At 36.8% G+C, this 144,179-nt stretch overlaps 1 protein-coding gene across 16 annotated transcripts; it reads right to left on the bottom strand.

Moving 5' to 3' along the window:
• Positions 1–62,968: 62,968 nt before the first annotated feature.
• On the bottom strand, positions 62,969–142,716 carry RBM26 (RNA binding motif protein 26). Of its 16 annotated transcripts, none has more exons than XM_043477377.1 (24): positions 142,165–142,665; positions 116,079–116,197; positions 115,321–115,457; positions 111,111–111,199; positions 110,224–110,441; positions 108,259–108,519; positions 107,249–107,488; positions 106,458–106,628; positions 105,978–106,133; positions 102,537–102,648; positions 101,267–101,426; positions 98,942–99,106; positions 98,122–98,253; positions 96,775–96,846; positions 90,436–90,561; positions 90,012–90,086; positions 88,909–89,076; positions 87,128–87,232; positions 82,859–83,059; positions 79,649–79,735; positions 71,232–71,345; positions 68,428–69,587; positions 67,737–67,795; positions 62,969–63,997 (listed from the first exon to the last, which is right to left on the bottom strand). In XM_043477377.1, the coding sequence occupies exons 1-22, from the start codon at positions 142,233–142,235 to the stop codon at positions 69,498–69,500; spliced, it is 3,069 nt and encodes a 1,022-aa protein (XP_043333312.1). In that variant the 5' UTR covers positions 142,236–142,665; the 3' UTR covers positions 62,969–63,997; positions 67,737–67,795; positions 68,428–69,497. The 16 variants fall into 16 exon arrangements, with proteins under 16 accessions (XP_043333312.1, XP_043333315.1, XP_043333314.1 ...); XM_043477380.1 differs by having other exon boundaries at positions 62,969–63,994; XM_043477379.1 differs by having other exon boundaries at positions 67,737–67,792.
• Positions 142,717–144,179: the final 1,463 nt, after the last annotated feature.

Genomic DNA, 144,179 nt, shown 5'->3' with positions numbered 1-144,179 from the left:
ATAACAACATGCTTCAGTGTTCTTGCCTGGAAAATTCCATGAACAGATGAGCCTGGAGGGCTACAGTCCATAGAGTCACAAAGAATCAGACATGACTGAGCATTTACACACACACACACACACATGCACACACACAAACCCCTACCCCTTGTACCAAGAAGTCCCATGGCATAGATGTTAGGATTATCTGAAAGTGTATGAACAAAAGGCTCACTTTGCACAGTATTGCTAAATCTGTGACCAGACTCAGGAGAGATCATAAGAATTACATGGAAAGAAAGTGAAAGTGAAAGTCACTCAGTCGTGTCCAACTCTTTGCGACCCCGAATTCTCCAGGCCAGCATACTGGAGTGGGTAAGCTTTCCCAACCCAGGGATCAAACCCTGGTCTCCCCCATTGCAGGCTGATTCTTTACCAGCTGAGCCATAAGGGACGCCCAACATGGGAAGGTACTGCCTAAACCAAATGTTTTCATTGAGAATGCTAGTGCCCACTAGGGGAGAATTTAGAAATTGGGGAGGAGGTTAGTTGTTCCAGTGACTGGTGCGCTCCTGGCATTTAGTTAGCAGGAGGTGGGGGATACTGTGGCTTACAATGCACGAGACTTTCTAGGATGGTAACTGCAGAGAAAATAAAAGAAAAATCATGGTTTGTTATGATCAGAGTTAATCAAGGGTTTTGAACATTTTTACTGCTTACTATTTGAGTCTGCAGTAGGATAGTTGTAACAGTCTGTATTCATGGCTATGGAATTCATGATGATTCTATATATATAGGTGAACATCTTTTTAAAACAAATTACTTTCCTCTAATTTTTTTCCTTATAATACAGTTAAGTCATTATTTTAATACTTATAGTCAAGAAGATATTTATTTGTTATATAAAAAGGATGTATTGGATATGACAGTGTTGAGCCTAGATCAGTGATGTGGGGCAAAGATAATCCGTACAGTAAGAAAAAATATTAAGGGTAGTTTTTAACAAACATGAATAAGAAGAATCACACTTTCTGGGGATAGGCAAAATTTGGTCTGCTTTCTGGGAACAAAACTTTGAAGAGAGAAAGTGGGAGGAGAAGCATGGATTGACTCCTGAAGACCTAGTGAATATATCCCAGAGAGATGGAAAAGTTCAGCTAAAGGCAGGGGCCTCTGGACCTATGTTTCCTTTGGAACCCTGGGGAGATACCACTTTGTACTCTGCCCTTAACCAAGACCCTGATTCTGGGAAAGATTGCAGGCAGGAGGAGAATGGGGTGACAGAGGATGAGACGTTTGGATGGCATCATCAACTCAATGGACATGAGTTTGAGCAAACTCCAGGAGGTAGTGAAGGACAGGGAAACCTGGCGTCCTGCAGTCCATGGGGGTCACAAAGAGTCGGACACTGAGCTACTGAACAACAACAACTGAACGTGATAATCACAGAAGAATAGAAGTGAATCGAAATGACAGGGGACACATAGGCCAGGAAGAGTAGCCCTGAGATCCCGGTCGCTCCATGCGGAGGGTATAGAAGGGATGCAGGTATTCACAGATGCTTTCAGTGAGGGAACTGTATCACAGCCTGGAACAGCGAGTGAGAAGGTGAACCACAGGTTCCCCTACCCCGGGTACAGTGACCCTGAAGCAGAGGCTGTGGGTCAGATGGCTGAAGCCAGGGCCAGAGGGAGGCTATGGCTGACATCAGCGGATTGCAGCACCTGAGAGCTGGGGGCAGGGGGCGACTCTGCACCAAGGGGATCCATCACAGCAGCAGAGTCGTCAAGACCAAGCCGCCAGGTGGACAGGGAAAGCAGTCAGCGTGCAGTCCTGAGACCCAACCCTGTTACCATAGGCCAATGTTCCCTGATGCCCAGAAGCTTCTCCGCATAGGGGAACAAGGAATGGAGAGAGTCTGACAGCCTGGCCACCACCCAGAAGTGGCAGAGTTAACCTACAAGAAACTGTTGCACTGCAGCGATGTGACTAGTTTGGCTGGCCAAGTTTCAGTCTTCCCTTCACCAAAAACTCCTCGCATCACCAGACCTGACACCACTCAGCAACGTGAAAAATAAAGAAGCTACAAGTTTTTGGACACATCTCAATTTTCCAAGCACCACGGTTTTATTCATCTCTTGTGTGTGTTCCTCTCCTTCCCGTGTGCATCAGAAATTGTTCATCCTGAGCATGGACTGTAGAACCAGAACCGAATTAAGTCCAGCCCAGAGCATTACATTTATCTTGAAGCTAAGCCTATTAAAATAAAAACAAGAATAAGAATGCCATCTACTGGCATGGAAAGTAGCAAGGACTCTAAATCTGCATGTGGTTTAAATGGGAAAAAAACTTACAGAAGGAAAACAAGTGGTTTTTTTTTTATTATTATTTTGCTATGAGACACTGATAACAGTCAGAGAAGGGAGAGTTATATAAATAGTATTGAGAGAATTCATCACAAATAAAATTTTTCTCAACTGATAAATCTCTCACCTTCATTTCTCACTTTTGTATTTGCTACTACAGGCTCCACCTGTACACAAAAGAGGTAAACATAGTGACGCAAAAAGTTTACTGATCCAGCAAGCAATTTTCAAAACAAACTCATCTTGCCTTTTATCCAACCTTTTAAAACTTTTAATAAACAACCAGCTTATTTAATGATAAATTGGTTTGCTTATGTAGACAGAATGATAGAGAACATGACTCTATTTGGCTGTTTTAATTTTCTGTATGTTGGAATTGTATTGAAAGTTTATCCATATTTTTATAGAAGGCAAACAAGAGGCTGATGAATTGTATTTGTCAATATTGATTACAGTTTATATGATCATTTATATGAATTTTCTTCAGTTGACTGGTGAGAATTCAAATTTTTAAACATTTTAAATTAAACCATTTATTTCTAATCATTATTTTTTATCTGAAAAATCTTATTCAATCCATGACATTTTATTAGCTTCTCTATAATGATTCATTAATATATTCATCAGGTCAAGGTTCATTTCACTGTATACAAGTATCCAATTGTTCCAGCATCATTTGTTGAAAACATTATCTTTTCCCCCATCGAATCACCTTAGCACATTTGTTGAAAATCAACTGACCATGTGTGTGAGGGTTTAATTTCTGTACTCTGTATTCTGTTCCATTAATGTATTTGCTCATCTATATATCAATTGCCCATTTTCTTGATTACTTACAGTAGCTTTACAATATGTCTTGATATAAGGTAGTATAAGTCATTCAAATTTGTTCTTTTTTAAGTTGTTTTGGCTACATTAGGTCCTTTCCATCTAGATTTTGAAATCAGCTTATTGATTTTTACCAAAAAAAAAAAAAAAGGCTGCTGGGATACTTTTTGGGATCTATTGGAGAAGAATTGATACTTTAATAATATTAAGTCTTCTGATCCATTTATTTAAGTTTTTTTTTTTAATTTTCTAAGCAATGATTTGCAGTACAAAACTTAATTCAAAATGAATCATAGACCTAAATGTAATGGTTAAAATTACAAAAATTCTAGAAAACATAGAAAAAATTTTAGTGATCCTAGTTAAATAAGACACAAAGAAATCACAAACTATGAGATAAAATGATAAATTGAATATGATCAAAATGAAAATATTGTTCTTCAAAAGACATTATTATAAAAAATGAAAGGTAAACCTCAGACTGGGAGTAAATTTTGCAAGTGTATATATGAAAAAAAAAATGAATCTAGGTTATTTGAAGAATTCTTGCAATTCAATCAGAAGACAACTCACTTTTTTAAATGGGTAAAAAGTTTGAACAGGTATATGATCAAAAGAGATATACAGATGACAAATAAGCACATCAAAAGATGACCAACATTAGCCATTAGTGAAATACACACTAAAACCCCAATGAAGTCTCACTGCATTGCTTTAAAATGGCTAAAAAAGACTCTTCATACCAAGTGTTGGTGAGGATGAGCAGCTACTGGAACTTCTGTTTACTCTTGGAGTGGATATAAAATTGTACAATCAATTTGGAAAATAGTTTGACGTTTTAAAAGTTAAACATAACCTACCATACAACCCAGCAATTCTGTTCTTAGGCATTTACCTAAGAGAAATGAAATCCTATATCTACATAATAACTGATAAAAAAGTATTCGTGGCAACTTTATCTGTATTAGCCAAAACTGGAAACAACCCAAATGTCCATTCAACTGAAGAATGGATAAATAAGTTGCATTATATCCATACAAGAGATTACTACTCAGCAATAAAAAGAAATGAATTTTCTCAAAAGTGAGAAAGAAAAAGCTATTGCTACATAGAACAATATGGATGAACTCAAAATATTTATGCTGAAAGAAGCCAGACCAAAAAAGAGTACACATCACATTATTCCATTTACATAATATCCTATAACACACAAATGAAACTATAGTACCACAAAGCAGGCCAAGAATTTCCCAGGGATCGGAAAGAGGTTGGAGAAGAGAGAAGGGAATGACTACAAAAAGACACAAGGAAACTTATAGGGCTGTAGATACATTCATTTATCTTGACTATGGTGATTGCTTCGTGGGTGTACACATATATCAAAATTCATTAAAGTCTACATTTTAAAGACATGCAGTTTATTATATATCAAGTATAGCTCAATAAAGCCATGAAAATAATGTCACTCAGTTGTGGAAAAAAGTCAGTTAGATAAAAATATTAATTTTTAAATGTTTTATTGTTCTTTACTTTGAGGAATTTAGTTTTGCTTTGGTGCTTCTGGTGTTATAATTGTCAATGACATTATTAGCATAGCAGTATTACAACAGTAATATAATACTAATATAATACTGTAAAATAGTATTATATTTGCCATTCACTTCTCCCGGGATCTTCCCGACCCAGGGATTGAACCTGGGTCTCCCGCACTGGAGGCAGATTCTTTACCATCTGAGCCACCAGGGAAGCCCAAAATAAATAAAAAAACTTTTTTTAAAAAAGAGAGTATAAAAGTGTCATGGAAAAACATGGCAAAGACACTGTGCTGGTTAGATACCTTACAAGGCATGAACACTCATCTGGACCATTTCCCTTCAGCCCAACAAGAAAGTTCTGCAGTTTCAAAAGATTGTGATAATTTTAAAATGTCTTCAGATCTTCAGAAGAGATACCCTTTATCTGTTGCAGAGGTACCATTTTCAGCCAGGGCTCCCATGACTGAAGTTCCAGCCAGCTCCAAGGAAAATGCTTTAAGGATCAATGACCTTATTGTTTTTGGTTTTCTCTCAGTTTTCCCTTGTGTCAGAGTCCATTGCCAGCACTTTCTAAGTCCTACCCAAGGACGCTTTGCTGCGTCTTCACAGTCTGGCTGCCATGAGTGACTCTTCTTGGGAAGTCCCAGGGAGCAGCTAGATGAGCATGGTTTTGAGGGGCTCCAAAAAGTCCCACCCTCCCTGCTCACCCAGGGCCTGAGTTGGATAAATTTCTGCCAAATAAATGCATCAGTAGATCTCAGGCATAAACAAACTGCACTGAAAATCTTCCAGTTAGAATCCAAAATGGATTAGACCCAAGAGATGAGAATATTGTCTCCAGAATCAGAGAATATCTGTACCAAGGGTCATTGTGAAAATTAAAGGAGATTTCTGTGGGTAATACCTCTAATATTAGAATAATATTATCAGGTAATTATCAGATAATAATTATCAGGTGATATCAGAAGGGAAGAACCTTAGAGAATATCAGTTAATCACAGAAGTTTGGAGCAACTTGTGAAAGTCACTTAGCTCATGATGAGAAGAAGCAGGTTGGAATTCACATACCCCAGCTCCCATGTCAGCACTGGGCACTTGACAATGTTGCAGTAGATCTCCAGGAATCCCATGGAAGGGTAAATCAAAGACCTTCCTTGTAAGGAGATACAAAATCAACAAATTTCAATGGTGTGTGTGAGGAAAAGAAAGCAGGAAAGAGCAAGAGTTACTGTGTACAAGCTTTTCATGTTATCTGCTCTCTCACTGTTATCTCAGTCCCCGTAGTACCCCTGATGGTCTTCTGACTCCAAGTTCAGAAGTGTTGTTTCTGTTCCACAGCAATACCAGGCCTTGGATGGTAGCAAGCAATGAGCACCATGAGTATTTTAGGCTGGAAGAGAGCACATAGGGTAACTGGGCCTGGGAAAGACAAAAAAAGGTCCTTGGGAAAGGACAAAAAGAAAAATTCACCTGCTGTACTGTGAGGGCTTGCCAGGTGGTGTTAGTGGTAGAGAATCCTCTTGCTAATGCAGGAGGCACAAGAGACGTGGGGTTCCATTCCTGGATCGGGAAGATCCCCTGGAGGAGGGCATGGCAACACACTCCAGTATTCTTGCCTGTAGAATCCCATGAACAGGGGAGTCTGGTGGGCTACAGTCCATGGCCAAAGTGATTTAGCATGCACACACGCATGCTCTGCAGTGGTAAGGGCCCATCTGAGGTTAAGGCATGGAATCCTGCAGCCTGGCAGTTGTCCGGTCTAGGTAACTAAGTCTGACTATTCACTCAGGCCAGAACACGTGGCTTCACTTTTGATTCCCCTCTTTCTCACTCCCTACAGCCAATCTGCTACTTATCTCTCATCTCTTTGCCTTCAAACTGTATCAAGACTCCAAACCTTGTTTTCACTCCCAGTGCCACCAATTTCTCTCCAAGCCACCACCTTTGCCCCTGGTGATTGTTACTGTTCAGCCACTAAGTCATGTCCAACTCTTTGTGACCCATGGACTGCAGCACACCAGGCCTCCCTGTCCTTCACCATCTCCTGGAGCTTGCTCAAACTCATGTCCATGGAGCCAGTGATGCCATCCAACCATCTCATCCTCTGCTGCCCCATTCTCCTTTTGCCTTCAATCTTGCCCAGCATCAAGGTCTTTTCCAAAGGGTCGGCTCTTCTAATCAGGTGGCCAGAATATTGGAGCTTCAGCTTCAACATCAGTCCTTCCAATGAATATTCAGGGTTGACTTCCTCTAGGATTCATTGGTTTGATCCCCTTGCAAGTCCAAGGGACTCTTAAGAGTCTTTTCCTGCATCACAATTCAAAAAGATCAATTCTTCAGCGCTCAGCCTTCTTTATGGTCCAACTGTCACATCTGTACATGACTACTGGAAAAACCATATTTTGACCATGTGGAGCTCTGTTGGAAAAATGATGTCTCTGAGGAGCCTCCAACTGGTCCCCTTCTCTGCCTTTGACACCTTCAGTCTCTTCTCAGACCATCAACCAGAGTGAATATTTTCTCCTCAACATTTTATTACAGAAAATTTCAAACATACAGCAAGAAAAAAAAATTTACAGTGAACACTTACATTCACAACCTCAGTTCACTGTTAATATTTGATTATATTTGCTTTACCACCTTATCCATCCTTTTTGAGAGATTCGTTTTAAATACAAGCCAGATTATGTGCTCTTTTCCATGAGAACTTCTCAACACTTCCAGTCTCCTTCAGAGTAAAAGCCAACCCTTGGAAGGATCAATAAGGACCCAAATGATCTCATTTGATTTGCACAATGGTTCTCTGAAATATATTTCTATCCTCCTTTAATATTAAAAAAGCAGACTCCAAGAGGCTGAGTAACTTGCCAAGACTGCCAGTATATGCTGGAGCAAGAATTACAACTCAGGTCTGTCCAGTGGATGCAAGGTCCATTGTTTTTCACCAACTGACACCAACTCTTTATGGTGGGTGGGCAGAGCCCCCAGGCAAGCATCCCAGACTTCTATCATGAACATTCACTCTTCATTTTGTACATAAATAATTGTTTCTGCAATATGTCCCTATTAAAATTCTTCTTTGGGGGTGCATTAGATGACAAAAAGAGAGCCTGTGCATGGGCATGATATTTTGGGTAGGAGCCTGGAATGTGTAGAATAGAAAATCAAGGATCCAGAAGCACCCAGGGCACTGAGGGGCATAAATACATATTTCACAAACTTCATTTTTCCCAGAGACAAATTAAAGCTAATTCAAGGAAAACCATACACACAACACTGCTTCATTCCTCAATTACAGAATTTATCACATGACATCGTAATATATCTACTAATACACTGTGGTCATTTTTCACTAGACCATGGACCTCTTGACTCTGGGAAATGGTGGGGGGGTGATAAAAAAAAAAAAAAAAACCTTTTATCTTTTCTCCTCAAACACAGACAGTAGTACCTTAAATAAGCACAGGGGTTTTAAAATGATTACTGCATATCACAATAACTAATGTTCCTATCTGGCTTCCCTGGTGGCTCAGATGGTAGAGAATCTGTCTTCAGTGCAGGAGACCCAGGTTCACTACCTGGATCAGGAAGATCCCCTGGAGAAGGGAATGGCAATCCACTCCAGTATTCTTGTCTGGAAAAGTCCATGGGCAGAGGAGCCTGGCAGGCCACAGTTCATGGAGTCAAAAAGTCAGACACAACTGAGCATCTAACACTTCTTTTCAATGTTCCAATTTAGAGCTGATTGGGTGGGTGACTGATTCAAACCATGGTGAATTTTGAGAAAGTGCCTGAAATCCAGTAGCTTATTAAGTCAAATATTGGTTTAATTTAAATCTGAATCTTAGTCCATGTACGACATTTTCCCTCACCCTTGCAACCCTTTCCTGGTGCTCTTTCTTGTATATCACTGTATCTGTGTCCTTTATTGTACCATAAATTCTTCAAACCAAGGACCCTGGCTTATTCCTACCACCAAAGGAGCAGTGCTTTGAAGATAGCACTTGTAGCATTTGTAAACACTAACAGCTAGATTTACAGCCTTCCTATCCTCACCTAATGAAAGTGAGTGAGAATAGGCTTTGACTATAAGTCAATGATGACTACTAGTTCAAGCACATATCAGCGTGGGAAAAAAATAGGCTACCAGTAAAATAGCTTCATAAATATCACATCACACATACCATATACAATCTAATGGGCCTTGTATAAGAAGACAATTATCATGATTAATTATAGTAATAATGATATTAATTAATAATAATCAACATTTATTGACCATTTACTGTCAGAACTGATGCTAATATATTTATATACATCAGCTCAATGAGCTCCCCTTCCAAAACACTAAATTCATCATGTAAAATTATTATGCCCCATTGACTGAATGGGCAAATTAAGGTGTGGAGACAAATCTCATGGGGTTGCCCTTGAGTGTTGAAGCAGGGAATGAACAGGTTTGTATGGGCTCAGGGGTTCTGCAGATCTATTATTTCAGTATTATTTGCTTCCCTTTATTGGGAGTTTGATTTTTGTTTGTGTCTCCTTTCCACTTGATCCGTTTATTTCTTATTCATCAGGTTGTTCTTTAGACGTTCGTAGATTGTCTTCAAGTCCAGGAGTTGAGAGAGTTGATTTCTTGATTGCCCTGCACTGTTCCATCACTTACAGTAATAATTACAGAAGTAAAAGTGTAATAAAATGGGAGGTTTTAATCCATATTTTATGAGTCACAAATGGGCTCTAAAAAGCTGCTATTTTATTATTTCCTTTAGAGATACTTAATAGGTAATGTCCATAGTAAAGTTTAGTGCCCAACTAGCACTTAATATATTCCTTGCCTCCAGAATGATCAACCGTCCTTAAAGGAAGAAAAATCAAGAGAGGTCTGTAACATGTACACTTGTTCATCCAATTTCATCTCACCTAGATTAATAACTCAAATGCAAAGAAGTAGGAATTAAAGAACTGCCAACAGCCATATAGATTGGGCAACAAGAAAAGGTAGGAAAAGAACCAAAATGAGGATATTATCCAGAAAATTAAAATTGTATGTGACTGTACATGTAGCATATACCACCTGGAAGAAATGGCCTTAAACTGTAGACACAGCATGAAACAGCCATTGCAGAGTTGGTTAGTTTCACATTAACTCATATAATCTGACCTCCTCTGACATAGTTCAACACCAAAAAATTTTTCATTCCTCTCTAATAAACTAAACATCTTTCCACCTTGGTTCAGCTAGATTTCCTGTGACTATGCTCACTAGAAGCTGCTGACGAGCTGAAGTGTTTCTAGCTCTTGCCTAGCTGCTGGTTTCTTTGCATCTTCTGCAAAGTAAGTGTGTTTCTATCAAGACATCATTGGAGGTAGTTTGTCACCTCATAACTCAGCTTGCAACAAAGCCTATTCATCCTCCTTTCTGACACACCTTCCCAAGGTTGTTGACCTGCCTGTGGACTTGGCAATCTTTCCACGTGGAGTTAACCTACACAGTTATTGCCACTCCAGCATTCACCAGAAAACTCCAGAACTTCTGAGGATCTGGGGAATATGGGTTATAGGTCAGTATATATTATACTAATTTTTAAAAATTTGTTGAAACTCACTTTTTAATCCAGTTCATGATCACATTTTATAAACGTTCTATGTGTGCTTAACAAGAATGTGGATACCTGAAGAGTTTGATGCAGAGTTCTGTTACACTAAATTTGTTTACTGTGTTGTGCAAATTTCTGTGTTTTCATTAAATATTTTTATCTTAGATATGACAATGAGACAGGTGTCATAAGTTTTTCACCATTACTGGTGGACTTACCTTTCTCTGGTTCTTCAATACCTTTCTCTGGTTCTATCAATTTTTCTCTTATATGTTTAAAATATGTTATTACAGGCATACAAGTTGAGAATTGCTATATCTTTCTGGTAATTTCAGTATTTTATCATTATTTAGTGACCCTCTACACTTCTAATAATGCTTTCTGTCTTCAAGTTTCTTTTGCCTGATAATTTATCCGTGCTTCACTTGACATTTTCTTGGTATGTTGTCCTTCTATCCTTTAACCCATTCTAAGTCTTTATATTTTAGATGGAAACTAAAATATTTTAACCTAACCTGATCATCCCTATCTTTAACTAGTCTGTTTAACCTATTTTTCTTTATTATATTATTGGTGTAGTTGGACTTACTGCTACAATCTTTTTATTTCTATTTGTTCCATTTTTAATGCTTCTTTTTTGGATATTTAATTCACTTACTTTTGTTTGATTATCAGTCACTTTGTCTGCTTTGAACCTAGCTTATATTTAACTTCAGAGTCTCCTGCCCTTCCTGTCTCTTATTTCAGCTACTGCTGCAGTGACCATCCCATGGTGCTCCCCAACAAGCTTCACAAGAAAATACCTCACAGCACCTCGCCTCAGCCCCACAGTTTCTGCTCCTTCTCATGTCCTGCCCTGCAGCTCCTGGGGATGTCCCACAGGCAGACATAATCTGGTCATTTTAGGAAGAATAGGGAAGAGTCACCAATAGAAAAATTCTTTCGTGTTGTGCTATGTTGTATTAAAGGATAGTCATGAAATGCATTTATACAGCCTCTCAACTATATCCCTAATGTGGGACTAAGCAACCTGTAACAGTGGGAATTTCATGGCTACAGTCACCATCTGCAGTAATTTTGGAGCCACCCCCCCAAAATTAATTTCACTAGACCATTCAGGTATGACCTAAATCAAACCCCTTATGATTATACAGTGGAAGTGACAAATAGATTCAACGGATTAGATCTGATAGACAGTGCCTGAAGAACTATGGATGGAGGTTCATGACATTATACAAGAGATAGTGATCAAGACCATCCCCAAGAAAAAGAAATGCAAACAGGCAAAATGGCTGTCTGAGGAGGCCTTACAAATAGCTGAGAAAAGAAAAGATAAGAAAGGCAAAGGAGAGAAGGAAAGGTACACCCATTTGAATGCAGAGTTCCAAAGAATAGCAAGGAGAGACAAGAAAGCCTTCCTCAGTGATCGATGCAAAGAAATAGAGGAAAACAATAGAATGGGAAAGACTAGAGATCTCTTCAAGAAAATTAGAGCTACCAAGGGAACATTTCATGCAAAGATGGGCACAACAAAGGACAAAAATTGTATGGACCTAACAGAAGCAGAAGGTATTAAGAATAGGTGGCAAAAATACACAGAAGAACTATACAAAACAGATGTTCATACCTTAGATAACCAAGATGGTGTGATCATTCACATAGAGCCAGACATCCCGGAATGCGAAGTCCAGTAGGCCTTAGGAAGCATCACTACGAACAAAGCTAGTGGAGGTGATGGAATTCCAGTTGAGCTATTTCAAATCCTAAAAGATGATGCTGTGAAAGTGCTGCACTCAATATGCCAGCAAATTTGGAAAATTCAGCAGAGGCCACAGGACTGGAAAAGGTCCGTTTTCATTCCAATCCCAAAGAAAGGCAATGCCAAAGAATGTTCAAACTACTGCACAATTGCTCTCATCTCACATGCTAGCAAAGTAATGCTCAAAATTCTCCAAGCCAGGCTTCAACAGTACATGAACCGTGAACTTCCAGATGTTCAAGCCAGATTTAGAAAAGGCAGAAGAACCAGAGATCAAATTGCCAACATCTGCTGGATCATCAAAAAAGCAAGAGAGTTCCAGAAAAACTTCTGCTTTTTTGACTATGCCAAAGCCTTTTACTGTGTGGATCACAACAAACTGTGGAAAATTCTTAAAGAGATGGGAATACCAGACCACCTGACCTGCCTCCTGAGCAACCTGTATGCAGGTCAGGAAGAAACAGTTAGAACTGGACATGGAACAACAGACTGGTTCCAAATCAGTAATTTAAAGATGCTTGTTCCTTGGAAGAAAATCTATGATCAACTTAGACAGCATATTAAAAAGCAGAGATATTACTTTGCCAATAAAGGTCCATCTAATCAAAGTTATGGTTTTTCTAGTAGTCATATATGGATGTAAGAGTTGGACTATAAAGAAAGCTGAGTGCCAAAGAATTGATGCTTTTGAACTGTGGTGTTGGAGAAGACTCTTGAGAGTCCCTTGGACTGCAAGGAGATCCAACCAGGCCACCCCAAAGGAGATCAGCCCTGGGTGTTCATTGGAAGGACTGATGTTGAAGCTGAAACTCCAATACTTTGGCCACCTGATGTGAAGAGCTGACTCATTTGAAAAGACCCTGATTCTAGGAAAGATTGAAGGTGGGAGAAGGGGACAACAGAGGATGAAATGGTTGGTCAGCATCACCAACTCGATGGACATGAGTTTGAGGAAGCTCTGGGAGCTGGTGATGGACAGGGAGGCCAGGCATGCTGCAGTCCATGCGGTCGCAAAGAGCCAGACACGACTGAGTGACTGGACTGAACAGTGGGAAACAGGGAGACAAAAAGGAGAGGAGGAGGAAGAGGAGGTTTAAATGAAAAGACCCTGACTTCGTGGGGAATGATGGGGGGATGGGATAGTTAGAGGGTTTGAGATTGACATGCATACACTGCTACATTTAAAATGGATAAGAAACAAGGTCCTACTTGTATAGGACATGGAACCCTGCTCAGTGTTATGTGGCAGACTGGATGGGAGGGGAGTTTGGGGGAGGATGGATTCTTGTAAATATATGTTTGAGTCCCTTTGCTGTCCACCTTAAATTATTACATTGTTAATTAATATTGTTAATTGGCTATACTCCAATATAAAATAAAAAGTTTTTTAAAAAATAAAATTTAAAGAAAAAGGCCTTGACTTCTAATAGGTCAAAAAACCCATTGGTAGTGGACAGATGTTGGCAAGTCAGGAGCCTCCATCACTTTATAAAATAGAAACAACAATGTTTACTTACCTCACATGATTCTTGTAAGAAGTAAATATGTGATATAGATAAACTTTCTCTATTTGTAAAGTGTCTTTCTAATTTTAAAGTGCTGGCTTATTATGAATGAGTGTGATTTATTATCAGCAATATGCTTGGTGATAATAAATGATTCCATAAGTTCTGAAGATGCTTCTAATACTTAGCAAAAGCAAAATGTTACTTATATGCTACCAATAGTGGACTTGAAATTATCCCACTTACTTATTAATGTATTTCACAAATACTTATTGAGCATGATGTTGACATGAATGCTTCCATTTGGGAACAACTTAATTCCTGGCTCCACACTATAGTATGCAACAATGATAAATTACCCGGTGTCTCTTAGTTTTCTTTTCTCCTCTTCCAAATGGTAACAACAACATTACCTTGTATAATAACTGGGGAGATGAAAACTAGCTGTTTGACTCTACTGAAGCAAGAGATGCTCCTGTGCTTCCTTAAAGTAGGTTCTGGAAGACAGTTTTAGAAAACATCATAACCAGGAAGGACTTTTGGTTTGAGTTGGCCTGTCCCTACCTCTTCTGCCTTATATTGGCAAAAAGGCTTTAAACAAGAGTAAAGGCTGCTGGAAGAAATTCACCCCTCGAATGCAACATAAAGAATCTCCTGGCAATGAGGTGCAGACTGTGAATTCCCCACAGTTGGGCTGTGAGGGATGGAAGACATGTGAGTAATTGCCAAGACCTAAATACTGAGCCGGTCCCGGAGAACATTATTTATAATGAGTGCCCATAGGACTAGACACCTACCTGTCGGCTCCAAAGGCATGAAATGCCCACGATTTACCTCCCACCCCAGCATTTCATCAAGAAAGAGCTACAGACACCTCTGTGCTTGAAAAGCTCAGCAGAATGACTCCCTGTTGAGATCTCTGTTCAAGTTTTGAGTTGATACAAAATTTCCATTTTCCTGGTTTTATCTTTTTTTTTTATGGCTGGGATATGTTATCTAGATCTTTGTACTGCTCATATTAATGTAGTCTCTAAACTCAAGTCAAAATTCATTCTCTGATCCCCAAAGAGCCTGTAACTACTTTAAAGAATTTCTCTCCACCAATTCTTTTTTCAAGGGAATCCAACTGACAGGCTTGAGTTATTTCAGATGGTTTAGATACAAAATTCTATGCACACATTTGTTTTTATATATACTCCTAGGTGTTCACACACATCTTTCACCTCCTTCAAAATTTAGAGGGAATAAAAACACGAGCCTTGAGTAAATCATACAAGATTTACTGTCTGTCTGGCACGTCCTTTGTTCAGAACTGTCTCCTTTCTGAGTAGCCTTTCTGGCCTCGTCTATTTTATTCCATTTGAAGAGGCCAATGTAAGTCTCTTCCGTTTTCGCTCACTAAGGACCTTGTACTCTTGTATAACCTGGGAAAATTATCTGAAAACCAGCTCTTTCTCTCTCTCTCAGGACCTCAGGAGCACCAAACTATAATCAACTCCGCAGAGGGAAGCAACCAGAATGGGGGAACTGACCCATATTTCACTCCCATTCCTGTGAGGAAGGAAGCGAAGGAAACTTGTTTACACACAAGTCAATACAACCAGAACATTCTTTATGCTTTCTGGGTAAGCTTAATATGGGATTATAAGATGAAAGAGAGCATTGCGGCAGTCGAAAGATTTACCAATAAAACAACACTCAGCCTGAGAGAAGGTATGATTCCAGCAGCGTTGCCTAGTCTCTTTGGCAACTACATTCTGTGGCATCAATCACACTCCTTTATAACTTTAATTTTAAATGGGGCAATAAATTCACCCGGTATAAAAATATCACCATGTTTAACATTTCCTGTTTGTACTGACATTTTTATTATTCCAAACATAAAGCAGTTTGTATGTAAATTGCCATATGCTCTTAAGTTAAACTGATAGACTCCTGTCTGTGGAGGACTCATCATTGTGTTATAAATATGTGGAAAAAAAAAAACTCACTGCACAAACACTTCCAAGAAAATGAGGAAAAAGCATCACACAGGAGTAGCAAGCACACTTTGTGCCTAAGTCAACTGGGTTATGAATAATATTTTGTGTTTGCCTATGATAATGTTCTAGCAATCATCCTGTTCTCTGTTTTAAATGAAGGGCATTAGGTAGCCGAGCATTTTTCTTTATCAGAAAATTTTCAGAAAATTTAGATTAAGCACATGCTATGTGGGTCAGGAAAAGATGGTGCCTTCCCCTGGGTAACTGCCCCAGCTTCTCAAACACATGTACACACACACACACTCACACTCACACACATGCACACACAGCGCAAGGCACAGAAAGGTACCTAAATCTTTACCACAGCTCACGTTCAAAGAAAGTTTCCTCTAAAATGAAATAACTCGAATTTATTCCTCCCTAAAAATGCTACGACAGAGTTCTGTTCATAAAAGAAGGTTATTTTCTAGAAAAATCTACCATAGCTCTATTGTAAGTAATTTAGTCATCTATTTCTTATATACTTTTCCATTATCCAGCATTCTAAACTATATTTGTATAAATTGAATAGGGAAATAGAACAAATTGCTTAACATTAAATTTTTATATATTAGAGATCCATGGGAGAGTGGTTATTTAGGATAAGACAGGAGGATGAAGTAAGCAATAGTACTGGAAAAAACAGTTACAGGATCCCAGAAGTGGGCTGCTTTCAAGATCACTCACTGATTCATTCACTTATTAAATATTTCCTAGCACCTTCTAAGTACCAGGCCCTCCTCTCAACACTGGTGATATGGCTATAGACTGATTACTACAGACTGAATGTTTATGCCCCTCCAACCTCCTCATCCCTAGTGCGGTGGTGTAAGGAGGTGGGGTTGGTAATTAAGTCATGGAAGTGGAGCTCTCATGAATGGGATTAGTGTTCTGACAAAAGAAATCCAACCAAGTTCCCTCACCCCTTCCACTATGTGAGGGCACAATGAGAAGACAGCCATCTATAAACCAGGAAGTGAGGTGTCTCACCAGACCCCAAATCTGCCTGCACCTTGACCCTGGATTTCCCAGCCTCCAGAACAGTGAGAACTCAATTTTCTGTTATTTAAGCCACCAAGTCTAGGGTATGTTTATTTCAGCAGTCTGAACAGTAGAGGCGAACAAGAGCAACAATATCCCTGGCCTCATGGAGCTTACCTTCTGGGTGCAAAGGAAGAAAATAATCAAAGTAGCAAATATTAGTAGTTATACAATGTCCCCTTGCGGTGAGATGGTGATTGCTGTGAAGAAAATAGAATATAGCAACACAATGCTTTTAAGCAAAGTACAGCATTATCTCATTTACATTCTTAAAGTATCATTCTGTCTACTGTATAAAGCTGTGTGTAAAAGAGATAGCTAGTGGAAACCTGCTGTGTAGCAGAGGTAGCTCAGCTCTTGGGGACCTAGACGGGTAGGGGTGGGAAGCCCAAGAGGGAGGGGATATAGGTATACTTACAGCCGAATCACTTCGTTGTAATGCAGACACCAACATAACTTTGTAAAGCAACTACTCCAATAAAAAAAAAAAAAGGAAGAAAGGAAGAATAAACTACACTAAGGTGACTGTGAAAGCAGGAGGACTCATTAGAATGCTATTGCCTTGGAGGAGGCAAGAGAAAAGAACAATGTGAATTAGAGTGTTCATGATGAAAGAGATGAGAGGGGATGCCATTTTGATCATCTGTGGAAGTCGTTTTAAAGAAAGAGGCAACAGGATTTGAAAATGGATTGGTTGTGGAGTGTAAGAAAAAGAGAGGTGCCAAGGATGACTTCAAGGTTTGGAGATGGAAAAATATTGTATGTAAGAGGAACCATACAGCATTTTGATGGCATCACCGACTCGATGGACATGAGTTTGAGCAAGCTCCAGGACATAGTGAAGGACAGGGAAGTCTGGTGTGCTGCAGTCCATGGGGGTCACAGAGTCAGACATGACTGAGCAAAAAGAGGAATCATTTATAGAAATCAGAGACACTTGAGGAAGAATGAATGTGAAAGGGAAAAATCAAGAATTCTCCTGGTAGGGGTGACATGCCTGGTGATCAGTGGTTAGGAGTCCACCCTGCAATGCAGGTTATGTGAGTTCCATCCCTGGTCAGGAAACTAAGATCCCACATGCTGCAGGGCAACAAACAGACATGCCACGACTAAGACCCAACACAGCCAAATAAATAATTATTTTTTTAAAAAAGAGTTCTCCTGGGCACATTAAATTTCAGAAGCCTGTTAAACAGTTGAATGAAAACATGGAGCAGATACTTGAATATGCAAGTCCGAGTTTCAGTGGAGAACAAATATTGGCATCATCAGAGTACAGATGTATTAAAGCCTCAGAAATGGCTGTATCATCTAAGAAATAAGATTTCAAAAAAGAAGTCCAAGGGCTGAGTTCTGGAACATTCCAGTATGACGAGGCCAGGAAGACAAGAAAGATCTGGAAAAGGAGTCTATAAAGGAGAGCCTTCTTTCTTTGTAGTTCAGCTGGTAAAGAATCCTCCTGCAATGCAGGACACCTGGGTTCAATCCCTGGGTTGGGAAGATCCCCTGGAGAAGGGAAAGGCTACCCACTCCAGTATTCTGGCCTGAAGAATTCCATGAGCTGCATAGCCCATGGGGCCACAAAGAGTCAGACATGACTGAGCGACTATCACTTTTTTCATTTTATGAAAGCAGAAAAAATCCAGCAGGAATCAGTGTTTCTAGAAGAAGGAAGAAACCCTAAGCATGAAATTCCACTGAGAAACTGAGGAAATGAGCACCGAACTTGCCCAGCGGTCTAGATGAACTCACCCAGCAGTCCTCGAAGGTCTTGATGAAGTTAGTTTCAATGGAGTGCTAAGTGCAAAAGCCTGATTTGACAAAATTCAAGAGATCATGTGAGGAGAAAAGTGAAGAAAGCAAAGAGACACCAGTCAAACAACTTTTCTCTGAAAGCGGTGAGAGAAGTGGAAGGGTAGCTGGATGAGGGCTCCAGAAAAGCAGTTAAAAACATCAGAGAATTGTTGGGCCCTATGGATGTACTAAGGGCTTCCCTGGTAGCTCAGATGGTAAAGCGTCTGCCTACAATGCAGGAGACCCGGGTTCAATCCCTGGGTCGGGAAGATCCCCAGAGAAGGAAATGGCAACCCACTCCACTATTCTTGCCTGGAAAATCCTATGAACTGAGGATCCTGATAGGCTACAGTCCATGGGGTCGCAAAGAGTCGGACATGACTGAGCAACTTCACTTCACTTCACATGGATGTACTTGGAGAAGGAACTGGCAACCCACTCCAGTATTCTTGCCTGGAAAATCTCATAGACAGAGGAGCCTGGAGGGCTATGATCCATGGGGTCACGAAGAGCTGGACACAGCCTAGTGACTGAGCACACACAGATGTGCTAAAATGAAGGCTTAATGTTTGTTTTACATGAAAAAAGTGGCACTACGGCACCACAGAAAATGACGACGTTCAAACACAATCTGAGCAACTTAGCCATAATATGACTTTCAACCTATTACTTATTTCTTCTGAACTTCAGATTCCTCGTTTACAAAGTAAAAACGTCATATCTCCTTTTGGAGATTGTTGCAGTGATACGGAAGATACCTATAAATTGTCTTACAGAATACAAGTGGGGCCCCTAGTTAAGTTAAATAAGCTAAATGTTTGAAATTCTCTTTAAACATGTCAGTTTAAACACATGTAACATGTTTTTACTCTCTTAGAAAATCACAAAACCAACAATAGAGAATAAAAAGAAAATCATAAACCCACAGGGACAAAGAGAACAGAAAATAAAACACTTTTGAAGGTGTTCTATCTGACTCATAGGAATTGTAACCTGCATATCTTCCAACAGTTTCCAGTCACAGAGCCCCAGAAAGTCTCACTAATTGTTGATATTAAGTACATATCAAGTGAAGGTTAGACATGGGGCTGAAAAAAGGTGCAATGGATGAAATGTCCAGATAACCCATCTCTACTACATGGCACAAAGTAAACATTCCTCTCTAACCCTTTAAACCAGTTTATTAAAGCATTTGAGATCTGGATAAATTGAATCAGAGAAGCTACAGTCACCAGGATACATAGAGGTGAGACATCAGATTGAAAATGAAAATGGAAAGATCCCAGCCATTTGACAAACGCTCAACCCTTTGGTCTCTAGATCGGCGATATAATTAAGTTTCTACTCTACAAATAGGTGTTTGGTGAATTTTGTGCTTATATGACATTATTGCTTTTATTAAAGTTCCACTTTTTAAAACTGAATGTTTTATTAATAATGTCATACAAACCTAGTTTTAGAATTGAAATTATTATTCTATTTCAGATCCTGACCATGTGGAAAACTTACTTGGCACATAGAGACTTTCTTGTCTACCAAATTTCATCTTTTGAAAATAAAGATGAATTTAAAGAGTCTCATATGTGACATAAATCTAGGAAGGGCTGCTGCTGGTGCTGCTAAGTCGCTTCAGTCGTGTCCGACTCTGTGTGACCCCATAGATGGCAGTCCACCAGGCTCCCCGTCCCTGGGAGTCTCCAGGCAAGAAGACTGGAGTAGGTTGCCATTGCCTTCTCCATGTTGCATGCTACTCAGTAGCTAACATGATAATTGCCTTCCTGTCCTGTGTTTTTCAATAAAAAGGAATTTATGGGTATTTAGAATTTAAGGAAAGGAGAGAAGAAAGTAGAATAGTTGGAAAATAAAATTAATTTCTTTTTTTTATCAAAATAATACACATAAATTGAAATATCAAAGTTTTTGATGAAAACCACAGCCCTGTACCTGATTCTTCCCAACCGCTGTGCTACTCCCCAGAGACAACTGCCTTCAAGCCATTGTGTTGTTCCTTATGAGCCTTACCTCTGTATTTCTAGATAATGCGCTCAAGTTGCTATTTTCTTACACTGGCTTAACCAACTTTAAATTGATTCGTCACTTTCAGAAACATCTCCTGACCTACTACTGCAGTAAATGAGGTTGTAGTTTTCTTCGCTCTCCTCTTTCCACCTGCTCCCATCAGTGTAGTTATATCATCTTCCTTCAGTATAGTCATCTCATAATTTTTTATTAAAAACTTTAGTGCTTACATTATTCTGACAATGTAAATTTTTTTTTACTACTGAGCAACATGCTGCGCTGTGGTCAGTCACATCCAGTTCGTTGAGACTGCTTAGACTGGAGCCCACCTGGCTCCTCTGTCCATAAAATTTCCCAGGCAAGAACACTGGAGTGGATTGCCATTTCCTTCTCCGGGGGATCTTCCCAATCCAGGGACTGAACCCTTGTCTCTTGTGTCTCCTGCATTGACAGGCAGATTTTTACCACTGTACCGCCAGTGTACTCCAATTAGATTTCTTTTCCAATAAAAGTCATTTTCCTGTTATTAATGATACTTGTTTTTTCTCTTGCTAATTTTTCTTATTTTCATTCACTCTTACAAATCCTACCAATATCCTCTCAATACAATTTTTAAAGTGATCAAATACATCTGATCATCTAACAAATTCTTCTTCTTGCCTTACCCCCATCATCTCTCCTGAAGCCCTACATTCACCTACTCCAATATAGGAATCTGTCTAGCTCAATTAATGCTATTGCCCTATCACATCTGAGATTTTTAGATTCATACGCTTGTTTTCAAAATAGGGAGTTTGGTAATCATTAAAGTTTCTATGTTCTGAGTAAGTTTTTCATATGATCAGGATCTTAAATAGAATAACAACTTCAATTATAAAACCAGGTCTGTATGACATTAAATCACTCAGTTAAAAAAATACCTAAACATTTTGAAAAAAGCACAAAACTCACCAAAATCTTATTTACAGTATTCCATAGGAGGTTATTTTTATATATCAGTACAGCCTAAAAGAGAGGCCTTGGTTTTCTCTATGCAGGGAATCTCACCAATACCATGAAATAAAGTAGAGAATGAAACAATAGGTTCATTTTCTGGAATATCATGTCCTTAAATCTGAAAACATAAAATGCCTTTTGTGTCTAGAATTAGGCTAAGTAACTTATATTTATATGATGGAAACTACCTAACACTTCTTCCCACAAAAATTAAACTCCATCTTTATCCTTCATCCTCCCTAGATTTTTTTTAATTAATTTTTATTGGAGTGTAGTTGATTTACAATGACATGTTAGTTTCTTCTGTACAACAAAGGGAACCAGTTACACATGTACATATCAGTTCAATCTCTCAGTCATGTCTGACTCTTTGTGACCCCATGACTGCAGCACGCCAGACTTTCCTGTCCATCACCAACTCCCAGAGCTTGCTCAAACTCATGTCCATCGAGTCCGTGATGCCGTCCAACCATCTCATCCTCTGTCATCCCTTTCTCCTCCTGCCTTCAATCTTTCCTAGCATCAGGGTCTTTTCCAAGGAGTCAGTTCTTCGCATCAGGTTTCAGCTTTAGCGTGAGTCCTTCCAAAGAATATTCAGGTCTTTTTTAGATTCTATTCCTATATAGGTCATTAATGAGTACCAAGTGGAGCTCCCTGTGCTATATAGCAGGTTCTTACTTATCAAACAAACAAACAAAAAACTGCCATAAGATCTAGGGAGTGTGTATATTGACATATTGGTTTGTTTTTTGTTGTTGTTGTTCAGGATGCTAAACAGCACTGAAAATTGATAACAAATCAAGTCAGCCTAATTTTCAGTCTCAACGTTAACTGACACTACATTAAACAGATGATCAACCATCAAAATTACTACAGCAGTGTTTATTTTCTAGATCATATTTTGTAGTCTTTGAAATGTCAAATATGCACTCCCAGTGAGAGGCAAATGTGGATATACATATGCGAGGATGTCATCAGCGGAAAGAAGATTGAAAGGAAACTCCCAAGAATTCATTACAGAACTAATCCTTTCAAAAACTCTGATTAAACATGGAACTGATAGGTTGCTGGATGGGGGCAGATTTGAGTTATTGATTACTGACATAGGAATTGGAGCTCCTTATGGTCTGATCAAATGGAACTTCAGATTTGAAAGTTTGTGGCCTCGAGATAAAGGACTTTCATTTGAGGTGTGCTTTATTCAAACTAACATTCACAGTCTCTGCCTTCCTATAACAGATGGAGAGCTATGACCTGAAGAGCTGTAATTTTTTAATCATATTAAAGAGCAAAAGGCCACAAAGATGCTCATTAATGAATCTGAAAGTCCCTTACAAACACATAAATCTTTTAGAGCAATGATGGGAAACATTATCCCAGACCTCTGTGCCCATCAGTCAACCTAAGCACTTAAATTTGCCTTCACTTTCTGGCTTAGCCAACCCTCCACCTCCCCAACCTACCCCCAAAACATACACTTTAAAAAGTGTCTGTATACGTTTTTAACCATGACACACAAGTGACTGACTTCTCCCAGCCACCACCTTCCCCTATCCATCTTGTCACAAAACCCAAGGACTAATTGGGAACATGGCCCTCCTCCAGGCTCCTTGTGCCTTTGTTCTTACACTATGCTGGGGATAAGTGTTCCTCTCTTTAAAGGGCTCATGGTTTATGTGCGGAAACAACAGCCAGACAATTTCCAGATAACGGCAGAGGACCAGAAGACACAGCATGAGGGGGGAGCTGAGGGAAAGATGGTGCTCATTCAGGCTTCAGTAGAGACAGCGTTTGACAGCAGCCTTGAAGGCTGGGGCAGACAAGGGTGCCAGCAGAGGCCGAGAGCAACATTCCAGTCTGGGCAACCGCATCTGAGCAGTGTTCTCAGGAACCTGAGAACTGAGGCCAGAATGCACTGATGGAAAAAGGAAGAGATGAGGCTGCAAAGTTGTAGGAGGAAATGACAAAGGGTCTCATACTCAGAGCTAAGGAACTTGGATTTCTGTCTGGTAGGCCATAGGGAACCACTCAGAATTTTTAAGTACGAGAATATAGTTCTAGAAGTTTCAAGATCAGTCTTCTTCTTTGTGTTTTACCACAAATTCACCTAAGGAAACTCTGGAAAGGCTCTTCTGTCTATTGTAGAGTTAATCAGAGGATTCACTCACCAACACAAATTCCCCTCGTGACCTTAGATCCAGGACTCATAAACAGAGAGAATGAATCTCTTCTATGAGTTTTTCACTCAAATAGGGAGAGAAAGGCCATATAGCTGATACAGTGAGATATTTAGAGACATCTTGTGTGCTTAGTCATTCAGTCGTGTCCAACTCTTTGGGACCCTTTGGGCCATAGCCCACCAGGCTCCACTGTCCATGGGATTTCCCAGGCAAGAATACTGCAGTGGGTTGCCATTTCCTTCTCCAGCGAATCTTCCTGGACCTGGGATCAAATCATGTCTTCTGTGTCTCCTGCATTGCAGGCGGAGTCTTTACCCCATGAGCCATTAGGGAAGCCCTTCCCCTCCTCTAATTCCACTTACTCCTAAGTAAGGGCACCTGAGTCCAGATTCAATCTATCCCCAGAACTTCCTAAAGTATACCTCAGCTTCAGGCTTCTACAAATAACTTTCACCAAAGAAAACTTTCAGGAGCCTCTCATCTTCAGGTCACATACTGCTGCCTCTTCCAGGAATGATGTCTCCCAATAAAAAATTTCAACACATTCAGATTCTTTCCTCTTTCAACAACACAACTTCTGGTGCTGTGTGGTGACAATGCCGCCATCCCTTCACACTCCACCTCAGGGGCAAATGTTTGACTCTGGGTCCCCTACTAAACACAGTTGAAAGTCATTTACTTCCATCCCTGAGAGAAGAGATCTTTTCTTAAAAAACATATCAGTGGGTTTTGTCATACATTGATATGAATCAGCCATAGATTTACACTTATTCCCCATCCCGATCCCCCCTCCCACCTCCCGATGAATATTCATAAATTGAGCATTTTGTATAACCATTAAAAAAAAAAAAAAAACATAGTAGGTGCTCAACAATGCTAACTGCTGGACTTGTGAGCACGTCCTCCTTCTATCTCAGCAGATTAGAGGAGCAGCAGATCACGGGCAAGGCCAAGTTCTCAGGGCGGGTCTCACCAGAGCACTCAAGATTCATCAGCGCTGAAATGAGCCTTAGCCGAGCACCGCTTAAAGACAGTTCTTTGAAGAGCTGAGCCGCATAGTGCCAGGTGAACAGATGTGGCTTATTCAGAAATCTCTCCAGAGAGCTCTGGGCTAAAAATGGCTGCTGGGGCTCAGGAGAGGTCAGTCCAGGCCTGGAGGCCACTGGCCTGAGGCCAGTGCCTCTCACAGTTACAGCGTGGGCTTCTCCTGTTGTAGAGACGTGGAGGGAGCAGACACCCGGCTCCTACCCCACGTCGGAATCCCCTCTGTGCGGCCCTTCTGGGTCAGCCAGAACCTGTGAGCCCTGCCCTCTGCATCCTGTTATTGGAGGTGTTCTCTGAGGAACATGTGAACACCTAGGGACATGGCCACACAGATACCTGCATTGATTTTTTTTTTAATTCCCCCTTATAGTTGTTGACATCTTAAAAGTTATTTTTCAGCCTAATTAAAGATGGCTAGGGAATTAAACTACTTTTTAAAGCACTGCCAGATATTTGATTTATATAACATAGTCTTTGTGATAAATACTGTCCACATTCTAGAGATGAGGAAAGTGAGACTCTGAAAAGGTTGGCATCTTGCCCATCACACAAGAAGGTAGGGGTCTTGCCCATCACACAGCCTTTGTTTTTCCTTTTAATGTAATTTTTCCTTTTCTTTTCTTTAATTTTAGCTTTTGTATTGGGATATAGCCAGTTACTAAACTGCATCATGATAGTTTCAGGTGAACGGAGAAGGGACTCAGCCATACGTGTACATGTATCCATTCTCCCCCAGACTCCCCTCCCATCCAGGCTGGCACATAACATACAGTAGATCCTTGTTGGCTACCTATATATATATATATATATCTAAATATAGCAGAGTGTACATGTCCATCCCAAACTCCTGAGCTATCCCTTCCTTCCCCCTGGGAAACACAAGCTGGTTCTCTAAGTCTGAATCACACAGCTCTCAGGCAGTAGAACCAGAGCCATCTCTCAGACTGTCCTGTTTCCATGGCCAGAGCACTTTTGTCTGTATCCACCACCTCTTGGGACTTACTGAGACAAGTGGACTCAATGAGGAACTCAGGGACAACTGAGGAGTCCCTCCTGGAGTCCACTCTCAGGTATGTGATGATGCGCAGACAGACAGGAAGGGTGGAGGGAGAGGGAGAGACAGAGACGGGGATGGGGAGGGGGTGAACGGAAGAGGAAGGCAGGGGAATTCACTTGCTGATTTTCCCCCTTCCAAGGAGATCCTGTGATATGTTGACACGGAATGTAGAACATGGTTCTGAAATGGAAATAAGGCCTAGCTTCAGTCAAAGGAACATGTGTTGAGCATGCACTTCAGGATTTTAGGGTGATTTTTGTCAAGTTGTTTGGGGTACTGATTTCCCTTCCTCTCTGCCTTTGGTCATTGTTACTGTTACTGATCTGATGGCCAATAGCCATGCAGAGACAGGAAGTTCCTGGGACATTAAGAACCTCCATGCTGGGGGCTCCTGTTTGGGAGAAGTCAGTTTGAGGCCTTGAGTCGGAGAGGAAGGGGAGCAGTTCAAGACAACAAAAAGAGGCATTGCATTTATTTTCTGCGGCAGATACTCTATTTTGCTTTTCCCAAACACTTGGCTGTGAAAAAGCCTACCATTCTTTAGGCTTTCCTCAGAACCCACATCTCTGTCCCATGTTGTGTCCAGAAAACAATTTTTAGGGACAATTGACTGGGGAAATATTTTGTGAAAAAACAATGAGATAGACAATCCTTAATTGGTCCTTACAAAACAGAACTTCTGGACACCAATCTTAGAAACCTCAAATTATAAATTGTAGACCTTTTGATTACTGAAGTACAATAATTAAATTACAGAGAAATTTCCTTAACTGTAAGGTTGAAAGGAACAAAATAACTGGTAATTGGTCTCAACTGGAGTAGTAAATAATGTCCCTCCTTTTATTTACATTTGGTTTTCCTATAAACTGCCTACTGGGTTGTGTGGAACTTAGAGGCTAGCAAAAAACTGAATCCCCATCCATCAGTATTAATCTCACACTTTACTGTGGCTCCATCCATTTATCTTTCCGACACAAATTAGAAATTCAAGAGTTTTAACAAATGAGCCTGCAAATGTAAACTTATTAGGCCATATATTTTTACTACACACTGTGCAGTGCCCTCCACAAAGCTGTCCCTTCAGAGAGCATTTTCCTATTTTGTGTTATTGATGGCAGCTAACTAATCACATTTTTAATGTTGTCTTTGGGGAGGGCTGTTTGAGTGAATGTGCAAGCTAAACTACCCAGAATAAATCTACCTTATTAAATGCTTGAAATTATGTGTCTTTTACGATAAAGAAACTCCCGAGCATTGTTACATTTGCTAACCTTCTTTCTGCAGGAATCAAAAGACTGGGATTAATTAAAATAATACATCAAAACTGGGGTGTTGTACAGAATGTGTCTATGTGTATGGAAAGGCCAAGAAAAATTGGTTAATTGGTCTCTTCATCCCTATTCACTTCCCTCCATCTAAATAGCTTTAAGTGTTGCTTTCTGAACAGAAACTACAATAACAGGAGGAGGAATATGCACTCTGCCTGCTGGTAGACAATGGCTGGTCCCCACTCCCAGGAAATATGTTCTTATTTACACAGTGCCTCTCTGATTAACAAAGAACTCCAAAAAATGTGATCTCCAGAACGAGGTGCTCTAAAACATAGGGAAAGTAACAATACATTAACAGCCCAGCATTATATTTCATCTAAACAAAAATGCACAGATTATGTCTCTGAAATATGTCATATTTCAAAAGTGTCAAAAGGAAACATTTAGAGGTCAATACCTCTTCCCTGGAAGCCTAGGTTCTCCTTTCCTGTAGCAATGATGAGCAATCTGATGGTGGGCCTCCCTCTACAAAACGTACAATCATTTCATTATTCTGAAGTGGTTTAATTACCAGCAGGCCCTTTATTACTGAGCTCAAGTGCTAATCTGAGCCCTGAGTACATCTCTCTGCTTTGTAAGTTTGGTGCTCTCTGAAGCAAATGCATACATGGCCACAATTCTGGCTTGTCACATAAATTTCAAGGATAACGAATGATGCTTAAGCTTGAATAGAGGGAATGGAGATCACCTGGGATCAGAGCTCTCAACAGCACAAGTGGTATAAATTTGGAAGCTGAAGTTGCACCAATACATAACACTTTAGGACATAAAGAGATGTAACAGAAATTTTTAAACAGGGTTGGGGGCGGAAATAATTGCAAAGTGGGAGGTAATAAAGGAAGAACTCAATTTGGGGGCAAGTTATTTTCTAATTACTTGACTGTCCCACTTGAGATGTATGGGTTTTGTGAAACTGACATTTAAACACAGTAAGCATATGCTCTTCATAGAAATTAAAGTCACAAGCATTTAAAGACTGTGTAATAGATGGTTTTAGTGTTCCCTTGCAATCAGACTTCTTCTCTATTACTTATCTTGGAGGGGACACATAAACTTGATTAGTACTTAACTGGAATATAATGGCTGATAAATTGGCCTTAATGTTTCAAAACTAGACAATGCTAAGGTTGCCTGGAATTTATTTCTTGACTACATGGATACGTTCATTTTTCTCACTTAGTCACAGGAATCAACAATTTAAGAATGCCTTGGATCGCTTGAAGTTTATTTCTTATTTATCTTGGATTATTTAGAGGAAAGATTTAGCTGTTATCTCTAGCAAACCTGCAAACGAAAGAGAGGTAAGGAGTGATGAATTAAAAAGAAAGCCATGGTCGGTAGAGGGGAAATTGACTGGAAAAGCCTTCTGCTTTAGGATTTGGGTTGAAAAATTCAAGTTATTTATTTAGTCACTCAGCAAATATTTATTGAGTAACTACTAAGAGCCAGGGACTGTGTCAGCTGTTGGAAAGACATTAACTAACATTTGTCCTCAGTGACGGCTTGTAAGCACATGACTCTACAGGATAAAGGCTATTATAGAAACATTAAGAGATGGTTTGGGAGCTCAAATAATCACTAAAGTTCCTGCCTCTCAAAACTACATTTGTTACAATGCCTTGATTCTAAATTATACTTGCTTTAATTGCATTCACATGGGGGGAAAAAAACTCCATTCTGCTGTCAATGTTAATAGAAACAATATTTACATATTTTAAATATTATCCATTGTTACCTTCACTGTGAAAAGGGTAAAACTCCACATCACAGAAGAGCTACTAAAAAGCTAGGTTTGCCTAGAATTAAATACTCACTTCAAATAGCCCATCTAAGGAATATTTACTCTTAAAGAGCACTCTGCAATTAATCCTTTATTAAGCAAAGAATGCTTTTGCAGTTTGAGCAATCCCCATATTTATTTGCAGTATAAGCCTAGATTTTCATATATTAGGTTTGAATCACAAAAATCTCAGTGATGGGTCCCCAGGAAACATACTGTATTATCATCTTGTGCCACGACACTGCCTGTGCTTGCAGTGCGTAGAAAAGGCTTTAAAAGCACTAACCCCTCTTGCCCTCAGGACAAAGTCCAAACTCTTTAACCTTTCATGGATGGGTCCTTGCTTAATCCTCCAGACTCCCATTATGACATAACCTGGCGGACCTCTAGGTCCCTGGGTGACTACATTGGATATCCAATGTGAACCGTAAAGAAATAAGCTATTTTTCTCCCACTCTTGAATCCAGGAGTTGTTCGTTACAGCAGCATAGCCTCACCTGACTCTCTGTCCTCCTGCAGCCATATCACAGACTGACCTACAGCAAGGCTTTTAACACTGAAACACTCAAGTGCTTCACAATTTCACAACCTTTTACATGCCTAAATAGCATTTTTCATTTAAATCAATTTAATTTTATTTGCCTAAGAATATTTACTTTAAAACAAAATTATATATTCTTATTGTTAGTAAGTAGGACAGAGAAGGCAATGGCACCCCACTCCAGTACTCTTGCCTGGAGAATCCCAAGGACGGAGGAGCCTGGTAGCTGCAGTCCATGGGGTCGCGTCGGACGTGACTGAGAGACTTCACTTTCACTTTTCACTTTTATGCATTGGAGAAGGAAATGGCAACCCAATCCAGTGTTCTTGCCTGGAGAATCCCAAGGATGGGGTCGCACAGAGTTGGACACGACTGAAATGACTTAGCAGTTAGCAGTAAGTAGGAAATAGCTGTAAAACCTCAACTCTTCAAATAAAGTGTTTATGTATCACATAACAATATCTGATGCATCACCAGTGTAGATCAAACTTGCATGAGTGTGTGTGTGCTCAGTCCAACTCTTTGTGACCCCAGGCTACATGGACTGTAGCCCACCAGGCTTTCCTGTCCATGGAATTTTCCAGGCAAGAACACTGGAGTGGGTTCCCATTTCCTACTCCAGAGGATCTTCTCGACCCAGGGATCGAACCCGTATCTCCTGTGTCTCCTCCATTGTCTCCTGCATTGGCAGGTGGGTTCTTCACCACTGCCACACCTTTAGAAATACTAGAAAAGAAATGCATAGACCTTGATGTCCGACAAAATTCCATGTGAATCCCAGCTTTACCACCTACTGTGTGTCCTCAGACAAGTTATCTGACCTCACTGAGCTACAGACATTTTATAATGTGGGCAACTATTAAAAAAGATTAACTTGAAGATTAAAAGGCTTCCTTGTGGCTTAGTGGTAAAGAATCTGCCTGCCAATGAGGTTCAATCCCTGGGTCAGGAAGAATCCCTGAAGAAGGAAATGGCAATCTCCTCCAGTATTCTTGCCTGGGAAATTTCAGGGACAGAGGAGCCTGGCAGGCTACAGTCCATGGGGTCTCAAAAGAGTCAGACAGGACTTAGTGACTAAACACATACAATTTGAAGATTAAATAAGAAATGTATGTGAAATGCTTAGTACATATTTTTAGGTGCAGATTCAGTGGGTTTTGGCATATGGGCACATTTTTTAACACTCAGAGATATTATGTTGCTATTGTTATTATTATTGATGTCACATAATCCCTAGTTATGAGCTCCCTGAGCTGTGTTTATGCATCTCTGAATCTTCCTCACACTTAGTACTGTCTTTTGCACATCAGAGGTACTAAATAAATGAAGTGATCTGCAGATCAAAGACTTCTCATCTTATCTGCAGTGTTTGTTTTTCATACCTGTATGTGTAGAATCAACTAATCAGTTAAATTATTCTCAAGGTTTCAGGTAAAACATTTTGACTAAGCTTTGCCTGATTTCCATTCATAGATTAATCAGGGGTTCTCATTTTGTCTGCTATAATTCTTCAAAATAATCTGTATCGTGTCTTTTAGTCCAAAGATTAAGTTACTAAGTAGTAGCAGAAAGGATTTCAAGGTTGAAATTCTGATGCATGTAATCACAGTAGAGGAAAAGACTGGGCTTTACATTCGAAAAACACAGGATCCAGGACATTCAAACATCAAAGTATCAGTTGTGCTGTGCTGTGCTTAGTCATTCAGTTGCATCCAACTCTTTGTGACCCCATGGACTGTGGCCCACCAGGCTCCTCTGACCAAGAATACTGACCCCTTCTCAAGGGGTCTCCTGCATTGCAGGCAGGTTCTTTACCAGCTGAGCCACTGTGCACCTTTCACAGAGTCATCAGGAGGCACTCAGAACCTGAGATCAGCAATACATGGGTCTGAACATTGAATTCCTCATGGACAAATTCCCAGAAATCTCTGCCATTAGTTCTATGACTGTTTGAAATATGGCCCTATTAATAAATGTCTCTTCTTAGGGTTCTCATGTGGGTTTCGTTTTTGGCTGCATTTGATCATTGTGGCACCCAGGCTTTCTCTAGTTGTGACACATGGGCTTAGTTGTTCCAAGGCATGTGGGATCTAAGTTCCCTGACCAGGGATCGAACCCTGTGTTGGGAGGCAGATTCTTAACCACTGGACCACCAGGGAAGTCCCTATCATGAGGGTTAAGTGAGAGAATATACAGAGCTTAAACAGATTTAGAACAAGTCTTGGCATACAGAAAGAGCTTATTAAACCTTAGCTGTTATTACTACCCTGTTTATATCTAATTATTGTTATAAAATTTTACATTCTAAGAATTTATATTGATACTCTGAACCACTATAAAATATTTCAGGTAAGTGAAGAGAGATCTATAGGCCTCCTATGACTTGCCTTTTTTTATATTTAAGTTTTCAATCTAGTCATTTTATTTGCCAGAATAAACTATATTAAGTTGGGTTTAAAAAAAAAAAGTCCAACAAAAGTTTCTCTCTCACTCTCCCAGACAACAGACAGTACTCTGGGCAGCTCATCTCCTCATATTGGCTTCATTATCACTTGCTGGAGTCTCACAGCATCTTCACATCAACATGCATGTCTATGATCACTCATGATGGGAAGGACCAGCAGGAGAGTTGAATAGTGACTAACACACAGTACATCCACTCGTGTGTCCTGGCCAAAGCAAACTGCATGCATACCTAGCTTCAGGACAGTAAGCAGGGAAAAATTCCCCAACCATCTGCCTGCCCAAAGGTGAAGGAGAACCAGACATTGAAGAGGAGTGGTAATGTTTGCTGTGGTTGTGAGTGATCTCAATAATCACTCACTGGGTGGTTATGGCAGAGGTTGGGTCTTGGCCATTATAATTATTCAAAACTTTTAATAAAAAACTATTATGTTACAAATCCAGTAGAACTTTTAACAAAGTTCCAAATAAGGCATCAAAAGTCATTAAAAAAGAATCCTACTAAAAAATTAACACATAATTCCAGAAATCTATAGTAGCTTCCCAATCTGAACTCTGATCTTGCCTCATGCTTCCCAGGTGACACCAAAGGTAAAGAATCTGTCTGCCAATGCAGGAGATGCAGGTTCAATCGCTGAGTCAGGAAGATTCCGAGGAGGGAGGAAATGGCAATCCACTCCAATATTCTTGCTTGGAAAATTCCATGGATAAAAGAGCCTGGCGGGTTACAGTCCATGGGGTCACAGAGAGTCAGACATGACTGAGCACACGCACAAACCTACTCTGAACTTTGATCTTACTCGTGCTTCCAGAGAAGGATTTCCTATTCTTTGCTGTCCCCAGAGCAGCAAAAAAAGGATCGTAAATTTTGGATCTAATCCAATGTGGGATTTGGACTTTAATTAATATCATTAACCTAAAACAACAAGACCGCCAGTTATTTCTCCAGCAAACAATGGCAATTTGTGGTCTACAGCCATGGTAAGCCATGTGCAAGTCCTTACTTGGCAAGGGAAGGAAAATTCTTTCATAGAGGGGAGGATTCTAGTAAACAACAAGTCCATGGCTCTTCATTGACAGAGTTGTTGCCAGGAAAGAAGAGGAATCTTTCTTCTTCCTGTTGGGTTCTGCTATCATTATAAAACATGAGAGCCCCCCTGCTTCCCATCCTGTTTTAACAGAGGTTTCAGTTCATTAATTTTTTACAATATGATCATGTGATTTGCTTTGGGCAGATGAACGATGAATAGAAAATCACCTACTCATAGGAAAGTGGTGTTCCTACTTTACTGGCCCCTCCTAACTTCCCTCCCTGTTCTTGAAAAAGTTTTCTTATAATTCTCCTACTTGCTCACACTGTCTCCCTAGTAACCCTTTTCTTTCACTGTCAACATCCTGAAACAAGTTACATCCCCTGACTCTCATTTATCATTTTTCATTTCTTCCTTCCATGTAACTTTCAATTTAATCTCCACGTCTGTGTTTCCAATCTCAATTGCCCCAACCACAGATACACTACATCACTTAGATATTGTACTTTATCAATCTAGAATCACACTCAGAACTTCTCCCCAAAGCCAGCTCTCATTCATTAGTTAATATTCTACCAAAGTTTGAAACATCAATGAACTTTGATTTCCTTATCTTTCTCAACTCCAAATCTGGTCTCAAGACCACTTAACGGTTTTTATGAAAGCTTTGCTTTATACACTCTTCCATGTCCATGTTTTACCACCTTTATACTTAGTACCTCATACCTGGACCATTGAAATCATCTTCTAACTGGCCTCCTTTTCTCCAGGCTTTTCTCTATCTCCTAATTCCAGCACACCACCTATACAATCATCCTAAAACAAATGTTACTTTCATTAGTTTAATTTCCAGAAGGAAGGGGTGAGAGGGGCGGCCCCTTCTGTAACTTGCCCTTGTATATGGTATAAACACCACAGCTTTTCACCACTGGAGCCTTTGTCTTGGGCATGGATTTCCCCTCAAAGAAAATCAAAGCATTCGCTGATGTTAGCAAAGATCATCTCCTTTTCTTCCTCTGCCCTTTTCCTTCCATCACCTCTACCTAGCATACGGTCTTGTATCTTCAAATCCCACTCGTCATTTAGCCCAAAACCAATGCCTTCATAAACTCTTCCTGAACCGTGATTGGTTCTGTAAAAACATAATTTGCATGCAAGTAGTTAAAAAGCAGCATCCCACAGAAGGCCACAGAGATGTATTTTGTTTAGTCAGCATGGTGTTGTTGTTGCTGTTAATTAAACTACATTTTAGTACTTTTAGGACCACATACACTCTTCATTTTCCCTACTGCTTGAGTTTGAAAATCTTGGTCTATACCTGTCATGCTGGTGGTGGTGTTTATTTCCTAATCTTTATCTGTAATTTTAGAAAATATGTTTTGTTTATATTTCCAACCAACTTGTAAGTTTTTTAAGGTCAGAGAAATGTTTTTATATAATTAAAAATTTAGATAGGGCAAGCTGAGTGGAAAGCACTTTGTAAACATAATTAGTCAAACAACTGTTTCATCTCTTTCATCTCAAGTTCTTCCATCACCAAGACCGTGAGGATGCACTGGAACCGTCCAGGCACTAAAGTGGTTTTACTCACTGGAGAAGAGAAATGATTCCATAAAAGTCTTCCCTCCTCTTCTCCCCTTTCCCCACCCAAATGACAACTTTTATTTTTATATTAGTTCATGAATTCCTCCAATACTTTATCCCAGTCTTAGCTCAATATTCAATTTTTAAAAAAAAAAGTTCTCAAATAAGAGAAGCAGTCATTGAAACTGAATCTAAAATGGAGAAATGAGTAAAGATGATTTCAAAGACAAAAATATCAAAATTCAGTAGAGAGAAAAAAGAATCTCAGCATTTATGATGTTTTGGAAACAGGAAATATTTTGAGACAAGACCAAAAGTAGGAACAGAGTAGTGATTCAAAGAGTAAAGTAACTAATATCTATTGAGTGCCTAATGCTAGCCATTGTTTGCTAACAAAGGTCCGTCTAGTCAAAGCTATGGTTTTCCCAGTAGTCATGTATGAATGTGAGAGTTGGACTATAAAGAAAGCTGAGCACTGAAGAATTGATACTTTTGAACCATGGTATTGAAGAAGACTCTTGAGCGTCCCTTGGACTGCAAGGAGATCAAATCAGTCAATCCTAAAGGAAATCAGTCCTGAATATTCATTGGAAGGACTGGTGCTGAAGCTGAAACGCCGATACTTTGGTCACCTGATGCAAAGAATTGATTAATTGGAAAAGACCCTGATGCTGGGAAAGATTGAAGGCAGGAGGAGAAGGAGACGACAAAGAATGAGATGGTTGGATGGCATCACCGACTCAATGGACATGAGTTTGAGCAAGCTCCAGGAGTTGGTGATGTACAAGGCAGCCTGGTGTGCTACAGTCCATGGAGTCTCAAAGAGTCAAGCATGACTGAGCAGCTGAACCAAACTGAAATGCTAGCCAAGACTTCATCTGCCGTAAATCACAATAACCAATGTTGGTGTGGTTGTTCTTATCCTAAGTGAGGAATCAAAGTTTGCAGATTTTGCCTGAGGTTACACAACTTGGTAAACAATAGCAGCAGGATTTAACCAGGATCTGTCTGACTGGAATCCTGCATGCTTGGAACTAGGCTGTGCTGTTTCCTAGTAGAGAAAAAAAATGTTAAATAGTAGACTAAGTAGACAAATGGTTCAATGGTTTATTTTAACCTTCTCCCACCTTCCAGCAGCCCAGACCATGCCCTAATTCCCCTCTATGACTTGAGAAAGCAAAGGCATTCTATTTTTGAGGTCATCAAAGTGTTTCTAAATGCCATAGAGTTTTGGTTTAACCAGGGAACGGAGAGCTCATCCTACGATGTACTCAAGTACATCCATGTGAACAAGATCCTTATCGAGAGTGGGTTTGTAAGTCCAATTTGTTCAAGTCCAACAAAGTTAGCCTTTTTTGCTCAATTACTCAGTCATGTCCAATTCTTTGTCACCTCATGGACTGTAGCCCACCAGGCTCCTCTGTCCACAGAATTTCCTAGGCAAGAATACTGGAGTGGGTTTCCAATTCCTACTCGGGGGGATTTTCCTGATCCAGGGATCGAAACTGTGTCTCTTGTGTCTTCTGCATTGGCAGATGAGTTCTTTATCACTGTGGCACGTGGGAAAAAGCTTTCAACTTTATTCAAAAACTAGAATCCACAGATGATTAATTCTAATAGTGCCAGAAGATAGACAATGGTAAAGAAGAATTATTCTAATGTAAAATGAATAAGGGGTACCAGACACAGCAATGCAAGAAGACTATGGCAGTAGTTCAGACAGTTCTCAACCTGGGGTGTGACTTTGAGGGGATGAACACACCAAAGCAGGAAGTGTGAGCAAGACCAACAGTGGTGAAGGCAGAGATTGAGGCTGACGTTGTAAAGTGGTTCACCTTCTTGGATGACAATTTTGCAAGACAGTTCCACGTCCACAAAGAGTTCACGCATATGAAACAAAAATTTCACTTTGGAAACTTAACTCAGAGTAATAAAACAAGAAGTGGCCATAGCTGGATAGGGGGCCTGAATAAACAGAGATACAGGTAGAAGTTTTTATATGAGAAAAAGAACTAGTAATAATATGAACACTCACTAGTTGGGGAAGTATTGGGTAAATGATGGAATACTATATAAAATCATTATAATGCTAAGTATGATTGCTTAGAAACCTTTCAAAAGTATTTAAAATAGGTCAAACATAAAAGTAAAGCATTAATTTTGCATGCTCTATAAGAATAGCTACTATTTTTGACCACTTAATTATGTACCATATTCTGATGTGAAAGCATATCACATTTAATTCATTTAAGCCTAGTAACTAACCTGTAAGGATGATGTTATAATCATTTCCAGAAGGTCAAAGAGAAATCTAGAAATAACAAGGAATTTCTCCCAAGGTAACCCAGCTACTGAGAGCATGAGACAGAACTGGTTCTAAAACCCAAACTATTTTCCTTTATATTGCTTTTTGACTTTTTAATTTTTTTGAAAGCATTAGTTTTATTTTTATTTCTTTTGGAAGCTTAGGGAGACCTTATATACATAACCTAGTTAATCATAATACTTGGTTCACAAACACTGTCCTCTTTGGTCTGAGCATAACTATCTTTTCAGTTATTTGTTTTCATTCATTTATTTTTAATTGAAAGATAATTGCTTTACAGAATTTTGCTGTTTTTTGTCAAACATCAGCATGAATCAACCATGGGTATACATATGTCCCCTCCCTCTTGAACCTCCCTCCATCTCTCTCCCCATCCCACCCCACTAGGTTGATACAGAGCCCCTGTTTGAGTTCCCTGAGACATACAGCAAATTCCCAATTGGCTACCTATTTTACATATGGTAATGTAAGTTTCCATGTTACTCTCTCCATACACCTGAGCCTCTCCTCCCCTCTCCCCAAGTCCATAGGTCTGTTCTCTATGTCTCTTTCTCCATTGCTACCCTGCAAGTAAATTCATCAGGACCATCTTTCTAGATTCCATATATATGTGTTAGTATATGATATTTATATTTCTTTTTCTGACTCACTTCACTCTGTATAATAGGCTCTAGGTTCATCCACCTCTTTAGAACTGACCCAAATGTGTTCCTTTTTATGGCTGAGTAATATTCCTTTGTGTATATGCACCACAACTTTATCCATTCATCTGTTGATGGACATCTAGGTTGCTTCCATGTGTTAGCTATTGTAAATAGTGCTACAACGAACATTAGGGTTTATGTGTCTTTTTCAGTTTTGGTGTCCTCAGCATATATGCCTAGGAGTGGGATTGTTGGGTCATATGGTGGTTTTATTCCTAGATTTTTACAGAATCTCCATAAAGTCTTTCATAGTGGCTGTATCAATTTATATTCCCACCAACAGTGCAAGAGGGTTCCCTTTTCTTCACACCCTCTCCAGCATTTATCATTTGTAGACTTTTTGATGATGGCCATTCTGACCCATGTGAAGTGATATCTCATTGTAATTTGATTTGCATTTCTCTAATAATGAGCCATGTTGAGCATCTTTTCATGTGTTTGTTAGCCATCTGTGTCTTCTTTGGAGAAATGTCTGTTTAGGCCTTTTTCCCACTTTTTGATTGAGTTATTTTTCTGGTATTGAGTTGTATGAGCTGCTTGTATATTTTGGAAATTAATCCTTTGTCAGTTGTTTAATTTGCTATTGTTTTTTCCCATTCTGAGGGTTGTCTTTTCACCTTGTTTATAGTTTCCTTTGCTGTGCAAAAGTTTTTAAGTTTAGTTAGGTCTCAGTTGTTTGCTTTTGTTTTTATTTCCATTACTCTAGGAGGTGGCTCATAGAGGATTTTGCTTTGATTTATGTCATCAAGTGTTCTGCTTATGTTTTACTTTTAAGAGTTTTATAATTTCTGATCTTACATTTAGGTCTTTAATCCATTTTGAATTTATCTTTGTGTATGGTGTTAGGAAGTGTTCTAATTTTATTCATTTACATGTAGCTGTCCAGTTTTCCCAGCATCACTTATTGAAGAGGCTATCTTTGCCCCATTATATTCTTGCCTCCTTTGTCAAAAATAAGGTACCCACTGGAGCCTGGGTTTATTTCTGGGCTTTCTATGTTGTTCCATTGGTCTATATTTCTGTTTTTCTGCCAGTACCATTCTGTCTTGATGATTGTAGCTTTGTAGTATAATCTGAAGTCAGGAAGATTGATTCCTCCAATCCCATTCTTATTTCTCAAGATTGCTTTGGCTATTTGGGGTCTTTTAGCTCAGTTGGTAAAGAATCCACCTGCAATGCAGGAGACCCCAGTTCAATTCCTGGGTCAGAAAGATCGGCTGGAGAAGGGATAGGCTACCCACTCCAGTATTCTTGGTTTTACCTGGGGGCTCAGCTGGTAAAGAATCCACCTGCAATGAGGGAGACCTGGGTTTGATCCCTGGGTTGGGAGGGTCCCTTGGAGAAGGGAAAGGCTACCAACTCCAGTGTTCTGCCTGGAGAATTCCACGGACTGTATAGTCCATGGGGTCATGAGAGTAGTATACAACTGAGCGACTTTCACTTTCACTTTCATGAATAGTTTAGTTTTTTGTTTTAGTTCTGTGAAAAATGCCATTGGTAATTTGATAGGGATTGCATTGAGTCTGTAGATTGCATTTGGTAGTACAATCATTTTCACAATATTGATTTTTCCTGCCCAGGAACATGGAATATCTCTCCATCTGTTTATGTAGTCTTTGATTTCTTTAATCAGTATCTTATAATTTTCTGTATACAGTTCTTTTGTCTCTTTAGGTAGGTTTATTCCTATATATTTTATTCTTTTTGCTGCAATGGTGAATGTGATTGAGTCCTTAGTTTCTCTTTATGATTTTTCATTGTTAGTATATAAGAATGCAAGTAATTTCTGTTATTGATTTTGTATCCTGTGACATTGCTAAATTCACTGATTCAGTTCAGTTCAGTTGCTCAGTTGTGTCCGACTCTTTGTGACCCCATGGACTGCAGCAAACCAGGCCTCCCTGTCCATCACCAACTCCTAGAGTTAACCCAAATTCATGTCCATTGAGTTGGTGATGCCATCCAATGATCTCATTCTCTGTCATCCCCTTCTCCTCCTGCCCTCAATCTTTCACAGCATCAGGGTCTTTTCAAATGAGTCAGTTCATCATATCAGGTGGCCAAAGTATTGGAGTTTCAGCTTCAACATCAGGCTTTCCAATGAACACCCAGGACTGATCTTTAGGATGGACTGGTTGGATCTCCCTGTGGTCCAAAGGACTCTCAAGAATCTTCTCCAACACCACAGTTCAAAAGCATCAATTCTTTGGCACTCAGCTTTCTTTATAGTCCAACTCTCACATCCATACATGACTACTGGAAAAACCATAGCCTTTATGGTTTGTTGACAAAGTAATGTCTCTGCTTTTTAATATGCTGTCTAGGTTGGTCATAACTTTCCTTCCAAGGAGTAAGCCATGTTAATTTCATGGCTGCAATCACCATCTGCAGTGATTTTGTAGCCCAGAAAAATAAAGTCAGCCACTCTTTCTACTGTTTCCCCATCTATTTGCCATGAAGTGATGGGACTGGATGCCATGATCTTAGTTTTCTGAATGTTGAGCTTTAAGCCAACTTTTTCACGCTCCTCTTTCACTTCATCAAGAGGCTCTTTAGTTCTTCTTCACTTTCAGCCATAAGGGTGGTGTCATCTGCATATCTGAGGTTACTGATATTTCTCCCAGCAATCTTGATTCCAACTTGTGCTTCATCCAGCCCAGCATTTCTCATGACACGCTCTGCATATAAGTTAAATAAGCAGGGTGACAATATACAGCCTTGACATACTCCTTTCCCGATTTGGAACCAGTCTGCTGTTCCATGTCCAGTTCTAACTGTTGCTTCCTGATCTGCATACAGGTTTCTCAAGAGGCAGGTCAGGTGGTCTGGTATTCCCATCTCTTTCAGAACTTTCCACAGTTTATTGCGATCCACACATTCAAAGGCTTTGGCATAGTCAATAAAGCAGAAATAGATGTTTTTCTGGAACTCTCTTGCTTTTTCAGTGATCCAGCAGATGTTGGCAATTTGATCTCTGGTTCCTCTGCCTTTTCTAAAACCAGCTTGAACATCTGGAAGTTCACAGTTCATGTACTATTGAAGCCTGGCTTGGAGAATTTTGAGCATTACTTTACTAGCGTGTGAGATGAGTGCAATTGTGTGACAGTTTGAGCATTCTTTGGTGTTGCCTTTCTTAGGGATTGGAATGAAAACTGACCTTTTCCAGTCCTGTGGCCACTGCTGAGTTTTCCAAATTTGCTGGTATATTGAGTGCAGTACTTTCACAGCATCATCTTTTAGGATTTGAAATAGCTCTAGTAATTTTCTGATAGTATCTTTAGGGTTTTCTATGTATAGTATCATGTCATCTGCAATCAGTGAGAGCTTTACTTCTTCTTTTCTGATTTGGATTCCTTTTATTTCTTTTTCTTCTCTGATTGCTGTAGCTAGGACTTCCAAAATTATGTTGAATAATAGTGGGGAGAGTGGACATCCTTGTCTTGTTCCTGATCTTAGGGGGAATGCTTTCAGTTTTTCACCATTGAGAAAAATGTTTGCTGTGGGCTTATCATATATGTCCTTTACCATGTTGAGGTAGGTTCTTTCTATGCCCATTTTTTTTAAGAGTTTTAACCATAAATGGGTACTGAATTTTGTCAAGGGCTTTTTCTTCATCTACTGAGATTATCATATGTTTTTTATCTTTCAATTTGTTAACATCATGTATCATACTGATTAATTTGCGTATGTTGAAGAATCTTTGCATCCCTGGAATAAACCCAACTTGATCATGGTGTATGAGCTTTTTAATGCTAAAACCCAAACTATTAACCACAATGTTAATGCTGCCTCCATAATAATATGACCCATAATTGGGTGGTGGCAGTGGTTTAGTCACTAAGTCATATCTAACCCTTGTGACCCCATGAACCGTAGTCCTCCAGGCACCTCTGTCCATGAGATTTCCCAGGCAAGAATACTGGAGTGGGTTGCCATTTCATCCTCCAAGTATGATCCATAATTAAACTAATGCAAAATGAAATTGTTTGTGTATAAAGAATAAAAAATGTTACTGACGGAAATCAGCACAATGTGGAAGTAGACTGAAAACAGACAATGGTGTAGACTCATTAATTCATTTTGTTTCTACTCTGTAAAAGATCCTGAGCTAAGTGCTATAATGAGATATTTCTCTGGTAATAGTTTCATTCAATCCTTCCTAGAGTGTAAAATAAATCTTTGAGGTCCTTTTCAGACTTTTGGTTTAGAAGCATTAAAAAATCTTGTAATCATTACTGTTCATCTGTGACTAGCCATATCTAGTTGAAATTTATACATCAGGGACATAAAGACTTTCACCCACAAAGTAAGAAATTACAATGACATAAAAATAGTGAAGCATAGGGACATCCCTGGTGGTCCAGAGTTATCACTCCATGCTTCCACTTCAGGGGACATGGGTTCAATCCCTGGCTGGGGAACTAAGATCTCACATGCTGTGTGGCTCAGCCAAAATAATAATAAGTATAAACAAAGTGTAATAGGGGTAAAATTATTCTCCTAGCTTTGTCAAAAAAAAGTTCAACTTTAAATTTATCATATATGCATTAAAGTGGTGAGCACTTCATTCCATAATCTAACTTCTTTGAACTGAAATCATATTAAACATTGTAAAGAAATTAGTGTACATTCAAACTTTCACATTAGATTTAACCTCTCAATGTTTTAGGAAGGCTGTGGTAAAGAGAAAGACATTGTTTTTCTTTAGGCTAAAACTGTATAAAATAATATATATTCAAATATTTCTTCAATTAATCCATTTCATATGACCTACTAAAAAGAAATCCCAAAGGAATACTGTAATAAATGACACTAATTCAACGTTTGCAAACCACAAATTGTCCCTATAATGTCACATTTCATTTTAACCCAATTTCAAGAATACGACTCTCCAATTCTCCAAGGTAATTTAGGTTGTATTCAACACTAAAAGGTTTCAACTTTAGTTAATGTGGTCTTCATTGTCACTTGAACATCATGTACCTAAAATATTGGAACAAGTTAATGTGGTAAAGCAACCAGAGGTATTGCTATGAATGAAAGGCACTTTCTTGTGTGACTCCTGGAAAAAAAAAGTTTTTTTACTTTATGGAAACACTTTATGTATTGTTTTAGCAGTCATCAAGAAATTACCAAACTAATGACTATCAAAAGAATAGATAAAGCCTCTTTATAACAAATACTAAACCAAACTGTACTTTATACACATACAAATTTTCAAAACACTCATATTACCTACCATTTAAACAAAGCTCATGTGATTGAGTACTGTGACCAAAGGAATTTTATCCATTGTTTCTAATACAATTTCAAATGGAATCATTTGAAACCTTGATTAAAAATGTATACTGGTATGCCATGTAAAGTATTAGGGAATAGAAATGGGCTATTTAAGACCCATTATACAAGTTTTGTTCTTTGAGGAACAGAAAGAAGCAAGATAACACATAGGCTTTAAAATAATGCAAAGCTTGCTACAATGCCCATCCTTAATTTTTTCCTACCATAGGGTTATATAAAGAAACAAAATTATCAAATGGAAGACCACACAGAGGCATCCACAAGCATTGTAAAAATCAATTTAAGAAGTGCAACTGTGGTTGTCTTTCCTGGGTTTTTAATTATGTGTTTGTTTGCCATGGTGGCCTAATTTAGTCAAGAAGATGAGCCAACATTAAAAGCTGGTAGGAGAGGTAAGTAATCCCCAGGGTGGGCTGCTTGTGCTCAGGAGTTTAAAAGCTACATATACAGAGGCAGAAGCCAAGGCACATTTGAGAAGGGGGTCCACATGACAAACAGTGAAAGGCGAGCAAATCAAATTTTTCACAATTAGTTGAACAACAACTGTGACAGGTTTAGCGCTTAGCATTTTCATTTGTGTGCTCAAATTTGGTTATCTGTCCTCTTTTATGCAAATGCGATGTGACAGGAGAAGCTGGGAGCGCTCGAGCAGGCCAATCACTCACAACAGGGGCTAGGGCAGCTCGGCTGAGAGGCCGGGATTAAATGGACTGGATGCTGATGGATGAATGACAGGCACCGCGCTGAAAGCCTCATGAACTGATTTAAAACTTCTAAGGGAGGATGCCAAGAATATAATTATGCTTTATGCCCCAGACTAAACTGTCAAAAATAAAAAGATAAAAGAAGAATATAAATTGTACCAAATGAATATTATCAGCATTCATAATTTAACTAAACCCAGTATGTTTATCCTACATTGAAAAATAGATAAGATTGGAAAGCTATATTCTTGTACCACAGGCCTTAGGACTGAGGCAAAGTTTAGCATTTTTAAAGTGGAGCCAGTGGAAGGAAATCTGAGACATCACAGGTTTTCTCTTAACAGGCTTCCATCTCCAACAAGGCAGAGGTCCTCTCTGCAGTTCATGCAGTCAGTTCATCTTCAGATATGTCTCTGCAAAGCGGTCAGATTCAGGATGGCATCGCCTTTGTGCTCAGGACCTTGGAGAGCAACCACCAGCACCCAGGACAATTTGAGGGACCATTTCCATGAGTGGGTAGGGTGTTTGACCAATGGTCTATTATTCTATGAAGCCAGAAGTGTTGAAAAACACTAGGGCTTGCTACCTAGTTCACTTTGCCTAAGTCTTATAATTCTGCTGTTTCTAAAAATTCTTAATAGAATTCTTTACAACACTTCATTTCTCAGAGGTCTCCTGTCTGAAAGCAGGGATAATAACTGTTGCCCTCTGCTCCTTTCAACATCTCAATTAACAACTTCTCTATTATCACTCCTACACGCACACACACACACACACACACACACACACCTCCTTCTGGGAAGACATCAATGATTTTAGACAAAAAGAAAAAGCCCACATATATGTACTTTATGGATAAATATATCTATATATGGGCTTCCCAGGTGGCACTAGTGGTAAAGAACCTGCCTACTAATCTAGGGGACATAGGAGATGTAGGGTTGATCCTTGGGTGGGAAAGAGTCCCTGGAGGAAATGGCACCCCATTCCAGTATTTTTGCCTGGAGAATCCCATGGATAGAAGAGGCTGGCAGGCTATAGTTCATAGGGTTGCAAGTGATGTGACAGCATGCACACACACACATCACATATCTATATATCTCTCTATGTTTATATAAAGGGACAATGTAATCTTAAATTCTTTTTATAAAAAGGGAGGATACCAAACAATACTTCATGAGGAGATGCAGAAAGAAAAAATGGTAACAAAGGTAAACCATGTTTAAAAGAGCTACATAATACTCATTTTGAAGAAAACAAATACACAAGTATTAAAATGTAATTTGTTTCAGGCAATTGATACTATTAGTTAATAGAAATTTTTGCTCTACAAGAAACTTTGACATAATTTGTTACCTTAGTCTTAAAATCATCATTCCTTTCTACAAGATTAATTACTATAGAGAATGACATACAATTCAGAAAATACTAACTGGTATACATGTTTATTTAATTAAAAATAAAAATACTGATCCTGTGCAAAGTACTCGACCTTACTATATGCTAATGAGAAAGAAATCTTTAAACCTATCTTTACAAGACAAGAATAATATTACAAATTAAATGTTTGTTACTAAAGAAGCTTTTTAAAATCGTTTATAGAAGTAAATATATATATACAGGAAAGTGCACAAATCATAAGTGACATTTGATAAAGTAAACACACCTGTGTAACCACCATTCAGATGAAATAATATAGCATTACCAATGCCACAGAAACACTGTAATGCCTCTTCTCAGTCACTGACCCCGTCAAATATTGATATAACCACTCTAATTTCATTGGCACGGCTTGGTTTTGGCCATTTTTGAAACTCATAGAAATTGAATCTGATAAAGTCGACGCTTTGTAGTCTTTTGTGGGGAGGTAGGAGTGACTACTTTATTCAATATTATGTTTGTGACATCTGAGTTGTTGTGTAACAGTAGTTTATACTTTCTCATTTCATAGTATTCCATTGTATGCATGGCATATTCTTCCCGTTGATGACCACTGGTGCTGCTAGCAACATTCTTGCCCATTTACTTTGGTGCACATATATTTTCATCTCTATGGCTTCTATATCTAGAAGCAGGATTTCTGGATCATTGAATGTACACACATATATAAACATGACTCCACAGCTTTAGTTGATCCTCCCTAATGTTTTCTAATGTAAAGTAAAGCCCTTTTTATATAGTCAGGAAATCTCACTATGTCCTTTGAAACTTTCTTTTAGGTTACCAAGGGGGAAAAAAAGAAGAAAGAAAGAAAAAACATTGACTAAAATTAAATATACATGGGGTTGAGGGAGGTGAGTACTCAGTCATGTCTGACTCTTTTGTGACCCCATGGACTGTAGCCCACAAGGCTCCTCTGTCCATGGGATTTCCCAGGCAAGAATACTAAAACAGGTTGCCATCTCCTACCCCAGGGCATCTTCCTGACCCAGAGATTGAACTGTGTCTCCTGCATTGGCAGGTGGATTCTTTACCACTGTGCCACCTGGAAGCCCATAAGTACACATGCCACACACACAATTCTCAGCCAGAAAATAACGTGCCTTAATTGAAGCCTGAATGCTGATTTCCCCTAGCCCTGCCAAGTTGGGATATGCCTCGCTGTGTAAAGAAAGAGTGGCAGTTCCAGCTGCAAATCAGACTGGAAAATGATCAGTTTGTTGAGTGACTTTTCAAAAGTGTGACATGTAGCTGAAGTTAGATGTATCTGCCCACAAATCCCAATTCTATGTGTCAGACAGGGGATGCACCCTAAATCATTCAGGACATGAACTATTTTTTACATTTCTTTTTAAATTAGCTAATTAATTTTATTACTGTAGTATAATTGCTTTACAATGCTATGTTGGCTTCTGATGTACAACAACGTGAATCAGCTGTAAGCAGATACATATCCCTTCTCTCTGGAGCCTCCCTCCCACCCCACCCGCCTCGGTCACCACAGAGCACGGAACTGAATTCCTTGTGCCATGCAGCAGCTTACCGCTAGCTATTTTACACATGGTAATGTATATATGTCAGTGCTACTCTCCAAAGGGCCATGTCTTTATTCCTCTAACACATCTAATTTTATCCTTTTCAAACAATAGAAGGCCTATGGCATTTACATCTAGAAATGTGCTTTTTCGGTGGATGACTGGACGGAGTCCTCACAATTCAGTCTCACAGCCCATCATACACAACAGAGGGCCTGGATATTATTATTAGCCAGTCATTGCATGAATAAGCTCATCTGCTACCAAAATGGGGTACGTGCAGCTTTAAAAAGCAAATCCAACTGCTGCCACTACCACCAGGCAGGTCAACACATAGTCACAACTCAAAGCATCAACAACCAGACCCCCTGAGCAACATTTAAGTCTATTTCAGGAAAATGTACAGTCTAGTCTACTCTCACTTTTTCCCAGCAGGTTTCAATAGCTCAAAGGGAGAGGAAACTGAAAGCTAGATCTCTTCCCCTAAGGCAGCCCCTGGTCTGAGAATTTCCCCACTTTACACTGGAAACCATCATTGTCTACAGAGTAAGTTTTTCCTATTGTTTTTTTTTTTTTTTTTTGCACATATTGAAAATGAAGTTTTCACCCACTAGTGCACAATCAGCATGTACCTCTGTGGGTTCTGTATAACCTTCCTCCTGGTGACTGAGTTCTCTTCTTGACCTGACTTGTGATGCTCATTCTCATAACTTAATACTTTATATTTCACTGTCATTCTCCAGCATGAGATAGTTTCTACTTCTGTGTTCCTGGAGATGCTGTGTCCTCTCCTGGAGGGCTTTGGTTTAGGGGGGCATATACGCGTGCTGAGTCGCTCAGTCATGTCTGACTCTTTGTGACCACATAGACTGTAGCCCAACAGGCTCCTCTGTCCATGGGATTCTCTAGGCAAGAATATTGGAGTGGGTTGCCATGCCCTCCTCCAGGGGACCTTCCCAGACCAGTGATCAAACACATGTCTATTCCATCTCCTGCATTGCAAGTGATTTTTTATCCACAGAGCAACCTGGGAAGTGGTTTCGGGTCATCCTTTTCCAAGTCTTTGCACAGTCCCCTGATGACTCTCTCCACCCCATCCCCCTTCTCAGGTAGTGTTCCCTGTTCTCTTCTCTCTGAATCTCCAGACTTGATCAGCACAGTTCTGTCATCTCTCCTTCCAAGCTGCTCCCTGGTATTGTCACCCAGAGATATCTAACTTCCATCTAAATGCTTCACCCCTCCTCTTTTAGGCAGTCCCATTTGCATTTCCAGGTCTATATCATTGACAGTAGATTCTTAACCAATCATAAGAATAGTCACTAATAATTGTAGTTCAATTTTCTAGACTCTGCCTTAACCAAACAAACCCCACAAATACAAATAATTTGTAGGGAGAAATCCTTTTTCAATAGTGCCAAAATACTTAAGCTCCCCTTCTCCACCAGGCAGATTTTCACTCACCCTTTAACACTCAGCTCAGATGTCAAACTCTATGTGGAACCTGCAGCACCTCCTTCAGACAGTTAGCCACTTCATGTTTTAAACTTCACGAAACCATTACAACATTTCACATATTGTATTGGAGTTACCTACTAGGACAGCTACATTCCACACTGGGCCATGAACTCTGCAACAGCAAAGGCTGCCTCTGTTCACACTTTATAACCCAATTCAATTCAGCAAATTTTCAGCACTGAGCACTGTGTCAATTTCAAAGTTAGTACTTAATAAATATTTCATGCAAGAATGAAAGTGACAGAAGATAAATTTACATTATTTTAAAACTCTAAAAATTTCTGGCAGAAACTTCCTTTTTTATTTCTTCTTCCAAAAGGAAAAAGTATCTTTTCCCAGAATCCATATTTAGGCCAGGGAACCTCAAGGTTGTTTTTTTTTTTCCAGTTTGTTTTATGTTTATACATTTAAATAATGAATATCTTGAACTATATTGCATAGCACACACGACCTTGGAGGTAACCTAGTCTAGGGAGACAGCTAATACATGACAGTTACAATGCTGCTCTCCACCTTCTGCACTCACAGCAAGGAGGCAGCACTAATCGATCAGGGCGCTCCTCATTAAGCCCACTCTTAGCTTTAGAATTCTCAGCTCAGCCCTTCAACAGGTTACTTTCTAGAGCTGGTGGTCAATATGTATCCTACTTATCATTTCTGGTCTGGTTCATTTTCTTTCTTTCTTTTTATTTTTATGGATCATTTTCTTTTATCATAGATATGCAAAGTAAGGTCCAGAGAGGTCAAATGACTTTGCGTAGGTCACAGAGTCAGTTAGTGGTAGAGCCTAAACTGAAATGGAACCCTGGTCACTGAAGGCTTTTTCCACTAGAATACACTTTTTATTGCTATAGTCAATTAATAAAAATTAATACTTTATAGAACATGTTGACTTAGTTCATCTTATATGTATGCACCTGTTATATATGATACATACTAGTTTACAACCTTCACTTACTACTTTTCAACCAATGTATCATATAGACCTCCTTGGAATGTAATATCAAGCCAGTCTTCCCTTAAAATCATGGAGGCATCATTTTTCAAAAGCTGGCTGCAAGTTCTCTAGGACAAACAGGGCATTTTTTTAAGTCAAAAGTAAGATGCCTGTCAAAGTTTCCATAAAAAGTTGTAAAACACAAAAGAATGCAAAGGAAAAGAAGCACCAATGAGTTTAACTGTTTGGTAGCTTTCTTATAGCTTCTTAGCATATCAAAGATGTATTTGAAAAAAATAGCTATGGAAATTATAATATAAGCAAGACTTGTCATCTATAGTTCATTTAGTAGTTTCTATCAACATTTTCATTATCCTCTTCCATCCTGGTGTCACTACACCAGCACATGGGGATATCAAGTAGGATTCTAGAACTTTCTTAACAGTATTTTTAAGATGCTCAAATGCTGTGATTATCTATCTTTATTACACACAAATACTTCTGTGTAAATGAATGTATGTAAAAGAAAACAAGAAATATATTAAGTATGTGCAAGACTCTGTTTTCTTTTCCAGAGCATAAAACCCATCATTTTCCAAACGGGTAGGTTTGTTTCTTCCCAGTGGGTTGAGAGAGGTATAAGAAAGAAACAAAGAAAGTTGAAATAAATTAAAATCTCAGATTCCTTAGCTTCTTTTTCTTTGAGTAGCGTACTGAAAAATCCTCTCAAAGAATCAACACCCAGGATACCTCATTACTAGAAATAGAGAGGCAAATGAGAAAGGGAGTAAAGAAAAAGCAACCCCTCAGCCTGAGAATAGATAAAAGAAGGCGAACAAAGTTCCTGGATGTGGAATCACACAAAGGTTAGCCATCTGAGGATGAGAAATGATATAAACTAAATAACAATGAGAGCCTCGGGGAAAACTGTCTGATTTTTGTGGACCAACCAAAAGTAGCTGTAACTGACCTCTGGCAGATATTTGGGCAACATGTGTCCATTTATTTCAATGCATGACTTACAAGTACAGCAAACTTATGACAGTGGCCCTGTGGACATGCCTCTTCAAAGACCTGGGATATCAAGCCAAAGTACTAGCAATCTTATTTTTCCAACAATCCCTGATGGCAGCTGTTGCTGTTACTTACCTACTGCCTCTTAGACCCACGCAGAACCCTCTATATTTGGCTTTGTAGCGCTGGGTGTCTGCAAACTACATTCCCCAGACTAACTGCCAGTGGGAGACACTATTGGGAGACCACTGAGAAAGAAAGGAAAAAAAGAAGCTCTCACAGTATGAAAGCATCTACACTACCATATGTAAAATAGATAGCCAATGGAAATTTGCTGTTTTGACTCAGGGAACTCAAATCGGGGCTCTGTAACAACCTAGAACGGTGGGAAAGGGTAAGGGTGGGAGGGGGGTTCAAGAGGGAGGGGGCAGATGTATGCTGCTGCTGCTGCTGCTGCTAAGTCGCTTCGGTCGTGTCCGACTCTGTGCGACCCCATAGACGGCAGCCCACCAGGCTCACCCGTCCCTGGGATTCTCCAGGCAAGAACAGAACTATGGTTAATTCATGTCGGTGTATGGCAGAAATCAAACCAATATTGTAAAGCAATCATCGGTCAATTAAAAATAAACAAATATGTTAAAAAGAAGCTCTCACTTTCAGCTCTCATGTATATCCTTCCAGCATCTTTTATCAATTTCAGAATCAGCTGTGCGTGATCCCCCCAGATCAGTCCAAGCAGCAGCTGACAGTCCCTCTTCCAAGACAAGCTAACTGTTCCCTTCTGTTCTTTGCTCTTCAGAGAGTAACGCCCTCTCTACCACTTTAAAACTGGTAGACTGGTAAAACTGGTAACTGACACTTCATTATCCATTTTCGTAAACTGTTACATGAGTCTCTCACTGGGAGATAAAAAGGTAATGTTACCGAGCCCAAGCTCCTGTTGGCCGCAGGACATGCAGGACAGGCCAATAAATCGAGAGATGGGTTGTTGGAGCAAGGAATAATGACTTTAATGGGAAGGCTAGCAAATTGAGAAGATGACAGACTAGCCTCTCAAAAAATCTTCCCTTAGTCAGAATTCAGGGTCCTTTTATATACAATAGAGGGAAAGGGAGGGACTTTCAACGGAACCAACCAGTGGCAGAGCAGGGCTGTTAACGGTCACTGGTTGACAGGCGCTCACTTCTTTGGGGGGAGGGGCCTGCCAGTTGCTCAGCCAATGGCTGAGCAGGACCGTTACAGCCGGCGTCTGTCTGGATGGAGCGTGCAGGCTGGTGCCAGATGCCTTGGGTCCCCTCTGGGACCACCACTACAGTGACACAACTACATGTGTGCTATATGTGCACATACGTACACATATGTGCTATATGTGCAAGAACTGAATAAAAGATGAGCAGTGAACAATCACTGCCAGACTTTGAAGGAGGCAACGTGATTATTCACTGATCATGACACATATCTCTTACATGACAATGTGTGGAGGGGAGAGCTAGTGGTGATATTTGTACTTGATACAGTTAATCACAGTTAATATACTGTGGTATGTGTTAGTCGCTGAGTCATGTCCGACTCTTTGCAACCCCATAGACTAACCTGCAAGGCTCCTCTGTGCCACGGAATTCTCCAGGCAAGAATTACTGGAGTGGGCTGCCATCTCCTTCTCCAGATATACTGTGGTAACTGATTTTGAATCATGCTATTTGGGGATTGGTGTTATTTAAGTAGAGTGCAGTCACTGAAATTTGTGCACATTGTAATGGTCTAAAGCAAGGGCTGCCTGTAGTTATTTGTGTTAAGACTCAATTTGAGAGTTCATAACGTCCTTCCTTTTGAATCTTACATAACTCACCCAATGTACCTCCAAATAGACTTGACTTTTTTTGAAAAGAATTCATAGTAAAATGTTGTGAACAATGGAGTTCTGTCCATTCTCTGTATTCTTTATTTCGTCATGTTATTTACACCTCTTCTGGCATTCACACGCTAGATGTGTGAGTCATGATGATTTGTGCCCGCTGACTCATTTTTCACTGAAAGCTGCTCTGCCCCGCAGGTTTTTGTGTAAGAATAGCCAAGGATGAGATGGGTACGTAGATTATAGTTGTCTGGCATAGAGGTTGATTCAATGTTGGCAATTTCTCAAAACTTCCTGTTTTATAACTCCACACATCCATGCCCTTTCCCTTGGGACATTGCTTTATTAAAGTAAGCAGCAGATATTTACTGCCATGTTGGTGGCTGGGCAATATGACTTGTTTGAGCTGAAGAAATACAGGTGGACATGACAACTTGCCAGTCTGAGGTCTCAACACACTCTACTTGTTTGGGTATCTGCCCTGAGAAGAGAATTCCCAAGAAGCTCCTCCTCCTTCAGTTAAGGACCCAGTGGAACAGAGCTGAAGCCAACACATAACCTGGAGCAAAGCTTCCCAGTTGACCCCAGTTGTAGCTGACCCACCACCAACCTGTGGACATGCAGGAAAATAAAGGATGAGTGTGGTATGTTTCATTACACCACCACCCCCATCTCTCCCTCTCTCCTGCTCTCTCTTTGGTAACAGCTGATTAATACAGGACAACAGTATGCACTTAGCCCATTAGAATCCCCTCTCCGAAATTACACTATAGATTCTATAGTACAGAATATCAGTCCCCAAACCTTATTGGCAGCATTCAATGCTTTCATGGAAGACATTTTTCCCACAGACCAGAGTGGGGAGGATGGCTTCAGGATGATTCAAGCCCATTACATTTACTATGCACTTTATTTCTATTATTATTACATCAGCTCCACCTCAGATAATTAGGAGGTTGGGGACCCCTGGTATAGAATACAAAGCAGAATGGAGAAGAAACAAAGAGAAAGCTAACACACTATGGAAAAGAGGTATAGAGTGGCATCTTTCAGCCTTGAATAATTTTGGAATTCCTGAACATATATACCTCTCAAGCCAGTTTTCCCCCAAGATGCAGAACTCATAGGGAGTGCTGGAAACAGCTTGTTCTTTGCGATACGAAAACCTCAGCTCTCAGAGTCCCACAGACTCCATGGCATTTTAAGTTAGGGCTCCAGAGTATTTAGTAGCAGCTGGAGTAAAGAAGGGGCAATACTGAGACCTTCCCCAGGATTCGCCACATCTACACTAGACCAGATCAGAGGGTAAATCCAATTCATCTTCCCAGATGAGACACTGGGGGTGACTGGTGGAACTATCCCCCATCCATTTTCATTACAACTCTCTGAGCCTTCTTTTCTCCAAGACATGGAGCTCAGAGGTGCTGTTTTCTATCCCCCAAGACTTGATAAATAATTATTAATCCATTGAGTCATTACCATGTCCCAAATACATGCTTGACTTACACGGCTTCATCACATTTTCTCAACTGTTCAGTGAGAAAGGTGTTTTCTCAGCCTTGCTTTACATATGAGGAGACTGAGACTTATACTCTGAATCATTTGCTTGATGTCACATAGGAAATACTAAAGCCAGGTACTCTATCTGCTTACCGTATGCTCCTGGTTTCTCAGAAGCTGTAGCAGGGACCAAAAGTACCAGCTCTTGCCCTGTGAAGGTTTTCATTACTCTAGGTATCAAGACACAGCTTGAGACACATAGTTGAGAGACAAAAAAACAAAAAACAAATTCTGTGTCTTTTATTCCTAGCAAGCATAGACAAACACATGTTTTTCTTACATAGGGTGTGTTTTTAAGACTGGTGCCAGGTTTTGTTATTTCATCTTTGTTCGCTGGGATTCTTCTTCTCACCAATATCCCTTTTTCCACCTTTATTATTCAAAATTTCCCTTCTGTCTTTTCCCAGAAAAACTCAGAGCAGCTTAATCCATTTATTTTACGAATATTTTGGATGCTTACTATGAGCAAGTTACTTACGTTTTGTAACGGACAATTATTTAAGACTCAAGTTGTGTTAAGATTTGTGGGGATTGATTGTAAATGACAATCAGCACTGCCCAGCCCTTGACACCTGCCTCAGTCATGACCAAAAGCACTATCAAAATGGATTTAAAATATAGAATTTGGTTAGTTTCTTCCATTTCTGTCTGCCACATTCCATTTGGCTTGACAGCCACACTCTAGCATACACTAGAATACTCATTGCTCTCACAACTCCGCTGTCATCCCTTCCTACGATGGACCCTGAAATGTCTTATCAATTATAAACAAATTCCCTTACACTCTTAATCTCCTTCCCGTTGATTCTTATCCTTCAGTCTATAAAATATGCTCATGTGTCTACTATTCTTAAAAGAAACCACCACTACCACCTTTCCTTTACCCAGCAAGCTCCAACACTGAATTTTGCCTTCCACTCTGAGTTTCCTCCATTCAGAGGCCACTTAGTGGTGGGGCTTCCCTCATGGCTCAGTTGGTAAAGAATCTGCCTGCAATGCAGGAGACCAGGTTTAGACGTTAGTCTCCACCTAACATCTCAGTTACTCTTCATTCCATAGCAGTATGTCTTTTCTTTCCATTAAACTATGTATAGACTTATGAATTGTCAAATACAGCTTGACCTTACTTGACTTCTTATGTGATCAAACTCTCATTTGTGAAGTTCTCTCTTCCTTCAGGTTTTGTGACATCACTTCAGTTTGGTCTTTTCTTCTAGCAACCTTTCTTCTACTTTAAGGTCACCTCCTCCTCCAGTCCTTGCAAATGGTGGAGTTCACCATCCTTACTCTTCCCTCTGCATGCTAAGTGTCCTCTCTGGAGAATCTCCTTCATGTAGATGGTTCCCAGACCTGTCTCTGCATCCCAGACTCCTCTCCTGAGACATCTGCCCACACTTCACTTCCATTTCAATATGCCACAGGCCCTGAAGTTCAACATTCAGAAATTCAGAGTTCAACTTCTTTTCCTGTTCTACAAACCTGCTCCCAATCCCACAAGCCCCTTCTCACAACCATCCAACTTTACTGCTCACCCCAGAAACCTGGGTTTTCTCTGCCCACATTATGGAATGTGGCAGACAGAAATGGAAGAAACTAACCAAATTCTGTATTTTAAATCCATTTTGATAGTGCTTTTGGTCATGACTGAGGCAGGTGTCAAGGGCTGGGCAGTGCTGATTGTCATTTACAATCAATCCCCACAAATCTTAACACAACTGGAGTCTTAAATAATTGCCCGTTACAAAATGTAAGTACCTTGCTCATAGTAAGCATCCAAAATATTCGTAAAATAAATGGATTAAGCTGCTCTGAGTTTTTCTGGGAAAAGACAGAAGGGAAATTTTGAATAATAAAGGTGGAAAAAGGGATATTGGTGAGAAGAAGAATCCCAGCGAACAAAGATGAAATAACAAAACCTGGCACCAGTCTTAAAAACACACCCTATGTAAGAAAAACATGTGTTTGTCTATGCTTGCTAGGAATAAAAGACACAGAATTTGTTTTTCGTTTTTTTGTCTCTCAACTATGTGTCTCAAGCTGTGTCTTGATACCTAGAGTGCATAGAACCATGCACTAGCCATTTGGGACTAGCTAATTTCAGTGTAATCTCTGGAGAGTCATCCAGAAGTGGCATGAATCGATAGTTTGCCTTTTCTTTTTACTGCTGAGTAGTATTTTCCTGAAATGGATGTATCAGTAACCATTCACCCATTGAATAATGTGGATTATTTCATTTTTTACTGTTATGAATAAAGCTTCTCTGATATTTGTTTACAAGTATTTGTGTAAAAATAAGTTAAATGTCCAAGAGTACAACTGCTGGCTCGTATGATAGTTGCATGTTTAGCTTTTTAAGAAATCACCACAGTTTTCCAGAGTGGCTATTCAACTCCCACCAGCAATGTGATCTAGTTTCTCTGCATCCTTGATGTCAGTTTCTACTTTGGCCATTCTGATAGGTATGTAGTGATGTCACACTGTGATTTTAATTTCCATTTCCCTAATGGCCAAAGATGTTAAATATCTTCTCATGAGCTTATTTGCCATCTGAATGTCATCTCTGAGGAAACAGCTCCATGTCTTTTGCCTATGTTCTACTTGGATTGTTTCTCATTCTTGAGCTTTATTAATATAATCTAGATGCCAATTCTGACATAGACTAGAAGCATGGTTTGGAAGTGGTCTTCTACTTTATAGCTTATCTTTTTGTCCTTTTAACAGATTCTTTCATAGAGCAAAAAGTTTTAAATTTTGATGATGTCCAATCTATCATGCTCTTGGTATCGTCTTAAGAACTTTTCTTGCCTAGCTATAGGTTCCAAAGATTTCCTAGATTTTTTTTTCCTATTACAGTCGCATATTTAGGTCAACGGTCCATTTTGAGTTGAGTAAGGTGTTAAGATTTAACTCAGGGTTCACTTTGGTTTTGCCAACGGATGTTCAATTGTCCTAGGACCATTTGTTGAAAAGGCTGTATTTCTTTGTTTTGGCACTTTGTTAAAAATCAGTTGGACATCCTCATGTGCGTCTGTGACCTCTATGCTATTCCAGTGATCTGTGTCTATCTCCCCCATAAAGAACCCAGTCTTAGAGAAGAAATATTGTATGACATCTCTTCTATGTGGAACCTAAAAATAAATAATACAAATGAATTTACGTACAAAACACAAACAGACTCAGAGACTTCGATATCAAGCTTATGGTTGTCCAGAAGGATGAGAAGGTATCAGGGAGGTCTGGGGGAGAATTGATACACACGTGTGTATGGCTGAATCCCTTTGCCATTCACCCCAAACTACCACAACATTGTTATCAGCTGTATCCCAATACAAATTAAAAAGTTTAAAAAAGAACAGTCTCGGTGATTTTAGCTATAAAGTTACTCTTAAAATTGGATTTCTCCCACTTGATCAGTCTCTTAAAAATGGTTTTATCCTAGTTTTTGTCTTTCCATATATAGTTTAGTATGATCTTGTGTCCACACACACACAAAATTATGTTAAATCTGTGTTATCAGTGTTAAATCTGAATATCAGTTCTGGGAGAACTGACACTATTACTTTTGGGTTTTCTGACACATGAATGTCTCTCCATTTCCTTAGGTCTCCTTTGATACTTTTTATCAGCATTTTGTAGTTTTCAGCATACAAGTCCTACATACACTGTTAGATTTATACCTAAGTGTGTCACTTTTTCTTTTACTAGAACTGGCACTGCATTTTTAATTTCAGCCTCCATGTGTTCCAATCTAGTATTTAGAAATACAACTGATTTTTCTGTCTACCGTATGCAGTACACCATACTTAGAATTACACACATCAAGGCCGTTAATTGTTCACATCTGGAACGTTTCCAGGTCCAACTGGGGAAGAACTACTACAGGTAGGTTATGTACACAGCACAGTAAAAAAAAAAAAAAACGAAAAAACCTGGAACATTAAATCTGGACATTAGGCGTGAATGGTATGGCTCATGAATTCCTGTCAGATTAGAGTTCTTTATGAGGGATGTGAGAACTAGCTCAAATTGCTATCCTCATCCCCACTTTGAGTGCTCTCTCAGGAGAAACACAATTAGGACCCTAAATAGATGTGCCCTGGAGACATGCTTTTCTATGGCATTTCCTTGTCTTTTGGTGCTATATAAAGCTTATCAGTTGAGAAAAATGAAAATGTACTACTTGCTTCCAGGTCAGAACTTCCACAAATGCAGGACTAAATCTATAACCTATACTTCTCTTCCCATTCTTGACACCTTAGATGGGTCTCTTCTTTTGTGAGCACTCCCACTCTGGGAATTCTCTCCTTTTTTCACTGCTTGTTGTTTAACCGCTAAGTAATGTCAGGCTCTTTTCGACCCATGGACCGCAGCCCATCAGGCTCCTCTGTCCATGGGATTTCCCAGGCAAGAATACTGAAGTGAGTTGCTATTTCCTCTTCCAGGGGATCTTCCCAACCCAGGGATCAAATCCAGGTCCCCTGCATTGCAGGCACACTCTTCACCGTCTTAGCCACCAGGGAAGTCCTTTCCACTGGAGACCTTGCCAAAACAAAATTTAAAAGACCTACTTCTTTTAGGTTGACTGACTTGTTGGTTACAATTGTTTTTAATATATGCAGTTTTCATCCACTTACTATTATAAATATGACATGCATGAGGACTGTCATGCCTAGTAACTGGTTCAGTATTCAGTGTTTTTGTCAAGATACCTGTTTGGTTTTTACTTAAATTCTTACCTTAGGCAGACATGACAATTGTTAAATGCCAGAGATCTCCTTTCTAATCATTAATTTGTTAATTCTGAATATTAACTTGATAAAAAAAGCTGGCACATCATCTACTAGTTATTTATCACCAAAAACCAAAACCCTAAACAAGAAAAATACTGCATTAAACTTAGTACAAATTTGCTTCTAATTCCAAACTTTTAGACAGCTATAATTTCTAAGTATTTCTCCAACACAGACTTTAATTTAAAAAAAAAAAAAAAAACGGGGGGGGGTATCTATTAAGTTTTAAGTCACAGATGTTACTTAAAAAAAAAATAGGTTGGTAATGTCCCTGAAAACTCTGATTTAAATGAGATATTAAGGACAAATAGCATTTTAACATTAAAAACAAAAACTGGTCAAAATATGAGACTCTTAAGGTTCACTTTTTTGTAATTTGTACTGTACCCTCTTTGAACTCAGAAATATAAAATTGGTCTTTTCATTAACTCCATGACCTAACTTCAAAATCTTCAACACAAATACAGGGCATATTATATTTTAGATTATCAGAATGATTCTCACAGCACTGAATACAAAGTCTTGCATAGTACTTCAATAATACACATTTGAGATATATGAAAAGTAAATTAATGATCAACTTAAGAAAACTCTGCTATAACATTGTAAAACCCTTGAATACTGGAACTGTCATATTATATTGTGTATTAGAAAAATATTAGATAAAACATGACCATGGATAGCTCAGGAAAATATTCAAGCAATATTTTGCAAGAAATCTTATTATTCCAAATAAAATGATTCTTCTAAAAAATGGACTTTTATATAAGGAAATATATGGAACCCATCATTTTCTCATTTCTACGTAATTTTTTTTCTTTCAGTTTACTTCTCTTTAATGTACTTCAATCACAAATGTTCATGAACTTCATGGGGAAGACAAATTTTCCTGGAAGCAGTTTGCAGAGCTGAGATAAAAAATAAGGGGAGTTTGTTTTTGCTCTAAATTATTTGATACCTCTTTATGAGTATTCTTATAGCAGCTACGGTATTAAGAAATGGAAATTCCAGTCCTTATTCTGTCATTTAATTTATTTAATAAAAAGGTCATCTGCCCTACTGTCCAATAAGACTAGTTATGAGGCTGTAGAAGTTCTTGAAAGTTTATAAAATGCTCTAACAAAAGTATACAAATCTGTAGTTCCAAGGGAAAAAAAATTGCTATGGTAGGGAATATAAAATCCTGCCAACAACATACTATAGAAAATAAAAATAAAGCTTAACCACTAATAACAAGCATTAATTTGCTGCTATGTTTAGAACAATTTCAGTAAGTTCTAACACATTTACAAAGAAAACTGAATGAATGCTCTTTTCCAAAGCTAAATTATGAAAATAAGTGTTCATACATATCTGCCTGTAAAAGATCAAATTAAAATGTATCATTATAAAAATAATATACTTTGATGCAGCAGTTCTGAGAAAGCATCTTGAAGAAATAATCAAAGATGTTTAAGGATATGGCATTATTTACAATAAAAGCTGGAAAAGTCCTAAGTGCCCCAAATGAGGAGACAATCCACTATGAGGCATCTACAAATGGAAGGGCTTTAAAAATGGTGTATAAACCTATTACCATACATGGAAAGACTACAAAGCAATATGCATTATATAATCCCATTTTAAAATGTCTGGGGATCATTTGTAAATGACAAGCTTTCTATCATCCTACCTCTGTCTTTTTATTTTGAATGTCTAGCTTTTCGACAATGTCATATGTGATTTTTTACAGGATTAAAAAAGACCAAATCCATTCATACTCTATACAGAAGTATTTCCCAGGTTAAGTGAAGGCTAACATGATTATTCTGCAAATACTCCACATATTATATAATTTTTAATAATTTTACTGTCATTATGTATTAACCAAAGTCCTCTATTTCAAGCTGGAGACTTCTATTTCATAACCAGATCTCTAATTGGATTTTTAATGACTTATGCACTTTGAGATGATAATGTATTTTCCTGTAGAAACAGAAGAAGAGAGGCTATTACCAAACTTATTTAACCCATGTTATAGATGACAGAAGGAATATCTGCAATTAAAAAAAAAAAAAAAATAGCACAATACTGATCATTCAATAAAAGCATGAAATGAACATGCTGAATGCTGGAAAAGCAGATCAAATTAGATCAGGAGAATAAACATTCTGATGAAAACTGAAAATTATGGAAGGACGTTCTGAAAACTTTCATTGGCCTTTGAGGTTGACAGAAATGCTTTATGTCTCTAATTTCACTTCAGAATCTATGGCAGTCGTTCTCTGATATCACAGTATCTTTATACTATCACTCATGATAAGGAGAAACTTTTTAGCCCCCAAATGAAATAAAGAGAGCACTTCTAGCAGTAAAGAGACAGGAACTAGGGAGAAATGCAATACTGAAGATTTTTGTATATGTGTGACAAAAGGAGTCAAGAACACTTTGGTACCAAAGGTGACTTAAAACAATTTTAAGTGAGAATGACTGTGAAGAGAGGAAGAGGCAATATAGAGCCATTTCTTCATATAAATATTTTCAGAATTTTCAACTGTACAATGCCTGAGAGCTGCAAATTTTCCTTGCTATTCTATGTTAATATAATTGATGCAAAATGCAGGACAATTTTAAAAAGTTAACAACTGCTTTTAGTAAGACTATTTTATTTAAAAAATTTTCAAAATATAAAAATAATAAACATTATGGGTATTAACAAACAAAACAACATAATTCAACTATAAATAATAAAAAATGTTGACAACCCCACAGAAACACGTAATACTATAAACATTCTAGGCATACAAGAGTAGTTTTCTAGTTCAAGTTTTACCATTTTCAAGTTTTATCACTTTAGAAATAAACAAAAAAGCTGCTACAGCTTAACCAATTACTTTCGCTCCACTCAAAGAGCAGGGAATTTTTCCCCCATGCCAACACACATTCATGAAATGGGATACTTATGGGCACAGGTATTAAGAACTGGAATAACCCAGTCTCCAGACAAGAAGGAATTCCTTTGGTGTTTTTAGGTTCAACAATCCACAGAAATTAAGTTAAACTAAACCACTATTAAAGGAAATCTTGTGCCAGACATGTTCTGAAGTAATATCACACCCAAAACAGGTTCAGGATTCTGAGAATCAAAAGTAAACATCTATGAATGCTTTGCTGATACTTAAAAATTGTATCTTAAGAACATTCACTAAGGTGCTGGAATAAAGTCTTGCAGATGCAGAAAATCTGCACATCAACACGAAACTTGTACAATGTAAATAATACATCTCTTTACAACTCATCAAATGTTCTATAAATATTTAAGAATTACCCTGCCTCCTGATGAGTAAAAGACAGATGGGAATTGAAAGCAGAAGAGGATTACACCATTTTTTAGGACTAGAAACGTTTTCCATTTGCAATTGGGAAAATTGAGCCATGCTCAATGTATCTTTTTTTTTTTTAGCCTAGTCATATTGACACAATTCCTCTTATCAAAAGAGCTGCTGACAAATTGAAGAAAATATTTTCTTTCTCGGAAGTTGGACACCAATTAGCATAATGTCATTCTGCATCATTCTCTTTAAATTACAGGGTGTTTCTAATTGGCTGGGCTCTTTACCTGACTCATCACAGACCGCTTGTATAATTATGCTGCTAGATTGGATTAAGTTATAAGCAATCATAGATTTAAGCTCAGCAAAGTCTGGATAACAGGTTGAAAAATGATATTGAAAGGTTTTGTAGCACCAATGACTTTTTCCTAAGACACTTGAGGGGCTGCATCGCTTTAAAGTATTATTTCTCTTGTAAACAAGACCAAAAATATTCAATTGATCTGTACTTTGAGCACAAATATTTATAAACTCTATTTGAAAAAAAAACAACACATATAGCATGACTAGGGCAGCTAATAGTGTAAAATCTAAGTATATTGAAAAATATAAAGATATATAAAAGGCTTTCATAATGTAATCATGCAGAGGTAAACTGCTTCATTCAATTACACAAAAGTGATTCTGTACAGTTATCTACATATAGCTCCATGAGAATCTTCTTCAGGGAAATAATGAAAATCCTCATCTTTAATTAATAAACATGAGAACTTACTAAAATATGTACCTGACCTACCAGATCGCAAAGCAATTTTTCAAAAAGTGCAATGATTTTAACGAGAATTAAATCATCTCAACTTCTGATCCCAATGGCATGTTCAATTTCATTTTGCTTTATTTTGTTTTTAATTTAAAAGCAAGGGGGGGAAAAAAAGGAAGATGACAAAATAAGAGAGAGTAGTGGCATGTGATCCACAGCTATTAATCAACCCAAAGCTGTTAACAGCAAGTATGGTCTCTTCAGAGAATTATCTTTGGGTTTTCAGACCAGCATGTTAGAACTATTCTAACTATTACACAGACAGAGACTCTTTCCTTATAAAGAAAAAATACTGAACTGACCTGGGAAAATATCTGTGAATTCCCAGCAGCTACATGTTAGTTTACAATGTGAACTAATACAAAAGTCTAATTTTTAAAATGCCTTGTAGGCTACAAGGTCATAGGTAAGAAAAATTTCCAAAATACTTACTGTTCCTTTAAACCAAGTCTACATTAACCATGCTGTTTTCAATTAATATGAATCAAAATAGATAATTTACATTATGTCTGATGTATTCATTCTTTTTTCCTGACAACAAATGCAATGCATACTCAAGAGAAAGTGCTTGCAGAATAGTTAACTTTGCACAAAAAGGTGAAAATGTGAGCATGGCTGAATGGGACTAAAAACAAAAGGAAAACAAGGGTGAAGAGAATCAAATATAATTTGGACCCTTTTAATGAAAAGTTGCGATTAAGTGTAACTTCTAACTTCTAAAATGTTAATGAGAATCTAAGAAGGAATACTAAGAAATTAATGACTGAAAACTTTATGGTGCCCATTATAAACAGGGTATTTTGGATGAAAATTTAGAATAAAATTTAACTTCACTCTTTATAAATAATTCTACACCATATTGCTTATAAACAAATAACGCAGACATACACCTCTTAAGGCAGGAAAACTACAGTCTTTAACAGTGTTAGACACACACTATTTCCCCTTGCTTTTAAGATTGTCTTTGATGTCTTGGTTGCAAGTGAAGAAAACAAGGAAATACTGTGTAAATCAGACGTTCATTAGATATTTCTCAATATTTATAATTCACAGATCATCCCATACTACTTGAAAAGCAAATTATTCTCCTTGTTGATTTTGAAGAGTTAAGAATTTTTAAAAATTATTTGGGTAAGTGGCCTTGGCGTAGACTTCAATAAACATATTTAGAAGAAACAGGCAAGTTATTACCATGTGAAAAAAATATTTTAACCATTTGTTCAAAATTACTGTAAGTAACCATCCTAACTCCAGAAACGTATCCTAAAGCCCAGAAAAATTAAAGCCAAACCACGGTTTAACTTTTTAATCACTTTCATCATTCTAGATTGTTCATGCTGATGAACATAGTATCATGGCTTTATAGATTTCCTAGATACAATTTCAACTTGGCTGAGCCTGAAAATTCATTTCATGTTAGGAAAACCAAGAGGATTTTTTTTTTTTCCTTCTTAAGAGTGTTTAAAAACAAACGGCTATAAAGGGGAGAAAACATTTAAATATAACATCAGACAAAGCACACACTCAGATTTACTTCTGGACTCAGATGTACCCTAAAAGAACTGGAAAAATAAAAATGCTAATTATGGTACATGTAAACATCTATTCAAACTGGTAAAGGGCAAACATAAAGTGATAGTATCATATTATAACAGTCGTCTCCAGACAGGAACAGGTCTTGCTGTTGTAGTCACAAAGCTAAATTCAGGCAATGATGATCTCCCTCTGCTGGAAAAAGAGAAGACTATTAAAAAAAACTCTGAAAACAGTAAATAAATCTAAATCTTGAATTATACCATACATTGACCTCCAACTTTTTAAAACATTACATCTGAGAAAGGAATCAAAATGAAAGTTGCAGACAAATTTTACAAATATCAACCATGGTTTAAAATGATTTTAACAAAACCTCTCTGCAACACGCTTCACTGAAACATTAAGCTGCACAGATCACAGCTCGGCAACACGGTTATGATCCAAATTTTGCATTAGGAAATGTCATCATGGATCATATAGTAAATTTTTATCAGTGTGGGTTGGCAAAGTAACAATTTTAAGAAATCATTAACAAATTTCAAGATATTGGTTAAAAAAATAAAAGCAAGAACAATTGTCTTAAGCTTCCCAAGGACTACAAATAATCGTGAGCTATATATATAATTTCCTTAAACTCCATGGGATAACCATTTCATTCTTCAATCACACTGTATGACATAAAATACTATACTAAGCATAATGATAAACAACAAAAGTAAATAAAAAGGAACATATCAAAATGAGACAGTGTTTGATATACAAAAGAAGACTAATTTGGATGATGAGATGGTAAGAGGATGGATGAAATAAAGTAACAGGGAGGGAAGGGTTAGAAAGAAACAAATATAAATTGGTACAAAAGAGTAAAAAATGCTTCAATTATACTAAGCTAATAAGTACATAATACTGATAAAATGCAAGAGCCAAATTAGGAATTTCTCTACTGAGTAAGTATAACGTTCTCATTAGAAATTACTAAGCATGTCAACAAAATTCACCAAGGTTTCTTTCTTTCTTGGGTCTCTTAGATAGCTGTTCTGGATATCAGATAGCTGTCATGTGATAATTTGCTGTCCTCTGATAGGTATACAATAATCAGAGAGCAAAAAATCTTTTCTTCTCTAAAAGCCTATATGCTGTATACATACCTTAAAGCAACTAACTAGCCAGTTCAAAAAGTTAATAAGATAGTTTCTGAAAATATGTGAAAAGGAAATTTTTTCTTTCTGCCTTACAAATATTGTATGCTCATGATTTATCCCTAGATTAAATTTCTACTTTTAATTATACAGGCTTTCAGAAGAATGGGAATAGCACTGTGAAAGACCAAAAAATAATAATAATAATAAGCTAATAAGCTTATTGAACTAAGCTAACAAGCCAAAATTTTTACACCGGACATTTTTGTTTTAAAATGCTAAGATGTTTTTTGTAAGGGAAGAAAAAAAACATCTTACAAATATTTACATAAATTCTAGGACTAAAACTAATTTTCTATAATTAGTTCACACTACAGGTAAGGGGAAAAAAGGAAGAAAATATAAATTGATAAAGTTTGTATGATACTCTAAAATAGCCATTGATATTTCAACATACTAGACGAGCAACTGTTTGTTTTCTTTTTGTAACCTTTAGAACCAGTGAGTAGTGTTCCAAGTAAGACTGCAAATACAGTCCCCATAAAACAGTTCTAGTAAGAAGAAATTTCCTCCAATTAAACCATACTTTTCACAGGTAATCAGCTAAAACAGTGAAGTCTTATCTTAATAGTAAACTATCATTTAATACATTTGATCATATCACAAAATAAAACAAGAGCTATGGAATACTATCCCATTCATGCAACATAATTTCATTAAATGTTGAATTCTGGTTAACTACCAAAATTAATTTTTAAATGTTACAATTATCCAATAACATTTAAAACAACACTGCTATGTAGAGACATAAGATACTGAATGAAATATGCAAAATGACAACTCAACCATCCCTTGAGGTAATCCTAATCAATCTTTTAACAAATGATATATAATTTCCTTCAATTTTTTTCCTGAAAAAAGTAGCTGTCTACATCTCAATTCCTTCTTCATTCCCACTTCAGCCCAGATCTATACTATGGCAAAGAACTTCTAAGGAAAATTGAAGAATTAAAAAATGTATTTCAAGTTTTAGGTAGATACTATAATAAGAAAGAGTTTTAAACTCTGAGTTTAGAACTGAAAGGAAAAGTTGTAAGTACGAAGAAAAAGCACAAATACAGAAGTTAATCTATACTTTTTAGGTTAAATGTAATTTGTGCAGCAAAAGCAAACATCTGGGAACAGTATAAGAAACTGCACCAAGATACACTGTATGACTATCACAACCAAAGCTAAGTTGCTTCTACTGACGATAGAAACAGTAACAGCAACAACAGGTAGGGAGAGCTGGTGTAGATATGTTAAACTGTTTTAGATCAAACACTAATATACTCCCAGGGAAACGAAAGATGTGAAAGGAACCTTAAGAGATCATCTAGTCCAACCCGTTTCATTTTGCAGACAAGGAAACAACCCTGGATAAGTTAAGAGACTTGTCTAAGGCCAGAAAATTAGTTACAGAGCTTGGGACCAAAAGCTAAATCTCTTAACACTTGTCCAGTTCTCTACACTCGCTCATCATCTTTGAATATAAAAAATTAATGGGATGGACTAGATTAGTGGTTCTTGACATTTCTATTCTTACACACTGATAGAAACCAAAAGGCTAACTTACTCCTTAAATAGACATTTAATATTCCAAAATGTTAATAGCTTACTAACTGCTATGGAAATTCCACTGAGACTATGTGTATATTCCTCCATCACTATTTGTAACAAACCCCACTGGTACAATACTTAACAGAATCAACTGTTTACTAAGACAGTCCCAAATAATTGAGAAGACCTTCAAGAAAGATTTCTGGAAAATTGATAAGAATTAACAAGGGAGGTAATTGTCACTCCATTATTGGAGATTTAAATATGCATTCATTCATTAATTCATCCCACAAACAACTGAATGTTCACTATGAGCCAGGTTTTATGATAATCACTAGAGATAAAGATGAATAAGACATGGTCCCCTTCTTAGAGGAGCTTGTAATCTAGTGGGGAAGACAGACATATAAACCAGATAAACTATATTACAACATAAGTACTATAACAGAGATATGAACAAAGTGCTGTATTAAAAGGGATGGTTAAGGTATGAACTGGCTAATGACCAAAAAGACTAGTAATTTTGCGTAACATCTACTACATTTACTGCAAACACAATCTTCATGCCCGACCAATAATTAGGAAGGAGGTAGCAACATAGTTTTTAAAAAAGCTGGCACTGAAATCAGAGTGCCTGCATTCAAATCTAGTCCTTCTATTTACTAGCTATCACTTTGGGCAAGTCATTCCATCTCTACTAGCCTAAGTTTCCTTATCTGTAAAATGGATATCTTTTAAGTTTTAAATGAGAACACATGAAAAGTACATGTAGAGTATTAGTATTTTTTTTATAAACATATCCATTAATTTAAAAAATCCAATAGCAATTTAATACTAAATAATATTTACAATTAAAACCATATTAATGATAATAAAAATATAATTATGAACCTGATGAATGTTGCTAATATTTAATCCCCATACTTCAGGACCTGATCAAAACATACTTGCGTTCTGATTCATTCAAAGCAACATGGTATAAAACATTTTAATTTTAGGTTATGACAGAATTTAAGAATAGGGAAAGTGATTAGCTATTTATGGATTTAAACAAATAATATGTAATTTCAGTTATAACTGAATTTTACAATAATTACACAATATCACACTAAAATTTGCTAATCAAATTATAAAGCCAAAAATCAGTATGGAGATTTAACTGGCCTTTCAAAGATTTTCTTTCTTTATAATACCTGTTTGGTGTAAAGAGAAGAAACGTGAGCCTCTGCCAATTTGGCATCTTTCACGACTACTAAAAAGAAAAGAAAACAAACTTACCTAATGAATCAGAATAGCACATAGTCAACATACAAGAGACTATACATAAAAATATATCACAGCTCTAAGTATAGTAAAGAAGTTGAGTAAAGTCACTATTTTGACAAAAGAAATCTGACTGTGAAATTTTAAATATAAACGTGTGCATCAACTGCAAGCCAAAACGTTCCTATGAAACAGAACTACCATCGGGAGTATATACACAACTTTAAGTGGAGGAAGAAAAGAAAAAGAGGAACAGCATCCATGAGCTACTCCACTGGCAAAAGACTATGATGGTGAAACTACAGTTTGTGACTGTGAGGACCCCAGCATGGGAAGAAAGTTTTTTTGTGTGTGATTTTTCAATATAATCACTGTAATCTCAGAAAGGGCAGAAATACTTGCAACCAAACGGATAAATTTAAAAGATAAATATGTAATCTCCCACCCTCCATTCTACAAAGAACGCATTTATTTCCTGGAAACTGCTGTATCAACTTTCAATGATCATGTTGTCAGAGAAGTCCACTTAAAAATCACAATATTGTTGCAAATGTCAAAGATTTTTTTTTTTTATAGAAGTATAGGAAATGCACACTTAAAATATCAGACTGGAACACTTACCAAACAGTGCTTTCCTAAAGTAGTATCTATAGTACATTTCTTTATTCATACATCTTCAAATGGTCAAGTTTTCTTTCATACATCCAAAATGTAATGTGATGTTTTCTTATTCACCAAATGTTATCTCTACTTGAAGTCTGGTTCCAAACTAATCAGCCTGCTTTTAAATTTTAAGACATCTGTTGAAAGTTTATAGGATCAAACCAAACTGAAGTGGTATAAATTTTAAACAATGGATTGTACATTATTGTAAAGGTACCAGTAACCATTATTAAGAATAAGTTAGTGATTATAGCTCCTTTTGTGATAACTGGGGAGAAGGGTAGATCACCATCTGGAATGGTCTATTTATTTTAATTCTTTTTCTTTTCTTTTTTTTTTTCTTTTTTCTTTTTTTAAATCAAGGAACATTGTCTTTTTTTTTGTCATTGCTTTTTTCTTTTCTTTTCTTTTCAAGAGACCATTCCACTTTATTTTTTAACATCTGAATGCATAAGGACTCAAATGCAAAGCAGTCATACACCGTTATCATTAAAACCCATATGGTAAAATACATACACAAGTCCAACAAAAGGCTAATACATAGTAAAGCCTAAGCATACTACTATGTAATATTATGAATACATAACTTGGAGACTTTAGTTAAGAGTACTATGTTATCTATTCATTTTTTGAAAACATTCATTAAGATTTTAAATGCAAATTCATTCCTTATTTGGAGTAAAACAAAATTCTCTAAGTTATAACAAGTATTGGTCATTAAGTCTTCAGACCTATTCATTAAATTACAAAGAACCCAAAGAATTCTGTAATGTTCAGTAAGTAATAAAAACATTGCATATGTTTCTAGTGTGATGTCTTTACCAATTGTTTACTGAAATAAAACGCAAACATCAATCTTTCAAAATACAGGATTCAGAAGGTAGTTTTCTTCTCTTTTGTCTATTTGTGAAATCCATCTTCATCACATTTTACCAAAAATTGTTTTTACAAATATGTAAAAGTACATTAGATAATACTAATGAAACACAGGTAGAGTTCTATCATATGCAGATCAATGATCAGTCAAATCATCTTCTCCAAGAACGAGATTCATTGTCCTCTTCTTCTTCATCATCATCTTGAAGTAATGAATCATCCACCAAAGACTCTTCCTGAAACTTTAGGTTAAAATGCATTTAGGAATTTACCCAAAAAAAAAAAAAAAAAAAAAAAAAAAAAAAAAGAAAAGAAAAAAGGTGACACTTTTAAATACTGATTACTCTCAACAGAGTCGAATACAAAAGGTATTTCTATAGCTAGAACAGTCAAGAAACAAAAAGCAACCTTCATCCGCCCAAAGGTTTCTCAATACTATCTATTCTATTGCTTATATCAAACAGACACTAAAAAAAAAAATCAAATAAGCCTTTGTACATGCCATTTCTCCTGCCTCTCTTTATCAAATTATGCCATCTTCTACACCTACAAAACATTGCTGCACACCTTTTTTTTTTTTTTTAAAGAAAACATCAGTAATTCTTCTCTGATACTAAATCAACCAGTAACTTGAATAAAGTTTATCAATATTTATGTTTCTCTTCTGCTGTATATAACAAACATTTTCTTTTACAGCATTCTTTTCTTTTCCCCGTTCCCTTCATAAAAGCTTCTCAGACTACTTTTCAAACTTTTCAAAATACCTAATACCAGGAGCTCTCCTGCTTTTCTCCCCATTCAATTCAAACTCATGGAAGGACAAAGGTATAATCTAAAATATAAAATGACAAATCATGTATATGAGTTTCAAAATACACATTTTATTCTTGCATTTGACTATGGACATGTATAACAGTCTCAAATGCTCTTCAAACAAAATGAAGTGCCATAATGAAAATCTAATCAAGGTAAAACATGGAACCATTTAGTTTTCCCACCTTACCTTTATTCCCTAACTTCCTCAATTTTTTTTCCTACAGCTTATTTCATGATTAAACAAAACAGAGTTGCTTATTTTTAGATTTTTGGTTTCAAAGGGCTCTCCCACTTCAGTGGTCTTTACGCTCCCCACTCTCAGCCATAAGACTAACTGCTGTTATGCAAGAAAAAATATACTATTCCACACCTCTATCTCTGCCAATTATAATGCCTCTCTAACTATTCCCAGTCCAAGTTCTTGGTTATGAAAAGCTTTTTTTTTTATCACTTGGAGTTCAGCTACACTGCTACCACCTCCTTCAAGATTCTTTGGGAAAGAAACAATCATTCCTTCCTCTGGGTACCCACAGCATATTGTTCAAATCTTTATTCACCATATCATTCTGCCTTTTATTATAATTAGTTTCTTGTGTCTATCACCACCTTCTTTTCCAGATTGTATTGCTCCTTGTTGATAGGGACCGTGTCTTATTCATTTTTCTGCCTATCGTAGTATCTACCATATAGCAGGCATTCATTCTAATGAACTAAAATGATATGAATTAAAATAAAACCTGAAATGTTGATAAAGTAATTAAGTAAAATATATACTCTAAAAGTTAAAATATCACAAGACTTCCTGTGGATAAAAATCTAATGAGTAATTATTGTCTTCTAAGAATAAATGAAAACTGAGTATATATATGATTTTCATATATTCTTTTTGGATTAGCAATCCACAGTTCTCATTAATACATAAAATTTAGTTATCTGCATTTTATCTGCTATCCCCTGCCTGGAAGGTAGCTCAGGAATAAAAGCTTTATGTTAAAATCACAGCCATAGATCACATTTTATATAAAAATGTAAACATTTAAGGTTAAAAACAAATGAAAAAAAAAACATACTTCCTCTTCATCAGGTTCAACTTCTTCTGTTTCAACAGCTGAAATATTAGTTATTGGCTTATTCCATGCCAGCTTTAGATCCTGCCCTTTGAAACGAGCTCCATGAACTGCAGCCTAAAACAATGAAAAACATTGGAATACAGAACATTAATAATTTTTGAAGAAAACAATGAAATGTTATAGTACCTAACATTAAATACAAATGAAGACAGTTGTCTATTTTTGCTTTGTGGTTTATTTCTCTATTTACTATTTATTATTGCAGTTTATAATTTACTTTATATTGTTATTTATTTCTAAAGTCAGCCTAGTCATTTGAGTAGAGCTATTTCAGTACTGGCCAATATCTGACTAGAAGAACTATGTCTCCAAGTCTACAGTAAAATGATAACTGCTACTCAAGGCAATTATTGCAAAGCACTTCAAGATTCTGGTTTTAGATTTTAATTCTTATTAATTCACAAATGACTCATACAGTAATTCACAAATGACTCATACAGTAACTAGAAACCTCTAATAAATTTTTTTGCACCTGTATTTAAATTTTTTTGCACATGTATTTATATTTAAATTACATCAAATAATCACAAATACCATAAAATGCCTGATGTATCACTAATACAAAATACAAATATCTCAATGAAGAAAAAAAATTGAGCTTTTCTATTGAAAACTAAAGAACTTCCCTACAAAGCTTTCAGAATTGCATATAACAAAAACTGAGTAAGCAGTCAAGCCTAAGTACTTGCTACATTAAGTGGTTGGTTCAGAAAGAGTGCTTTCAAACTAAAGTAATGTGAACTAATATAAATCAATGTTAGCAACATACCAAAATAACTCATAGTCACCAAAGATTTACAGCACACCTCAAAGTACAGCATAATGTGAAATGGAGAAACAATTACATGTTTAATGACATCTGACCACGAGTAGTACGATATAAAGTCCCCAGGTAAAAATTTTAAATCTACACATATAAATTTATGGTTAATTTAAAAGATTTCATGCCTACTAAAATGTAGATCAGAAATTTTTAGTCCATGACCCCATCATGTCATATAACTAAAGAAATTTTAAGTACTTATATATAATATTTAAGTCCAGAAACAAACTGTAATTTTTTGAGGCTATAAATATTACATAAAAATATATTCTTGTAAGGAATTCCAACTATGTCATACAAAATATCTACTCATAAAATTCATGTTTTCATCTAGCTAAAGAGGCAAAAAATGTTAGTGATGTCATCTTTAGTAAGTTATTCAAAAATTTCTTATGATCTAATTTTGCACATCTCTATATTCAATACTTACTTCAAATTCATAAGGTGAATCTACAACTCTCTAAAGTTTTAGTTTTAAAATTATTTACTGGGTGCTGTCATCCAGGCTTTGTTGTTCAATTTACCCGTTATGCGTATGCATTAGTCTCTCAGTTGCGTCTGACTCTCTGAGACCCCAAGGACTGTAGCCCTCCAGGCTCCTCTGTCGATGGGATTCTCCAGGCAAGAATACTGGAGTGGGTTGCCATTCCCTACTCAAAATTTACACATTATAAGGCAGAGTAAAATTAGCATAAGTCTAAGTAGCCTGGGTTTTTCGGAATGCTAAGTGAGCTCTGGTTTCAGCTTCAAGGCATCAGTTGTGGGAGCCCCTAACAAAAGTCACCTGACCTTTGAAGTCAGGCAATGACTTTTCTCTAGCTATGAATATCCTAGATGGCATTTTCTTTCAATATAAGGCTCTTTCATCTACACTGAATATCTGTTTACAGTGGCCATCTTCATTAATTATTTTAGCAATAACTCACAGCAGCTTCTGTATTGGCACTTGCATTTTTATACTATGGAGATAGATTCTTTCCTTAAACCTCATGAACCAATCCCTGCTAGCTTCAAACTTTCCTCTGAAGCTTCCTCATCTCTCTCAGCCCTCACAATATTGAAAAAAGACAGGGCATTGCTCTAGATTAGACATGACTGAGCAACTTCACTTTCTTTACGAGGATGTTGTGGCCGGATTGATATCCTCTCCAGACCACTAAACCTTTCTCCATATCAGCGATAAGGCCTGTTTCACTTTCTTTTCATTCGTGTGTTTACTAGAGCAGCACTTTCAATTTCCTTCAGGAACTTTTCCTTTGTGTTCACACCTTGAATAACTGGCGCAGGAGGCCTGGTTTTTGTCCTAGCTCACTTTCTGATATACCTTCCTCACTAAGCCTAATCATTTCTAGCTTTTGACTTAAAGTGAGCGACGTGAGACTCTTCCTTTCACTTGCATGCTTAGAGGCCACTGTAGGGTTATCAACTGGCCTCATCCCAAGGTTGTTTTGTCTCAGGGAACAAGGAGGCCCGAGGAGAGGGAGAGACGCAGAATGGCTGCTTGACAGGGCAGTCAGAACACACATTTATTAACCAAATCTGCCATCTTATATGGGCACAGTTTATGGTGCCCCCAAATAACCACCATTTGTTTTGGCGTCACCAGAACAAATATAATAATAATAATGAGAAAGTCTGGAATATTGCAGAAATTACCAAACTGTGATAGAGACATACAGTGAGCAAATGCTGTGGGGAAATGGCAGCGACAGATCAGCATAAAGTGCTGCCACAAACCTTCAATCTGTCAAACAAACAATATCTGCAAACTGCAATAAAGTAGAGCACAGTAAAACAGGGCATACCTGTATATGTGTGTGTATGAAAACCACACAGTACACAATTATACTGGAAATATCAGGAGCCTTCAATTTATTTTCTTTATACGTGTGGATATACGTGCTATACATGTATATATATATGTGCACATCTGTATATGAATGCATTTTTCCCCCCACTCCCAGCTCTGACCTCTGAAAAAAATTGTTATAGTTAACCTACTCAGTAGTAATGAGCATGCTTAGTACTCAGACTATGGTCTTTAGATACCTTTCCCAGTAATAAGAACCAGAGCTCCTTAGAGAAACGGCTAGTTCCTGGTTTGGAAGAGAAAATGTGTAAGATGAACCTAGAACACCTTTTCATACCAGAAAGAAAGAAAATATCATAACCCACTAGACTCCTGTCAAAACAACTCACAAAAAACCTATATAGTAGCCACTAGCCAAAAACAGGACACATCAGTAACTGAGAACAATGGATCAATACCCATGAAATGTTTAAATCTATGAATTTATAATTGTATAATACCAATCAAGCTAAATCAAAATATGCACTTATTATGGATCCCTAAAGGAAGTAAGTAAAATATTTATAAGAAAACCAGGGAAATGTAAACTCTGACTGGGTATTTAATAATATTTAAGGAATAATAATCATTTTTAGGTACAATAATAGTATTGATTTATTTTATTTGGCCTCTAACATGGAGAGAGACACATTGGAAGGTTTACAGCTGAAATGATATGACTGGGAATGGCTCCAAAACAAGGAGGTAGAGTGTTGTAGTGGGTAGAATATAGACAAAAAAAGATTGGCCATAAGTGGATAATTACTGAAGCTCAATGAGGAACATGTGGGGGTTCATTTTACAATTTTCTCTAATTTCTATGCTTTGAAGTATAAATTAAAAGCCTGTTTAAGCGCTGAAGCATTTTATTTATAAGCTTGCTCTAGACGTTTGCCTGTTTAGTCTTACATAGCATCATTCAAAGTTTGCACCAAATTAGAAGTAAGGCGAGCAGGCAAACATATGACAGAAGGGGAAAAAAGAAAAAGGCTTGAATCTGCCAAATGAAGGAAGAAAAAAAGTATGAAAAGTAGTTATGAGGTAGGCTCCGTATCTTACATAGAAAATGATTCTAGAAACAACATTTGGAAAAGGCTGGAATAAGCAAGGAGTGTTTGCCTTTTAAACACGAGTGTTTGCCTTTTGCCTTTGCAAGTTACTTAGATTATAAATCTAAAGTGAACATACAAAATGCAGCTCTTCACAAACTTACTGACAAGAAAATCCTTTGTTAGAGCTCTTATAAAACCAATGTTCTGCAAAAACACTGTGGGGAAAACGGACCTAACGTTAGAAGAGCTAAAGCTACAATCCCAGTATATCTTTCTTTTTTAGTAACCATAATGGTAAAACTATCTATAAAATAAAGTTAAAACCAAGTTTATTAATGTTTGTAATAACCACAGTATATAATGTTTAGGCAGGAGTTACATTAAAGGACCACCAAAACAACAAAACTCTAAACATGTAAAATCTGATTTTCAGAATTTATAGAGAAAGACTTCTACTTCTTTAGCTTTCAGTTCAAGTTACATGGCCACTTTCTCACAAGCTTCAGACTTAGATTTAATAATTCTCATAGCAGTGTTCATCATGTAGCAATACTTAACTATTAAGTAAATCAGTAAGAACACACAGACTATTAAGAACACAATTTTCTTTCTCTTGACTGAATCCACTTATACACTTGGTTCTTGCCACAGATTTACTATTTATTCAGTTAGCCCCATCAATTTCTGACTTGATATTGAACTATCCTCTATGAATCCAATTTTGTGCTTCTATCTTCAGGCCTAAAGAATTAGAGTTTTGAAATCACTTCTTCTATCTTGTTTCTATTCAGTTTCATTGAATTAACAATCAATTCTCATTCACACACAGACACACACACAAATATTAATAATAGCTAACACTAAGATGGTTTGGGTTTCCCAGGTAGTGAACCGGCGCCTCTGCATTGCAGGCGGATTCTTTACCAACTGAGCTATAAGGGAAGTCCACAGTGGTAAAGAATCCACCTGCCAATACAAGAGACATGGGTTCAATCCCTAGGCCTGGAAGATTCCCTGGAGAAGGGAATGGCAACCCACTCCAACATTCTTTTCTGGAGAATCCCATGGACAGAGGAGCCTGGCCAGCTACAGTTCATAGGATTGCAAAGAGTCAGATATGACTGAAGCAACGTAGCATGCATGCAAGATGAATTATGTTCCAGGCACCATGTTCTAAGTATACTTTATAAGTTTTGAATCCTCACAAATACTGGGAGTTGAGGCATGGGTGTCAAAACCTACCAGTAGAACAAGAGTCTCTTTCCTTTTGCTATAAAAAGCTACATACCCCTTTTGAGTTTGAGACTGTCGAGTTTCATTTTTGGGACTGACTCTTATAAAACAGGAACTTAACTATCCTATTCTAAAACCAGATACTGGTTGCTTACAAAAGTATAGGAACAATTCAGAGTAGGAAAACTAACTTTCTAACCAGTCATGGGAAGAGGTCACTTTTTTTCTGTCCTCTTTGGGTACTTATCCATCTTTAGTACATTGTGGGTGGTGACAGACAAACTGAAGAACAGAAAATAAAGCAACAGGTTTCATCATCTAATTAACCAGAGTCAAACCTTAACCATCTCATCCTAAAGTTAAAATGATTGTTAACTTAACCTAAAGTTAAAATACTTCAATCTCTTTTCTGAGGAAAATTTCTTACTTTTCAGTCATATCTGAATGCCTTTGATTATCTTATTCCTTGTACTTTCACTTTGAAATATTATGCATCTACTGACTTAAGAAAATAGACACATAATCATCTAATACAATGGTTCAGAAATTATGAACAATGAAGTATTTGGAAATAAACATTAAGAAAGGTGGACAAATTTCTTTTCCTGGGAAAGCCTATCATTTGGCTTGAGGTCTATCCACCCACATGCTGGTATTAAATTTTTCTTTATTATATATAATGATAGTGATGAGAGGCCTGGCGTGCTGCAGTCCATGGGGTCGCAAAGAGTCGGACATGACTGAGCAACTGAACTGAACTGAACTGAGTGATGGGACAAGTAATTTTTTGTACTTTTTAAGCATTCTTCTTTGAAAAAATTAAATACTGGCAACTCAATGTCAAACACACTAATTTTTAAACTGCTCAACCTAACTCACATCAGATCCAAGTTAACCAAAGTTGTTCTGTCACATTCAATCTTCACATAATTATTGTTAAAATTTCTCTTTACACATTAATCCCTGGTCTTTAAACTGACTGCTATTTGCTTGGAAAATATATACACAGTATAAAAATATGTATTAAAAAAGTTTACACCTGAGAGAGAAAAAGCAAAACCCAAGAAGGATGGTATATGTCAATAGATCTTACCTATTAAAAGCAAAACATCCAAAAATTACATAAGAGGCAGAAAGTTTTTTTTTCCCCCGTCAGTCATGTGAATAAACAGGGAGAAGTAACAATACACATTGCCAGGGAGAAACATCAATAACCTCAGATATGCAGATGACACCACCCTTATGGCAGAAAGTAAAGAGGAACTAAAGAGCCTCTTGATGAAAGTGAAAGAGGAGAGTGAAAAAGTTGGCTTAAAGCTCAACATTCAGAAAACTAAGATCATGGCATCCAGTCCCATCACTTCATGGCAAATAGTTAGGGAAACAGTGGAAACAGTGGCTGACTTTATTTTTGGGGGCTCCAAAATCACTGCACATGGTGATTGCAGCCATGAAATTAAAAGACACTTACTCCTTGGGAGGAAAGTTATGACCAACCTAGACAGCATATTAAAAAGCAGAGACATTATTTTGCCAACAAAGGTCTGTCTAGTCAAGGCTATGGTTTTTCCAGTGGTCATGTACGGATATGAGAGTTGGACTATAAAGAAAGCTGAGCACTGAAGAATTGATGCTTTTGAACTGTGGTGTTGGAGAAGACTCTTGAGAGTCCCTTGGACTGCAAGGAGATCCAACCAGTCCACCCTAAAAGAGATCAGTTGTGGGTGTTGACTGGAAGGACTGATGTTGAAGCTGAAACTCCAATACTTTGGCCACCTGATGCGAAGAGCTGACGCAATGGAAAAGACCCTGGTGCTGGGTAAGATTGAGGGCAGGAGGAGAAGGGGACGACAGAGGATGAGATGGTTGGATGGCATCATCAACTCGATGGACATGGGTTTGGGTGGACTCCGGGAGTTGGTGATGGACAGGGAGGCCTGGCGTGCTGCAGTTCATGGGGACACAACTGAGCGATTGAACTGAACTGAAGTAGTTACTACATTCACAAATTTGGTAAATACTATAACCAACTGAATGTAACTACCATTGTTTAATAACATGACTTCTTTCCAGAAAATAAATAGAACATAAAAGATGGTACTCAAGCTACCTATTCAACATTACCTTGAAAATTGTCACTGAAGGCATCATTTAAAGGAAGCTCATTCTTAACTTACACTTCTACAATACCTCTGTGAGAAAACTAGATCAAAACTCTTTTTCAATATAACATATATACATATAAGCTTTTAAGAAAGTTTTAAACTTTAATCAATTATAAATTAGCTTTTATTTTCACAAAAGACCTTTAAATAAAAAGATTTCTTAAAACTTAACAAAACTCTAGGATGAGAAATTCCTATAAAACCATCCACTACCCACCAATCTAACTCTGAAACTACATTATTCCAGGGCCCAGTTAACACTTCTCTAAGACTTCTCAGATACACAGCCTTTATATTATAGACTACAATGCCCCAAGAACAACTCCTCCCAGGGAAATTCCCAGCAATGCACTGCCAGGGGATATTTACTAGACGAGGGTAAACCAACTTAGAAGATTTTCAAAACTTATTTAGACCGCAATCATCTCAAAACTTTTGAAAACCATCCTACTCTTCCATTCCCCATTCATATTAGGTTAACTGTTTGGCATGCTTAATGCACTTTTCCCAAATCAAAAGGGTAAATCTATTTCTCTACAATCCTGAACAAAGAATACACAGGGTTAAAAACGTTACTATGAATCCCCTACACCTCGTACTCATTTTTTCTTTTTTTAACAGACAAGGTTGCAAATACTTCTGGTCATTTTTTAGAAAGATAATTCAAGATACACATTTGAAGACAACTAGACTGAAAGGACTCTAAAGGCTAGCATTATATATTCACGTCTTGGTAAAAAGCTACAAAGGCCTAGATGAAGATGTGCTGAGCTAGGGACACGGTAGGGTTCAGCCAACTGAGTCTATAAAGCAGCAGATGAGGGATGATCAAGAAAAGCAGCCATCAGAATTATTATTTCTCCTTCTACCTTATGCTTCACCACTCCTTCTGCCAAAGCAGACTTGTTTTGGGCCAGCTGAGAAAGGGAGAAAGTGAAGGGGCCCTACTGGTGTTAAAAAGAATGGAAGAATTCCTGATGTCTCAAGATAGTACAACTTGACATTCAACTTGGTGACTAGCTATTCTAACAACTCCATGTTATATACTAAAACTGCCTAACTGCTTTAGGACATTCTTTGTGGCCATGAATTCCACTTCATATGTCCTATGTCTTGTCAAAGTGTAGTTATTAAGTAAAAAAAAAAAAAAAATCACTTATATTAAAACATAATTGTAATATTTATAAAACATTTAAATCTGAATTTCAATAAATTAGATTATTTGTAATACTTACTGCTTCAGCTTCTGCTCGTGTCTTGAATGTAATTACTGCATGAAGTGAAGAGTCATCAATCTGACAATCTTCAATTTCACCATATTGCTTTAAATTAAAAAAAAGTATTTCCTCCAAATAAATATTTTGAAACATCCAAAATCCTAATGGTTTTAAAATATTAAAATGCCAACAAATATAACCCAGAATACATAACAATTCAGGGTGATAAGAAAAAAACTATGAGTAATTCATTTTAGTACTTGATATTATAAGATAAAGGGTGGTCTTATTTTCAAATATTATTCTACAATTCTATACTTTCTAGAATTAGAGAAATTTGACTGAACTATTCTTTATTTTTTAAATTTTTATTGGAGTATAGTTGCTTTACAATGTTGTATTAGTTTCTACTATACAGCAAAGTCAGTCAGCTGTGAGTATACCTATAACCATCCCTTCAACTGAACTGTTCTTTAAATAATGGAAACATTGGTCAAAGACTGAGTTTCCTTATTGCCATTTCTTTTATGCTCATTATTCTAATTCCAGAAAATGCTAAATCCTTTCTAAAGCAGATGATTATCCTCAGAAAATTTGAGTTTTTTTGATTACCAATTTAAAGCTGGGGGGCAGGGGAGGAAGATTCAGAGAATTTACATAATTTTTCCAAAGTAACTAAGTTAATTACCAGGATGACAGTCCAGGTCTTTAAATTCAGAAGTTTATCTGACTGCTGTTTTCTCTCACTCTACACTTCTCTAGAACACATTCTTTGAGACATTTACAAGCTAAACAAATTATGCTTGCTTTGGGTGTGCTGGATTTTATTTTTTCCATGTACAGGAAGATCTTTCTGCAAATAGCAGAAAACAGCACCTTTATCACATAAAACTTCAGTCCCTTATATATCATTACTAATATCGTCCTTCTTTCTTACCCTCAAATAAAATTAAAACCACAATCTCATTAAATGCACACACTACACAAAGAAAAATTCTGTAGGGCATAGTAAAGAAAATGGACCACAGAATCAGTCAGATCCCAGCTCTGTTAGTGTTAGCTGTGGATACTTGAACAAGTTCCTTAATCTCTTCATGTTTCATTTTCCCAATCTCTACAATAAGCACAATAAAAGTACCTACCTCAGAGAGGTGTCAAAATAACTCATAATATGGTAAGTTATGTAAAGCATTCAGAATAAAACCAGCCACAAAATAAGTGCTCTATAAGTTTTAGATGTAATGTTTTATTACTATACTAGTTCCAGCATATAAATTAAAGAAAGCATTTCATTAATCACAACTTGTAACAATGTTTAGTACTATAGTTTTTTTCTGATACCTGTCACATTGAAATCACAGGTTGAGATAGAGAAGCTATCTTATTTAAAAACTGACAACTTTTAAATGTGCATGACCACTACTAACTGAGTAGAATTTGAATCTCCAAACTCATGCAAGACTGAATATCCATTTAGAGGCTCTGAGTATTTCTAAACTTTTCTAAGCTTCCCTCATAGCTTAGTTGGTAAAGAACCCACCTGTAATGCAGGAAACCCTAGTTCAATTCCTGGGTCAGGAAGATCCCCTCGAGAAGGGATAGGCTACCCATTCCAGTATTCTGGGGCTTCCCTTGTGGCTCAGCTGGTAAAGAATCTGCCTGCAATGTGGGAGACCTGGGTTCTATCCCTGGGTTGGGAAGATCCCTTGGAGAAGGGAAAGGCTACCCACTTCAGTATTCTGGTCTGGAGAATTCCATGGACTGTACAGTCCATGGGGTCGCAAAGAGTCCGACACCACTGAGCGACTTTCACTTTCTTTCACTTTAATGTTTCTAAAACCAAGACCGTTTTAGTTTTACCAAAACATGTTCCTAAACTCACCTTGTCTGTCTGGATTATTTTAGCATATTCTTTAATAATTTCCTGATTAGCTATATAACTATATGTAATACACTTAAGTTTATCTGGATCTTCTTCCCCTTGGGACGGTACAGAACAGGGTGTATAGTAGGTAAGTATTGGGCTACAGTATCTCCAAGCTAGAAAACTTTCTGATTCCTTTCTGTCTCCCTTTAAAGTTATAAAGCATAAGATATTCCAGACCCATCACCATTAAATATTAATCATCTTAGTTATTTCTTAAACACACACCATTTCTTTCAATATCTCTTGATGTCCTAAAAATCTATAGTTTCACATCTGTAACTACAGTTAACAGCCTGGAATATAACTATGAAACATTTAAATCTGAACATTCAAAAGGTTCAACTACCTGTGTACCTATCTACAAGCTTACCTATCCTTCAAGACCCAAGTTCCAGTTTTTCTACCTCATGAAACTTTACTCATTTACCATCATATGCCTGTGTGAAAAAAAAGTTCTCTAAGCTATTGAAGCAGTTACAGTTTTTAATAAATTTAACTTGATCATAAATTGTTTGTAGTTTTCTTTAACTGGTTAGTGTTAAAACATTATATGTAGAATCCTTGAGGGTAAAGAACTGGTTATTTACTTTATATACTTTAGAGCAATTACTCTAATGCTGCAGGCAAGACTGATGCTTAGTAACTAACCTTTGTGATATCACTAAAAATCACAACATGTAAGTTAAAAAGGCCTTTAGGCAGACATAATCTCCATTCTGCACATGAGCCCAACAGATTCCAGGATATCCACGTAAGATAACGGATTAGCAGGGACTGGACTCTTATTCTCCTTCCTCTACATCACACTATTACCATTAGACTGACTCTAATTATACCCTGGTATCAACTAAGGCAACTTCGAGATCATATTCCAAAATTCTGTCTTGTTTCATTTCTAGGTTAGCTAGATCAAGAATACAGTATTAATGAATAAAATTCCACCTTACTTTTAAAAAATCTGGATGGCCCAAGCAATATGCTCAATTTTTCCTAAAAGTAAATATCAAATGAAACTAAACTCTAGGACTTCCCTCTCTGAATCAATAAGTTTAAATCATTCCTGTCATAATATCAGAAGGCCTACTAAGTGTAAGAAAAGTAACATTTCTTTCAGACAATGATTAAACAAAAAACTCCTACAATTTGTTTCTTAAATAATTAAAGATTATTATAGATTAATCAAACACTTTGGTGAGATTAATGGGTTTAAATTATTCATTTCATTTTCATATTTTCTCCTTTAACATCCATTATCCCCAACAATGTATCAGTATTTGTTTCGGTGGACAATAAGAAAGTACCGCAAAGTGAGGAAGAAGATCTTCTCTATCACTCTCTGTAAATGCAGAAATCTCCAATGCCCTGGGACGGTGATCCACCACAGCATGACCAGGCACACCTCGACCTCGGCCTCGACCCCTGCCTCGGCCATGAGCTGCACCTCGACCTCGTGAATGAACTCCTCTACCACGACCAGATGAAAGAATCCCTCGCTTTGCAGCCTAGAAGAGATTAGACAAACAGGTTAAACATCACCATTACGAACATAAGCCAAGTGTTATACTCAGATGAGTCATATAATCTGACATCAGTCATACAACTGAATATCATATTCAAAGAATGCCCTACAGAAGTATTTAATAATTCAAGCTAGAGTTTTAAAGTGAAAGCAAATTTAGCTAATGAATTTAGAAAACAAAATAACACTAATTTAAGCAATGTTCTGAAATTATTAAATACACCTTTTCTACTAAGTCCTTACTCTCCAAGATATCAAACTGTATCACAAAAAGGCCAGCCATTTTTGAGTTTCAAATAATGCAGTTTTGAATATTACTTCAGAAGTTAGTTTAACATAGAGATACAAAATACCTATATTTATATAAAATAAGTACATTTTTCCCCAGTTATGACTTTCAAATACAGTGTTTCTATTTGCCTGCTGACTTCAGTAGATACAGTTATTTCATATTCATTAGTTTGATCACTAACACCACTATACAACCAATGTAGTATAGTAGTTTATACCCCACTGTATCACTCTATATGATTACCACACCATTTCTACATTCCTCAAATATTTCATGAGCTCCTCCTGTGGGCCAGTCTTTACCCTCAAGAAACTCAAATCCTAGAAGGGTAGAGAAATTAAGCAGCTAAGTTATTTAATTATATTAATGAGAAGTGACTCCAAAAATGAGGAAATGCTCTACTTAAAGATATGAATAGACTATTAAAGATCTGCAATGAAGGGGTATGTGTGTGTGTGTGTGTGTGTGTGTGTGTGTGTGCACGAGCGCATGCACGCTCATGCTCAGTCGTGTCTGACTCTTTGTTATCCCATGGACTGTAGTCCACCAGCCTCCACTGTCCATGGATTCCCAGGCAAGAATATTGGAGCAGGTTGCCATTTCCTACTCCAGGGGATCTTCCCAACCCACGACTGAGAACCCATGACTCTTTACCAGTAGCGCCACCTGGAAAGCCCAGTTTGCTATGAATAAACTACTAGAACAAAAGTTCCATGAGGAATTTTTTCCTTGTCCTATTCTCTACTTTATTCCCAGCAACTACAATAGCAGCTGAAAACCACAGAAATTTAGTATTTCTTCAACAAGTCAAATAAGGTACAAGAATGAGCACAGCAAGGCAAGGATGAGGCGTGAGGGACGCTGCAGGAAAAAGGAACCAGGGGGAAAGGACGCGGTACTTCCAAGGAGGAGTGAAATCCAGTACGGCTGGACCACACAGGATGGAGAGATGAGGCTAGACAGGCAGAGTCAGATCACGAACAACTTAAGGACAAAGGTAAAGATTTTTATTTCATCCCGAGAGTCACAAAAACCAATGAAAACATCTAAAGGTCAGAAGTAAAGTGATATAATCAAATTAGTGTTTTAAGATGTTATTCTGATAAAGAGAAAAAGCGAAGATGGGAAGGAAACCAGTCAGGCTACTACAATATCCCCAACAACTGAAGACAGAAGCTTGGTCTACAGTGGTGGAAATGGAGGTAGAGAGAACTATTTAAGATATATTGGAGAGTAATATGTATAATACTTGGTAATTAAATGTATATGAATACCAAAGAAAAGGGAGAAATCAATGAAGATTTCCAGATTTCTGGTTTGAGCAACTGTGTTGATGACTTTAGGGACAAAATAAGCACAATTTTGAAAATGTTGAGTCTGAGGATGTGAGACATCCAAGTGGAACTGTCAAGTAGCAGCCACCACTGCCAAAATCTCTGCAAGTATAAATATTTTATTCATATGAAGACAGTTAATTTTAATATTAGCTAAAGTAATCATCTAAAATCCAAATAATAAACTTCAAAGGTCAAGAATTAAAGTTAATAATAGCACAGAACATACAAAAGTATCCTCTTGGGAACTTTAATGTCTCAAAATGCTCCTTAAAAAGGGGGTCCATGGACAAGTGAGTTTGAGCATTATTGAGTATTTAAATATGTACTTTGGGAGATACACAAATTATAAGCCTCTAGAAAACGATAAACAAAAAACATGTTTATCATAATCTCGTTCAAACTTATTGGGCCTCAGTAGCTTTTATCACTAATACCTATTAACAAAATACGGTACTGGTGTGGTGAATGAATACACTCTGGCAAATACTGCATTACTGAACATACTAATATTAGTTGTAAACTAAAGTTCGGCCATTATAAATGAAAAACAGAAGATGTCATTCAGTGTTTAGCTATACTATGATAAAGAACAAAAACATGAACTAATGATACAAAGAGTATTAGTAATAATGTTATTTATTAACTAAAATTATAGGCCAAAAAGTCACACCAACACAAGTATGAAATCTCCAGAATGGTAAAAACACAATTTCTACATTAACATGAAAGAAATTTATGATTTTCAAAACTTGTTATCTTAGGCAGGACACACAGACAACCATATCAATTTTCCAGAGAAGTAAAATATATGCAGGTTTAAGACTCCAACCTATGGCTTCCTATGACAGACAATACAGGGTCTGGAGATAAGAACAGTGACTGCTGAATGTTAAACTCTTTAATATCCGGATACCAGAACTCAATTAGATTTGTACTATGCAGAAAGTGAAGAAGAACTAAAGAGCCTCTTGATGAAATTGAAAGAACAGAGTGAAAAAGTTGGCTTAAAGCTCAACATTCAGAAAACTAAGATCATGGCATCCGGTCCCATCACTTCATGGCAAATAGTTAGGGAAACAGTGGAAACAGTGGCTGACTTTATTTTTGGGGGCTCCAAAATCACTGCACATGGTGATTGCAGCCATGAAATTAAAAGACACTTACTCCTTGGGAGGAAAGTTATGACCAACCTAGACAATATATTAAAAAGCAGAGACATTACTTTGCCAACAAAGGTCCGTCTAGTCAAGGCTATGGTTTTTCCAGTGGTCATGTATGGATGTGAGAGTTGGACTATAAAGAAAGCTGAGCACTGAAGAATTGATGCTTTTGAACTGTGGTGTTGGAGAAGACTCCTGAGAGTCTCTTGGACAGCAAGGAGATCCAACCAGTCCACCCTAAAAGAGATCAGTCGTGGGTGTTGATTGGAAGGACTGATGTTGAAGCTGAAACCCCAATACTTTGGCCACCTGATGCGAAGAGCTGACTCACTGGAAAAGACCCTGATGCTGGGAGGGACTGGGGCAGGAGGAGAAGGGGATGACAGAGGATGAGATGGTTGGATGCCATCACTGACTCAATGTACTGGGTTTGGGTGGACTCCAGGAGTTGGTGATGGACAGGGAGGCCTGGCGTGCTGCAGTTGATGGGGTCGAAAAAGAGTCAGACACAACTGAGCAACTGAACTGAACTGAACTGATGTTGGAAAAAGAAAATCAAGTTGCTAACAAATTTAGAAAAAAAGCATTATTTTCAGACTAAGCAGAAACAATAAGATACAAAAAATTTAATTGTGGCAACAATGATAAATACAGACAAGTACCAACTACACTAATGACATAAATGTTCCTTTACATCAAAATGTAATTCTTATTTTTAAACACCTTTCTGCTTTAGAAATTATCATGTATTAGAGATCAATTTTATTAGCTTTTTCTTATATAAATAATCATATAACTAAACTATAAGAAACTAATTTTTTCTCTTTTATAAATACCCACAGCACCATCTATAGGCAAAACTTAAGTAAGCTTGTTCATTGATGTTAATTCTACCACAGAAACTCTGATCCTTATAATAACTCAATGTAACATGTCTATATATGGACAGAACATCTCCATAAGAACACCTGAAAAGACTTTAATAGATTTTGGTTCCAGGAAAAAATCAAAAACAGAAAAGGAATAAAATATACTAGAAGTCAAGACACCAGCTGCCACCTTTCATTAAATACTTAAAAGAGATTTTTCTATTAGTTCTAAAAAAATTTGCTAATCTCTTCCTTCTTTCTTATATCAACTTCCAATATGTTTTCCAGAGACTGCCAAAGACTGCTGACCAGAATGAGAATATATTTCCAAATAAACATTCAAGACCACAACCGCTCGTCTTCAGTGTACTGTGTGGTTATGATGAAACATACCTCCAGCTGTAATTCTGTGTACTTTCTCCTAAGTTCAGTGACTTCTTCTCCAGCTTGCATCTTCTTATATAAATCCAGTTCTGTGTCAAGCAACTCTTTCTGCATCTAGAAAACAGTGATTAGTAATTCAGGTGACAATAATATCCTGCATTTAGATATATATACACACACACACACACACACTTTTTATAAGGAATGCTTTTTACGTATTCCTATTTAATCTATACATTTGTTCTCTATCTCCAGTCCTACCATCCTAATTCAAGCCATCAATCACCTCTGGTCTACACTAATGCAACAGGCTTCCTAACTTGTTCCTACTTACACTGATTTCCCTACAATTCATTTTCCATATGGAAGCCAGAGTGAGATTTCTATGGACTGACATGGAAGATTTTTCAGGAAATAACTGTGAAAAGGAAAACAAAAACTAAGGTGCAAATGAGGACTATACAGTACCCTTTCACGTAAGAAGGAAAACATACACACACATACCAAGAGGGAGGGAAGAGTGGGGAACAGAGTGCCAGGGATCAAACAGCAATGATCATCTATATAATCCTTTATTTATATTAACAGTGTAACTTTTGAATCATGCTAATTATTTATTTATTGAGAAAATAAAATTAGGGTAATTAAATTGAGAGTGAAACAGGAGAGAATTATGTCAATGGAGCCTCCTTCATGGTTATTACTGAGCAATTGCTAAAGATTATTTGAAATAACTTCAATTAGGGCTGTATAACCTTCATATCATCTGGAAATTAATTCTTCTATATTAAAGATATACTAAGATCCTCATATATTATGAAATAAAATAAATTTTAACAATAAAAATACAGGAAAATTAAATCAACAAGAATAAGGGGGAGGGGAACCCAAAATTGAATACATATAGAAATAGACCTAACTTTATCAAATTAATAACATAACCACACAAAAGGAAAAAAACAAAACTGTGATCCTATACCACAGTTTGATTCTATACTCTTAATGGAGTATATTGTGAGGCTGTAAAGAATGCAAACAAATTCTGAATTTTATATTTAGTTAGCTGATGGAAGTGGTATTGTTTTAGCAATTCTGGAACCATCTGAATGTGAAAGTGTATACTGTATTGATGTTAGTGGGAACAAGTTGTCATTATGGGAACAGGGAAATAGGTAGAAGAGAAAGAAACAAAGAACTCTGTGGTGTTAGATTAGAATCAGAAATATTAATATGAACTCATGATTACACACACACACACACACACACACACACACACCCCCCCCCCCCAAGTGTAAGTATTTGTAAGTCCATGGGTTTTTAAAAATCACTTACTGTCATCTGAAATTAAATTGCTCAATTTCTTATGTCTAATCGGTTAATCTACTTGAATTTCCTCCCACCATTCAATCAGTTCATTCTGTACAGTGACTCAAATTATTACTTCTGTTCATTAACATTTTATACCACCAAATACTTACAAAATAAAGCTTAAACTCCTGTCAAGCATTCAAGCACATATATTGTTTTGTCCTCAAGCTACTTTTTTAAGATTATCCATTACTATTCTCCTAATTATTGACTTTCTAGCTACAATGTACAGGATTCAAAAGATAAAATCAAGTTTGCTTATTTGTATTTATTAACTTATTAATTAATAGAGAAGGGGGAGAATGGTAGTATATGATCAAAGTTTGAACAAAGAATATTAACTAAAGAATGAATCTTAATGCAGTGTTTTAATTTTTTTTTGCACGCACATGCAGTATGAATAACAAAACAAACTGAAATACCTGAGTCTTAGTTTTTATACTTTTTGGAAGACAGCGTCCAGGAGAAGCAGCTTTGACCTCATCTTTCAACTTGGTAATATTTTTAGTCAAAACCTCTAAAGTTTTCATTATTTCTGCTTTATCTTCAGACTTCATTGCTTTGTTTTTCTCCAGTTTTGAAATTAACATCTGGCCAATTTTTAAAAACAAAAATATAAGACACATTTCTGCTACTACTTAGAAAGCAAACATAGCACTGTAAATATAAAAATAAATAACTACTACTTATAGCTTATGTATTCATGACAAGGCTTACAATCACCAAGACAGCAGAACAGCAGATTGGTGACACTATCTCAATTCAAGTCTTAATCTTGGTTTGCACTGTGAAGAACTATAGTACTGCTTAAGTCTCTTAGATATAAATTTCTTATGGGTATAAACTTTAAATTTAATTTAATCCCTGAAAAGTCATCAATTTGAAATAGCAATAATTTTACTTTCTAATCCATCTGTTGATATTACTGATTCTAAGTATTCACAGTCCAAAAGCAGTCTGAAACCCAGAAAGGATCACAGGAAAAGTTTTACAGCTTCCTTTCATATGAGATATTAGAAAAGTAGGATATTTAATTACCTCCTTTCTTTTGTTAGAGGGAACAGTAACTGTCTAGGCTAAGAACAATACGCTGGACGAAGATAAGAAGGAAGAAGATAAACATGGTAAGGAGTAGAAGACACCACACAATATAGATTCTATAGTATTATGGTATAATACTATAATCTATAGTATTATAGATTCTGAGTCAAGATGGTTTCAGTTTTTGGTGTAAAGCATTGTGATGTCTCTTTATCAAGTATATACAAATTTAAATCAGAAAAGAAATCATTTTAAGCCCAATGTTCAAAAGGTTGTGTATTTTTAAAATTTTAAAATCTTATAACTTTTATTATCAGACATAATTAAGAACTGACACCTAATTAAGTGTCATATCTACAGCGAAACTGTGGCGTCTTCTACTCCCTATGACCATGTTTATCTTCTTCCTTGCTATGTCGAGCATACTGTACTTAGCCGAGCCAGATACTGTTCCCTCTGACAAATCTAACTTTAATTATTTTACCTTCTGTGTTTCAATGTGCTTTTCTAAAATTTCTTGTTTCCTTTTCCTTACATCTTGCTGAAGTTTCAATGCCTCCTAGAGAAGGGATCAAAAATAGTATTAGAAAAATTACTTTTCAAAAAAAACTCCACAATTACTTTAGAAGACAGAACTGTGCTCTAAATGAGATTGTGGCAAGAAGCTTGGAAACAAAAATAAATGCAAATTTTTCCTATGTAAAGCTTAAACAGTATGCAAGTTTCAAAGATTAATCAGGAGAGCCTTTCATTACAAGAAGAAAATTAATATTTACTAATATACTATGGAAAACAAAAGTTCAGTGGCAGCCAACATATATACCTTTATCTCTATTTTATGAAAAAACACATACATGCAGAAAAAGCTTCCCTATATGCAAATACTGTGCACTACTAACTATACTTACCTGCTTTTTTTTCTGTGCTTCATTATTATCAACTGCAGAAGTGGAAACAAGTAAGGTTTTTTGTGCAGCCTTCAAAGCAGCTGGATTATACACCGTTTTTGTTAGGCCAGTAGATGTAGACAACACCTACCAATACAAATTCAATTTCTCAAAAAATGTATCAAGTAGTCATGATCTCCTGAGTCCTATTTCCTTCAAAACTCAACTTTAAAGCACTCCTGTCAAAATTTCGCACACTGAACTAAAAGTACTTATATAGTTACAGTAACTAAGTCACACTTAGCATCTTGAAAGGAAGGGTATGAGTGGGGGATACGCTACAAAGTGAAAAAATTTTAAAGTAATATCATATACCTTCAGGAAAAAAGCAAAAAACAAACATATAAAAACTTCAAATTAATAAACACTGGTGGTATTACTGTAACACTGATAATAAAATATTAGTTGCTGAACACATTACTAGTATTCCTAGTGACTAAGGAGAAACTGTACACAAGAGCACAGTAGAGGAGGAATTATGTCCTGAAAATAATTTAAAATGATCATTTATAATTGACATTTCTGACATTAACCTTATTGCTTTGTCTTCTCCGTTTCTTTGCTAGCATTAGCATTACTCCTTTTACTTTAAGGGACCTTATTCCCTTTAATTCAGCTCAGATTTAGCACAACCATTCAAGATCTCTGCAAAGTCCTAATCACTTATTTCTTCTACCTAGGTTCCTCTGTGAAATAATATTCCTATTAAAATATTTAGTAAAAATGACCTGATGATACTTTAATTTATATTTCTCTCTCGATCTCTTCCCTGTCCTTACTGTAAGAGCCCTGAAACATAAACCATGTCTTTCTCTTCTTTGTGCTTCTTCCAGTATCTAAACCTTGCTACCAACTAATTATGAAACCATGGGTGAGTTCAGGAACCTTGAAAGTTCAACCTGATGGTGTCTAATGTCCTCATAAACCCAAAGATTCGTTCCATGAGGCTAAGGATTTTTTTTTAACATGGCTCACTGCTGTATCTTCAGTGCCTAGAACAGTGTCAGACACAAAGCAAGTACTCGATAAACACTTTTGCACTAAATTAAAATGAAGTGATGGTAGATCAGAGTGAACAATCTTTTCCTCACAAAAGTCAATTCAAGAAAATTAAAGTGTACAGGCTGCCTTTCTTATCTTCCAAAAGAAACAGAAAGTTGTAGGTTCCAGAGAGTGGTTGATCACTGTAGAGATCCCTTCAAAGAGATCTATGAATGCCATGAAACCTAAACATGAAACCATGTGTGAGAGAGTGTAACTTTCCAGAGGAAAAAACACAGCTTCCAAAGTCATGACTTAAAAGAAGTTAGAAGAATTATGTAAGTAGAAGAGGATCAATGAGAAAGCGAGTCCTATTTTCTGACTACTAAAATATAAATAATCACATTTAACAGAAAAGTAGCAATCTTGACATGACTGACTTTCTAATATTTTATCATGAAATTAGATTAGGGAACATCACAAAGCTTAAGCAACTCATCACTATTGTAAGTATTCAAGAATGTCACAGCTTCAAAATGAAAGAAAAAAAAAATCTAGAATACTGTAATTATACTACCTCCATACAACACAACTGATGTTTAAAAATAAAGGATTTTTACAGTAGTTGATAAGTTCAAAATTTGATAATTTTCCTCAGTAATGAAAACACTCAAGGTATCACTAACAAATATGAAATGGCTGCATTCAGTAAAATACAAAATGGACATGGACCTAGTTCACAGTCTAACTTGTCACTATTCTATCATGCTACCTTACCACACTATGCAATGTCAAACTGTATCAAAATGTAAGGGTGAGACAAACATTGTATAAGGGGAGAAACACAAGATGATCTGCTGAAGCAAAAGTTGGAGTGTTTCATAAACCATCTTCATCATGATGGTTCTATAACAATTGAAAGGCTGTGACCCAAAAAGATTTCTATATTCAAATAAACTTGGAAACAATATTACTATTTTGTCCTTTCAAACGGTATATTATCGTAAGAGCTGTGAGAAAGCCAGAAGTAAAGAAATCCATATAATTTAACTCAGCATTTCTCCAATTTCAAGGGGTAGAGAATTCTTCCTTTCAAAGTGTTGTTATTAATATCAGATATCAGACTAAGGTGTACTGTTTCAGGGTTAATAAAAGCATCTGACAACAAGAAGATTTCTGTATTCCTGTATCACTTCCTTCTTTTGTCCAGGAACTTCCTTCTGTAAAAACAGAACATGAGCTAACGTATTTCACCAAGTTTAAGACACCATTTAATATAACCCTACTAAAGGAAAAGGCTGTCAGTTGTAACCATAAACATCAACAACTATAAGATACAGCCCAATTTCAGAAGTGCAAAAATGTGAAAATAAAATGTGTTACAAACAGTGAACTATATGATTACAAATGTTGCTCACTATCTGAAGCTATTTGGTTTCAGAGTTAAGATAGTAAGCGTTTGAATAACAAAAAATACTTGCATTTTTCAAAAGATAAAGATAGACTTGTGACAAAAGGAAATCTGTTAAAAATGAAACCAGTGGAGGGAAGTAACAAACCCAACAGAAAAGATGATGCTACAGTTCTAAGAATATAATCAAAACATAGTAGCCTTTCTAAACAACCACATCTCTCTTTTCAAAAGGGTTTCTGCATATGCCATATTTTTACATATTGACTTTATTTCCAGTAACCTTACTGCATTCACTTATTAATTCAAGTTGTTTGTGAATCCTTTTGGATTTTCTACATATGTAATCACATCATCTATGAGTAAACATAGTTCTGTTTCTCCCTTTTCAACATTTATGCCATTTATTTTACTGCTTTATTATAATGGTTAGGCCCTACACTACAGGGAAAAAGTGACAGGAGTGGACATCCTTTATTCTTCCTGACTTTGGGGGAATGTATTCAGTATTTCACCATTAACAAATAATGTTAGCTGTAGGGTTTTTTCGTGGTTTTTTTGCAGATATACTTTGTCAAAACTAAGGAAATTTCTATTACTAATTTCCAAAATGTGTAATGTGACTAATTTTATCACGTTTTTTTCCTACTGAAATAATCACATGGGATCCAGTTCCCCTCCCTTCATTATCTACCCCATTTCTCCTCTCAATCTTTCATTTTGTTAATATGGTGAAATAAACTGATTTTCAAATGCTAAATCAACCTTGCATTTCTGGAATAAATGCTACCTGGTCAAGATGTATTCTTTCTAATACCACTGCACATTTGCTAACGTCGTATTTAGGACCTTTGTGTTTATGTTCATGAAATATTGGCTTATAATTTTCCTTTCTTGTAACACACTTGTCAGGTCTGTTAGCAAAGCTTTTGTTGAATTCATAAGATGAGTTGAAAAGTATCACAGCCTTTGTTATTGAAATATATACATCACTAATACCTCTTACTTTCAAGATAAAAGCCAATTCTTCAACAAAATAGAGGTTATAATCTATTAACACCTCCTTATTCATTTCCTATATAAAATATTACAAGCCATGACTATTATTAGTACTTATAAAAAAAAGGAAAAACAGATTTTTCTCATGGATAAAAATGGGGGAAAAAAGTATTTTGTAAAAATGATTTACTGCAAAAGAAGGTTATTACAAATTAAGTCATCCAAGTATCATTTTTTAATAACTGGTGCCAAGTTAAAATCAAACACAAAAGAAACACAGTTAAGATGACTCAAAGTCACACTCAATAAGCTAGTTCTCACATGTTTCTAAAGCAGATGCCAATTTTATTCTTCATAAATCTCTCTACAGTAAGCTGAGGCATTCAAGCATCATTTTATTGATCACTCTATTCAAATAATACCTACTTAACAGCTACTATAGTATCTTAATATTTAGCAGCAAAAATCAGGTTTTAAGTTTCCTCTTTCTTAGCCCTCTCACATGAAACCTTAGAATAACAAAGAACCACTAAAGGGTTTATTGGCTATTACAAGAGGTAGGGGATAAAATTTTATATTTGTGCACTTATTTGCCTTAACAATGACAGAAATTACTGTTTAGATACAAGGTTTGAGTTTTTGCCTGCTTTCAATTTTTAAAAAATTTAAATAACATTTGATGAATATTCTCCTACTCTTCCCTAAGACTTCTCTGCTATCACTAAGCTCTAAGGACTATTACGCAAAATCCCTACTGACTAGGGAAAAGAAATAACCAAGAATAAGCAAAAACAAAATGCTATTCTGTAAACAGGTTCACTGAAGACTGGAAGTTACATACTGGTAAATAATTGCTTTCCTTAGAAGATTCATTACAATCTTAACTGAGTAATTTTCTTTCATAAATAGCCCACTACCATTAGTGATTTTTCGTAAGTTAATGCTAACTATATTAGCAAATTTATACTATCAATTCCAAATCTGTACATTTTTTATCTAAAGCTATACAAACATGTTAAAAAATAATGATAACAAGTAGGAAAACATAGTACAAAAGTTTTGTAAAAGTTGTAATTAGTATGCTTTAATTTCAGAGTACAAATCTTAACACAACAGATCCTAAACATAATCAGGGTTGTAGACCTCTCCAGAATTGCTTAGTACTATACTAAGGGTAACGATCCTTTATTGTTGTGTTATTCCTTAGTTACTTATTATCAAAGAGGATAAAAATAATCAAAGTAAATATTCAGACACTGTTAAATTTAGTAGCATAGACTAAGCCACACAGAATCAGGTGGGGGCAGGGGGGCATATATGGAAAAATCTGGAGGTTTCACAGTAGAGGTTAGAGATTTTCAATTTTTAAAAGAATGACTAGAACTAGAATTATGTTAGGCAGAGGGAAATACGCTCCAGAAAAACCACCACCAAAAAGAAGAAAAAAGAGGCAGGAAATAGCAAGAGACAATAAGCAGAAAAGGGCTTATTAGGGTAGAAAGGAAGACCTAAAGCAGAGGTGAAAGAACCAGAATAATTGAGGTATGATGAGTTATTAATCCAACAAGTCATTTAGCTGAGAAAATTACTGTAAGTTTCTATAAGGAGTTACAGAGAGTCTAAGGGTAGGATGGTGGCAGTGTAATCAGAGGCGGTGCCAGCCCAGAGGTCAGGGAACTGAAGGTGGCAGAGACCTACAAACACAAGCGGATGACTCTAAAGCTTCTAGACTGCACAACACGAAAATGATGCCATCACTTCCAGAGGTGGGTGGCTAGGAGAAGATATTAATTTACATAGGAAATAATGAATCATTTTAGGCATTTTATGCCTGAAGTAATGCTGAGATACCCAAGAGGAAAATTTGATATTCAGAATGAGATTCATATTCAAATTTCTAGAACTGACAAAATTTAACACAGTAAATATGGAAATAATATACTGAAGAACCAGTGAAGAGAGCAGGTCAGCTATTTCATGAGACGTTCTAATTATCTATAATGTCAATTTCCTCTGTAATCTTCATAATGGAAAGAGCCAAGGACTAGAAATAGAAGATCCAGATTCCAGTCTTAGCTCAGTAACTCACAGTGTATAGGTCAACCATAAAGTTTGCAGGGCCTTACCTTCCTTTAAGGTGAGGATAAAGAAATAAGAAAGATTATCTAATTCTAATATTCTGTGATTTCATATACCTCAAAAAAAGACTAAAGATCAGGGCCATTCACTCACACCGAAACAAAAAAATAATTTATCTACACAGAACTATAAGACAGGTCCAAAAATGCTCTTAATTTAGTCAGCATTTGCTCCCCTCATTTGAGAAAAAAATGACTAACTGTATTGTCACGCTATACACAATAGCTGTTGTCATAAACAAACCTATTTATACCATTCTTTCCAATTTACAAAATACTCTTAAATAATATTTTATTTAATCCTCATAAAACCTCACGAGAAAGACAAATATAACCATCACCACTTACTGATGAGGAAAACGGTTCAGAAAGATTAAGTGCACTGCCCAAAGACATGCAGTTAGTAAGTGAAGAGCCAGACTCAAACTCAGGTAAAGTTCCTAATTCATGGCCCTTTCTATAAGGTTATCAGAGGTTTAAAATTAAAATGCACAATTTCTCTAAAGAAAAAATAGTAAGTGAAAAAAACAAAAAGAATGGAGCATAAGGAAATACAGTGAGCGGCAAGTATTAAAATGCTGATGCAAAAAGTAAAAAGAGGTAGGCAAATATTTTTCTTTTTCAGCAAATGGAAAGCAAAAAGTTAGGAATAAAAGATACAGATACTATTAAGAAGCAAGAGTTTGTAACTATGAAAAAAATTAAAAAATTAAGATGCCACCTGAAAACATTTATGAAGCCAAGACACACACATCATGCTATTCTTCTTACCTTTTCAGTTGCTGAAACAGATGGCTTTGATACAAAACCCAACCTGTCCTTCACAGATAACTTAGTTACATTCTAAAAAAATTAAAATGGACATATTCAGTGTTTCCCCAAACATATATAAGTCTGTAGGGATTTTGAACATTCTCATTCTACTAACATATCCTGACTATAAGTACACTGATATTAATAACAAAAACTTGGGCCATTTGCAAAGACAGAGACAGAAAGAAAATGTGTTTGGAAAAATAAACAGTATACGGTATTACTCAATCATGGAAAATGATTATATAAATTATTTAAATAATTTTAAAATTATTGTGCCTGTCACATAGGCAGGTGGTTTGCTAAAGTCCCCTTCACTGATACAGAATCATAAATTCTTAGAATCCTATATTGACAAGTAGAAAGTTTGCACATTCTAAATATTAGAGTAGTTAAAAATGCGCCTGCTTCTTGAGCCTAAAACAAATGCCATTCTTTCCTATAGTATGTTTGTTTTATGGCCAGTATACACAGTATTCGGTGATGATTTGAGATAGCAGGATTGGAGGGTTGTTTGTTTGTTTTTTAGTACCTAATAATTCACTAATTTACATTCTGCGTGTTTTTATAAAATCTCAATGTCTTCATTTACTCTTCAGGAATAATTTGCGAAGACTATTTTAATAAGGTGGCATCCATTAGCTAAGTAGGATACTACATTCTAACTATCTTACACAGCAAATGCTGAAACATCTATAGACAAAAGAAAGTTAAGTTTCAGAGACTGAGGGTGTGGAAACAAGAAACTGCCACTCAAGTGTGGAAGGGAGTGGGAAGGGAATGACATATGGAGAAGAGAACCTGAGAATCAGGAATAAGTGATGCAAAGTTCTAAGAGAGCTGCATTAAGTAACTTGAAGCTTTAAGCCTTCCCTTCCCAAAAGCTTTCAGTTCAGTCTACTGCATAATTATGTCTGGAACAGGAGTCTAATGAAGTAAAAGATGACAGGAAAAATAAGATTTAATGTACTAAAACTTTACTTTTTAGGCAGTTTTGCTAGAAAGTGTCTCCTCTATGAAGTGAAAAAGAACTCTTTCTCATAAATAAGTATTAGCTAGAGAAAAGAATTTAAGATTCAAATACTACAGGAAAAGTAGTCTGTAAAATGTTATGGTAATGGTAAAAAAAAATTTATTACAGGTGCTGTTCAAATACATACAGACTATATTTCTGTATAAATGTATATATATACACACACACACACACACACACACATATACAATTAACTAAAATTCAGATAACCAAGGGAAACTAATAGACTGAGAACCTATCATGTGACAGGCACAATAAGACTTTTCATTTACCTGAGGAAGGTCTGAACTGGCACTCTGGGCTTCTGCTGGCTCAATAGTACTTGAAGGTACTGGACCCAACCGCTCTTTGACTGACTGCTTCACAACAGGCAAAATGGGCTGCTGAACTAAAGGCTGCATTACCTCAGAACAAGAAAAAAATGTTAAACAAGCTGATTAGTTCATGAGCAGGGAGAGTAACCTTCATTATTCTGTACTAAGTTGCCCATGCAGACAGTTTTAAAAGTGCAGCTTATAATCAAAACCTAACCACCTGCCAAATTCCTTCCTTCATACAAGTTCCCCATACATGTCTACAGATACAAAAAAATATTTATAAAGTAGAGGAAAAAATAAAAATCTACCCTTCAGTATCTTTTGTCTCTCTTTAATTAACAGAAGAAAGCTAAATAGAAAAACAAGCTGCTATAGTACACTTCTACAAGCAATTAAACTTTATATATTGATTGACTTCCTGATTAAAGGAAAGAAAAAGATAAAAAAGGAAAAGGGAAGGATGGATTTCCAATATGAACTCATATATGAGTTTCTAGAATACATACAGGTACTACATACTGGAGTATCTCCCACTTTAAGGGATGGTTCTATATTTTATATGTATCATCTTATGACTTTCTAAACTAGGGATGAATGTAATAACAAAATGAAACAGCAGGTTAGAGAAATTAAGTAACTTGCTCAAGCCTACATACAGTTGAGACAGGATCTGAACTCAAGTCTACCTGACTGCATGCCTCTGCTTTTAAAAAACACTATGCCAAATGCTTAATTTCTTATGAAAGCATTAATTTCACACAGATTTCTCTCTTACCTTTGGAGAAGTAGTTTGCAACTGCTGGGTGCTTCCTTCTCTGTGCCAGTAAACTTTAATAAATCGATTATTTAGCACTGCTTCTGTACTTGATATCGCTTTCTTTGCTTCTTCGTATGTTGCAAATTGGATAAGGGCACCTTCAGGATCCCCATTATAGGCAACCTAAGATTTAAAATATTAAGCACAGCGAATGTGCAAATGAATCAGTTGCTTTATAAAGTAAAATGCCCCAGGAAATGAAATACTGGTCCTTCCAAGTTACAGTCTATCTTTACACTACCTTGTATCGAGATTATTACCAGAGTCTACTTTCACTCCAGAAGAAATGGTCCAACTGTGGACCACTCAGAGTAGAATCAGCCTCCTCTAGATAACATTTAAGAGAGAATGCTCATTGCACAAAGGTTATATACAAGCATTCAAAATGTTTCATTTCTTACCCCAATATTAATGCTATAAGAAATAATCCTTATGTCAGTGAGTGATGTAGAGTCAAAAGAAGGCAGTAAACTATTTTGAAAGGAATGATCTCTAACTAAAAATTACAGAAAAATCCATCTGTAACATTTTCCAAACTGGTTAATTCTCACAAAAATAATTCCAAGAGCACACACAAAAAAATCTTAGGTGGGGGAGAGGGGAAATCTACAAAACAATAGCAACGATCATATTTTACACATAAGAAAACTAAGACTCAAAAAGTATGCGCTTCTTTAGACCCATACAATGAGTAAGTAGTATTATCAGACCCAAGGCTGCTTAGTATTCACTAACACCAGCACTTTCAAAGTGTGTTCCATAAACTACTGGGGAGGCAAAGCAGTACAAAATAGGAATTAAGCACACGGACCCTGAATCAAACAACCTGGTTCTGGACAACAATACTACCCACTCTGTAGTTGTTAAGAATTAAACAGTAATTCATACAAAATGGTGGGATGGGGATTGTACACGGGGCGGGTGGTGGTGGGGTGTTCAATTAGGATAAAGCTATAGGGTTTTTTGAAACTAACTTTTCAAAAATAAATATTTTATAAATAATAAGGCAAATGCGATACAGATACAGCAAAAGGACCTGTATGGAGATAACAATCTCAATATTAACTGAAGAAGTACAAATTGAAACAATATAAATTAAAGAAAAAAACTGAAGTAATAGTGAGATACTCAGCTTTAAATTTCTTTAAATTTAATATTACTAATGTAGTTAACTGGGTAAGGAAAATAATTTTTCAAAGTCTATATCTACATGTGGTAGATCAAACTGAACTGCCATAAAAAGATATTTAGAGATAGTCCAGATAACATTAAATTACTACAGGGTAATATGTATACTAGGGACCCACAACAAGGACCCACATACTTTTAAATACATATATATTTTTAAGCCTGCATACTAATTTATTGGTAGATACAGAAACACAAAACAAAAAATCCAAAATAACACGTGGTAAGCTGTTACTAATAATGTAATAATATCATGCAGATGCATGAGGAAAGAAGAGACAAAGAGCTGAAAATATTTTCTTTAAATCTGTAGAAATCTCTACTAACTGACCCTAAGCAAGCATGCATTTTCTCATCTATTACTTAATAATATTCCTTTTTAAAGGGCAACACCACAGAATTTTCCAAAATACCAACTTAAGCTGTACTCTCTAACATCTATTCTTATCAGATTATGGGAAATAATTATTTTAGTTGAAAAGAATGCCATACAAACTGGAAAAGAAGCCCAACATAATTTCAACACTTTCAACATATCACATAATATAAACTCAATACAAAGTAATCTCACAAATAACATATACCTAAGCCAAGGTCTAATTTTAGGTGAAATCAAATACAAATTACAGATATTTATCTTAAAAGACATTCAAAAGCAGTAGAGGAAAAAATAAATGTTTAAACTAATTAGGTATTTGGGCCCGCAAAGTATCTGTTAGATATGTCCCACCTTAGAGGCAGCAAAAATAAATGTGACTAAAGCATTCTGCTAAAGTGAAACTAAGGAAATGAAAACTTTGGTAAGATTAGACTTTACCACTGTGGCTATTTAACTTTGCTGTAATTTTACGATAACTTCTATTAGATAAAAAGTATATAGTATGATCAATCAAGCCTCTTGCCTTTTCAAAGTAAATATGTTATTCTAAATCACATTTTTCTAAAATACAACGTTTCATTTCATATCCAATTTTCTAAATTTAGAATATTACCAAAATTTCCATAATATTTTCTTCTAAAAGTATTTCTTTTTACTATATTAAGATTTCCTCTCTAAATTAAGCAAAGACAACAGAATCACTTCATAGCTCTTACCTGCAAGTTAACCAAGGTTCCAAATCGACTAAAATGCTCATTAAGTTTGCTGATATTATTTAATTCTGGAGGAACTTTCCTAAGTTCAAGTTTCGTATTTTCATTTCCAAACTGAACCTTTTTCTGGAAGCCTGGGCTGTTTGTTCTATTAAAATTTGGTCTGTAACAAAAATCAAGTTAATTAATACATTCATTTACAAATCCTGATCCTTATCAAGTACAAAGGAATAAAGTTTTGCAACTTAAGTTCAATTTTCTTTTCAAAATTGAAATTGCTAGTTGACAAAGGAAATTTATACCTTTTTCCTTAAAAAATGAAGTTTCCAAATAAGTAGTGTTCATATCTTTCACAGAAGCCAAGTGAGAAGGGTTCTTCCAGATCATTTGTCCCTCCCCACTTCTATTCTACACCTACTTAAAATTTTCAGCAGGAAAGGTCTACCCTCTTTCAGTCAATTTGCCTATATAACCATTTCACCATTTGCACCATTTCAGCAAAAGCTAACTTATCGAAATAATCCCTATTTTTAAATACTAATTAAAAGTAAGAAATCACTGTCTCGATCTCTTTCCAATTAAAACAAAATGTGGGGAACAATAGACTATACGCTTGACACTTGAAGAAACGGGGGCAAAACTGTGGCCCAGAGAGGTTATAATTCTTGCCTTAAATCAGAGAATTAAAGGCAAAGCCAGAACTATATATTATCCATTAATAAACATACGTTAAAGCTCTAAAAGTGTAATCCTAGTCTTTCCTCAAACATGCTAAACTGTAAATGAATCATCAAACACATACACTAACATTCTGATTCTTTACCTGCTTCTCTGAAGCCCTTCCTCAACAACTTCAGTGCCCATCCTATCTCCCCTGCCCCCACCAAAGACTGCTTTCTAACTCTTAATAGGAATCGCCCACATGCTAAAGCCTCCTCCCATTTCTTACCTAATAGCAGGCTCATGACTATACCTTAAATAGCTAGTATTCAACAACATCTCTAAGTTAAGGGTTGGGTTTTTGGGGGTAGGTGGGTACAAACAGGAAAAACAACGGGCTAACCACCAGACCATTTCTATAAGCAAGTACCTTCCAAGTACCAGACAACTAACATACACACTTTTAGAAAACAGATACTATATACTTTAGTTGGGGACTCCCTACAGAATAAATTTTACTTTGGAAGAGACCACTATTACTGCCACAATAATACTGCAATGATTCTAAAAATCACTGCACAATAAAATTCCTCAATTTCCCCTGCCAGCTTACTTATCAAACCAAGTCTTCTTTGTAGGAACTCCAGGCTCCCCAGAACCAATGGTTCTTTTCCTTGACTCTGAATCCACTACTATCCTCATACTGCTTTTATTAGGAGGCTTTTCTGTTTGAAACAAAAGAAAAGAAAGCAAAGATTAATATTTTCTGTTAATCATAGCCACATTCTTAAATTTACATTAAAAACAAAGTTCTGGCTTTTTGTCCAAATATACATTTTAGAAGAAACAGAAAAAAATGTACATCTAAATACAGTAATCTAAGGGATTTTAATTTATTTTGAATTCCTTTCACACTTAAATGAAGAAGAATCAGTAATTCTCGTATGTCAAATTAATAATAAACAAATCATCTTGGGACTCTAATTTTATAGTTTTGAAATCAAATGCACAACCTATAAGATTCAAAATTTAACACTAGTGCAATGACCTTAAGAATCAACAACTTCGAATTGCGACTGAAATGAGCTGCTTATTTAAACATCAGCAAATTAACATAATAAAATTATGTTAAATTTTAAAAGGTAAAGATTCAAAAGATTGAAATGCATTGCAAAAGAACTGTAAACATGTACTTTCAATATTTTACACACTTTTAAGAGTTTGACAAACACAACTACATTTAACCTGTTATTCCCAAATGATGCCAAAGTTCAAAACTTGCTAACCTTAGTCCACATAGAAAAAAATGTATATTTAAAATTCCTTTTTAGAAAGGAACTGAATAAATTGGTTATTTAAATCCTTTTCTGAGTATCTCTAAACACATGTAACCAAAAGAATTCTGGATCTGTTTCAGCACAGTCTTTCTCACGGCTACCACTATAATCCCCAAGCAGGTCTTCCTACCAAATCGATTCTTCCTCTCCATGAATCAAAGTATCATCCGCCCAATTATCCAAAAGCAGAAACCTGGTGTCTTTCATTTCACTCTCTCCATTAGCCCCATTCTAAGTCCCCAAATCAGTAAGTTACAGGTGTTGTCAATTCTCTCCACTGAACTTAAATCTCTTACTTCCCAGCGTTACTACCCTAGTCTAGCTACCATCACCTCTTCTACAATTTTTCAAACGCCTGTGAGTGACCTCCTATTCCCTCCGACATTCCTCACACCCTCTGTCCTAATCAAAAAGATCTTCTGGAAGTTTCACAAAAGTATCACCAGGCTATGTGTGCTTTATCAACCCCCTTTTTCTGACTAACTCTGACTTATCCTGTATCTCTTCAGCATATCAGGTAGAAATATCCAGCATCTGGTATTGCAGGCATTCACAGGACAAATTGTATTTTCTTTGCCCAGTGGTATCTTCACAGGACCAGTTTTGCAACAGAATTTCTGGCCTTATTGCTGCCTCTCAAACATGTTCGTTCACTAGCCTTTTTATAAAGTCTTTAAGCTACCCAATATCCTTTTCTACTTTAACATGTTCTTTATCTGAAGGTTCATTAAGAAAGACAATGATGTATTTGCTTCAATTCATCTGTATTCTCTCACTCATATTCTCTTTCATTATTATTTATTTAAAAGAGAGGGTGTTAATAAACACACAGAAGCAAGTTCCTCTTGATATACAATTAGCAAATGTGTCTTTTAGTTCCATGTATTCTGTTTTCCCCCAATATCTTTTTAATAAATTGTTTTTCTGCTTAAAATTTTCAGCACTAGTTTTGTTGATGAAAACTACTGAGCCCTTCTTCCTACCTATCTATATCCAATCAAGAGTGTCTAGCAAGTTTTCCACTGTCTTAGAATCTAGAATGAACAATTATCAGGTCTCGAGGTCACTTTTTTAGTAATTCCAAGGCAGCAAAAGGCCTAAAGTTTTGTCATTTGCTTAATAACAATAATTTCCTATGATGCTTTAAGTACGAAGCATAAAAATAGTTTGCACATAATAGTCTGTGGCAAATTTAAATGAGGCCATCTGCAGGCTATTATAAATGTATAATAATTATGTAATGAACAATATTATAAACTTTTAATTATGTATAGCTCACAATCCAGGCCAGTAAATTTCAAACTAAATAGGCAATAGCTGAGAACATTTTGGGGGGAAAAAGACTGAAAAAGATAAGGAAATAGAAGTATAGGTAACCCTCAGTTTAAATGGTTTGCTAAATCAGGTGCTTGGTACATAAAAACAATTTATGGAGAATATATTCCTGAACCAGCTTACAAAAACAGTACACAAAATATCTAAAGAATAGTACTAAAATAATCACTATGTATAATGATTCTGTGAGAAAAGGCATTCAAATTTCTAAGTAGGCATACCAGACATTTATATCTCAGCGAGCCATTTCCTGAAACTTCTAACTATAGGCATGTGGAGCTGAAATTACCATAATTCCAACTTCTACATGGTTAAGATTTATGTGCAAGGGATTTGATCCTTCTGTCTTCCCTCAATCACCACCAACAATAAAAAAAACTGCCCAAGATTTGGGATGGGTCCAATATTGATCTATAGTGGAAAACTGTAACGTGAGAAAGAGGTGATTTGATGCTTCAGAGGTTCTAGTAAGAGGAAAGAATACTGGTATAATTAAAGAAAATGAGTGCTAAGTCATGACCGAAAGAAGGAAGTGGTTTTTCTCCGAACTAGTCAGGTAGGAGACACTCAGGCTGAGTCAATATTAATACAATGAACAGCCACAATCTTAACTGGCTACTTTTCAATTACAAGCCATCTTATAACTCTTACATAAAAATTGTTAAGAAATCTCTTTTTCTGTTGTTGTTCTTAACAAAAGTCATTAGAATGCCTTTAGGAGACTTTTTGTTGGGGAAAACGGGCATTTACATGAAATGTTGTCCTGTGACCTAACAGGATATAAATATAAATTAAAATGTTCATCACTCCATCACAAAAAGTTCTCTGAACACTCAAGACAGATGTTCAGAATCTGACAGTTTCTGATGAACAAATAAAAAAGTGCAAAGCATAAGTAAACAAATTTACTAAACTACATTAGGTATGGTATTAGGTATAAAATATTATAAGCAAATCAACATCAAATTCTAATATGTCAAAGCAAACAAAAATAAAATATATATCAAATATTAAGTCTGCACAGCTCATTTCATTTTCTAAACTATGAAAGAATGTATCTTTATGAATTAAAGCATTATTCTTAAGACTTTAAATGAACCAATTAAGACTGCAAATGAGAGAATATACCTCCCAAAAGCTAGAAAATTATTTCTTTGGGGAAATTCCTTTCCCTACGGATGACAGAGTAAAACATCACCAATACTACAAATAGGGTACCACATATTACCTTTTCTCTCATGTTGAGACCAAAGAATCCAAAGAACAAACATAACAACACCCCTTACTCAATCCCAATAAACACAAGACCAACTGTTCTTTTTAAATGTTTTGCCACTCTTGATATTATGAAAATGATAGGAAGAAAAGATTCATCATAGTACCTCTGGGTGGCAAATCCATATCCCCTGATGTGAGCCCTATCAAGTTGGGCCTTTGTGCATGCACTCTGTGTCTATACATTGGTCTGGAAGTGTTTGTTATGCTTGGGGCTTCAGGATTGTAGCCATCTGTGTCATATGTATCTGGTAATACAAAAACTGTAATTAAAAAACAATTATAAAACTCCACTTGGTAATTTTTTATACTGATAATAGAAAAACATTACTAATTCATAACTCACATTTTATATGTATTTTAAAAAGAAGTTTTAGAAAAATAAAATGCTGTTAAAAACTTCATTTTTTAAAAATCGTAACTGAGGACTTATATTTAATGTATATTCACCATGTTTATTCCATAAAATTTTAGTGAGAACAGACCTGATAGAGCAATTCACTCTCTACATATTTTTAAATCCCTCACCTAGAACTCTTCTCTAAACTATATATGACATTATTAATATAGAAAGCCTAAAACTGCACCTGCAGTAAAAAGAGAGGGAGGAGCAGGAGGCGGCTGGTGATGAATGCCAGTTGTTACCACAGTAGGAACAGAGCTGGTTGCAGAGTTTGGGGGCGCATCCATGCCAGACGGTTGCAAAGGAGGAAGTGGAGGTGGTGGTCCTGTCAAAACCAAAGAATAAGAAATATCATCTGGAAGCAAACAAATAAAATAAGTTATTGTATATCCAAACATGATATGCTCATTTATCAAATAATAGTATCTATAAAAATCAAGCTCTTACAAATGAAATAGTTTTCAAGGGTAAAATATCCATTTAACGTATTCCAAAACAGGTTTGTCTTAAGCTCGAAAGGGCTACAGACAGCTGGGATTCATCAGGGATATACATAATTCAGGGTCACCCTAAACCACAGTAAACCATGAGTTTGGCTGTGCCATGCCATGGTAAGTCACTTTAGTCATGTCTGACTCTTTGTGACCCTATGAACTGTAGTCTGCCAGGCTCCTCTGTCCATGGGACTCTCCAGGCAATAAAACTGGAGTGGGTTGCCATGACCTCCTCCAAGGGATCTTCCCAACCCAGGGATCGAACTCGCGTCTCTTTATGTCTCCTGCATTGGCAGGCGACACCTGGAAGCCCACTGGCCTACAAAATATATTCCAAATGGGAGTATCTTACTCTTAATTTCTAGCAGGCATATATAGGATTACTACAGATACTTCTAACAAAGGCAAGCATCAAACTATTAACTTTTATAAAAGACTGTGAATGGGTAGATAATAAGTACAGGCAAACACATTTACTTACCTGTAACAGGTGGTAGACTGGGTGGTAATGGGCCTGGCGGTGGCACAGGGGGTCTCAGATTCACAGGTGGGGGTGTAAGAATTGGTGGTGGAGGAGGGAGTCCAGGAGGAGGTGGTCCTTCAACAACAGGAGGCTGTGCTGGGAAAGGCAGCATACCAGGAAGATTGACATCTTCTACAACTACTGGGTCACTTCCATGATCAAAAGGGCACATGTCTCCTCTCATACAGAAACCCTTTTCTGTGAGGAAAAATAGTTAAAAAGAAATATGAAAAGTGCTGGACATTTTCTCTAAGTCAACAAAAGTAAGATATTTAAAAATTGGAATATTTTTAATATTGGGCAAGTATAAATAACCATATCATAAGAACTACCTACTAATTTCCAGTAATATAAAACCCTCATTAAGTGATAATATAGCTAACATACACATTAAAAAATGTATCACCAAATTAACATGAGTATTCCTGGCTAGCAATATGATGTAAAATAGGTATTTCTGTCTTATTTTTACCATTAGAAACATTTCCTTTATTTAAATCTCTCACTTAAAACTTCAAGGATACTGAAACTACAGTTTTAATAAATTTACAAAATTTTTACATAAAATCTTAAGAGACTTCAGTTCATTTATAAAAGTCTTACATAGGTGATACATTTCTAGATTTTACTTACATGCTAATAACCCTGATTTTTAAGTAAGTTTTGTCAAGAACACATCAGTCGTCAATTTTCTGATAAATAACTCAGTAGATATTCCTCTGTTTGGTAAATTCCAAAAATATGTTAAGACTTAAGTGCAAATAAACACTATCTTTAAATTGATATTAGTCAGTGGTGACTAACAAAGACTTCAGTAACATACTGAGGAATTCATGAAGTCCCTAAAATTAATTTCCCACTATTTCCAAAAGGTTAAGTATTCGAGTAACTGTGTATAGCCTAAAATTACAGAATTTACTCAGCTGAAAATATTAATTCATACTTCATGAAGTGGTTGACAGGCTTACCATCATAGTCTCTACACCGTTTCTTTGGCATTGGTGGTCTTACGTATGAATTATGGTCCACCTGGTCTTCATGAAATTCAGACCAACTTTCGGTAGTGTTGTTACCATGATGAGTAGGAGCAATTACTGTAATAGTGCTGCTCAAAGTAGGTACAGGGTAGTGGCCAGATGAAATATTAGGTACCGAAGAGACTGGAGTATAATTGTTTTCTAATGGATCTGCTCTATCCAGGTCATATTTAGGTTTTACCAGATCCCTTTCTGCAACAAAATATAAATGACTTGAAAAACCACACTCAATTAAAAACAACATCAAAGTCCCAAATTTAATAGATATTTTTGCTAAACATAAAAAAAAGTTCAAATTTTACACAACCCTCCTTTTAAAAACTACTCAATATATAAACAATGTTTCAAGATAAGTTATTTCTTTTTGTTATGATCTAAACTAAAAAGCCACACATAAAGTTGCTATACTTAAGAGATTTTTCTTGGAGTTTTATTTATAGAAAAGAGATTTTTTATTTTCTTCATTGAAATTTTAGTATGCAAAACTTTAGCCAATAAAACAAAATATGCAATCAAAGTAGTTATTTTTTTTTTGTGATGAACATTTAGTTGTTATCCATTTACAGGTCCTAACATGGCTTCATACAGTGAACACTGCTGAAGATGAGAATGGATACTTAAAGAGGAAGGAAAAGGAGTTCATAATAAATAAAAACAAATTAACTGGGCCAAGAAAAGAAAATTTACCATGGAAAGAGAAAAGATATTAAGGAGATTAGTTAAGTGAAGTAATGTGTAGAAAGGCCTAGAACACCTAGATGACACGAAAAAAACTCTTAAGAACAGAGTAACAGAAATACTGGGATTATAAAAAAAAGTCATGATTTTCTAAAGACTAAAAGTAACTATACAGTAAAGGTCACAAGGGGAGTAAAAATCTAAGCTTGAGTAAAGGTATTTTACTCTAAGGTGTTAAGCTGTTTTATTGCCTGCAACATATTCCTTTCAGTAATACACACTGAAAGAAAAATTATACATGTTGAAAATGACACACTCTTACAAATGCACACATCTGAAATGAAATTTTTAACTGTTTTCATAGTTTTGAGGTCTAAGTGAGAAATAAACTGAAGATACTTAAAAGATACAATTTAATGAATTTTGATCTATGCATATACCTATGAAACCAAACATCACAATCACAGTAAGGTATATACTGTACATACTTATCACCCCCCTAAAGGCATCCTTGTTCTCCTTAATGATCCACCCCTCCTTTACTTCATCCGAGGCAACCACTGAATTGCTTCCTGTCATCAAAGATCAGTGTGCATTTTCTAAAATTCTCTCTCTCCCTCTCTCATATACACACTCTGTTTTCTGTGTGGCTTCTTTCAATCAGCATGATCATTTTGAGATTCATTTATTTTGTTGCATGTATCAATAGTTTTTTTTTCCTTTTTATCCATTCTATGGCTATACCACAATGTTTATCCATTCACTTGTTGATGGACTGTTTCCAGCTTTTGGTTATAACAAATGAAGCTGCATGATCATCTGTATATCTCTCTGTGTGGAAATACACTTTCATTTCTCTGAAGTAAACACTCAAGAGTGGAATGGGTCATTGGTAGATACAGGATTAACATTTTTAAGACACTGCTGAAGTATTTTCCAAAGGGTTCCAGCTTATTCCCCACTCTCACCAACTCTGAGTAAAGCTAGTCTTTTTAATTTCAATCATTCTGATGGGTATGCAGTAGTACATTGTGGTTATAATTTGCATAAAGTAAAAGTCTCAAAAGAAATTTTTTAATAGTTCCTCAGACATATAAAATACAGCAAGATAGAAAAAATAAAGATAATACTGACAAAACAATTTTTAAAACCTTCAAATACAAAATTGTTTTCACAATAGAAGTGCCAGGCAAAATATACCCATATGTGATTATTTACCCCTGCTTCGTGTCCTGCTCCTGCTTCTAGTCCTGCTTCTATCCCTATCTCTGTCACGAAGCCTCTCTTTACTCCAACTTCGACTCCGACTCCTGCTATAACTGCGACTTCGCCCTCGTCTTCTGTTGTACCGGTCTCTGTATGAATCTCTTCGAGGGGGGTTTCGATCATAATCTCTTTTGCGAGAACGATCATCTTTTTTCCTCTCATCACGACTTCTAAAGAAATATATGAACTTTTTTATTGAAAATATTCAAGTGGATACAGGAAAAACTCTAACCAAATGCAAAAGTTCTGTTTTATTCTTGTAACATTATTATTCTTTATCCCATCTTATGAATACAAACATAGGAGACTCAGAAAACTGAAAAACTTAACATGATCTGCTTAAGCACTCTAAAAGCCCTTCACAGTACCCACCCCCGCCCCAAAAAAACCCCAACTCTTTCAAAGCCTTACTCATATACACACAGGCATCTATACATATGTCCTATTGTATATTCTGTCTTGCACAGTCTCATAATTATAGGCAAGTATCACATGCACTGCACTCTAAATGCTTTTGAAGGTTTAATGGGAAAAATAATTTATTCACTCTAAAGGGAAGCTTTGGGTAAAAAAGGTCTCAGAGTAAGACTTCACTGGAATTGAAGTTAGGAATAAAAATAGTAACAATAACTAACATATACCAAGCACTGTTCTAAATCTCACTTCTAGTACCTTCACATTTCTCCTAGTTATTCTTGATAGAAAAGGATCAAGTTACTACTTTCCTAGACTAATAAAAGAGTAGATAATACTTGCCCCTATGTAAAGGAATATCAAGTCTAAATATTCATATAAAGATAAGCAATGTCTAAAAATTAAACATGGTTCAAATCAATCACCTATTTTCTCTGTATCGGGAGCTTGACTGAGGAGGACTGTGATTTAGCCTTCTAGAAAACTTCTTCTCTCGCTCTTCCTCCTTTGTGATCTGATATACAAAGAAAAACGTGTATAAGTTTAATAACAGTTATTCCTTGTCATGTTACTGCTTCAATAACTTAGCTGGTATTAAAATATATGGGAAAGATAGAAGGCCAAAGAAGTGGGTGGCCTCGGATGAGATGGTTGGATAGCATCTCTGACTCAATGGACATGAATTTGAGCAAACCCTAGGAGATAGTGAAGGACAGAGAAGCCTGCTGTGCTGCAGTCCATGGGGTCACAACGAGTAAGACATGACTTAGCCCCTGAACAACAACAACAAAATACAAGAGCAATGTAGTCTTCTTCTGAAAGCACTCAAACAAAATAAATTTCTCTTCTAAGTACATTTAACAATAAAAGACAGGCTTGCTCAAAGTTAAAGTGAATGGTAAAGAAATTCATAAATGTTTATCTTAGTTAACAGTAGTGACAAAAACATCTTAAACAAGTGTCCTCGCTTTACAGGCTTCCCAGGTGGCACTAGTGGTGAAGACTCCACCTGCCAATACAGGAGACAAAAGAGATGCAGGTTTGATCCCTGAGCCAGGAAGACCTCCTGGAGAAGGGCATGGCAACCCACTCCAGTGTTCTTGCCTGGAGAGTCCCATGGACAGAGAAGCCTCGCAGACTAAGGTCTACAGGGTCACAAAGTGTCAGACATGACTAAAGCGACTAAGCATGCACACACGTCCTAATTTTAACATAATTACTGGAAAGCCAATTTTATTCCTTCTCATGAATTTGGTCTGGCACCAACACATCAGGGGTTTTAAAGGAGAATGCAGTAGAATTAACCAAGTCACAGAAAAAGAAAACGCTTGAGAAAATAATACATGTGAAAATAAACAAGTGAAAATAGTTCTCTAGTTTCTCATAGCAGTATGACAGCTGTATAGTCCTCTTCCTACAATCCATATTATACAATTAATAGAAAGCAGTCCTTAAACACATTTCCATGATCAGTGCTGCTTTCCCTAAACCAGTTTTCCATGCTGCCCAAAAAACGGGTTCCACAGGACATTAAGAGGTATTAGAGAAAAAAAGGATTTATTTAGAGGATAGACAAACTGAGAAAATATTAAACATGAGCATCTATAAATATGATAAGGCTCAAGATTTTTAATAAAAACCCTAAGATATTCTGATGCAGATAAGTCTACAAGACAGCATAAAAACAAATAAATAAATGAAATAGCATAAACATGTCCAGGTTTATGCCAGTTATTTCAGCATCCCTTTGGGTAAAAGCCTCTCACTGTCAAGTGCCCCTGAATGAGAAAGTAAATGGAAATCCTATCAACAGACCAAACTCTGAGAAACAATGCTTAAAAGTTTTCTTTTAACAATTTGCTTTTTTTTTTTCTTGCTTTTAAGTACTTTGTTCAACACTTCCTATCCATTTCCACCCTCCACTTGGAAAACAAAACCAAAACCTCCTGTTGCACTTTTTCCCTTCTATTTGCTTCCATGCACTCTTGTAAGTAATCTATGTTGACAGATTGCCATATTCCATGGTACATGCCCAACTGGGAACTTTTAAAACACCCACAGCATTTAAAACACAGACTGCCATCTGACATTTCAGTTCTAAAAGATGAGGGATAAATATCCTTCACAACTGGTCAAAACAACTGTGGTGAAATATTATTGTAACAACAGATGTAAGACTAAAGTTTCAACATTAATTCATCAACGGGTAAAATTTAAATGAATTATTGTATATCTCTATGTTGCATAAACAGTTGCCAAGACAATACCCAATATCCCATTCTTCCTCACTAACGTTCTAGAACCCCTGTACTATTAGGTACAAAGCATGAAGTTATAATAATTTCTGGTCTTCCCCAGAAGATAAAAGTAATGAGGGTGTTTTATGTATGTGTGTGAGAAACTACATACATGTGTGTAAATGCTTTCAGACATAGAAATAAAGATACATTTGAGAATTATTACATAATACATAGCAAATATATTACTACATAATAAACATATATTACTTATATAATCTGGAAAAAAAACCAGAGTATCAGGTGAAAGAACCAAGGGTCACAATTAAACCACATCACCCACCACTTAACAATCCCTCAACAATAATTGCAACTATCATTTATTGAGAACCTAGTTTGAGCCACATATTCTGCCAAGTGTTCACAGACCTTATTTTACTATTCCTCACAATAACCCTATAATATTTCCATTTCACAGCTGAGTAAGGGTTGGAAAAGTAGTAATTTCAAGGTCACAAAACAGTGGCTGGGAAAGGCAAAAATTTAACCAAGATTTGTTTGACCTAAAACTAGACTAACCATGGACATATTATATTATAGTCTGTCAACAATTATTTTTAAAATTACAATATTTAACATCAAACTAAGGAAATCTGAATTAGTATATGATTATTAGACAAGAGTGGTAAACTTGTACAAAAGGTAAAAACTTCAAAAACTCTTAAAGCATAAGTCACTTCTATTGCCTTGTGAAGGCCCTTTTATTTGACTACCTTAAAAATAGTACCTTGCAAAATGCATGTAAGGCAGAAACAAGCAGATCTACTGACAGTCTGGTTATATTCCTAGAACACAGATAATAGGAGCCCATACCTGTAAGATGATATGCACAAAAGAGTTCAAAGCACACCTGTGACTGTTATCTTTGAAAGGGCTGCTGGAGACTTCCCTAATGGTGCAGTGGATAAGAATTCACCTGCTAGAGCAGGGAATATGCGTTTGATTCCTGATCCAGGAAGATTCCACTTGGTACAAAGCAGCTAAGCCCATGCGCCCCAACTACTGAGCTTGAGCTCTAGAGCCCACGAGTGACAACGACTGAGCCTGTGTGCCACAACTACTGAAGGCCATATGCTTAGGGCCAATGCTCTGCAACAAGAGAAGCCACCAGAATGAGAAGCCTGGCACCGCAACCAAGAGTAGCCTGTGCTTGTCGCAACTAAAGAAAACCCATGTAAAGCAACAGAACACCCAGTGCAGCCAAAGAAATAAACAGACAGGGCTGCTGACAAGGGAAGCCCTCGGTTGACATCTGCAAACTATGACTTCTGGAAGGTTCCCATCATACCCTAATGATAATAGTTCACCATGCCTGAACTGCAGATGGTGACTGCAGCCATGAAATTAAAAGATGCTTGCTCCTTGGAAGAAAAGTTATGACCAACCTAGGCAGCATATTAAAAAGCAGAGATATTACTTTGCCAACAAAGGTTCGTCTAGTCAAAGTTATGGTTTTTCCAGTGGTCATGTATGGATGTGAGAGTTGGACTATAAAGAAAACTGAGCACCAAAGAATTGATGCTTTTGAACTGTCGTGTTGGAGAAGACTCTTGAGAGTCCCTTGGACTGCAAGGAGATCCAACCAGTCCATCCTGAAGGAAATCAGTCCTGAATACTCGTTGGAAGGACTGATATTGAAGCTGAAACTCCAATACTTTGGCCACCTGATGAAAGAACTGACTCATTTGAAAAGACCCTGATGCTGGGAAAGATTAAAGGTAGGAGGAGAAGGGGACGCCAGAGGATGAGATGGTTGGATGGCATCACTGACTCAATGGACATGAGTCTGAGTAAGCTCCGAGTTGGTGATGGACAGGGAAGCCTAGTGTGCTGCAGTTCATGGGGTCGCAAAGAGTTGGATACAACTGAGCGACTGAACTGAACTGAAGCCTGAACTGTCTGGATAAACAATGTGGTTTGTGCTAAACATCTGCTTTTCTCCTCAGAGTTTGGAAGTTTGGTAAATCCTAGGCTGAAGGTGCCCATGTAACCAGTCCTAAATAAAAACCCTGGGCACTGTGTCTCTACGGGGCTTCCCTGGCTCACACGTGTTGTCACTACGCATTAAGTGCATCCTCTTTGACTCCACTGGAAGAAACCTCTGCAAACTTGTTCCTACCCCAGACTTTGCATGCTACACTTTTTTTCCTTTGCAGATCTTGCTTTGTATCCTTTCACTGTAAGATATCATAGCCATGACAATGACTATATCCTGAGTCCTGTTAATCAAACCTAGAGATGGTCCTGAGGACTACAACACAGATACAAAAAATAAAACTCAATTTAACTACTCCAAATATGTTTTTAAAGAACACGAAAGTTTAACACAAATTCTTACCTCTTCTTTTTTTATATCTTTTTCTTGGTGCTGAAAAAATTCTACCTTTAAGCTTCCTGATGATGGCTGCTCTGGAGGAGGTAGATAACTCTTTGTATTCACAGCATCAAAAAGTTTTTCCACAAATATCTGTGTCTCTAACAATAAAACAAAACCCAGCACAGATTAAAACATATTTTCTAGTTATTCTCCACTCCTTCACATCAGACTTCAGTATGATGAAATATATCTTGATTTTTACAAATCTAAAAACCATACTAAGACTGACAGCTTTCCAACCAGTGTGTTATGGTACAAGTCCCATGGTAATACGAATTCAGTCAACTCTCAGGATACTGAGGGCTAGAATGAATGGCAGAGCCTGTGGGTCAGTCCCCACCAGCCATCACTGGTCTCCATGTAGCCTGCCTGGTGTGCCAAACAGAAATATCATCATTACCTAGTTGCTGGCAAAGTGAAAAAAGTTGAGAAGCACTGTGCTAGACAACATCAGTAGTAGGTTCCTAAACAGTACTATCTTTCAGTCATTTTCTTAACTTTTAAGGAAAAATATCAGCATTCTTTAAGAATGAGCACAGGACGTTAACAGAAAAAAAAAAAAGATTTCCATTATAAATAAGCCATGAATATAACCAGTAATTATACTATCTGTTCAACTTTATTAGTTACAGCCTGTCTCTTACCAAACTCCTTTAATACTCTCTGAATCTTGTTTTAAGTAAGTTATCAAAGCAATATTTTGAAACCAAAGATCTTACCTTTTTGAAGAAATACATCCAGTTGATCAATACATAATGCCTTTAACTCTTTTTCACTTTTGTCTTTCTTTACCAAAGCGAGAACATACTTTGCCAGGGCTGATGGATCTGCATCACAGCTGAAGAAAAGAGCAATGATGAAGGAAATTTAGCCACAAACAACTGCACACTCTATAAATTCCAATTACAAACTAAGTCAGCATGATAGTTAAACAAGTAAGCATCATCTAATTCACAGAAAGCAATGACGACCTAGAAGTTTTTCTCCCTCATACTTTACACGGTACATATAGTCATCATTCAGTATCCTACCAAACATATACTAAATCATGTACTAAAGATTCAGAAAGTTCTATTATTTAAAAAAAAAGAAGTGACAACAAATTATGGACAATACCAAAACATCAAAAACTAATAAGCAATGTGCTACCAATAAAAATACCAAGAGGCTATTCTCCCCCAAACAAGGTAAATAATTGTCAGACAGTATCTGAAAAAGAGGACAATAAAGGGAAACTTGAAAACATACAACAAAATATATGAAACAAAAGAAAGTTTAGAAACAGACCCAAATACATATAGAAATACAGATTTTACAAAGATGATATCCAAATCAAGGAAGAAGAAATGAACTACAAAATAAATGCCACTGAGAAAACTTGGCAGTTATCTTTCTAAAAAATTAAGTTGGACCCATAATTTATCCCATATACCACAGTAAAAACATGAAACCATTACAAGTATTAGAAGAAAACAAGAAAAAGTTATCTTATAACTCTGGAGTAATGAACACTTTCTGAATTGCATTGCAAAAGAGTACTTTGATTATATTAATACAAATAAAAACAAAACTTAGGAGTATAAAGAAGCCTTAAAAAGTCAAACAAAATACTAAACAGAAAAAAAAAAACAATTCTTAAATGAGTAAAAATACAACCTCATTCATCCATAAGAGAAATTCAAACTTAAACTATAATGAAATATCATTTTTCTGTTACAAAGTTGAGAAAACCTAAATATATGAAAATATATCCTAGAGGCAAGACTAAGGGGAAAACAACCAGTTTTCATACATTATGGCTGCTGAGAGGAACTCAGCAGATACTAGGGTATGGCATATCAAGGTCACAAATGCAACTGATCCAGCAATTCTATTTCAGTGAATAAACTTTACAGATATACTTACATGTTCAAAATGACTTGTGTACAAGGTATTCAGTGTCACACTGATTATAAAATAAAAATCTGCAACTGTCCGTTTACAGAGGACTGGAAAAAGAAAATATACTAAATCTACACAAGAGAATGGCATACAACAAAAGGACAAAAAAGAATGGGGGAGTTTTCGTCACGGAAAAACTTCCCTATCAGTTTGTTACGTTTAAAAGGCGAGACAGAAAACATCTGTCTAGTATATTACCATGTGTGGGGAGAAAAGGAGATTTTATACTTGGAGTGGCTTATGTCTGAATAACGGAATATGTGTAAGTATAAACTATGCTTGCCTGTTGATGGGGATGGAGAGTAGCAAGTCAGTGAAAATGAAACAGGGTCAGGAGGGAAACTTTGATGCCCAAACCATGCCCATTGAATTTTTAAAAAGCAGATAATGGTTTTTCAACTAAGCTAAAGCTGTTACCTATTTAATTAACGATCATTTTCCAAGTTAGGGTAAATAAAATCATAGCAACAGCTAAGCACTAACATTTACCGAACCCTCATTTGAGCCATGAACTGTGTTCCATACTTTACACTCTGTATTTAGCTCTCATTTTACTGATGAAACCGAGGCTCAGAAAAAAAACTAGGCAAACTACTTCAGACTACATGTTAGTAACAGAACCAAGATTTAAACCTGAACTTCTTACTCTAAAGTCCACTCTCTCAACACTGCAGACCCCAACCGCATTGTTTCTTATAGTGATCCACCCAAACACCAGACCTCCAATGACTTACTGCTACAAACATCTAGTTACAGCCACCAATTTACTTCTTAGCCATCCTAGCAAAAGACCCTACAATGCGTCCCTATACACTTAGCAGCTGTCCAAGACATAGCTCCTCTAATTCATTTCCCCCTGTGCTCTTCCCCTCAGAGTCCATTATTTCCATAAACCTCTGAATTCCTCAGCCCCATTTGCCTCACTTTCTACTGCCACCAACTTGGCAAAAACCCAACTCAGAACCCACTCCACCCCCAGGTTAGATTTAACTTCCTAGCTTGAGTTAATTTCACGCCAGCAATATAAACAATGTTCAGTAAATTGGATTTTCAAAGGACAGATGACACAAAAAGACTCACCAATCATGGCTTTAAAAAAAGGACAAATACATTAGGGAATCACAGTAGGGAGAGACAGTGACTACAAACAAGGGGGAGAGGTAGGATAACTTAGTTCATTTGAGGAAAAACATGATTCATTAGAAAAGACCCTGATGCTGGGAAAGATTGAAGGCGGGAGGACAAGGGGACGAAAAAGGATGAGATGGTTGGATGGCATCACTGACTCAAAGGACATGAGTTTGAGCAAGCTCCGGGAGATGGTGAAGGACAGGGAAGGGAAGCCTGGTGTGCTACAATCCGTGGGGTCACAAAGAGTCGGATCCAACTAAGCGAATGAACAGCACAATACATGACATCCTTCCTTTTTATTGCTCTTTACTGTAAAATTGTTAGCAATCTTAACTCTAACAATAATAAACACAAAATATAATTCCACAAGTTCTACTAAAAGTTCAAAAACTAAGAGTATTAATAAGGAACCTATATACATTAAAGCTAGAAAACTATGCTATAATACATATACCAAAAAGTCTTAATTCCTATACACACCTGGAATGTAACAATTCTACAGAAGTACAGCAGTAACACATCACTGAAACAAAAAGCACATCTTAAAGGCAGTGGACAACTCTGATTGCACAGTAGTAACACTTACGGAAAATCTGACTGCACGTGAATCAACAGGTCTAATAGGTAACCATCTGCATTTTGCTTCATTTATCTTATAAAAGCTGCACAGGTAAGTCTGATACAGTATCAGAATTGAGAACTGCTCTGTTAAGGAACCAGTACATTTATCATATGCTGTGAAGATTCCCTACAGTACATGGCTCTGGTGACTGTCTTCAAAGTCTTCAGTCTTCCCTTCAAAAGGCAGAGCCAAATTCCCCACTCTTTCAGAGTAGACCCAATTTAGTGCCTTGCTTCTAAACAATCAGAGTATGGCAGAAGTGACAGTATCTGACTTCTGAGGTCAGATACCATCGAGGTCATAAAAGACACAATGGCATACTCTTTGTTCTTTTTCTGGAATCATTTATTCTAGAGAAATCAGCTGCTATGCTTCAAGGATACTCAAGCAGCCTTATGGGGAGTACCATGTGGCTACGAAATGAGGGCCCTCCCAGGGTGGACTAAGGTCTCTCGCCAGTAGCCACATATTAATGAACATGGAAGCTGATTCTACAGCCCCAGTGAACCTTGAAAAGACTGCAGCACTGACCAAGAACTTGACCACAATCTCTTGAGAGACTACACAGCCAACCTGCTCCAAACTTCTGACCCCCAGGAATGAGACGTGTCATGAGGTGATTCATGTCTGCTGTGCTACCAAGCTAAGTTTCCGGGTGTCTGTTAGTAATCACAAATCCACTTTCCTCAGACCTACTTCCATTTATTCACAAAGACTCGAAGTGAATTACATCCTAAATAGAAAGAAAAAAAATTCATTTCAATGGTACATCAGATTTTTAAGCACTTTCTCTTTGAAATTTATTTTAATATACTTATTTAAACCAACCATTTTAAAAATGCAGACAAAATGACTTGTGGTAAGTTATTTTTTCATGTTTACCATAATGAGCATGAAAGTACTTAAATCTATGATGAAATAAGCATGAAGAAATGGGACAATAACCTCAAGCTGTACCTACAGACACACTTATACTGGCAATCTGGTAACTGCATGAGAGATGATGAAACGATACTTAATCATGTTAGGTAACCTGAATAAGCACCGTCAACTAAAGCTTAACCTAACAAGGCATTAAGCTAAATACACTTTAGTTTACCAGAAATCACTGTGGTAAAATACATACATATATATATAAAATACTATCACTATCTTATACTGTTTTATTGCAACTGTTGTTAATGAAAAATTCAGTCTGTCTACACTGAGTCCAAATGCTATAATTTGACTGAGTATTGGATTGATAGCTGTGACGAATTTTTAGTTTAATAATGACCTTTCTAATAACTGTCACTTCATATTTCTCTTAGCCAAACATCAAATCTATTCCATTCCCTCCATTATTTTTTAAACAGGACACTTTAATAGTGAATTAAAATGTTAGCAGCTAAAACTGTGGAGAAAGATATTTTTAAATTATGGTCTACACTGCAGTTTTATAAAACAACAAGATAGAATTGCTGAATCTTTGCTCAAAATCTCTTATTAAAAGCAATTCAAATCAAGACTAAGAAGTCACAACAATCATAATGAATCAACAACCATACAAAAAAAATGCAAAATACTTAAAACGGTCTGAAAGGCAGATTACTTTTTAAAATGTTAGACTACAAATTACATAGTAGAAGTAAGGTTTACAATTTCACATTTAACAGCAAAGCAGGAAATATGTATCTGGGAGGTAATTTTTCTTAAGTCCTATAGGAAGCCATTTCATTTTTATTTCAATACTTTTGAAAACAAAAGAAGGTATGTACTTACAAATTACAGCTAAGTAAAAAATAATCTGAATACAGAAGTTTAATATACAGAATGTCATGGGTCAGGGACAAAAGGCAAACAATGTGCTCTTTTTACTATTTGTCTTAATTAAAAGTACCACTGCTACTTCATCTGAGCATAGAGCAATAATAACCTACTATGCAAAATTAATGAAGTAAAAATATTTAAATTATGAATCAAAAGAAAACTATATTCTGATAGTAAGGGGTCAGTTATTTTTAAAAACATGGTAAGCAAAGACTGTTCATGAGGTACTTTACCAGTTGCTGCTACTGACAAAAGGTTTGTGATTTGAATGACACTTTATCTCCTCAGAGCCAGGCTTTACCCTCTGCTATACTACTAGCATTCTGGAAGCACGTGAAAGAAAAGTGGGGCTGAAATCATTCAGATCAAGGAAAGAGAAAAAAATAATCACATTCTGAAAATGTTAAGGACAAAGCAATAATACTGAAACTGTGATAAAATTCATTTCTACTTAGAAAACAGGCTGAATTTCCACGAAGTTTCATAAGTACTTCTAAGACCAGCAAAAACATAATCTGCCAATAAAGAGTAATTCTGACCAGCTCCAACTTCAATTACCCTTCTGTGTGTCTATTGTGGGGAAGGGAGTCAGGGAGGGGAGAGGGGGAGGGGAGCAAGAAAACACAAAACAAGAAACTACAAAATAGCACTGAGGAGTGTGAGATGAAGGGGAAGCAACCACATATTTTAATTTATAAAAGCCAAATGAGATAACATGTGAAATGAAGGAAAACAGATCATCAAGATAAACAGAGAACGGAGAACTCGAGAGGAACCGGTGTCGCTCTGGTGTGCAGCAGGGAGCGCCACCGCTTTCACTTCTAGGTGCCACCTTTTATCAATGTATAAACAAACCCAAACACTCTTAGAAAGTGACCAGAATGGAAATGCATATCATCATCAGAGAGCTTGCTAGGATTCTTGGCCTGGAAAACTGAAATGTCAGAGTGAACTTGGTAGGTTTTCAAATAATTGAAGGGCTATCACAAGAAAGAAGGATCACACTTATTCAATACATACTCTGTGGGATATAATTAGAACCAGTAAGTGGAAGCAAGAGATTCTGGTTTAAAATAGAGATGGAATTTTTTAATAATCAGAGGCCTCCCAAAGGCTGAATAAACTGCCTGAAAGAAAGTGAATTCTCTATCATTAGAAAGATTTCAAGCATAAGTTCAACAGCCCCTGGCAGACAAGTACTAAATTAGATAGTAAATCCCTTAGAATCCTCAAAGAGTGTAATCCTTAGGTTTAATTTGTTCATGGGGTATTGTGTAGATATATAAAAAAATAATACAGCACTCTTTTCAAATCTATAAAAATGAGTAGCAACTTTATAGTATACTGATAAAATATAAACTATAAAATAGTTTCATCAAAAATAAAATCCAAAAATACAACTTCTTACTCGTATATGTAGCCTCTGTACCTAACACAGTACCTGAGACGATACTGAAAGAAAGAGAAAAAAGAATATACGTACAAATTTCACTAGATCATTAGCTCATTTGTCAGGGCCCTTTCTTTTCCATTTTCATAAATTTCTGAGAATAAAACTTTAGTTTATAGATTATCTTCTAACAGCACATTCACCTTTCAAACATTTAATAAGCACCTAAAATTCCAGGTACTGTTCTAGAATCCTGGGGATACAAATTTGAAAACAATAAAGTCCCTATCCTTACAGAATTTATTTCACTGGGGATGTAGGTAGGAGACAGACCATACATATGTACAAGGCATTCTCACACAGACAAGAGTTCTGAAGAGAAAAAATGCCAAGGTAAAGGAATACAGGGCCTCCCTGCTAGCTCAGAGGTAAAGAATCCACCTGTCAATGCAGGAAAAGGATATGGCAACCCATTTCAGTATTTCAGCCTGGAAAATCCCATGGACAGAGGGGCCTGGCAGCATAGTCCATGGGGTCGCAAAGAGTCAGACACGACTTAGTGACTAAACAACAATAAGGGAATAAAGTACAGAAAAGGAGTGAAGGGGGAAAAGAGAAAGAAAAGCGAAGGAGAAGGAATGAATGAGTAGATCCTAGCTCAGACAATCAGGGAAGGATATTTAAACAGGGATCTGAAGTTAGATAGGGAACAGAACGTAATACAAGCAAGCTTTTTTGGCTTTCTAGAAAAAGGTCCTTCTAGAAAAAAGAAGGAACCCAACAGAAAAGACCTCAGGTGGGCATGTACTTGACACATAGGGGACAGGAGTCCAGTGAGATGGAGCAAAGTGAGCATTCACAAACATTTGGATCTCTCACTTTTGTAAGGATTTAAAATTAACATCGGATCACTATGAAGTCATTCAAATCAATGATTTTAAACGCATAAAAATAAAACTTTAGCAATCTCTGAATATACTGTTAAGGTGGTGGTGGACACGGAGGCCTGGCGTGCTACGGTTTATGGGGTCACAAAGAGTCGGACACGACTGAGCAACTGAACTGAACTGAACTGAAGGATACAACTAATAATAATGCCCCTGAAAAGCATGGGGTGAACATCTAAGAGGCTCATTCTCCTCCAGCTGTATCTGGGCAGGGGAACGCATGCACTAAATAAGCTAGAAAAGCCAAAGCAATGCGGAATATCAAATTTTTAATAAAATCTCCCAAAAGAACTTAATTTTCTTCAGAAAGACTTCAAAAAACATGAATCTCTGCTATACAGCAGAGACTGGCACAACACACAACACTGTAAATCAACTATGCATTTAAAAAAGAGCCCTGATAGAAAGGTTTAACGGATCCTAACATCCTCATCACATTAGTTTTTACTTTTTATTTAATACTTTCAAAATAATGAGACAGTAAAGTGAAAAAATACTGTACTGCAGTACAATATTTCAAAGAGTGGTTGGTTTCGTTTTCTTCAAGTTTCTTGGAGGCTTTAGAAATTCAGTGGAAGATAACTGATGAAATGTAACCCAAGCTTCCATTTTCAGTAATCTTGAGAAGGAGGAACTGGAGGTGGCAGTGGGAATTAAAAATTAAATTTAAATATGTTAACTCAGTAACTTTAGAACACGGATATACACCCACGTCTGTTCCTACCAAATTTTCACTTTATAGTCAAGAAAAATATCTAATTTGCATCAAAGTCATGCAATTATACTCTGTACTTCGAATTACTCTTTTAAAAACCCAAATTCCACTGCAACAGACTATATACATTGAAAAATTCGATCAACATAGTTTATTATACAGCTTCATCCAATTCAAATAAAGAGGGAAAATAGATTATTTGTACGTAGTAATTAGTTACAGAAAAGGTTACTCATTTAGAATTATTACATGCCCACTTCATTCTACAAAATAAAATGAACATCACAGCAAGCGTATCTAAATATGATCCATCCATGACCAACACACGTACTACTTCTTATCACTGGTAAAAACTTACCACAAAACATGCAATTATAATGCTGAAAACTACTTAGTTAGTTCCTTCATTCTTTTATATTACCCTCAAGAAATGGCAGGTTTGCCTCCTTACCTTGAGAGCACTGGTTCTCGAATTTTTGGTCTCAGAATCCCTTTTATGCTTTACAAATTAGAGAGAACCCAGAAGAGTTTTTATTTAAAATGATTATATATGCCATTATTTATCATAATAAAATTTAAAACTGAGAAAATTCTACATTATTTAGCTTAAAATAACTAAATAAACCCATTACAATTTAACATAAATACTTGGGAGGAGGCAGGAAGAGTAAACAAGAGGAACCTATGGATATAAACAAATGGGAAGTCCAAGTGTAGGCACAGCTGGATCCAGGAGTTCAAGTGCTGTTACCAGGACCTTCCCTTTCCATTCTGTTTCCTTTGAATTTTCTTCACTCTGAGGCAGGCGTTCTCCATGTGGCAACAAAAATGGCCCTGAGCAGTTCTGAACTTACATTATTTTGACAGCTAGAGCAGCCTCCCCTCTCTCCAACAGCATTACCATATTTGTTCTGGGAAATGACTGACCTTCTCTAATTTGAGCTATATCACCAAAGCAGGGCAGGGATGCACAGAGCTCAATGACTAATTGAATAACCTTAAATTAACACACGTATCCCTTGCTTTTTGAAAATTTGCTTTATGTGACTTTGTGAAACTTTTACAGAAGAGCTATACTGCTAATAACCACAAGAAATTTGGAAAGGATTTTCACTTTTATGAGAAAAGATGAAAAGCAGTCTCCAGCATTTGTTTTCTAGCAAGTTGAAGAGAAGTAGCTATTATCATGAGCAGACAAGACTGGCACTGCTAAGATCCTTTCCCAGAACTACACTAGGTATCTCAGCATCAGGCCACCATAGCTCTGAACTGTGTCCGTGAGTATCTATGCTTTATCCCAACTTATTTTGTGCACCCATTAACAAGATGTGTCCTAAAGTAATGACTTCCTCACTTTATGACATTTTGGCTTAAAAAAAGTTTCACAGGAACACTCTGTTTTCAGAAATCAGGGGAAACCTGTACCCTATACTTTTTATTCCCACAAGAAAATAAAACTTCGGTAAAACTGATAATGTTTCTTTTTGGGGGGCAAATACCACTGATGCCTGGCTTAAATTATAGACAGGTTCTTTTACCTTTTACATTTAATCTGTCTTAATACACTGTTTTGGTTGAAATATATGAAGAAAATACATCCTCAACTGGCATACAGTTGGAAAAGCGGGGACCTCACAGACTCCACGAAAGGGTCTCAGGAAATCCCAGGAGTCACACAGTTGAGAATCACTGCTTCAGAAGTTATTCATCAAGTATTAAGTGCCTAATTCAAAGACAGTCTTCAAACTCCCCAAGAGTCAGACTTCATACTGTTCAGGGCAAAAAGCAGTAGCCCAAATAGCAAATTAAGCATACACAGGTATGGTTATACAATCATGTTACAGAATTCTCTCTCAAAGGAGAAGCAGACTGCAGGTGAAATGCTGATATGGCAGCCCTCAACAAAACTCCATTATTTCTTTTTCTTTTCATTTATTTTTATTAGTTGGAGGCTAATTACTTGACAACATTGCAGTGGGTTTTGTCATACATTGACATGAATCAGCCATGGAGTTACATGTATTCCCCATCCCGATCCCTCCTCCCACCTCCCTTCCATTATTTCTTAAATGTTTTTTACATTCCAATTCACAGCTGAGGAAGAATCAAATTCTCTGGGAAAGGGCTCTGGCTTCCAAGGGCCACTCCTTTAGTTACTTACATGTGGGTTCCCATTTACCTAGTTACAAAACAGATCTGAAGCATTTCATCCCTTCAGTTACTAGCAGAGGCTAAGGAACATTTTCTCCCTTGACTAAGAAGGGGCAGAATTATCCAAAAGAAATAGCACTAAGACTAGAAATCTGAAAAACCTAATTCTGTCATTCTATTTTCAGTTAAATTCTTACTACCTGCTCCCTCATATGTTAAAAAAAAAAAGTCTGGCTTATACTGTGTAGCTTATGATAGACTTCTAGGTGTTTTCTAATATGGCCACAACAGTTTTCTAATATTGCTATCAAATCATGCTGAAATTTTTTTCATTAAAAAGGGGATACTTTCCACCTCACAAATCTCACAGCGAAAAAACTAAGCTTCAGTTTCCTTATCTGAGAGAACAGCACATTAGAAGTAATTACAAATAAATATGACTACAAACGAGAAAACAACCTGCAAACACCAAAGCAAATGCACTACTAATGAAAAAAACAGAATAAAAATGTGAAATTATAAGATGCTTATTATTACCACTCCCTTTGAAAAGATGTTAAAATTTAGTTACTATATTTTAAGCCCTATTCCCTTTCAAATCTATGTTCTCTTCTAAGCCAAACTGTCAGCTTTTCCTTGAAGCAATCTGGTATTGAAAAGCACTGAACTCCAAAAACCCAGAGGTTTTCAGACTTCTAGTGTTATCTTACTTTATTCATTTATTATGTAATCCTGGGTTAGCATTTTATTTCTCTAGGCTTCTGCTTTCTCATTTTTAAAACAAAGGCACTGAACCATATAACCTAAGTGGGTCATTTTTTAGGAATAAGATACAAAAGCTTTCACCATCATTGCACTCCCTCCCCTACTTTAACTGAATTTAAAATAATTCAGTATATAATCTGAAAAAAAAATTTTGGGGGGGGGAAAATAACACCCAAAATGGATCCTCTAGATGTTTTTCAAAAGCCATAGAACTCCCTCTTCTGAACACTGGTGAGTAAGGTTTGAGCCTTTGGGAAAGATAAAGAACAACTAAATTCTACTAAGTAGAAACATTTTACATATTTTTCCTGAATTACACATTTCTATCACTGTTAAAATGTTACTATTGGTGTACTTGTCTGTTTCAGAATAGATAACACAGTCTACCTTTTCCCCTAGAACCAATCACACTGGTGAAGAAGTAAGAAGTGTACTAATTATCACAATTTATAAGTAATAGCATTTTTAATCAGGGGTATTATCAAGCAAACTACACACAAAACAATTTTCAGTTAAGATCAAACCCAATTATAGCAAATATAAAAGTGTCCAGCAAGTTCCAAGCTGTCATGGATCTCAAAAAGGTCAATAAAAAAAAACTCCACAAGCATTTTGAAAAGTACTTCCTGGCTGCTTTTTCTTCCATACCCTGACTGCTGAGATGGCCCTCACTTACATTCAGTACGTATGTTCAAAGAATAGTACTTCTATCTTCCTACCTTCTGCCAAAGTCCAAATTTAGACATTTTACAACTCACTCTTAAAACTAGACTAAAAAACTATTTAGTCTTTCTTGTCTCCAAAATGTTACAACTTAATCAAATCTCTAAACATCATAATTTCATTCTTAAAAGAAGTTCTGACCAATTACTCCATTACTTTAATTAACTCTCACAGTATCCTATAAGCTAGTCCCCAAAATGTCCATACACTTCAGTATGGCATGATTCATTCCTTCTTAATTTGAAACCAACAAAGACTAGCTGGAATCAAAAACCTTTTCCTAAGCATAATAAATAGTCCTGATTCCTCACAGAACTGCTCTTCCAATTTGGGGCACTCACAAGTTTCAAAACTTCAACACAATCCAATTTGAGAAAAGTGCTTGAAATACTTCACAGACTGAAATATTTGAAATACTTCACAAAATTTATGAAAGTCTTCAAAATGAGATCTCTTTCACAATCTGTTATTATAAAAAAAACTTTTTTCAAAATGTAAAGTACTATAGCCATCATCAAATAATGTAAAAATGACAAGGGTCACACTGACAGCTTCTTTTATTTTTTAAAGTTTTTTATATATAACTGAAGATTTTTATAAATGCTTTTTCCACATCAATTTTTTTAAACTGCCAGTAAGCAACAGAAAATTGATGAGAATATAAGCAGAGCAGTTGTTTTCTTGCTCCTTCCCTTTTCTTTTTGTAGGGTAACCAACCAATTCTCTGTGAAGACCTGGAATCCTAAAAGGAGTTTGCTCAGCACCTCCTATTCTTCTAGACTTTGCTAGTTGAAAGCTGGGAGTGCCCTGGCAGACCTCTTCTAGTTTTCCTTCCCTACTTCCACAACTACTCTTGTGGTTTTAGCTGGTAAGTGTAGACTGTTTATATACTTCACTGTTTTATAATACTATTGCCACGGTCCCTCATCGATGATGATGAGCAATTAGGCACTATTTGAGTCTTTTTTCTCCCTTTGACTACTTTTAAGTCTTTTTATTTGGTGAGCAGTGTGTGACCATGAAATGCTCACAGCTGTGTGTGACCATGAAATGCTCACAGCTGTGTGTGTGTGTGCACGCATGCACACACGCACACACACATATTTTATCCTGCTTGATTTTGCCAATTTGGATTTATGTTTTAATGTCTTTCACCCATTTTGGAAAGTCCTCGGTTGTTATGTCTTCAAACATTTTTTCTGCTTCATTTTTCTTCCCTTTTTCCAGGACTTCAGTAACTTATATTTTAGACTGCTTGATACTGTCTTACAGATCTCAGATATATCTTTTAAAATTACTTTTGTCCCTTTGATTTGGATATTTTCTATTTTCCTACATTCAAGTTCACTGCTTTTTTTTTCCTTTGGTGTCCAGTCTGCTTATTTCTGCTATACTTTTCATTTCTAGATTTCTCTATTAAATTCTTCTGAATAGCTTCTGCGTATTAACTGAGTTCCCCATATCTTTATGAATGTTGTCCAAATGCTTAAATAAATTCCTCAGCATTTTTATCATAAAGTTTTTGTCTAATAATTCTAATACTTGAGTCATCTCTAGGTATCTCTTCATTGACTATTCCTTCTCATGTGAATCTTACTTTCTTACTATTTTGTGTTCCTTGTTACTGTATTAAGCAGAAAATTTTGTGCAAAAGAACACAATGAGGTGGAGACTGAAGTCAATAAGATTTATCTTCAGTAAAGGGCATGTCCTTTCTTTTGCTAGGACACTAGAGTGGAGTCAACTGTTCTGTAACTGATATGGCTTGGGCTTTGTAAAAAACTTAGTTTGATTCAGTTCACCACTGACTTCAAATGTTTTTGAGGGCATGATCAGGATCATTTTTTTTTTTAACTGTTACATTATGGTTAATCTAATTGCACAATATTTGAAATTACAACCCCTCTAGATTTCTAAGATTATGCATGCCTCTATATTCAATTTTGCACTGTTACATTTGAATCACATAGTGAATTTCACATCATGATGGATCAATTCAGAACTCCCATGGAAGACCTCAAATTATATAAAATGGAAGCAATTTTTAAAGGTTTGTGGCCATGATGTTCAGTGACCAACATTTTGAAGTACCTGATACATAATAGTCCAACATAGCTGGTTAAAAAAATAAAAAGTTTTTATCACTAGCAGGATCTTCCCTTTTATAAGAACTGGAATCTCAGCATTAACAAGATTCTGGATACCTGCCTGTGCTTTACCTCCAGGCCCTAGTTTTTGAAACTACAAGAAAAATATAAAACCAATGACCTAAGCTTTCCTCTGAAGAAAGAAGCCAGCAAATTAAACTCTAAGTAGAAAAAGGAAATGATAAAAATACAATATTAAAATAGAAAACAATCAAAGCTAATACTATTCTTGGTAAAAGATGAATAAAATTGATAAACTATTAGCAAAATTGGTCAAGAAAATAAAAGTAATATTACCAAAATAAGGTATAATTTTTAAAAGAGGAGGGGAAGCATCAAAACAGATTCTATAGTCATTATATGAATAATAAGACAACAATGCAAACTATGTCAGTAAATCTAGGAACTTAAGAGAAAAATCCTTGAAAAATATAAATTACTAAAAGTGACACAAGAAGAAACAGAATACCTAAATAGATCTATACCTATTAAACAAACTGACTTTGTAATAAAAGATCCATTTCACAACAAAATCTTCATTCTCAGATGGCTTCATCAGTGAAATCAACATTTTAAAGAAAAAATAAAATACACACAGCCCTCATAAACAGAAGCAAAACTTAACAAAATATTAGCAAATCAAATCCAGTAATATGCATAAAAATGGTAATAATTACATCATGACCAAGCAGGGTATGTCTTAGAAATGCAAGGTTGGCTTAACGTTTGAAAACCAATCCATGTAATGTACACTATTAACAGAAAAAGAGAGAAAAGCACATGATCATTTCAATAAATGTAGACAAAGAATTTGACAATTCTTTACCTTTTTATGACAAATCACTCTGCAAATTAAGGATAGAAGAGAATTTCTTCAATCTGGTAAAAGGCAATTATAAAAAAGTCTAGCACTAACATCAGTTAATACTGAAACACGAGGTCTCTTTCCCCTAAGACTTGGACAAAACAAGGATGTCAACTCTTAGGCCACTTCAATTTAACTTGTGTGTTGTTCCTAACCTATACAATAAGAAATGAAAAATTTTAAAAATTTTCAGAAAGTAAAACTATCACAGATAACATGACTGATAAATTCCAAAGGATCTATAAAATAGCTACTGTAAATAATAAGTGTATTTAGTTGCCGAATACAAGGTCAATATGTAAATATCAATCATATTTATATAAATAACAATAAAATTTGAAAAATGATCTTCTTTCTCCTAGAATTGATCTCTACATTCAACTCAATCCCTATCAACAATCAACACAGGCCTTCTTGTAGAAACTGAAACACTGACTCTCACCTTTATAAGGAAATGAATCCAGCAAAACTCAGTTTTGCAAAAAGACAAACTAGGAGGATTTAATAACCTGATTTCAATAATTATAAAGTTATTTAGACAGTGTGGTATAAGCATCAGAATAAATACCTATCACTGGACCAAGATAGAGTCCAAAAATAGACTCATATATACAGTTAATTATCAACCAACATGCCAAATATCAGTGGACCAAGACAGAGTAATTAAGTACAGTTAATTATCAAACGACATGCCAAGTCATCCAATAGGAAAGTCTTTTTTAGGGACCATTTATGGAAAAATTAACAGTATACTTATCTAAAAAACAAAAAAAAGAGCCACTGGCCCTACCTCATTCCATACGCATTTCTGGTTTTTCGTTTATTGACTCCAAACAGCCTTGAGCCAGGGCAGCCAGTCCCTGTCAGGGAGAGTCCTCCTGAGTTCCCCAGAGCAACATGAGCTCTGGCAGGTGCTGGGGACCCAGGGAAGAGGCTGCTCCTGGGCAGGGTCAATCTGCCACTGAAACAGACTACTGGGCTGGCTTGCCAAAACTGTTAATAAACACAAGTTTGTGTGCCTGATGGACACACAGTTAGGCCAAACAAGCCTAAATGTCAGTTTGGAGCAGAGAAACAATTATTACAGGGCCAAGAACAGGTGGCTTGTCTGAATGCCTCCATATGTATTATTTAAAAAATTCATTTGAGATGAACGGACCTAAAGCTACCAAGAGGCAGAAAATTTCTAGAACATATAATGTCTTTATGATCTTGGAGGAGATAAAGACTTGTTAGACATAACCATAAAACAAAAATAAACTGGACTTAATAAAAAAAATTTCTGCCCACAAAATGACATTGTTATATAGTAGTCCCCCCTTATCCACAGGGCTTCCCAGGTGGCTCAGTAGTAACGAACCCACCTGCACTGCAGGAGACATGAGTTCGATCCCTGGCTTGGGAAGACTTCTGAAGAAGGAAATGGCAACCCACTCCAGTATTCTTGCCTGGAAAATCCCATGGACAGAGGAGCCTGGGGGGCTACAGTCCATGAGGTCACAGCGAGTCGGACACGACACAGTGACTGCACGCACACCTCATGCACAGTGGAAATACATCTCAAGACGCCCAGTGGACGCTTGAAACCACAGACGCACCCTACTACACACTAAGTTTTCCCACACAGGGATGTGTGTGCCAAGTTGCTTCAGTTGTGTACAACTCTGAGACCCTAGGAACTGTAGCCCACCAGGCTTCTCTGTCCATGGGATTCTCCAGGCAGGAACACAGGAGTGGGTTGCCGTGCCCTCCTCTAGAGGATCTTCCCGACCCAGGAATCAAACCCACATCTGTGTCCTGCATTGGCAGGTGGGTTATTTACCACTAGCACCACCGGGGAAATCCAAGAATACCGAGTGGCTGCCATTTCCTTCTCCAGGGGATCTTCCCCTCCCAGGGATCGAACCCAGGTCTCCTGTGCGTCTCCTGCATTGCAGGCAGATTTTTTACCCACCACTTATACACACATACCTATGAACAAATTAGATATAAATTAGGCACAGTAAGAGATTAACAATAATAAAATAGAATAATTATAACAATATATTGTAATAAAATTGATGTGTGTGTAGTGTTGCCTTCTCTCTTCTTTCAAAATACATTACTGTACAAATTGAAGGCCTTTTCCATCTTAGGTGCTTACCACACAGCTGTCAAAACTTTTGCACTTTGAAGTGTGACAGCAAAACTAGAAAGAATTTTTCTCCTTTTTCACAGTTTCAGAGATAGAAGATTCATTCTTACTATAAATCTCAGCAACTTCAGTACTGAATTTTTTCTTTCCTTATTAAGTTAAGAATTTCCACCTTTTTGTTTAAAGGAAGCATTTTATGGCTTCTCTTTGATATATTCAAACTGCCAGTGTCACTAATCTTGAGTGCTGCAGTCATAATTAAGCAAAATAAGTTACTTGAACACAAGCACTGCAATATCTCGAGAGCAAAGCTGATAACCAGGACAGTTACTAAGTGACAAACGGGTGGGAGATGCTGGACAAAGGAATGATTCACATCTTGGGCAGGACAATGCGAGATTTCATCATGTTATTCCTAAGAGCGTGCAATTTAAAACTTATAAATTGTTAATTTCTGAAAATTTCCATCTAATATTTTTAAACCATAGCTCGTCACAGGTAACTGAAACCACAGAAAGCAAAACCACAGATAAGGAGGGACCACTGTATACAAGTCACAGATTAGGGAAAAAAAAACCTGTAGGACATGTATTCTACATGAATAAAGAGCTCCTGGAAATTGGCAATAAGATAGCCCAATCTTAAAAATAAGCAAGACTTAGCCACGGGCTTCCCTTGTGGCTCAGCTAGTAAAGAATCCGCCTGCAATGCAGAAGACCTGGGTTTGATCCCTGAGTTAGGAAGATCCCCTGGAGAAGGGAAAGGCTACCCACTCCAGTATTCTGGACTGGAGAATTCCATGGACTCCACCATATACAGTCCTGGGGTCGCAAAGAGTTGGACATGACTGAGAGACTTTCACTTCACTTCACTTCAGCCACTTTACAAAAGATGTGACAGTCAATAAGCACATGAAAAGGTCCTCAACAGTATTACTCATCAGGAAAATGCAAATTAAAACCATAAAGAGAATTAAACCGTCAGTCCAAAAAAAGGTAAGATGTCATTTTATGCTCACTATAAAAATTTAAAAAGAACAACAACAAAAAAACTTAACAATACTAAGTAATGCTGAGGATATGAAGCAATTGGAACCCTCACAAATCATAGGTAGCAATGTGAAATATGAAATAGTTCAACCACTTTAGAAACAATTTCTGAGGTTTCTTATAATAGAAAACATGCATCTACCCTATGACCTAGCAAATACCCTCCTTAGGTATTTACCCCTCCCCCAAAAGAAAATATTTTCACAACAACTTGATTAAGAATATTCACAGCAGTCATATTCATAATGCCAAAGTTAGAGTGGATGTCTTATTAGAAAGAAAAACTCAGTAAGAGGCACAAGAGAATTTTCCAGAGAAAGTTCTAGATCCTGTTTTATATGGTGATTACATAGGTATATGTAACTGTCAAAACTTATGCAACTAATCTGTTTATGTTAATTATAAACTGACACATGATAAATACATACACTATGGTTCTATCTGTTCAGCAAATCAATAAATGATGGTTAAATAAATTATGGTATACCCATTACATTAAAATACTATGCAACCTGAAAAAGGGGGGTTGTCTCTTATGTATTATATTGAATGACCTCCAATTATAGAAAAAAGGAGAAAGAAAAATATATATAACATACTTTTGTACAAGTGACTGAATACACACACAGGCAGAATATGTCAGAAAGAACCAATGAGTAACATACCTCCAACTTTACTGCATCTTTTACATACACACAAAATACTAAATATAACCTCAAGTTAAAAATAAACTTTTACCTATTTCAGAAGTTACCACCTGTAAACTGAAAAAGATTTTTCCACAGAAACAAAGTAGTATGAAGGTAGTAGGTAGGAATAAGTCCAGAAGGAAGCATTTACCATCCACTCATTCCTTGGGACTAAGGAAGCAGAAGGAAGAAAAATTCCTAAAAGCCTACCCTTAGCTCAAGTTTTAGTCATTCTCAACACAAACATATCAAACACTGGAATATATTTTTTTCCATTTTGTTACTAATACTATCCCTACACCTGGATTTATGCATATAAAATATTCATTTTAAAGCACTGTAAGCCAAAAAAAAAGGAATTCCTAAAATAGAAAATGCTAAATGCATTTTAACTGTTCATCACTCAGATGGAAAAGTCAACTAAGGTTGCAGCAGTAAAATGTGCTAAGAAAGTCATGAAAAATATTCTAGCCAATAATTAATTACAGAAACTCTTTTACCAGCTATAAAATTCATCAGACTAGAATTAACATAATTTTTTGTGCAGCTCTATGGAGCTAAGCAATCTTGCACACAGCAGCATTCACATACTTTAATGAGTAAATGCTAATATTTCTCAGTGTCCTTTCCCCCTTAAAAAAAAAAAAAAAAATCACAGAGTCTTTAGTTAATTTGAAAGTGCTGTAAGGTTAAAAAAAAAAAAAAAACAGACCCAGAGATTAGTAAATCTTCAAACTGCTAACATATCTGCTTCTTCAAAATAGTTTTATACAAATGCCTCTTCTCTCTCCTTAGATCATGGGTGCACAAAGAAATTTCAACTAATACATTTGAAACCCAGGTGTACACCCCCCACGAGGCATTGTGCTGGGTGCTATACAGGAGAACACTTAACATTTTGAGTTTTATTTTCAAGGACCTTAGACTCTAATAACAGTAAAAACAGAAGAATTAACTACTGAACAAGTCTGCAAATGAAGAGTGTCAGAAAACTATGCAAACTAGCACTAGGAGAGGAGACTCATGGAAGAATCACTGATTTCAACTGGACAGATAAATGGCTTTCTGGATGAACTGGAATTGCAATGGACCTTTGATTTCAACACATATAGAAGAAAATGAGAAAGGCATTACATCACAATACACAGCAAAACTCTGGAATAGAAATGTCTTGTCATTGATCCTGTCTCTTATCATTTATTAGCTATGAATGAAGTATATTAAACTTCCTAAGAGTCAATTTCTTCATCTTTAAAATTGGGATAACAGAACCCAGCTCACACACAATGAATGCATAAAGATTAGCAAATAGTAAGCACTCAATGAATGTTACCTTCCACATAAAGTTAGGGGAGAAAGGACAGTATAAACTACGTGACAGAGAATCAGAATGTAGAGTTCAGCTTTTGTTGAAATTAAGACTTACGTAAAAAGTAGGAAGATATAAACTGGAAAGATAATTTGAAACAGACACTAGTTCTGAAAGTCAAGTTAAGAAGTATGCAATTGATTATCTAGAAGTGCTGAAGATTTTGATCACACAACACAATAAACAAGCTGGGTATCCAGGCCAGAAGAACTCCAAACGAGAAGACTGGAGATAGGGAGGTTTGTTAGAAAACAAACTGCAATGGTTTAGATAAGGAGTGCAGGGTTTCCTACTGACCACTGTCATTAGTAAGAATTATTAAAAGAAAGAGACAGAACCCAATGATTAACTGAATGGGGGGAAAGGAATGAAGGGAGAAGAAGCCAAAAAAAGAAAATTTCAAGCCCAAAAGTTTGGAAAAATGAAATGGAAATAAGTGAATATTTTATTTTCAGAAACATACAGCGGTTTGAATTTCAGGTGAAAAGGATCAGGCACAGAGCTAGCAATCAGAGTTTAAGAGTATAAAACTTTGAAGCAGTTAAGCCTAGACATACCTATGAGAAAAATAAATGCTTACAGGTACTCTTGAAAAAGCGCTAAAATTCAAATGCAAATATGTATATGCAATATCCTGGGGAAGGGAGTCTTTAATCAGTTTCAAAGCAACTATAACACACACACAGTTTTTAAAACCACTGGCACACATTACAATAGAAACCATCCATAGGAATGAATGTGAATAAAGGGTCAGGAGTGGTAATGATTAAGAAAAAGAGTCATGGGAACAGAACAAAGAAAAATACAATTCAAAGGCAGGAAAAAGAGCTTAAGGAGGTAGAACTGCTTTGTGAAGAAAGAGAACCAAAATATTAGGGATCTAAGTCATGAGAAGTATAAAGAAAAAAAAGGCAGCTATCAACACTGTCTAATGTCATACACAGAGGTGAAAGAACTAAAATTTCTATAAGTCTTTACATTTAATAAACAAATTCAATGATAACACTGGGGTAGATAATTTCAGTTAAACATGAGTATAAAGAAACTATTTAAGGCATTAAGAAGTAAATGGTTGGGGACAAATAAGTGAAAAATTAAAGGCTGACTACTATTTCAAGATTTAACAGTGACAGGAAAAGAAAGCTAGCATGAAAACGACTAGAAGTATGATTTAATTCTTTGTTTTTTGCTGAGCTTAAGGAATGAGAGACTGACTCTATGCGCAAAAGGGTCTGCAGAAAAATGAAAGATCGAAGGAGGAGGAGAGTAAATAAAATTCACAAATAAAAAGACCACCTTTCAGCTCTTCCTTTAAAACAAAAACATAAATAAATTTTAATGTGGTGAGAAACGTATAGTAATAAGTGTGCGTAAAGGAGAAACAACTACAAAACTCTAGGTTTCTGTAATCTAAAGACTCGAAAAAAAAAAAAAAAAAGACTCTAAAGCACTGATAACCACAATGCCTAAGAACTTTGTTCCTTGTTCCTTTACAATAGCAGCTACTACTACAAAAATCTAATAGTAAAAAAAAGTACACATACACAGGCACACACATAGAGAAGCAGGAAAGGATACACTGCATTATGTTGTAGTGAATTATGACCAAGGCTCCAGAGTTTAAATCTTGAGTTAAACTTGAGTTTAAATCACTGTTCAGTCACATAAAATGTGTGACTCTGGGCAAGTATCTTAACTTCATGCTTCAGTACCTCAGGTGTCATCACTTGCAAAATGGAGGTAACAGTATTTACCTCATAGAACTTGAAAGTAATAATACAAAGGTTTAACAATGTATACAAATGTTAACAGTAGCAATAATAGCAATGTAACCTGTGTTTAATCAAACTGGTATTTAACATCAATACAGTGTAACTGTTGTTCCTTACATCTTAGTTGTTACTGTAGCATCTGTGAACCTTATCAAACTTATTTGACTTGTCACAGCTGTTGTAATCTGGTCCCTTGTTTTCTATGTTGTTGGCAGTAGATAATATAGCTTTAAAATACCTTGGACTTGAGAGCAGATAACTTATTTAATATGCTTTTCCCTGGTAACTGTTGCTAAAGTGTTAGGCATTAAATACTATATCTGTCTTAAACTTTAAGTTAAAATTTTGGTTAGAGATAAAAGAGGAAGAAAAGGTCAAAATAAGTGAAAGAAATCTAAGCAGACTGAAATAATGCCTGCCTGTGAGAGAGCTCCCCAGGTTGCACAGCAGGTACCCTCTGTATTTCAGAACATTCCCTTTGGGTAAATGCTTTTTTCACTGCTAACATATATATATATGTATCCTGAGAGTGGGGGGGAAGGGGCTGGGATCTTAAAAATATGTCTCATTTAATTCTTTCACCTACAGAAACAGGTATAATTCTCCCTATCATCCTAACAAGGAAAAGGGAGGTTCACTTGCCTGTTCACTTAGTAAGTGGCAGAGCTGAGAGATCTGAACACTGGTCTATGTGGACACAAAAATGTTTTCTTTCCACTGCACAACGCTACCTCCACAGCACAACCTAGTAGCAGCATAAAATGAGGCATTCTGTTCCTCACTACTAAGCTCAGCAAAACCTGGGCACATCATTAAGTCTATCTCTCAATTGTATTTTCTGAAAAACTAAGGGGTTTGATTAGATCTTGAGGTTTCCCTTAAACTGAAAATAATCCATGATTTTATTAAATCACATTTAGTGATATGTAAATTCACAAAGTTTTAAAATACAGCAGAAAACTTTTGTTTAAAAAACAAACGTCAAAAGAGAGCTTAACATTATGAAAAAGAAATCAATGATACAGGAAAGACAAATATCTATTTTATTTTATTATAAGCATGTATGACTAAGCAAATGTTTTGGAGAACAAAAACATCAAGTATTTCAAGATGATAATTTTAACACGTACATTTTCAATAAAGTATGAAAAAGAAAACCTGGAATCCTGATACACTTACAGACCTTATAATCAAATAAAATACAGATTTACCAACTTTTATTTCATGTTGAAACTACAACCAGGTTGACTCCCCACCCCATGCCCCCCAAATGTCCATCTGAAAACTCTCCTCCCCGAAAACCCTTCACTGGCTTCCCACTATCCTTCAATGACATCCCGAAACCTTGACATGACTCAACAGTCTCATGCAATCTGGCTCCTGTCTCAGGAGCTATCTGCGGCTATGCCTCCCCTGGCTCTTTTTTTCACCTTTCCTTCCTTCATTTTAGGGTCTTCATACGATCTGCCCTCAAAAACCTTGCTGTTACAACTCTCCATTCCCATCCTTTTGCCCCAACAAACTACTCCTCATCCTTCCTGGTTGAGATGAAATACTGTCAGGCAACAGAAGTCTTTCCAGATATTCCAGACATATATTTTCAGTGTTCTGGATTCATCATGCTCACTAGTCTCATAGTTACTTGTTTAACATCTGTCTTCCCTGGTAAATGATATGAAGATGGTCATTTCATGTCATGTTTCCTACAGTTTCACCAATATCTTAACACACTGCTTAGCACAGAGTCAATTAAGTGCTCAATAAACATTTGCTGAATTAATACATTTAAACTACAAGGCAAGTCCAAAACCATGAGATACTTCACTAGCGCAAATAGGTAAAAAGTTCTATACAAATTTCAATATCTTCCTATGGTCCTGCCTCAAATAGGTGCTATTTGGCCAAAAAAAAAAAAAAAAAAAAAAAATCTCTTTAGATAACAAACACATCTTAAAGTTTCACAAAACCAAGGTTAGAAACCACAGGTCTTAAATAACTGGAATCAGCTTTAAAAGTCATCTAAAAGAATTCACCTGAAGTGCAGTTAAAGGGACAGGAACTTGGATAAGGGTTCAATTTTAACACAGCAGTATAAAAAGGACCAATCCCAGCTCCTCCCACTGTCTAGGTTCTACAAGTAGTATCTTATTCCAGCAGTAAAGACTGCAGGGCTACAGTCATCTAAGCATGCTATATGATACCTGAATATGCTTTATCAAAACTACAAAAAAAAATTACAAGCACACTAATCAGCTATAAATAATCCTCTCTTCAATAAGAAGAAAAAATGGTAATAAAACTAAGTAATTTGAGAACTGAAAGCTTATACAAGGGAACGCTATTTTAACACAAAACATTCTAAGTTTTCCGTTCACCTAACATTTACTTAGTGCTAATTACAAACCAGACAGGGTTCAAAGATTTTCTTAATACATATTCATTATTTTCCCCCTCTCAGACAGGAGGAAGCAGAGGTACTGAGCTAAGTTACTTACCCAATATCATACAGAAGGTAAGTGGCGGAGGCAGAATTCAAAGGCAGCCACTCTGGCTCCACGGTTCTCGGTCTCAACCACTATACTCTACTGCTGCCCACTCTCTCCAACCCATTGAAACAGGGCTTCTGTCTGCACCATCCTACCCCAGTGAACTTTTCAACAAGTTCACCAGTGACTTCTACCTTGCCAACACAAGAGCCCCTTCTGTCTCCATTTTATCCATTATGCAGTATCCCACCAAGTTGACAACGTTCCTCTTTTGTCATACATCTCCTTCACTAGTGACATACATCCCACTTTTCTTCCAACCTCAGACCTGGACTCTCTTCTTTTCCCTATCTACACATTGTTCCTCAGAAACTTCCCAGTCTCGTGACTTTAAATACTACCTGCATAACTCCAAGTATCTCCACTCCTGGCCTGAGTTCTAGACTCATACCCAACTACCAATTTCACATCACACTTAGATGTGTAACAAACACTTTCTACTTAACAGTTAAAATCAACCACCCATCTCCCCTCAAACTGTTCTCTCCAAGCCTCCTCAACCAACACACATTCAGCTGCTTAGATTAACTTCTTAGTCATCAGTCACCCTTTATTTTCCTTTCCTTTCCCTTATCTCCCACATCCAATCCATCAGCAAGTCCCACCAGATCTATTTAACATATCTATTAAACGTATTTGTCTCCACTCTCACTCTAAAGCAAACTATCTACAGCTTGGCCTACAACTTCCTTCAGCATGGTCCCCTTATTTCTATTCTTGACCCTATAATCTCCACAAAGTAGGCAGTTAAAACAAAATCAATCTCTGTCTGCTTTAAATCATCTAATGTCTTCCTATTCGATTTTAAGTAAAATCTTAGCTCTTGACTATAGCCTAGAAGATCCTACATGATTTGTCCCCTTCCTACTTCTCCAACTTCACAACTTTCCTTTTGTTCCCCCTTCACAAGATTCCCTGCAGCCACAACAGCCTTTCTCTTCCCCATCGAACCATGGTCATTTCCGCTACAGGGCCTTTGCACTTGTCATTCCTTCTGGAAGGAACGTTCTCTTTCCAGACTTTTACACAGTTCCTTCTCCTCCTCAGGTGTTGCTCCGCTGTCGCCTCCTCTGAGAGGCCTTGTTATCACTATTTTACATGGTCCTCTAGTATTACAGTCACGACTCTTACTACCCGAAGTTTGCTCATTTACTTTTCTATTATGCCTTGTCGATTTTGGAATTTAAAAACTTTAGCCCCAATGCCTCCCACAGTACATAGAAGACGTTTAATACATCTATTAAATAAGTGGATAGTACGCATTGCATTTTAAATTGTTTATTGTAAATCAGCCAATTTTGATCAAAACACTTGGCTCTTGATATATTTTTTACGTATTAAAAGATAAATCCTTAAACTCAATTTTTCCAATCTAAGACATTTCAGCACTGCGAACCCCCCTCCCCAACACACACACACACACACACACACACACAGTGCACTTAAAGGATTCTACTTAAAACTGCCAAACTGCATTTTATTCCTCCAAGCGACCAAACGTGCAGAGATGAGAAAGGGGAATTTTGCTGGGCACCTTAGCACCTGTTACATTTTCAATCAGTTAAGAGCCAGACAGCACATGGTAGACACGGCCTTTCTTTCAGAGACGGTATTTAGGTAAAACGTGAATGGGCTGGGCGAGAACTGTTCTAAATCCCTAGAGAGCTGTTCACTTCATTTAAAAAAAAGGGGTGGGGGGGGCGGGATTATGCTCGAGTTCGCCAAAAGAAACCGACCTGGGGGCCCTCGGCAAATAACGAGTTGTGTGTTTACGCTGGGGTCGGTCTACAAATAACGGGAAAACGAGAGAAGAGTCATCGGTTTAAGAACCAACTCAGCGATGAGGTAAAGATCAGCTCAGGCTCCCAGGCGTATTCTGAACCTGGGAACGAAGGAACGACGGTGGCGGAGGAGGCGAAAACACAGAGCCCGGGACCTCAGTTCACCGCTTCGGCCTCCACAGCAGGCTCTTGGGGCAACTGGGAGTCCACCTATCTCCCCCTTCCATCCCTGCAAGTAAAACAGCTCCCGAATACTCACATGGGCTCGAGAGTCTTGCTGAGCCAGGACTTGAGTGCCTCGAAGTTTTCAATGATCATTTTAGAAACCATCCACAGCGGCCCCGAGGCCCGTCACACTCCTCCGCCCGCCCAGGTCGCGGCCGCTACAGCCGCCGCTGCCCCCGCCCCCTACTCCGCGCGCCGCCCGCGTGGGCCGCGGTGGGAGGCGCCGGTGGCAGGTTCCCGCGAGCCCGGATCGGCGAACAGCTTCGCGGGGACCGCCGTAGGCCGCGAGTCCACGGGGTGCCAAGAGCTCCCCCTCCCCGGACCCCGGCCCCGGCTGAGGCAGCAACGGTTTGCCCAGGCCCTCCCCCTTCCCTCCACCCCAGCGAATCTCCCTGGACCAGAGCGCGACACGCGCCTAGACACGGGCTTGCCCTCAGCCCTGAAACCAGGTGCTTGCTGGCAACGCAGGAGAGGAAAAAGTGAAGAAAGCGAAAACGAAGGGCAGCTGAATGGAAACGATTCGGGGGGTCTTCCCGGCTCCCAGCACCCCCAAGAAGATGGCTGCCGATAAATGTCGCGAGAATTGATGAAATCTCGCGGTGACTCCCGGAGCCTGCTGGGAAGAGACGTAATTTTTTTTTTTTTTTTTTTTTTTTTTTCTGAGTACACGCTAGGCAAGTGTGGCGGGTGTTGCTTCTTCGCCTGGCTTGTGGGCCTTGTGCTTTTCCAGGCTTTGGTCTTCCTAAGGAGTAAAGACTGTTTTTTTTTACTAAGAGGGAAAGGCCGCTAACTTCAGAACCAGCAGGAACTTCAGCAGCTCGAACTCTGTACCAGACGGCGTGGCCCATTGGCTGGAACGACACTGCTACTGGAGCGCTTTCTTGAGAGCATCCACTCGGATGTGTCGGCACACAGGAGATCAGGGGGTTACAGGTGTGCTGCGCTGTGCCTCCTCCGTTTTTTCCCAGGGTTCTGCAGTACTATATTTTGGATATGCTGTGCTGTGGACAAGATTGGGAAGAACGGGATGGTCTCATCCAAACGCACTGAGACTTCCGGAGGCTTAGTGAAGTCTTGTTGTCCAGAATTATTCTATTAATGGGCAAAACACTATTGATACACTAAAGACCTAGGGATTCCTCCAGCCCTTAGTTCTCAAGTAGTTTTGCTATTGTCCAAAACTTTCAGACTTAACCCCTAGCTAGAAATAAGGGAAGTGTTGTGTTTTTAATTCTCTCCATTTAGAACTGATTCAACCAATTCTGTCCATTTAGAATTGATTCAACCCCAGATAGGGAAGTGACATAATATTAAAAGGGAGAGCCTTTCTATCAGCATCCTATATAAATTAACTTCATTTCTCCTGGGTGGCCAGATAAATTTGATTCCTGCCTCAGTAGTTCTATTCTCTGTTATTTACTTCCATTAAGGTACTAGGTGGGATTTTACAAAATGTCTACTACCTGTAAACTATAATGAATTAAAAATAATTCACAGTATAAAGACACTTAAAGTAGACCAGTAAAAAGCTTTTTATGGCAGACGCAATGGTAGACTAAATTGTTAAGAACTCTGAGTTTGTAATTTTCTAAAGTGTTCCTTAAGCAATAAGTGGAAAAGATCAAGTAAGAAAATAAAGACATTTGTAAAATATAGCATAAAAAGTATTTTGCAAATTAGAAGCCAGCTTTTGATTAACCAGAGTGTTGATTAAAGTGATTTAGCTGGATGAAGCAAGCTGAATGCAAAGGGGCGATTATTGTATGTTTCCACTTATGTGAGGTACCTAGAGTAGCCAAACCTGTAGAGACAGAAAAATAGAATGTTAGTTGCCAAGAGCAAGAGGGACAGGGGAGAATGTGAAGTTATTTTTTAATGAGTAAAGAATTTCAGTTTGGAATGGCGAAAAGATTCTAGGGATAGGTGGTGTTGATGGTCACACAAGTGTGAATTGTGAGTTCAGTTCAGTTACGTCACTCGGTCGTGTCCAACTCTTTGGGACCCCATGGACTGCAGCGTGCCAGGCTTCCCTGTCCATCACCAACTCCC

The sequence above is a fragment of the Cervus canadensis genome, chromosome 9, assembly GCF_019320065.1.
Source record: "Cervus canadensis isolate Bull #8, Minnesota chromosome 9, ASM1932006v1, whole genome shotgun sequence".
Taxonomy (NCBI): domain Eukaryota; kingdom Metazoa; phylum Chordata; class Mammalia; order Artiodactyla; family Cervidae; genus Cervus; species Cervus canadensis.
The sequence above is the reverse complement of the archived record's forward strand: the minus strand, read 5'-3'. Positions and strand labels throughout refer to the sequence as shown.

Excerpts from the sequence above, each read along its gene's own strand:
- RBM26 (XM_043477378.1), bottom strand. The coding sequence starts at position 142,235 with ATGGTTTCTAAAATGATCATTGAAAACTTCGAGGCACTCAAGTCCTGG. Across the intron at positions 98,254-98,941 it reads TGCAAACTACTTCTCCAAAG|GTAATGCAGCCTTTAGTTCA; the intron begins GTAAGAGAGAAA and ends TCTTGTTCTGAG. Across the intron at positions 89,077-90,011 it reads AGCACATTGAAACACAGAAG|ATGTTAATTTCAAAACTGGA; the intron begins GTAAAATAATTA and ends AAAATTGGCCAG.